The sequence below is a fragment of the Leopardus geoffroyi genome, chromosome B4, assembly GCF_018350155.1.
Source record: "Leopardus geoffroyi isolate Oge1 chromosome B4, O.geoffroyi_Oge1_pat1.0, whole genome shotgun sequence".
Taxonomy (NCBI): Eukaryota; Metazoa; Chordata; class Mammalia; order Carnivora; family Felidae; genus Leopardus; species Leopardus geoffroyi.
In genome coordinates this window covers 41478664-41593693 of record NC_059341.1, presented here as the reverse complement: position 1 = coordinate 41593693, position 115030 = coordinate 41478664, and the positions used below count along the sequence as shown (strand labels likewise).

Genomic DNA, 115030 nt, shown 5'->3' with positions numbered 1-115030 from the left:
GGGTTTTTGTCTTCTCATTTTTGAGCTAACTAACAGAACTTTTATATTACTGGGAGCAACATTGTGCCCAGTTAAAAAATATGTCTCAGCCTCCACTGCTGACAGGTCAATGATATATTAGTGAAAGTCATCAGGTGAAACATCTAGAAAGCCCCTTTTTCCTCCTTTCTTTCCTCTTGCTGTCTAAAACAGGAATGTGATGGTTGGAGTTGTAGCAACTACATGGGACCATCAGAGAACCCCAAGATTATAAGTCCCATGCTGAGATGCCAGAACAAATGTAGAGAGCAGCTTAAAAAACACAAAATCTCATGAAGCTGTTATACCAACCCTGAACTGCCTCTCCAGACTTATTTTATAAAAGAGAGAACCCACTAGGTCTGGGGGGAATCTATGTTGTAGCCAAATGCAATTCTTAACTGATTATAACCAATTGTCGCAAACTTAGTACATTAAAATGACATTCATTATTTCAGTTTCTGTGGATCAGGAATCTAAGAGTGGCTTAGTTGGTTTTCATCCAACTGTTAGCCGGGCCTACAGTCATTCTGAAGGCTTGACTGAAGCCAGAAGGTTTGCCTCCAAGAACGCTCACTGATATGGCTGTTGGCAAGATACTTCCTTGCCATATGGGCTTCTCCATAGGGCCGCCTGAGTGTCTTCACAATATGGCAGCTGCCTTCCTCCAGAGCAAGTGATCCAAGAGAGAAAGAGACCAAGATGGAAGCCACTGAGCCTTCTGTGACTTAGTCACCAAAGTCACATATGACCACTTCCAATTTATTCTATACTTTGTGAGCTAGTCGTTAAATCCAGCCCACCCAAGTGGAGGGGAATTAGGCTTCACCTCTTGAATGGAGAAGTATCACAGAATTTGTGGACATATTTTAAAACCATACACAGATATATTAACTTTGTTTTTTACACCCTGAAAATATTTTCCTGGGTGTCCTATCACTTGGTTTATAGAGTGTCATCTTACAGTAATTTTACATTTGTATGTAGTCTTTACTGTCCATCTCTTCAATAAGGCTTCTGAATTGTGTGTCTGCTTTAGAAAACCCTAGGGGCACCTGGGTGGCTCGGCTGGTTGAGCATCTGACTTCGGCTCAGGTCATGATCTCATAGCTCGTGAGTTCGAGCCCCGCTTTGGGCTCTGTGATGACAGCTCAGAGCCTGGAGCCTGCTTCAGATTCTGTGTCTCCGTCTCTCTCTGCCCCTAACCCATTTGCATTCTGTCTCTGTCTCTCTCAAAAGTAAACAAACATTAAAAAAATTAAAAAAAAAAAGAAAACCCTTTCTCCACCCCAAGGTTATGAAAATATTCTCCTGATATTTACATTTTTAAGTCCTTAATTCATCTGCAATAATTTTTGTGTATAGTGTGAGGTAGGGATCTAACATTTTGCCAAAGTTGGAGCCAATTTTCTCAGCATCATTTGTTGAATAATCCCATCTTTACCTACTGATTTGAAAACCATCTTTATCATATATATATATATATATATGTGTGTGTGATATATATGTTATATTGTGTATATAATGGGTATACATTATATTGTGTATATAGTGTGTATATATATACATATGCATACATACATATATACGTATGCATATACATACATATACACATATATACATATATGTGTGTATATATACATATGTATATACGTATATATGTATATACATATATGTGTATATATACATATATGTATATATATGTATATACATATGTATATATGTATACACACACACACAATATATTGCGTACAGTATATTGTTTCCAGACTGTTATTTTCCACTGATCTATATCTATCTATCTCTTTCACTATTTCTGCTCTAGTACCACATTGTCATAACTATTGATATTTCTCTATATGTCATGTATCCTGCTACCTTATTAATTCTAATAAAATACCATGTGTATTGAACAGAGAGAAGTGGAGGAATAATAAATTTTCAGATGGTAAGTTCTTAAAACAGAAAATACAGATTTTATATGTATATATATAAACTATACATAGTTTATCATACACCGTGTGTGTGTGTGTGTGTGTGTGTGTGTGTGTGTGTGTGTGTATGAGGGCCTGGAGCAAGGAGGTAGGATGAAGAGGAAAATTTAACAGTACTCAACAACTAATGGACACAGGGTAGGGAGAAGAGGACTACAGGGTTCCTGAGAAAATAGTATTGACATTGAAAGGAATACAGAGATCTGAATTTGGAGCTGTGGAATGTGATCAGTTTCTTTGGGACTTACTGAGATTGAAATGATAGTTGAACATCCACATGAAGATGTGCACAGGCCACTAAAGACAGAGCTAAAGCTGAGCCTCAAAATTGCCTCATCTTTCCATTTCACTATGTCTTCCAGGACCCCGTCCACATACTGTCTTTTTTTTTTTTTTAAGTTCATTTATTTATTTTTCGGCAGTGGGGGGGACAAGCAGGGGAGGGGCAGAGAGAGAGGGGGCAGATGATTTGAAGAGGGCTCTGTGCTGATAGCAGAGACGTGGGGCTCAAACTCACGAGCAGGGAGATCATGACCTGAGCCGAAGTTGGACGCTTACCTGACTGAGCCACCGGGGGGGGGGGGGGGGGGGGGGGCCTGCAGTGCTGCCTTCTATGACTTACTCTTCCCATAGTCATGTGATGGCTGCAGGTAGCAATCAAGGACCCGAGTGAAGCCATTCACATTCTGCCAGAGTTCCTTACTGCTGCTTTCTCTTAAGAGTAAGGAACCCTCTTTTCCAGAAACCCCCACTACCCCTGGATTTATTTTTATGTGAAATAACAAATGTCTTTATGAAATGTCCTTTAATACCACTTGGTTAGAGTTTCTGTGACTCAGTGGAAAGCATCCTGATACACTTCTCCTTGCGAATCACTGACACACAGAAGACTTTCTCTGTATCTGTACCAGTCATAGCTTAAAGTACTTCAGCAAAATAGTGGTGTGTGGGGGGGGTGTGTGTGTGTGTGTTTCACATTTTTCAGATTCAAATTATACTCTAGAGACTAAGTAACACCTATAGTTATGATGTGTGGTGTGTTGGTAAATGTCTAACAACAGCTGCTCCAGGGATAACAAAAAGCCTTAATTTTTAGCATTTGCCAATTTCTCTGGTGTAAACACTCCCACCATGGCTGACTTCACAAGGTAAATAACTTCAAGAGCATACATAACAGTAACATTGTTAGGGGCTGAATTTGCTCCCTCATCCATATTTTGAAGTCCTAACTCCCAGTACCTCTGAATGTGACTATGTTTGGAAATAGGCCCTGTAAAGTGATGGTGACATTAAAATGAGACCTTTATTGGGCACCTGGGTGGCTCAGGTTAAGCATCCAACTTTGGCTCAGGTCATGATCTCAGAGCCTGGAGCCTGCTTCGGATTCTGTGTCTCCCTCTCTCTTTTGGCCCTTCCCCTGCTCATGCTCTGTCTCTCTCTCTCAAAAATAAACTAATTAATTAATTAAAAAAATAAAAAATAAAATGAGACCTTTAGGGTGGGCTCAAATCCAATCTGACTGCTGTCGGTTTAAGAAAACAAAATTTGGGCACAGAGAAAAAGACTGTATGAGGACACGAGAAAGCACCTTTTCTGTGAGAAAGGCCTCAGAAGAAACCAAACCTACTGACACCTTGCTCTTGGACTTCTGGCTCCAAAGACTTGTAAGTACCTTTTAACCTTTTTTAAGAAAATTTCAATTTATTTAGGGGTGCCTGGATGGTTTAGTTGGTAGAGCATGCCACTCTTCATCTTGGGGCTGTGAGTTTGAGCCCTCCATTGGGTGTGGAGATTACTTAAAAACTAAAATCTCAGGGTGCCTGGGTGGCTCAGTCGGTTAAGCGGCCGACTTCGGCTCAGGTCATGATCTCGCGGTCCATGAGTTCGAGCCCCGCGTCGGGCTCTGTGCTGACAGCCCGGAGCCTGTTTCAGATTCTGTGTTTCCCTCTCTCTCTGACCCTCCCCTGTTCATGCTCTGTCTCTCCCTGTCTCAAAAATAAATAAAACGTTAAAAAAAAAATTTTTTTTTAAAAAGTAAAATCTCAAAAAAATAATAAAATAAAACATAATTTATTTAAATTTGTGTCTACACACTTTTTAAAAACATAATGGCAGCCTTTAACAACTGGCTTAGCTTACAGAATTCATGAAAAACCATCGGCTGTCACAAGACCCTACAACCGAGTTTCGGCACACCAGCGCGTATCCCGCTGAGTTCCAAATTTCTATTTCCAACCAAGAACTCTTTACTCAGTGCCAGGCTGACATAGCTAACCTCCTACTTCTCCATTTATGTAACTCACAGACATCTCCAACCAAACACATCCCCCGAACAAATCCTGTATCTTTCCCCCTACCTCTGCTTTTCTTCAGCGCTCCTTATATCACCATTCAGATGTTCAAAGCAGGAACCTCGGGGTCATCCTTGTCATTATTTTCACCTTCGGTGACACTTTTCCCCACTGGCCTCCCAGTGAACATATCACAGAGTGCGATCCATTCTACCTCCAAATGTATCTTGAATACATCTACTTCTCTCCAGCTGCTGTGACACCTCTCTGACCTTCACTTTTGGGCCCAAGCCACACTTGGACCACATAGCCCTCTCTTCAGTTCTTCCCACCACGAAGCCCCTTCCTCCTTCAGGGCTTTCACTTCTACTCTTTTCTTCTGTGTGGAACTTTTCACCAGCTCCTGCTCATCGTCCAGGCCTCAGAAAGGTCTTTCCTGATCTGGAATCCAAAGTAGGATCCCCTCTTACAGTTCCCTGCCTTTCCTGGATAGCAGTAAACACAATTTACCTTAATCATCAGGTTTGCTCCAGTCTAGATGTCATCAAGGACTTCTAAGTTGGCTTCTTCCAACTCCAGCAGACCTTGAGTTTCACTCTGCATCCTGCTGCCTGGCACAGTGCATGCCACATAAAAAGTGCTTAATAAATACTGGCTGAATCAGTTTTTTAAAAGTTGTTTTTGTCTTGGGGGGGCGGGAGGGGGTTTGAGAGACAGAGAGCACGTGCATGCACATGCGCAAGTCGGGGAGGAGCAGAGAGAGAGGTAGAGAAATCCAAGCGGGCTCCATGCTGTCAGCACAGAGACTGATGGGGGCTCAATCTCACCAAATGGGAGATCAGGACCTGTGCTGAAATCAAGAGTCATACCCTTAACCCACTAAGCCACCCTGACTGAATGAATATTAAATGTGCTTTTATTTTTTATTTATTTATTTATTTTTTCAACGTTTATTTATTTTTGGGACAGAGAGAGACAGAGCATGAACGGGGAAGGGGCAGAGAGAGAGGGAGACACAGAATCGGAAACAGGCTCCAGGCTCTGAGCCATCAGCCCAGAGCCCGACGCGGGGCTCGAACTCACGGACCGCGAGATCGTGACCTGGCTGAAGTCGGACGCTTAACTGACTGCGCCACCCAGGCGCCCCTTAAATGTGCTTTTAAAAAGTAATCAAGGACAGGGGCGCCTGGGTGGCTCAGTCCGGTAAGCATCCTACTTCAGCTCAGGTCACGATCTCACAGTTTGTGGGTTGGAGCCCCGTGTCAGGCTCTGTGCTGACAGCTCAGAGCCTGGAGCCTGCTTTGGATTCTGTGTCTCCCTCTCTCTCTGCCCCTCCCCTGCTCATGCTCTGTCTCTTTCTCTCTCTCTCAAAATAAGTACACATTAAAAATGTTTGTTTGTTTTTTTGGGGTTTTTTTAGAGTAATCAAGGACAGGGGCGCCTGGGTAGCTCAGTCGGGTAAGCATCCAACTTCAACTCAGGTCATGATCTCACAGTTTGTGGGTCTGAGCCCCACATTGGGCTCTGTGCTGACAGATTAGAGCCTGGTGCCTGCTTTGGATTCTGTCTCTCCCTCTCTGTCTGACCCTCCCCAACTCGCATTCTGTGTCTCTCTCTCTCTCAAAAAGAAAATAAACATTAAAGTAATCAAGGACACCCTTCCCTCAGTTTGGATTTGCACCTAGAGTTGAAACGTCCTTATCTCCTCAAGACTTCCACTTTTGAGAATCAGTGAGGAGGAATGAACCAAGGACAAGCCTGGGAGACACCCAATTAGGATTCACTAGAAGGAGGAGCACCTGGGTAGCTCAGTCTGTTAAGCGTCCAACTTCAGCTCAGATCATGATCTCGTGGTTTGTGGGCCAGAGCCCCGTGTCGGGCTCTGTGCTGACAGCTCAGAGCCTGGAGCCTGCCTTGGATTCTGTGTCTCCCTCTTTCTCTGCCCCTTCCTACTTGCAGTCTGTCTCTCTCAAAAATAAATAAACGTTAAAAAAGAAAAAGAAAAAAGGATTCACTGGAAGGAGTAGAGGCCCTGAAGGACATAAAGGTGGAAGGAAAATTAGAAAAAGTCAGTATTTTTTTAAATTAGCACGCATAAACAAAAGGGTATATTTGGCAAGCAAGACATTTGATGACTGCCTAATCTTGGTGAGGTTTGCAGAGCTGAAGAGGTTGTGGTTATTATAATAGGTGTGCTCCTTTATACTAGTTTCTAACATAACCTGTGTGTCTCCTACTTCTGATCTCCCTCTTCCAAGGTGAACAAAAAGATTCTCTCCTGTGGAGGGCCCCTAGACGTTACTTACTACCCTGAAGGAAGAGAGATGGAGATGCAAAGGAAAATTTTTTGAGGGATGGAGGAAGTGGGCCCTTTACTTGTAAAGATGTAAGCCTCGAATTGGAAACTGGCAGAAGCACCGGTCCCTTCCATTCGCCTCTGGAGCCCTGGACTGGAGCCGCCCCTCAGCGGCCGGCTTAAGAGGCCCTAGCCTTTCAAGCTTCAGGCCCTCGCTTCCGCCCTGGGGCCTTTGTTCCGGCGCAGAACGTTCCAGACGCTCCGGAAGGCGGGTGGCGGGGGCGGGAGCTGCAGTGCCGGGGCGGGCGCTAGCTTCAGGGCTCCTACCTCCGTCGGGGCAGGCAGGTGGGACGCGAGGAACGCCCGGCAACGGGTGCGGCCGCTGGGGGGCGTGCGAGCCCCCGCTCTGGCGGCCCGCCCACGTGACCGACCACGTGACCACCGGCGGGCCCGGAGTCAGCGCCCCGCCCTCCGCCGCGGTTACGAAACGAGCGCCCGGGGCGGCAGCGGAGGGCGGGGCGGGGCGTCTCGCCCGGGCTTACAGGTTTTCTGCGGTCGCCATTTCGTCGCCGCCCTGGTATTTTGCGAGTGGCTTCCCGTTTTTAAATCCTTGACGCTGTCGTTTACCAGCCCTGTAGTCTTGGGCGGGTCGCTTAACCTCTCCGAGCCGCGGTTTCCGAATCTGTAAAAATTGGGGTATCTTCAGTGTGAGGACTTAATGAGATACGATGGGGTTTTTTTTTGTTTGTTTGTTTTTAATTGTTTTTTTTTTTTAACGTTTATTTATTTTTGAGACAGAGAGAGACAGAGCATGAACGGGGGAGGGTCAGAGAGAGAGGGAAACAGAATCTGAAACAGGCTCCAGGCTCTGAGCGGTCATCACAGAGCCTGACGCGGGGCTCGAACTCACGGACTGTGAGATCGTGACCTGAGCCGAAGTCGGCCACTTAACCGACTGAGCCACCCAGGCGCCCCAGGATGGGGTTTTAATCATAGACGCACTTCACGCAAACTTCTTAAATAGGGGGCAGAAGGTTACCCGCCACCGTTCCACGCCAGTGTCAGATGGGAGACTAGGCCATGTTCTCTTTGGCTCCAGTTCTCGGCCTCTCCGTGCCTGTATCTTAGGAGGCTGACTGCGACTCCAGTGTTTCGTTTTCAGAACTAGACTCCAGAACAGATGCCTCTTTTCCATATAACACGACCCATGTGAAGGCAATCCAACCATTTTACCAAGGGGTGGTTGTGTCCACCTCCGAGCTGGCACATAAATAGAACCTCAAGAAATTCACATGAGCGGTCAAGATTCAACAAATTTGTGAAGCCAGGTAGTAGGTCTTCAAGTTCTTGCGTAACTGCTACAGCGACAACAAAGTAAGTGTGATGAACCTTTAATGAAGACTCAAAGAGCACAAATTTATTCCTGGAAGAAAGGAACCAAATAGATGAGCCTAACAATGGCAATACGTGGCAAACACACACACACACACACACACACACACACAAACAAACACCAAAAAACAAAAACGGGGGGGGGGGGGGAGGGGGGGGAAGCTCTTGGTCTCAAGACCTAGTTCAACCTCCTGCCAGAGAAGAAGAGAGCTTCAGATGGAAGGATTTCAAAACCAGGCAAGGATGGCCTAACGTTCAGAAACCACTTCATCTTTTAAAACCAGCAAACCGTTAGTGAGGCTGTGTCTGTGTAGAACAGAGAGTAAAAGCCACCCAGAGCTACTAAAAACAATTGCTGGCCAAATGGCTATCTTTTAGAATATAATGAGGTTGGTATCTTGGGGGTGGGGGGGAATGCCCAACTGCTTTTATATTTCCAAACTAGAAACACAAGGCCCTGGATTGAAAATCATTAATGGCCTTGTGACCACCATTCTCCTCCTCTGTCATGGTGGCAGTGTAGCCCTTTCTTTAATAAAACCAGACGTGTTCTACAGGGATACAGATCCAGTGCCCTAAAACACAAAGCAAAACCAAACAATAAGCTTGTACTCCAGCAATCACATGCAAACCGCTAGGTGACCGCAGCACTTTCCACAGCTGGGATTTACAGTTCTACATTCTACAAGTAAGACCTCATAGAGGAAGGCCTTGGCATACCATCTGACGTACCACACTCTTTATGAACGTGCTCCTAGAGTCATCGAAGACTACCTTTCCCAACATCACCGCTGTCCATCAGTTTGCTGACCTAAGCATGATTTTTCAGTCACATCCACGAGGCTGAGATTCCAGATTCTGACTCTCAGAGCCATGAATGCTAACCCTAATCTAAATGTGGTAAGGTTGGAAGAGTTGGACATTCTTCAGTCTTGCTCTTTACAACACTTCTATTGAACAGTCATGGCAACAATCAAGCTTAAAACAGGCCATGCGTGTTGGGAAGAATGTGTTTAGGATTTTAAGGGTTTTCTATTGACAGGGAAGTGAAACACACTGGAGTGCCTGGGTGACTCAGTCGGTTAAGTGTCTGACTCTTCATTTCCATTCAGGTCGTGATTGCACGGTTGTAGACCAAGCCCCACATTGGGCTGTAAACTGATCATGGAGCCTGCTTGGGATTCATTCTCTCTCTCTCTCTCTCTCAAAATAAACATTTAAAATTTTAAAAGGGGCACCTGGGTGGCTCAACTGGTTAAGCATATGACTCTTGATTTCAGCTCAGGTCATGATCTCATGGTCATGGGTTCTAGCCCTGCATTGGACTCCCTGCAGACAGTGTGGAGCCTGCTTGGGATTCTCTCTCTCTCCCTCTCTGCCTTTCCCCTGCTTGCTCTGTCTCTCAAAATAAATGAACTTAAAAAAAAAAAAAAAAAGTGAAACACACTGTTAAAATGGCCTAACAAGTGGGTCATGTTGGCTTTGTGAAAGAAATTGAAGGGGTGCCAGGGTGGCTCAGTTGGTTGAGTGGCCAACTTTGGCTCAGGTCATGATCTCTCAGTTCATGGGTTCAAGCCCTGCATCAGGCTCTGTGCTGACAGCTCAGAGCCTGGACCCTGCTTTGGATTCTGTGTCTCCCTCTCTCTCTGCTGCTCCCCCACTTGCACTCTGTCTCTCTTTCTCTCAAAAAATGAATAAACATTAAGAAAAAATTTTTAAAAGAAATTTAAGAACTTTTTTTATTAAAAAAATTTTTTGAAGTTTGTTTTGAGAGAGAGACAAACAGAGAGCACAGGGGAGGGGCAGAGAGAGAGGGAGCCGAATCCCAAGGAGGCTCCATGCTAGAACCAGACACGGGGCTTGCACTCACAAACTGAGACAAGAGATCATGATCTGAGCTGAAATCAGGAGTCAGATGCTTAACCAACTGAGCCACCCAGTCATTGGTGAAGAACTTCTTGAGAGCCACTGAGAAACGCTAAGAAAACGCTTGAGGAACTGATAAAATCATCCCAGAAGACAAAAATATGATGAACAGGAAGGGATGACCAGATCAAATCATAAGTAGATTGAAGTTGCTGCAAAAATGCTGAAATACCTGACTGATTTAATTTCTGAATAAAATCTCTATGGAGGGAAACTGGAAAATTACATGTGGTTAACATTATATTCCTTATAACTCAGCAATTCTGCATGTAAGTATGCACCCAACAAAAGTGAGTGCCTAGGTCCACTAAAAACTTATACAATACTGTACATAGTAGCTTTATAATAGCTAACAACTGGAAACAAATGGCCATCAAAGGTAGAATAAATTGTGGTATGTCCATAGGATGGATTAATGTATAAGAATGAAAATAATGAGTTACCATTTCATGCAACAAGGTAGATGACTCAGTCATCATGCTGAGAAAAATAAGTCAGACACAAAAGAATAGACTATACCATATATATAATATATGGTATCACATGAAATTGAACAGGCAAAACAAATCTATACTGATAGAGGTCAAATAAGAGTTACCTTTACAGGTGCAGTGTCAAGGAAAAGGCAAGAAGGAGCCTTCTGGGATGCTAGAAATGTTCTTGATCCTTTTGATGACGGCCATTCAGCATACATAACAATTCATTGAATTTAAGATTACATATCTGGGGCATCTGGATGGCTCAGTCAGTTAAGCTCAGGTCATGATCTCATGGTTTGTGAGTTCGAGCCCCTGCATCAGGCTCTGTGCTGACAGCTCAGAGCCTGGCACTTGCTTCAGATTCTGTGTCTCCCTCTCTCTCTGCCCCACCCCTGCTTGCACTCATCTCTGTCTCTCAAAAATGAATAAACTTTACCCAAGGGATACAGGAGTGCTGATGCATAGGGGCACTTGTACCCCAATGTTTATAGCAGCACTCTCAACAATAGCCAAATTATGGAAAGAGCCTAAATGTCCATCAACTGACGAATGGATAAAGAAATTGTGGTTTATATACACAATGGAATACTACATGGTGATGAGAAAGAATGAAATATGGCCTTTTGTAGCAACGTGGATGGAACTGGAGAGTGTTGTGCTAAGTGAAATAAGTCATACAGAGAAAGACAGATACCATATGTTTTCACTCTTATGTGGATCCTGAGAAACTTAACAGAAGTCCATGGGGGAGGGGAAGGAAAAAAAAAAAAAAGAGGTTAGAGAGGGAGAGAGCCAAAGAATAAGAGACTCTTAAAAACTGAGAACAAACTGAGGGTTGATGGGGGGTGAGAGGGAGGGGAGGGTGGGTGATGGGTATTGAGGAGGGCACCTTTTGGGATGAGCACTGGGTGTTGTATGGAAAGCAATTTGACAATAAATTTCATATTAAAAAAATGAATAAACGTTAAAAAATTTTTTAAAGATTACATATGCTACATTTCAATAAAAAGTAAAAAGATAAAATGTAGCATTATGTAATATTTGAGCTATTATCAATACATTTGAGGGGGGCCTGGGTGGCTCAGTTGGTTGAGAGACCCAGTCTTGATTTTGGCTCAGGTCATGATCCCAGGGCTGTGGGTTGAGCCCAACCTCGGGCTTGGTGCTGAGTGTGGAGCCTGCTTGAGATTTTTCTCTCTCCTTCTGTCCCTCTCCCCAACTTGTGCTCTCTCGTTAAAACACACACACACACACACACACACACACACACACACACACACACCAAATGTTTGAGCAGTTCAAGATTCTGGGGTGACAACTGGTGAATACCATGTATTAAACAACGAGCAGCTGAGCAGGTGCACTTCTGAACCTGAACTAGACTCATCATGACCGAGGCTTGCTCTTTGTCCCCTAAGCCTTCAACCACGCAGTTATCACACAGCTCCTGCACTAACATTTATCATAGGCCACTATCCATGGTCATGATGTCATTATTTTTTTTAATTTTTTTTTTCAACGTTTATTTATTTTTGGGACAGAGAGAGACAGAGCATGAACGGGGGAGGGGCAGAGAGAGAGGGAGACACAGAATCGGAAACAGGCTCCAGGCTCTGAGCCATCAGCCCAGAGCCCGACGCAGGGCTCGAACTCACGGACCGCGAGATCGTGACCTGGCTGAAGTCGGACGCTTAACCGACTGCGCCACCCAGGCGCCCCATGATGTCATTATTTTTGTCATCACACTGGCAAGATTATCTATGTAAGGTGGATGACAGGTATTCAGGATCACATCTTTCCTTTTAATATGTTTTCTTCTTTGTCTTCAATTAAAATTATACAATTTTATTCATACATCATTGTAGAATACTGCCACATACTGTGTTTTACACAAAACTAACATACGCTGTATCTAATAGATGGGGTAGGTAAGGGATTTTCAAGGGTAATTTTGACCAGGAGACATGATTGTCACCCTATCTCTCCCAACTCTCTATCCCCCCAAAATGTGAAGCTTGTAGCACAACAGCACCTGACCTACAGAAAATGCCAAGTCAGCCTCTTCAACCTAGACTCCCACCTCCCACATGTGCTCTCTCACCAAAGTTGCTAATGACCAAAAAATTCTTGTGAGCGATCAAGCTTGCATTTTCTGCTCACTGTGTCCTCCTTAACCCTCTTCTCTCTCTCCACACTGTCTCTGGGTCCCCTCACTGATTCTCCACAGTTCAGCCTCTGGCTGAAGGCTGCATCACCTCCCAAATTTATATCTCCAGCCCAGGCCTCTTACTACCCTTCAGACCTGCAGTTTTCACATGTGTTCTGAATGGTTCTATCTGGTTGTGGCTCAGGTCGGGCACCTCGAACACATGTCCTAAAGTGCATTCATCTTCCCCCCACCCCCCTGCCCTGTTCCAATTGCTTTTCTTTCTGCATTAGCGGTACCACTTTCCAACAGTCTTCCGGGCTAGAAACCTCCCTTTCTCTCGCCTCAGCATTTATCAGCCACCAAATCTTGCAGTTTCATCAGTGTTTCTTGAATTCTTTTCTTCCTTATTTCTACTGCCTTATTTCAGGCTCTTGCCACTTGTCACCTGGGCTGCTGTAACCCGTCTCTTTGCTTCTCATCGTATTTCCCTTGAAGCCTCCTTTACATTTGCTATGCCAGGGTGGTTTTTCTAATGATTTTTTTTTTTTTTAAATAATCTCTACACCCCATGTGGAGCTTGACCTCATGAGCCCGAGATTAAGTGTCTCATGGTCTACTGACTGAGCGAGCCAGGCACTCCCAGGAGGGCTTTTCTAAAACGAGTATCTGACCATGTTCCTCTCCTGCTTCCCTCCTATGTGTCTCCCCATTACTGGCCTGTCCAACAAGAGAACGTTTGCATTCTTTAGCTTGATCTACAAGGTCACTGTCATCCGGCACTGACTTTTCTAGGCTTGTCGCTCCTGCTTCCTTTCTAGTTGCAGGGACACCAAAGTCTTCCCATCTACTGCTTCTGCTTCTGGCTTTTTTCATGCTGACCTCTCTGTCTGGAGAATGTCTTCTCCATGCAGCACCCCAAACCTAGCCCCCATCCTGCAGCACCACCTCTCAAGCCAATTCCTAGTCATTCTTTAAGATTCAGCCCAGTGTTGGGGCGCCTGGGTGGCGCAGTCGGTTAAGCGTCCGACTTCAGCCAGGTCACGATCTCGCGGTCCGTGAGTTCGAGCCCCGCGTCGGGCTCTGGGCTGATGGCTCAGAGCCTGGAGCCTGTTTCCGATTCTGTGTCTCCCTCTCTCTCTGCCCCTCCCCCGTTCATGCTCTGTCTCTCTCTGTCCCCCAAAAAATAAACGTGGGAAAAAAAAATTAAAAAAAAAAAAAAGATTCAGCCCAGTGTTAACTTCCTCCAGGACACTTGCCTAACTGCTTGATCCTTCCTTGGTTAGGAGTTCCATCCTTTTGAGTCCCATAATACTTTCTTTGTATCTCCATAATTTCATCTACTACATGATAAACTGTTTTATAAATGTCCCTGTAACCTCCTTGGGATTCACTGCTGCATCTTCAGTGCTTAGCACAAATGATTAAATTTGAACCAGAAGCTCCTCTGAGTTTACATATATATAACCTCACTGAATCCTCACAATGCCCTTTGCAGTAGATACCAACAGTATCTCCAACTTACAGAGGAAGAAACAGGCACTGGGGAGGTTAAGTAATTTGCCCAAGGTCATGTGCATACTGGGTTTCAGGAATTCACCCCCAGTTAGCCTGGCTCCACATTTGGCATCTGTCATCACTATATTACATTGCCTTTCTATAGAGTGGACACTCAGTAAGTGTTAACAATAATAATTATGCTTAGTGATTGCATGAATACGCACCAGGCTCTGTGCTAAGTGCTTTACCTGGACTATTTCAACTCCACAACGACCCTATGAGGTGACTACTATCATTATTCCCATTTTACATAAGAAAAAACAGGTTTAGAGAAGTTTGGCAACCTCCGCAAGGTCATAGAGCTAATGAGTGACATAGCTTCACTCACAACCAGTATTAACCACTATATTCCACCATTTGAGACCAACAGCTCAGGAATGGACTGACATCCAAGATGAAGACTAGACCTAGGACACCTACCTCTGAAAACATAGTTCAAAGCTTCAGGCATAAAACAGACTCCCTTACAAGTGGGGCAGAAAGCGAGGGGTCCAGAAACAGTGACCCAAAATCAAAAGGACATAGAAATAGATGCCAGCACAACGAAAGCCCCTCCTTGACCTCATGCCCCTCATCTCTAGGGGCTCAGGAGTTGAGCGGCTCAAGCGGCTCAAAGGTCTTGACGATGGTGAACGCACTTCCTGGGATCCCAAAGCGGTGATCCCGTCAGAGTTCATTCTGAGCCTCGACAGCCTGGTGCAGACTCCGTGGCTGCCAAGGAGGGTTAACCACCCAGGAGGGTCTCCACGCGAGGCGGGACCTCGGGGCGGGCGCCAGAGGGTAACCGTCCGGGGATGGGTCCTAGGGGGGCGGGTCCTCGGGGCGGGGCGTGCCCTCCGCAGCAGCGACCCGAGTGGAGTGTAAACCTCCCGCGAGGAGCCCCGCAGGGGAGTGGCCACGGGGCGGGGCGCGACCTGGGGCGGCGACGAGAGGGTTAACCGCCCCGGAGGGCCCCGTGGGGGCGGGGCCTGGGGGCGGGGCGAGGCCGAGGGAGGTGCTGGAGGCGGAAGCGGCCGGCAGTCTGCGCCCTGCGCGGTTCGGCTATCTTCGGCGGGGTTCCTCCTGACGGCCTGTGACTCCCGGCCTGGAAAGCCAAGCGAGGTGCGGGGGCGGTGACGGGGCACGGGGTGGGCAGAGGGGACGACCCCTGGAGAGATCCAAAGGGGGTGAACCCGCGAGAGTCTCGGGAGACTGGGACAGATGGGCGAGGGCAGGGTGATGGGCCTAAGAGCTTTGGGGCGGGGGTGGGGGGCGAAGAGGGAGTGGAGCGGTGGTGGGCAAACATGCATGAAAAGATGAGACGCCTGGGTGAGGGATCCCCGCCAGGATCCCGCCCTTTACAGCCTCTTCTCTCCCAAGTCCTCTCCAGGTCAATCTCGAGCCGGAGGATCAACTTTCAGAAGAGAGGCGCCCCAGCAAGATTCGGGGAGTCCTCCAAGCTCCTCACCTCCATGGGCCAGACGGCCCTGGCAGGGGGCGGCAGCAGCACCCCCACCCCACAGACCTTGTACCCTGACCTCTCCTGTCCCGAGGGCTTGGAGGAGCTGCTGTCTGCTCCCCCTCCTGATCTGGGAGCCCAACAGCGCCACGGCTGGAACCCCAAGGACTGCTCGGAGAACATCGAGGTCAAGGAAGGGGGGTTATGCTTCGAGCGGCGGCCCGTGGCCCAGAGCACTGATGGGGCCCGGGGTAAGAAGGGCTACTCGAGGGGCCTGCACGCCTGGGAGATCAGCTGGCCCCGGGAGCAGAGGGGTACCCACGCCGTGGTGGGCGTGGCCACGGCCCTGGCCCCGCTGCAGGTTGACCACTATGCGGCGCTGCTGGGCAGCAACAGCGAGTCGTGGGGCTGGGACATCGGGCGGGGGAAGCTGTACCATCAGAGCAAGGGGTTCGGGGCCCCCCAGTATCCAGCCAGACCTCAGGGTGAGCAGCTGGAGGTGCCGGAGAGGCTGCTGGTGGTTCTGGACATGGAGGAGGGAACTCTGGGCTACGCTATTGGGGGCACCTACCTGGGGCCAGCCTTCCGAGGACTGAAGGGCAGGACCCTCTATCCGGCAGTAAGCGCTGTCTGGGGCCAGTGCCAGGTCCGCATCAGCTACCTGGGCGGAAGGAGAGGTGAGGCCTGGGGCAGGTGTGGGGAGAGTGTTCTGTTACTGGTGGCTGTGGTTTGGGATGGAAGCTCATCACTTTACAAGAGCAGAGGGAATAGCCTGACCTGCCTCCAGTGTGGGGAATGGCTAAGGGTCTTCACGCATGTTGCCTAATTGTCCCAGCAGCAATAGAGGTGAAAGTGAGGCTTGGGAAAGCAACTTGCTAGTAAGTGGTGAGTCCTCAGAACAGAGGGAGGCGCTCCAGGGATTAGGGATTCACCGCAGATATCAGCTCCCGGAGCAAGAGGTGCACAGGGTTAAATGGGTGCTGGGCGAGGTGTAGGAAGAGAACTGGCAGTGCCAGACGCCCAGGGTGTGTACCAGATTCCCTGGGTTCTGATCTGTCTGTGCTACTTCCCTCCTCAAACCCCAGTAAGGGGCCTTTGGGGCCCTGGGTACCTGGAAGGAGAACACCCGAAGAGGCAGGGCCCTGGGAGGGGACTTCAGGGGAGGGGCCTCCTCTAGAAGGGGTTGGGGCCAGAGCTTGGGGCTGGTTGAACTGTTCTCTGCAAGTTGCAGAGTACTGCTCCTCCGGTCACCCATGGCCACCTGTTGTAGAGTGGAGGAGGGAGGGCTCATCAGCCCCAGCTCCAAGGCTTTACGGAATCAAAACCTAGACTGTCAGAACTTGCCTGGCCTGTTGCTTGGAGGGCCTTAGCTAGAGCTTCACCCCCAGCTGCCCGGGATGTGTGAAGTCTGCAGAGCCTCCCAGCCCCGGGGGCCTTAGATCTCCCTCTCAACCAAGACTCAGGGCAGGAAAGCAGAAGAGAACTTGGGCAGGACCCCGTAGTTTGAGGAGGTCGGGCCAGTGGCTGCACCCCTACTTACCTTCCCCTCCTTCTCTCTCCCAGCGGAGCCACACTCCCTTCTGCACCTGAGCCGCCTGTGTGTGCGCCACGCCCTGGGGGATACCCGGCTTGGCCAGGTATCTGCTCTGCCCTTGCCCCCTGCCATGAAGCGCTACCTGCTCTACCAGTGACCCCTGAGATACCACAGATTGTGCTGGGGCCTTAAAACCATCCCTCCCCTGGGGAGTGGGGAGGAGGCACCGCTGGCCTAGACCAGCTACTTAAAGCCAGGAGGTGGGGTGGGGGGAGGTGAGGCTGGGCCCCTCCCCCAACCCTAGCTCTGGGGAGCCCTACAGCCCTAGAGCCTTCCCTAGAGCCTTCCCGAGGGGCAGAAGGGGAGGCTATGGCGGCCTGGGCCTGGTGTGCAGGACATTTTTTCAAGTAAAAACAGTAAGAGATGTGCTGTCGTAGAAACCTGTTTGTGTTTTTTTTTTTTTTGTTTTGTGCACAAGTGTCCTACGGCTGCCTCAGAAAGGAAAAAGAGGGGATGTGGGCAAGGACAGTGAAGAAGGACACACCACAAGGCTTAGTGCCAGGTGTTTATTTCCCCCACACGTGGGACCGCTCACATATACAACACACATAGGCGTTGGCACCATGGGAGAGAACAGCACCCCTGGCCTCTGAGGGGAGAACAGGACTTTCTCTCAGCCCTTGGCCTCATGGCGGGAGATGGGAGAGGAGGATGGCTTCTCTCTCCTGCCCTCACTGGGGACTGAGCGGGGACCCATGAGCAAATTCCACCCCTTCCACCTCTCAGCCAAGGAGGAGCCACCTTGGTGACCTGTTTAGTTCCAACCACTATAGTCAGTGGAGAAGGGATTGGCCTGGTCCCAACCATTACAGGGTAAGGTGTAAACAGTAAGGAAGAGGTATAGTTTGGCCACGAGGGGGGCAGGTGACACCATCAGAAGCATGTGCGGGGTGGGGATGTGTGTGGGGGATAGGAGCACAGTCACTGGGCTTCTGAGCTACCTAGTCCCTGGCTTAGCAGGAAGAGGAGGGGAGACGGATGGGCTTATTGTTTGGCATTGATGATATCCACAAACTCAGGCTTGAGGGAAGCCCCGCCCACGAGGAAGCCATCCACATCAGGCTGGCTTGCCAGTTCCTTGCAGGTTGCCCCAGTCACAGAACCTGGGAACAGAGAAGAGAGAGGGAATTGTCAGGGATGGGATAGGAGGGCTGAGTCCACCCCCATCTCAGGCTGGAGCCAAACCCACTTACCTCCATAGATGATACGGGTGCTCTGAGCCACCGCGTCAGAGACATTGGACTTAAGCCATCCCCGGAGCTTTTCATGTACTTCCTGGGCCTAAAACAAGACGCCAAACTAAGTAAGCCTCTTTCTGCCTTTCACTCAAAGGCTAAAAGACCCTGGGCCCCACTGAAGAGAGGCAATGTGGTTTCGGGACAAGAACCCTGAGATCTGGGTCAGAATACCACAGCTCCATTTCCACCCAGGCCCTGGAATAGATGTTCTTGGACAAATCACTCTCCTTCTCTAGGCTTGGCGGGGGGGCTTCATTATTATCATTATTATTTGGGGGAGATTTTATTTTTTAAAGTAATCTCTATACCCAATGTGGGACTTGAACTCATGACCCTGAGATCGGAGAATCAGACGCACTACCGACTGGGCCAGGTAGATGCGCTGGGGGCTCCTGTCTTTAAAATGAGGGGTTGGCTCAGGTGATCTCTGTGGCAGTCTAGTCCTACTGAGGCAGGGTAAGATAAGGGCAGAGTTCCTGGGCTTAGTTACCTGTTGGGGTGTTGCAGTCTTGCCAGTACCAATGGCCCAAACAGGCTCATAGGCCAGGACAACCTTGCTCCAGTCCTTGACATTATCTGTGGGACAGAGATCACAGATGGAAGGGTGAACGGGAAGGAGCTATCCAGCCCACAGCCCAGGGAATGATGAATGATGGTGGCCTAATGCCCCCTGGTGGCTGTTGGAGGAACTCCAAGTGGCATCTATACCATCCAGGCAGGAACAGAAGTGGTATGGATGATGCAAGGGTTCTAACCTTCCTCCTTCCTTTCCTGTGTCAGCATGGGAGGGGGATCAAATTAGGCTGCAGGGCATCTCACCCCACCTTCTGTGCCTCCATAGCCCTGTCCAGGCTCAAAGGTCCCTTTCTACTGAGTTACCTGCGATGACCTTGGTTTGCTCGAAAACGACCTTCTCAGTGATGCCAGCTTCCCTCTCATCTAGCTTCTCCCCGATGCAAGCAATTACTCCAAGTCCCTCCGCCAGGGCGTGGGCCACTTTCTGTCCAATCAGCTGTTGAGTAACAGATTTGGTGAGACGCCCCTCTTGGAATAAGGAATCTCGTACCTCCTCTCCTGATTACTAACCTCATCAGACTCCCCAAAGACATGCCTTCTCTCCGAGTGCCCCAGGACTACCCACGTGGCTCCACAGTCTTTGATCATGCCAGGGCTAAAGGAAGAGACAGAAAGCCATGCTTCAGCAGAGAGCCCACCCTTTGGCTTTCCCCTCAATGAGGAAAGTGAGGGCAGAGCCCCCACACACCCCTCTCCTGCCTGCATCTCACCTGATCTCCCCAGTAAAGGCTCCATTAGTCACTTTGTAGCAGTTCTGCGCAGCCACAGCAATCTTGGGATCTAGCTTCTGCCTGGCAAAGTCGATGTAGGCGGTGGGGGGTGCACAAACCACTTCTGGAGAGAAGACAGCACAAGGGGATGAAGTCATAAGGAAGCCATTCTCCAGACTTCCATCTTGGGTTTTGGAGTCCCCTCACCTGATTTCTTAGCTCTGCTTTCCACTCCTTTTCATCCCGGCAGGATAACCTTTGTCTACTTGCCAGCCCAAGCTGGGCCTGTACCCAACTCCTTGAGCCTTCCAGGTGTCCCTGGGAGGCCATGGCCCTTGCCCTGCCCTCTGCTCTTTAACAGCTGTGGTTCTGATTTCCCCAGGCTATTCTGGGCCTGGGCACCTCCTAGACTCAGCATTCCCTTGGAGCCAACCACGCCTCCCTTCTAAAATAGCCCATCCTTACCACCCCCAGGCAAGGATTTTTAGCAAAAGCAGAAGCAGCCAACTCCTGGGTTTGCACTGGGGTCTTTGGGGAATAAACCAGGGCCCGTTTTGATGAGGCCCGTGGTTCTGTGATTTAGGTGAGTGGGAGGGTAAAGACTCTGCCCGTGGGTGGCAGTGAGATGACTAGCTCATAGAGAGGCCTTGTGCTTTCCCGTTTCCGGCCTGGAGAAAACTGTAGGATAGCTCCTCATTCCCAAATGGCCCATCTTGTTTGGCACCTGCTCAGCCCCTTCGTCGGAAGGCAGCAGTCATCCAGGCTGCCGAGGGCAAAGGATAGAGCGTGTAGTTCAGCAGGCCGCAGCCGCTAGTCTGGGGGACTCGGCCCGCCCAGCTAGGAGCGGGGAGGAGTCGTGGGCTACGTGCGGCGGCGCACGGAGCAGACGGTCGAGGGGGCAGGTAGCTGGAATCCTGCACGCAGGCTCAGCCTCCTCCCCCACACTCTATGGCTGTCACCAGCCTCCTGCGATCGTCCGCAGGGGCTCCGCTCCTATCCCCGGCTCCTGTTGGGTGCAGCCCAAGCCCGCGCCCCGGGGCCATCTTCCTCCCGGTGACCCAAGAAATCCTTTCCCGCCCCGCGGTCGGAGGGCACCATTAAATGTGGCCCCACCTTTCTTCCTCCGACACACCCCCGGTATTGCGGCTGCAGGGTCGAAGTCCGGACCCCCCAATAGCCCTTATCCTCACCCCTGCATCCAGGTCCACGCGGACACCCGGCTAACCGAGCTCGGGAGAGAGCGCTGCCACGCCCGACCTTCCCCACACCCCGGCCCCGGCCCCGGCCCCGATCCCGACCCCGACCCCGACCCGGCGAGGGCTTACCGGTGTCGGCCGGCACCTTGGCCGCGTTCAGAGTGGTGATGAGTTCCCCCAGGTTTTTCTTCCGCCCATTCATCTTCCAGTTCCCCCCGACGAAGAACTTCCTGGAGGGCGCCATGGCGCTGAAACTGACACACTGAAGGTCAGTATCACCGCGCAGCCGCTGCCACTGCCCGCTTATATAGAGGGCCGTGAGGCAGAACTCCGCCTTCTCCCCGCCCTCGGCCATGGTTAGCCCGGCCCCCAGTCTGGAAATCCTTCCCGCCGCCGCCCCCACCACCTCCCTCCCGCCGCCGGTGTTGCAATGTTCTGACGTTGCCCCCGTTATTGTAGCAACGTTCCAGGGGCGTCCGGGGGCTCAGTGGCTTCAGCATCCATTGCGTGACTTTTGGGAGAAGGCGAGAACCTGCACTCAGAAGAGCCCCCGCTTCACGACTACAGTCTCCCAGAGGGCCAGAGGTGGCCTGAGATTACATTGCTCGCTGGACGGAGGGAGCTGTGAGGGGCACCTCTCCAACTCTGAGAAAAAGCCCTCCCTTCCCCTGTCAGAGGGGGAAGGACCGCCCACATTGGCTAAAAAACTGGGCCGCTAAGAGGGAAGCAGTTCAGAACCCCCCCCCCCCCCTCCTCCTCCGGGTGTCCCACTCCCTGCTCCAGCTGGCCAACCCAACACACCGCAGGGCCTAGCGGATCTGGGACACTTGGGAAATACCCACTTGGGCCCCCTCCCAGGGATACTGCCGGAAGGAAAGCAGGGCTCCTCACCCCCCATCTTTGCTCTGACAGCCCCCACCCCTCCGCTGTCTTCTTTTGCCCCAGTGCTCACTTCACCTCGTCTCACACCCAATTTCCCAAGAGCTCTAGAACTAGTGAAAAGTTGAGAACTACCAACAGAGGCGGCAAGGGGCAGGAGAGTGTGCATGGGGTGGGGGTGGGGGGGAACCTGGCAGACCCACTCACCTGCTAATCTCCCTTAAGGTATCAAACAGGACACAACTTAGCCATTGTACTTTTATTCACATCGTGTATTTTGGCATTTTCCAGAGAAGGGCAGGGAAGAGACAGGGTGGGGGAAAGACAGGCGGGAGGACGAGGGGGATCCCCATTTCCCTCCCAGCCCTCCTTGCCTGACCACACAGGGAGCAAACACAAAGGGGGAGGGGAGGCACAGACGCCCCCTCCTGTGGAAGAGGCTGCACAAAGCTACACCCACGCGCACACACAAACAAGCCCCCCTCCACACCAGGGGCCGGCAGGATTACACAGAGAAGCAGAGCACTGTGGGTTCAAGGGGTGGGGGAAAGCAACAAAGTCTCCTCACTGACAGGTGGCCAGCCCCTCCCATCCCCTTCCTGCCCTATCCCCAAAGTCTCTGGAGTGTCCCCCGCTTTGCCTGGCCATTCTCCTATGGCCTCTAGCTTCTTCCCTGCTGCTGAGGACAAAAAGAAAAAAGGGAACAGAGCAGGGGTGGGGCTGAAGTCCATTCCTCAGCCCCTGTCCCGCATGCCAGATGGTCTGTCCCCTGTCCTCAGTGGTAAGGGGTCAGGGCAGGCTCTTAGCTGGCCACTCTCTGGTAGAAGTAGATGTAGCCCAGGTCCTTGGGCGGCTTCTCAGAGGCACACACTTTCTGGTCATTGTAGATCACCCATCTGGGGAAGCAGGGGAGGGAGGAGAAGGATGAACAGACAGGGCATCCACTCTGCATCAGCTTAGTCTCTGACATAGCCCCTGGTCTTGGTCCTGCTGATTCTGGAGCACAGGTTCCCAACATTCTCAGCCTGGGCCCCCACAACCTACAGTCTAGCTGCTACCTGCCTGAAGGGGGCATCCCGTTCTCATTCCCTACTCTGAGCCTTCAAATCCTCTAGTATCTCTTCAGCCACCCCCACCCAGTCCTGCCAGGCCCCCGTCAGGTCTACAAACTTTTTCTGTAAAGGGCTGCACAGTAAATAGTTTAGGTTTTGGAGGCCATCCGGTCTCTGACACAATGACTCAACTCTCCTGTTGCAGCATGAAAACAGCCACAAATGATACATATGTGAGTTAAGTGCGGTTATGTTCATTAAAACTTTATTTCTGGAGCTCCTGGGTGGCTCAGTCAGTTAAGCGTCTGACTCTTGATTTCGGCTCGGGTCATGATCTCACAGTTCATGAGTTGGAGTCCCGTGTCCAGCTCTGCAGACAGCACAGAGCCTGCTTGGGATTCTCTCTCTCCCTCTCTCTCTGCCCCTCCCCCCTGCTCATGCACTCTCTCTCTCTCTCTCTCTCTCTCTCAAAAATAAAACTTAAAAATAAAAATAAACCCTTTATTTACAAAAGCAGGTGGCCGGATGCAGCACTTGGGCCGTAGTTTGCCGATCCCTGCTGTCAAACATTCTAAAAATGTGTGGTGTATCTGTGCCCCCCACCCAGCAGGCCTTTGTCTTCTCCTGCAAATATTCTAAGGGCTCCAAGGATGCTCCCACTCATTCTCACCACCGCTCCCCAGTTTGGAAGGTACACGGCCAGCCCCTCACCTGCCTTCCTTCTTGATGTGGCAGACATAGTGACCACACATGGTAGAGGTGCCCATGTGGCTGATGAAGGCAAAGAGCTGATACTCTAGAGAAGGGGGGTGCAGAGAAGACAGAGGAATCCTCGAGCAACATCCAAAGGTACATCCAACAGCTCAAACTCAGGACGCAAGTTTCAGGGAAGGTGGGGCATGTACTGAATCACAAGTCTGTCTCCGACTCCCAGAATCCCCCCTTCAGAAGCCATGTCAGCAGAAAGAAGCTTCTGCCCTCCCCCCCACCCCCCGCCCCCACCGGAGGCAGAGCTGCCTTGGAACGAGGATCTGGTAGCTGACTGGCTAGATTCCACTGGCCTGTTTCCCAAGGACACTCACTTCCAGGGCCATCCCGGACTTTAGGTCCCACTGGTACAGACTCGGAGATGGAGTCAGCAGCCGAGCGGCCCTCCGAGATGTCCATGGCGGCTTCCGCATCCAGGTCATCAATGTGACTGAAGATCCAGTCCACAGCCCTTTCTAAACTATTGTTCTTGGAGAGGAGGGAAGCATTGCTCTTTCCAACAAGTTCGGGGTAAGAAAAGCACCAGTGAACGGCTCAGCTCCTTTACCACGGCCACCAAAGGGTGGTGCCTCAGCCCTGGCCGTACCACACCGGTTGCCCTTGGTCTTGTTGACAAAAGATGGAACCTCACCCGCACCCCCTTCTTCCCCACAGGCCCCCCAGTCCTCAGCCGGGAGACAGCCCATACCGTGGCCCGAAGAGCTTTCAGGGCCTGGTCCCGGGAGAAGCCCATGGAGACGATGGTGCTCACGCAGTCTTCCGGCGGGGGGTCAGCTGCCGCACTGGTGGAGCCAGGCCCGCTGGAGCCAGGCAGGATGAGGGGGTTTGCGAAATCTGCGGGGGTTGAAGGGGTTGAAGTGTGTGGGGGAGGACGGTGGCCCTGTTCCGCCCTGCTACCCACCCCCGCCTACCTGGATCGTCCATGTGTGACATGACCCAGTTCATGGCGGCCTCAGCCCCACTGTTGCCTGTGTAGTAGACGGCTTTGCGGCAGGCGTCCATAGGGAAGCCCATCTCCACCAGCTGGATAATGACGGACTCATCCAACATGGGTGCTGTTGGGGGCAGAAGCAAGGCCACGGTGACCCGACTCCTTGGGCCATGATCTGCTCCTCCTCCCTCCCACAGTGCAGTCCCCCGGCCCTCTCCCAACCACCACTCCCCCCCCACCACCCCCCGTTCCATGCATTTTTCTTCCATGGGGGGGCACCTTACTCCAGAACCTAAATGACAGCATGACATAACGCGGGTCCAGCAGTACTGAAGATACAGAACTGAGGCTAAAGATCTCCCATGGAGATCTTGCCGTTTCTCACAGAATGGGCCCTGTTTCTGGAGTATGATGCCTCGCCCCATCCCCAAGCAACGAGGTAACGAAGTAGAGAGGCAGTTAGCCAGTGCTGCTGCCGTCCACACAGACAACGTGGCTGGGAGCGCTCTACTCAGTCCTCATATCCATCAAAAGAGGGCAGGGGAAATTGGAAAGGGAGGACAGGAGAAAATACGAAGGACAGGGTCAAGGGGAGGCAGGCAGAGAAGACCCCCATCGGCAAAGGAGAGAGACAGGCAGGAAGAAGAGTCACTAACATGTCGGAGAGGAGAAGTGAGGGGAGCAGAAGGAGTCTTCGTCTTCGTTGCCATAGAAACCAAGGCTACCTTTGGGCTCATCCGGAGTGACCAGGGGTGGGGCAATGTCAGGCAGCTCCTCCTCTCCAGGCTGCAGCCCTGTACCCCTCAACTGGGAGATGTCTAGTTCCTCGGGCATCTCAATAGACACATCTGTAATTGGCATGGCAGGAAAAGGGTCACTTCAGCAGCTCCCTGGGGCCCTTCCTGAAAGAGCACTTTGGGAATCTCAAAGCCCTGCCCCATAACTTGGCCCTTCTCTGTAATAAGTTGCTGCTCAGAGCAGCACAAATCTTAGGGGTCCTGGTGTAATACAATGGTGGGCCTGGGAATCCGGAGACCTGGATTCTAGTCCTAGATCTACCACACATGAGCTATGGACAAGGATGGGGGCTTCCCACATGTCCAACAGGAAGACTTCCTACCTCTGCAAGCTCAACTGATCTAAGGAAATGAAGTTCAATTAGCAGCTCTCCAAGTCGGCAGGGGCTGTAAGACTCATGAGAACTGTTTCAAGATTATCTAAATGACAACATCTTCCCAAGTATAAACGTAAAACTACGAAAATCGCTTTGAGTTGGAAATCACTGCTATGACAATCAAGTGCTTTCACAGTTTTAGTCTACGCTTTTCAAACGTGCCTTATCTTGAAACATTTAGGGTAATGTTTTCCTCCTTCAGAGGAAAGTTGGAGAAACACTCGTTTATACACGTTAAGGTCCCTTCCTTTTCTAGCATTTTCTGTTTCACCTCCCTCATTCGTCCCAGCCACCATACCCAGTTTCTTGGGCACCCAGTCCAAACCGAAGGTGAACTTCTTGATCTGGATGACCAGGTAGTCAGGGAAAGAGGCAAATCGTGTGGTCCTGGGGAAGAGAGAATGTCCTAGTACCCAAAGAATCCCAAAGTCCTCCTCTCCTGAAACCCCCACCCTGAGGTTCAGCCTCTCCCCGGTAGAAGCCCTGATCCCCAGAAGATACTCCACGTTCTTATCTTGCCCTTGGCAGGCATCAGAGCATCTGCAGACAAGGAGCAGCAGAAGCCAGGGGCCTGTCAAAGGGTAGGGGGTGGGGGTGGGGTGGGGGTGGGAATGGCCGAAATCCCTTGGAACCAAAGCACTCCTTCAGATCCCAAGCTTATGCTCATGACACAATTAGGCCCAAACTAAGTCCATTTGCTAGAAACCCAAATTCTGTCCACAACGGACACTATGTGCTTTCGCCCTGACTGAGTGGACAAAAGGTGCACTAAAATGTGACCCCATACCACAAGAGAAGAGGGAATCTCCGCCAGGGGCAGGACAAGGTAATACAGTCCATCGTCCGAGTCTACTCCTGCCAGGGCCTCTTGATTCCCTCGGGGCCAGATTACCAGCCCCAACTGATGCTAGCCCTGAGAATCCAACCACAAAGGGACAGAAGGATGGGAGAGAGGCAGACAGAGTCTTTGGGATTACCCTGACATTGGCCCGAAACCTTGGGCGCAGACCAACAAGACTTACTTGACGGCTACCGATTTGGCCTGCAGGGCGGTGCTCCAAAAGTCGTCCACCTGCTCGGGGGCCCCATAGGCCTCCAGGCAGGAGCTGAAGGGCACCTGGGCCCGAACCAGTTCTGGTAGTGGCAGCTTCTCCTCTTCGGCTTGCCGCTTCTTTTCCTCATACTCCAGAAGCTCCTCTGGGGACAGAATTGACAGGTGAACCCTTCAGAGGGCACTGCCTCTTTCCCTCCTTAGCCCTGCTAGACTGGCTCTCTGTCTGTGACTACTTGGGCTCCTCCACTCTCCCCAAATCCACCTGACACACATCCACATACGATCTTGCCTCTCTTCCCCAGCACAGCTCTGACAAGCAAAGGCGATCCTACCTCCCCGAGATGCCCCAGCTTCGGCCCTCCAGCTGGGGGAGCGGGGCATACTGTGGGCTCCACTCCCATTAAGGGGCCCAAGCACTCCTACACCCTGGAGCCCCACTGCACCCAGGCCTCACTGAGGGCAACCTGCCTTTGTTAAGGGCTGCGTCCATGGGCACAGGCAGCTGCATGATGTAGTCCACTCGCTGGGTGTACTTCACCTTCTCTGTGGCCAGGCACTTGATCTTTTCCTCCACCAAGAAGCGGAACACTTCGTTAGGATTTTCAGAGCTCCGGCAATTCCTCTATGGGAAAGAGGCAGGGTGGGGAGGTCTGGGCGGCCAGGGAACGAGATGGGGGCCTGAAAGGGTCACTAGGGGCTCAGGGAGAGAGAGAGAGAGGAGCAGAAGGGAGTCTACCACTAGGAGGCTCTCGGGACTCAAGAGTAGAACCCTTCCCTAATTAGCTCCCCCTCTCCGACTCTGGCGTCTTCATGGCACTGGGAGACTGCGGTGGAACACGCTGGTATTTTTCTTTATAAGCAATAGGCATCTCCCTATCAGTTTCTTGGGTGCATCCTTCATCAGGCCGCAAGCCCATCCAGTGTAAGGATCACTGCTTGGCATTACTGTCCTCCCGAGGGGCAACTGCTACTCACAGGGAAGGCCCAGTGCATGCCCGCCGCCGGGTTCCAGGGGTGGGGCTGGTGGGGGCTGATGGGAAAGAATGAGCAGGAGGCAGAAGGGAGAGAACCACGGGCAGATGGAGGGAGCGTGGAGTGCCCTGCCTTGCCATCTTCCCGGCCCTTACCTCCACCATGTTGATGAGGTGAAGAAAGAACTCCTGGGCATCCTGCTGCCGGTTGGTGGAGAACTCGGGGTGACCCTTGCCAATGAGGGCCTTGAACATCCGAGGGGCAATGCCATCTTGAACTTCCTAGGCACAGCCAGGGCAGCGATTCAGCTGGGGCTCAAGTAGGCCACCAAGGGGCCTTCTTTAGACATCTCCCAGACCTCAGTTTCCCCATAATTCCAGAGCCTGAAAGGGATAGAGTCCCAGACTCACCTTTTGTTCTGGCACCTGCTCCCCATCGCCTGACTCCGGTGCTGGCTTGGAATATTCTCCCGAGAGAAGGCCATGGCCCAGTTTGGCCCTGCATTGACATCCAAGAGAACCACTTAAGCTTCAGTCAACTGTTGATCGTCTGACATCTATCTGTGCCTTTTCCTCCCCAACTCAACCCCGGCATATAGACCTCAGACAACTCTCTAGAATGTGAAAAACCTGAGATTCCCCAGGAACCCAACTCAGGGCAGACAGCATGGCCAGAGGCAAACGTCCTGAACTGCTGCCCACTCCAGGTGGTCATGGAGGAGAACGAAGGCATACAGGCTGCGAGGCTGTACACAGGACCTGGCTACATACACCTGGGTGCTGAAGTCCTGGGTAGGGTCCGTCGGGGCATTCTGGAAGATCTTCTCCAGCTTGTCCACATACCTAAGAGCCAAGAGAAGGATAATTGGAGGTGCTCTGGCATGGGTTCCAAGGAAAAGGGGACTATTATCCATTAGATCGGGGGAACAAGCAACCTTCAGAGTAGGGAGTCATGTGGTTAAAACACGGGAGTCCATTTCTTTCCAGCAACCTGCCCTTCCTCCCCTTCTCAACTATGCCAGCATGCAGTGTACCCTGATGCATTTTTTCCCCCCGGCCTCCTCCCCAGGAGTGAGCCAGGGGAAGGGAGAAAGTTGCCGGGAACAGAATGTGTCACCACATTGCTAAGTTTTCACATGTGCATCAAGTCCTTCTCAATTAGAAAGCAGGCTCACTTATGCTCAGAATCTGCCGTTTTGGTACCTTAGTGTCCCAAGCCCTCCCCTCCCCCAAGTGCTACATGTCCATGTCAGGTACTCATCTGATGTCACTGGCCTCAAGTAAAGACCACCACCTCACCCTTGAGTAGTCAGGAAGCCAGGGAGAGCCCCAGGATTCGGTGTTCTGCTCCCAGTGGGGCTTGTGTGGCTGGGTGACAGTGGGGTGGTTCTAGAACTAATGGGAGAGCGCCAGCCACAGTATAACAGGAACAAAGACGGCGCTAGCACACAGAGGTACTGAGGGTGGCTGAAGGAGGAGTGTGCCTAGAGGCTGGCGTCCAGGAGGAGAGCTGCGGGGTCAGGGGTACAGGGCCAAGGGGCCAGTCATGGGGAGAGGGCGCCACTCACTTCCTCTGGAAGTCGGGGATGCTGAAGAGGACCTGGACCACGGAGTTGAGGTAGCAGCTGTTACCCAGGTTCCGGATGCCCGTGTAGCCAGGCCCAAACAGGGGCTTCAGTGGCACACTCGACTCCTGGATCAGCTCCCACTCGCCAATCCGCTGGTTCATATCTATCTCCAACTCAGTCATGGTCTTGTCCGTCTGCAAGGGAAGGGGCGCTTCAGACAGGGCGAGACACTCAGCCCTGAATTTTTTACACTGATCCTTCACAGGGTCCGGGACGCTACCCTGCTGGAGCTCAGAATGTGTTCAATTATGGCCTCTAACATGGGAGACGCACTAGCTATTTCCAGTCCAAGTTCCAGAAGGCCTTGAGCGATCGTCCCGGAGGCGGTTTAGTGGTCAGGCCTCTGCCTGGGGGAGAGGAAGAAATGAATGCGAGTCCTTCCACTTGAAGTGTTTTTTCCATTCCGAAGCTGCCCCTTCTCACCCTTCAGGTCTCCGCTCCAGGTCTTCCTGCCATAAGCTACTGCAGCACCCTCTCTGTCTCTTTCACAGCGCCCTTTGGTTTGTGTTCATTCACTCATGTGCCTGAGCATGTGATTAATATCTGCCTTTCCATCTAGAGTGTAAGTCCCTGAAAGGCCACACCTGTCTTATTCACGCAGTGACTAGCACAGAGCAAGTACTCAGTAGTGGTCGATGAATGAATAATGGATTCTAGAAACCTTTTCAAAGGAAGCCCACATGTGTTGGGGACCGGGATAACCGTGGCAGCTCGCTCCAATGCACTGCTTCAGCCTCAGGCGAGGCAGGGCCTGGCGGGCAGGGATGAGAAGAGTCTGAAGCTGCAAGGGGTCTCACCTTCTGCATCTTCAGCATGTCGATGCCGAAGTGGGACAGGTGCTCAGCCAGGTTGGGGTCCAGGACCATGTCATCCTCATCATAGGAGTACACATCTAGGGCAGGAGGCAGGGGTATCATCAGAAGCGGTGGCTCTGGCCTGACCACCAGTCCCACTCCTTGCCCCGGGTTTGGGGGGGGGGGGGGGTGGAGCGCTGGTGGGACAGAAGGATGAGCCTGTAAGGGTAACCCTCTTGGCTCCCCTGACTATTGGTGAGGTCACAAGCCCTTCTGAGACTGGCTGTCAGGGAAGACGGGGTGAAAAGAGGCCAAGGGCTGGCGTTACTTGGGGGCCCACCCCCAGGATAAGGTGCTGGGGTCAGATGGTTTGGGAAGGATACTCACTACACAGATTATCTTGGTAACCTCTAAGGAGGGGGACTCGTATTTGGGGGGTTTAGCTGAAGCTCTAGTCTCGTCTGCAACATTCTCATTGTTTATCAAGAGGAGGTATTCCCGTGCTCCCCGAGTAACGGTTAAAGCCCACTCTAGCGTGGAGGTGGCTGGAGGAGGGGAGGGAGTACCGGCTCCATCAGGTGTGATGGTGCCCAGCTTGACGGCCAGCGGGTAGTTGGTCTCTCTGTAGTGTTCCACGGCGTGGTTGTTGCCCCCACTGCCATCGAAGTAGCGGCGGCCACAGAGAATGGAGCCGTCTGTCAGGTTGAGCCACAGGTTCTCTCTCATGTCACACTTGGAACACTTCCAGCCGCTAACCAGGGAGAAGAAAATATGCTGAACTATGGGGCGGGGGGTATATGGGATTGGCCTCTCCAGTGTGAGAGCTCTCTCTGCTCCTCTCCTCTGGACGGCCCCTGGCTGAGTTCATCTCCCTCAGCGCCCCCCGCCTTAGCCTGCTCCCGATGCTCTCTCCCACCAGATCCCCAAGAGAGGGTGGCCTCTTTGCCCCTGCTCTGGGGGTGGTGCCCCAAGGTGGAGGGGCCAGGCCTCACCAGGGAGGGATTCGAGCAGGGTTGTCCAGCTGCTTGAGGTTGAAGGCATGCTTAGACACCTGCCGTACTTCCCCATCCCAGGCCTGCACCTCCTGCTTGCGGGAGGCCGAGTCGGCTGACAGTAGGGCCTCCACCGCACTGGTCACCTGGGGGAAGCAGAGGGTCAGAGACGGGACCCAACCCCCCGCCCTCTAGTCCCTCTAGCCCCTCAGTCTCCAGCTTTCTCAGTACTTGCCCAAGACGTCACTGCTCTGGACCTGCCTGCCCCAGAGTCCCCGGCAGGGCAGGAAGGCATTCGTACCCGGTCTCTGACAATGTCAGGCAGTCCCCCCAACCCATCTCGGGCAATCTCCAGGTAATCCGGCAAAATAACAATCTTCACATCCTCATCATATTCATACTTCTCCTCGCTGAGGTCAAACCCGCCTTCAACACCTGGTGAGGCAGGGAAGAAGGAGGAGGGTAGGACAGCCACCACGGGTAAATGTCCCTCCTCCCAAACGGCATCTCGTTTTGTCCCCTCCAGAGCTCTAGGGCCACTGGTCACGCCCATTCTTTGAGGGCCTTTCGAGTGCCTCTGAGGCCAGGAAAGACCAGCTCGGGAAGAACAGGGCTGAAATGGTGCTCACCAATAGCCAGCCGGGTGGGCTTCTTTCGGGGGGGGTCTCCAGTGCCTGTCGTGGTGTCCTCCTCTTTCTGCAACGAGGCAGGAAGGGCAGGTTCAGCAGTGAGTGCCAGGGAAGGGACAAATGGGGAAGACGGACAGGACAGGGTGGGTTAATCTCAGAAGGGAGTGAAGCTAAATAAAACATGTGTGCTGAGTTTTAATGATACCAACAGAAACAGGCGAGAGGGGGAAATGCGGCCTCTGGGAGGTCAGAACAGAAGAGACAGATTCAAAATGAAGACCAGTGGGATGTGCCTGAAAGTCCCCGGGCCTTGCCCCCAGCTCCATGCCTACCGGGCGCCGGGTCCTCCGGAGGTGCAGGTAGACGCGCTGGCCCGTCTTGTTGAAATGTCTCTCCACATACTGTTTCCCAAAGCCCAGGAATGTGTTCATGCAGATGTAGAGGCCACCCTCAGACTCCTGCAGTGCAAGAGGTAGGGGAGGAGACACAAGGAGGATGAAGCCTGGCTAGGTGGGGAAACCAAGACCTGGGGTCAGAAACTGGTTTCCACAAGAAAGGCTCTGTTCTCTACCACCATGTGGCTGTTGGCAAGTCATTTAGCCTTTTGGGACCTGGTACATGGCTAAGATTCTCCCCATTCTCCTATGACTTTGATACCAACCAACAAGGACACCAGGAGCTAAGCAACACCTGTCAGTCACCATTCCTCTTTCTTCTTGCTCCTTCTTTGGGCTTTGGAGCCTTCCAATCAATTGCAGAGAACTCCCTTTACGAGGCCAATGGGAATCAAATACCATGGACTTCCAGGGTCAGTGCTTACATTCAGAGGGAAAAAGGGTCCTTTCCCGGGAGAGGAAAGACCTGCATGTCAGACACTGAACCTACTCCCCACACACGACAAACCCTGCCTAATCTCCAGGATTCAGAAAACTTTCCAGACTGGAGGAGCAAAGATTCTAGCACCTGAACAATACACCCAGCTCCTGAGCCTGCCAGGAAGACCAGACTTCTCCTTTACAACATCCTACTAGGTCGTCAAATCCTGGTCCATGCTGAGTCCTCTCCCTCCTCTCCTGCTAAAGCCTGGAGCCAGGCTAACAGTGCCTTGTCTGGGGCTCACTGTTATACCTGGACCTGGTTCGGAAGGGACACAAAGACCAGCATTCTCCAGCCACTGCCCTGCTGCCTCCCCTCTGACCAATAACTAAATCCCACACTGAAGTCCATCAACTGCCAACCTCAAAGCCAATCCCTCTCTAGAATAATCTAGCAATACCTGCTGAGACAACTCAAACACATATAACGCAGGGAGAAAACAGGGTGAGAAGGGTCCACCCTAAATCACAGCTAAGGAGGGAGGATGAGCTTCTCGAACACTGAGCAAGTCTCCCAGTGTCTTTGTGAATAGTGATGGATAAGGTAGAGGAGGTAACTGGAGAAAACAACAGTCTTCCTTCAGATCCAAGCAACGACAGGCATCTTCTTCCTTGAATAAACGCCTCAGTGGCCTTGAAAAATTCTCTGCTGCGATATGAAAAATAGGGCACCGTCTAAGGCAGTTCTTGGTCCCATAGATTGCTCTGTACCACTCCCTAGAACAGTGTGGATTACAATGTTCATGGGCAAATGGAGCATTTTTCATCACAGGGGTCAAACAAGCTTTCTACCATGAATTGAATTTGAAGATAATCAAACATGCTGGAAGTTGGTCAGGAAAGCAACAAGGCCACATTGGAGATCTCTTGACTTGGGATAAAAGAAGCAAAGTATAATAAGCTTACAAAAACACCCATTTGGATTATTCGAAGCAGTTACTAAGGAGAGGCAGACAGGAGTGTGAAGAGGGAGCCACTGACTTCTACCATCTGTTGGTAATTAAGAGAAACCTTTCTCTCCTGAGAAAGACAGGACCAAGCCATGCACTTGATGAACTAGATGGCATGCAGGAGCTCTGCAGTAACCAAACTCCTCTGCTGGAAATAAAAATGCTGGGTTTCCCCAAGCCTTGGGAGCCCTGGAGCTCTGCTCTGAGCAGTCAGTCCTCTTTTGGCTCTGCCAAAGCCAGACTCCAGAGAAGCAGCACATTGTCTGAGGCCCAGATCAAAGCCTAGCAAACCAAGCAAACCACAAATCACAGTGATGATCCTGAACTGGGCCTTAGATCATGCTGCTATACTCAGCACTGGCGATGCATTAATGAAGCCTTTCCACTCTGACTTGCAGTTTTCCCTGCCACGAGCTGGTCTGGCTGAACACCCTGGGCAGGGCCCAGCGACCGCTTGACGGGAGGGGTGGTAAGGGGGGCGGATCCCAACCAGGCTGCTGTTGCCTTCTCAGCTCAGGCTCTGGCCAGGCCAAAGGCTAGTCTCTGCTTGACGGTGACACAGGAAGGCAGAACTGCAGGAAGGGAGGTTCCGGGTGGAGCCTACAAAACGTGAAGCATGGTGTGGGTGGAGGCTTTGTCTAACTAGTGAAGAGTGGGAGCGGGATGGGAAAAGGGTCTTAGTATCCTCCACGAAAGACACCATCTCCCTGGGAATACTTTTAAAAGGGTTTCCTGTGCTTTCTGTGATGGGCGGGAAAAGGGGGGCTGCGGCCATAGTTCATCTCAAAGGAGAAACGACTACAGCTTTCCTCCCTTCTTTCCTCTCCTCCCTACCACCAATGACCCACCACCCCGCCCCCTGTCCACATTAACCATGGGTGGAGTCTAAGTCGGCCTTTCTCAGAACCGCCCTTCTTCATGGTCACTTCCAGACTACTAGGCGCCCAGGAACTGCAATCCCCACCCTCCAACCCAAACCCCGGCCCAGAACAGTGCAGGGTCGCCCCATCCCTCCCACACGAGACTACAAAACCCGGAGAGCCGCGCGCGGCAGGCAAGGCCAACTCCCAGGCTTTCGCAGGGGTCCACTTGGGGGATGTAGTCCAGTGAGCGGGATGCGCCTCTACCTTGGAACGGCAATGAGGGGAGTGAGCGACTACGATCCCCACAGTGCTCCACGAGACGGGGAACGGGTGGGGCGGGCGCGGAGGCTTCCGGGAGCGGTAGTCACACGACAGCGCCAGCTAATTAAAAGCAACGGCAGGGAGGAGCGTGGGAGACTACAAGTCCCATGGTGCATCGCAGGGAGGCGGTAGCCCAAGCCTTGCAGGCCCCGGCAGAATGACCAGGGCGATGGAAGGAAGTCGTGCTCGCTGCGGGCGTGGGGAATGGGCTTACCGGTGTGTCGAAGGAGAAGGCGCACTCGTCTTTGTGGACCCGGTCTCCAGCCTTAGGAACCCGGATCGTCGGTAATACTGACAGCAGCGCCTCCTCACTCAGCTCCGCCATGACACCGGCAGCAGCTCCTCCACACACAGCGGCTCCCACCGTTCCCAGTCCCCCACCCCCTAGTCTGGCCGTCCAATGAGCACTACTCGTTAGGTGCATGCGCTAAAAGGAGGACGCGCGAGAATGGCAGTTGGACGCAGCCTGCCTACTAGTGCTCCGCCCTCTGCCCTACTCTTGAGTAACGCCAATGAAAAGCGCTTCTAATGCAACCGATGGTCGGAAGAACCAATCCCACTCTTCCAGGGCAGAGCGCATGTAGAGCAGCGAGGTGGGTCCGGGAGTTTTGGACGCTTGTACTCTGGGACCCCTACAGTCCTTTCGCGTGCCTTCTATCAGAGCAGAAACTGACGGTTGTTTAAACCAATCAATCCCAGAAACTTTCCTGGGTCTTGTCCAATCGGAAAATAGAACGGCAGCTGTAGTCTTTTTATTTGAAAAGGGGCTGTCCAATGAGGCGGAGTTTGAGAGGGTTAGTGTCGAGTGATTGATAACTCCGTCGACCAATACAGATTACCATCTCGCCTCAGAAAAACCTTCATAACTACAGCGCCAGCCAGATATGTACATAATAGCGTCATAATTCATGACTCTATTTTTTAAATAAAATCATTTGGTTCTGAAACTGGAGGTCTGAAAACCGAAGACTGGCACTCCTCAGAGTCTCACGATGGACAACTCGCAGCCGGTGGCGGAACAAAAGTCCCGTATTCAGGGAGGTGTCACCCCTGAGCAAGCCAGGCCGCTGCTCATTGGCCCCACTGTCCTCATGACAGACGTCCTTCGAGCCCAATGGCCTCCTCACAGGAGGCGGGTCTCATATAGGGGGCCTATTGGCGTCTGCGTCGGCTCAACCAATAGAGTCAAGGCAGGGGGCGTGGCGGGAGGTTTGAAACTCGGCGTCGGGAGTTGAGGCTCGAGCTTCTGTGCATCCCGAAGAGGAATTGGGGCCCGGTAAGTGATTGGAATAAATTAATAAGTTAGAGGGCCCAGCAGGCTCGCAAGGAGCTGGCTTGTCAGCTGCAACAGTCGTTGTTTCCCCAGAGGCCTCTGGCCCAGCGGCGGGGAGGTTCCTGAGCTGGGAGCAGGGAAGATCGGGTGGTCTGGAGGCAAGAGATCGGACGCGGTCGCGGTAATGGCTGAGACCTGAGTCATTTCTCACAGGCGTCCCCTCCTCGCCCCGGGCCGGGCCCCGCCCCACCTTCTTTCTCCTGGTTGAGATGGGCTCAGCCAAGAGCTCCCCGGTCACTCCGGCGCGGCCTCCGCCGCACAACAAGCTTCTGGCTCGAGTGGCGGACCCTCGTTCACCTAGTGCCGGCATCTTGCGCACTCCCATCCAGGTACTCTGGGGCGGAGGGGCGGGGAGGGACGGGGGCAGAGTCTGAATTCTTGGGCCTCTGCCTAACCTGATTCTGAGAAAGCCCTCACACCCTCCTCCTCCCTCTAATTTGACACCTTATTTTCCACTTTCTTAATCCTGTTGGGGTAGGCTGAATGCCTGAGGGCCCTGGCAATACCTGCCTGGAATACCAACCTGGGCCTAGAGACCTGGGAGGGAAGAAGAGTCGGGGTCCAGACTTGTTTTAGCTTTTGGTTCTGCCAGGTGGAGAGCTCTCCACAGCCAACCCTACCAGCAGGGGAGCAGTTGGAGTGTCCTAATGAGGCCCAAGACTCAGATCCCCGCTCTCCTACCCTTGGCATTGCACGGACACCTATGAAGACCAGCAGCGGAGGTAAATGGTGGGCCCAGGGAATTTTGGTAAGGCTGTCACCTAGCACCCTTGGGTTGGGCCAGTGAAGCCATTTTCCCAGAGCTCCTGCTCAAAGGAGCTTCCATTCTTTTGATTGAGCCAATCTCACTCTTCTCTCAACATTTTCTCTCTCGATTTCTCTCTTCCCAGTCAATCCCTCACCCACCAGAGCATGAGTCCTAAAGTTCCTATATGTATTCTTCTTGCTGAATGATTTGTATCATAGGGTCACTATCTCACTTGACTTCTGTTTAGAGCCCCCAAGCCCACTGGCGAAACAGCTGAATGAAGTCTTTGAGAAAGAAGCCTCCAAATCGAATCTTCCTCCAGAGCTTGTTCTGCCCCTAGAAGCAACTTCACCTTCCGAATTGAACTTGCCTCTGGGCACCCAGTTTTCCCTTGAGGACCGGATGCCACTCTGGAGCCAGACTGAGCTCCCCTCCAAGCAGGTGTCCTCCAAGGAGGAAGCAGGACAGCCCTCACAACCCCCCACGGCCAGCCAGGGCTCCGACAAGCCCTTAAGAGACCCTGAGACTCCCCGATCTTCAGGTACAGAACCTAAGGGCAAGGACAGGGAAGAGAAATTGGGATAATGTCCACGGATGAGTATAGGAGGAATAAACTGTAAACCCCTAATTTGGGTTTTGGCTTTAACTCCTTACCCACCCTAGGTTCTAAGCACAATAGACGGAAAGGAAATGGCAAGGTACTAGGGAGATCTCCCCTCACCATCCTACAGGATGACAACTCCCCCGGAACTCTGACACCACGACAGGTAAAAGGAGAGAGGGTGAAAGCTGTTACTAGGAACCCCAGGATAGAGAGGTAGAGGGTGGGAGTCCTTTCTACCCAATCTTCCCTGTCCTGAACAACCCCCCTCCCTCCTCCAACTCACACACTGCTTTTGGCAGGGTAAGCGGCCTCCTCCCCTGAGTGAAAATGCTAGGGCACTAAAGGAAGGGGCCATTCTGGGAACTGGACGACTTCTGGAAACCGGAGGCCGAGTGTGGGAGCAGGGCCAGGACCAGGACAAGGAAAATCAGCACTTTCCAAACTTGGTGGAGAACTAGGCCGTGCGTGGCCCCAGCACCGGGTTCACCAGGGGCCTGGTGATGTTGTGTCCTCACAGCCCCTTCTTTCCCTGGGAGACTGGAAAGGCTCGTTGTCTTCCACTCCCCCTAAACTACCAACTCGGGGGACCGAGCACTTTCTTAGGCTTTATTTGTGTCTCGTGTGTTTCTTGTATATTAAAGAAAGTGATTTCAAATTATGCTTTTAAGTGTTATGCCTAAACCTTGTGCTGGGCTTCTGTATGTAGAAAAGCAGCCTGAGAAACTTGTGTTCCCTGTCCTCCAGGCCTCTTCTACACACTTCCCTTAAATCCTGGTGTTCCCCCGGGGCTCTGTCCTTGGCCTTTTCCTCTTGCTCTCTCTAGGTGTTCACTTCTAGGGATTTAGGTATCACTTTCTTATATTCTAGTAACTTCCAGATCTCTCTATCTAACCCTGACCTTTATCCAGGTGCCCCAGGCACTTCACAGGTAATTTGTCTACAGTTGAATTTGTAATCTGCCCTCCCCCCACCCCTGCCACCCCCAAAGCTATTCTTCATCCCCTGCTCTCTATCCCTGTAAATAATAACCACGTTATCCACCCAGTTGCCCAAACCTGAACCTTGGCCATTATCTTGAATCCTTCCCTCTTAACGTCCCATATCCTGGCACTTGGCATTCAATCCTGGTGATTCTGTATTCTTTAACCTCTTCCCCATTCCTTTCCCTGCCCCCTGTCCTATGGCTCTTGCATTTCTTGCCATCTACCTCCTGCCTTGTTTCTCGCCAGTCTCGGACTCTCACCTTTTCATCAACCTAGACCGCTGCTAGGGCAACCTTTCTTTTTCTTTTCTTTCTTTTTTTTTTTTTTTAAGTTTTCTTTTTTTTTTTTTAAAGTGGTATTTATTTATTTTGAGAGACAGAGCGTGAGCAGGGGAGGGGCAGAGGGAGGGAGAGAGGGAGAATCCCAAGCAGGCTCCTCGCTGTCAGCACAGAGCCTGATGTGGGCCTCAAACTCACGAAATGTGAGATCACGACCTGAGCTGAAATCAGGAGTCGACCACTTAACCGACTGAGCCACCCAGGCGCCCGAGGGGTGACCTTTCTGAGAAGCACGTGACCGTGAAACTACTCTGCTCAAAACTCTTCAGTTGTTCCTCATTGCCCTTAGGATAAAGTCTACACCCTAGCCTGGCATTCAGGGTCTTTTATAACCCCATTCCTTCTCAACATAACCTTCCTGTAGAGACGCACCATAGGCAGGTTGTAGTGAACTATTGTGTGTATGCTCCCCCAGCCACCTGGTGAGCACCCTCTCCACCTGACCTGTCTCAGGCCTTCTCTGTGAGGCTTGGGCTTCTGCCTCCACCCTACTCTGCCCACAAGCTGTCTGGTACCCAACCTTCATCCCTGCACCTATAATGCTTTATTACTTGAGTTAGACCTGCATCTTTTTGGAACAGAAGTGGGGCAGAAGCCAGACATCCCAGACATCCCAGGCCTGTACACTTTATTGCAGGTGCTTTATGAGAGAAATAAAGAAGGTAGAAAAGGGAGAGATCATGAAGGAGACAAGTGACAGGATCTTAGTGGTGCCAGAGCCATAGTCACAGGGCTGAGTGCTCTCTGCCACCCAGATCTGGATAAAGGTAGTGGCTCTGGGGGGAGGAATTCCAGGGCCTGGGGCCTCAGACTGGAAGCCTGTTAGGCTTGCCAAGGGCTGGAGGGGTCAGTTGTCCTTGCTTATTAAGGGAGAAGCTACAGGACCGTGGAGAGGGGAGACCATGGGAGGAAATGGGGCAGTTCTTTGCCCCCGTGTCCCTGATAATGCCTCCCAAAGGCAGACTCCCCATTTTTCCCCACCGCCCTCAAGGGACAAAGCTGGGTGGGAATGGCAACTAGGGTATAGAAGAGAAAACTTTAAGAAACCTTAGGAAAAAATTGGGCAGGGGAGGGGCAGCTGTGTCTTCGTGGCCTTTTACCTCCCCTCCTCCAGCCTCCTTAGTTCCAGACTTTGAGGAAGCTGTCCCAGGAGCCAGTGGCCACAGCCATCCCGTCAGCTGTGACCCCCAGGCAGCTGACCCTGTTGTCGTGGCCAGAGAGGACGCCTGAGAAAGAGGGAGAGGAGTCAGCCTGCTTTGGCAGACAGTTCACGTGCATATGTAGGAATTCTAGGTTAGACTGGCCATGGACTCTGAGCCCCTGGTGGGGACTGAAAGAGGATTAGCCCTAAGGGGCAGGATTTCTCTCGAGGCCAATGTCTGTGGAGGGTGGGCAGGGTGCGGGGCGGGGAGGGACAGGAGAAGGCTGGCAGTGACAGTGTGCTGTGAAAAAAGCCAGGGGCACCTTGATGGGCCCTAGAAAATGGGGAGGTAGCTCTTTAGTCTCATTACTATGTTTCCAAATAAAGAGACTGAGGCCCAGAGAGAAGTGACTTGCCCGAAGGCCCTGAGAGCCTAAGGGACAGAATTCAGATTTGGATCCTGACCCTCTGGCCAGTGTCGTTTTCATTCAGCACGTGGCCTCTCCCAAGAGAAGAAGCCACCCCATCTGATTCAACTTCAGACCAGGGTGGTCCTAGATAAAGCCCCTAGGTTGGGGGTCAGGGCCCTCAGGTCACTCTAGACCTCCTTGATGGGGCTTCTTGCAGTTTCCTGAGATTGCCCTTTCCTTCAGTGGATGCCCCTGAAACTGCAGAGGCCCTGGAAATCCAGAAGTGACAGGACATTCAAGGTCCACAGGTCTGGGGTGACACAGAAGCTCCTTTCACGGAAGCAGCTATCTCATTAGGTGGTGGAGAAGGGCCACTAGAGAAGATGGCCCTAGATTGGGAGCCAAGGGGGACTAGATTCTAGGGATAGAGCTCAGAGTCATCCAGTCATTAGGGAACAGTGGTGAGAGGGTCCCAAGGAAGGGAGCTAGTAGGAAGGTCCTTCCAGCTGAGGTGGCAGAAGTGTGGGGGGGGGGGGGCGGGGGCGGCCCTTACCCACACGCTCGCCCTTCATGGAGTCCCAGATGTTGCAGTTGAAGTCATCATAGCCTGCGAAGAGCAGGCGGCCGCTGAGGGAGAAGGCCACGGATGTGATGCCACAGATGATGCTCTCGTGGGAGTAGGCAGTCAGCTCCTGATCTGCCCGCAGGTCAAAGAGGCGGCAGGAGGCATCGTCTGAGCCTGTGCAGATGGCCTCTCCGTTGGGGAAGAACTGAGGGTACAGGTGGCAAGGGGGTCAGGACTCAGACCTGGGCAGCCCGCTACCTCTCCTGCTCTCTCCCTGGCTCCTGCCCTGGTGCCTCCAGAACAGCCTCTCTGCCTTTCCGTCCCCCAGCGCTCTTCACCGCTGACATTTATCCCACGCCAGCCACATGCCAGCGGCTCCCCTACACCCTTCACCTGCCCCTCACTACAGCGTGGCAGGCAGGCTTTATTTCCACATTGCAGGCGAGAGCCTGAGGCTGAGGGAGGGCGGGCAGCTTGCCCAGGGTCACATGGCTAGAAGGGCGGCGGCTGTCCCAGACTCCAGGCTCCAGGCTGGATCAGAGCGTGGAAGTACGGGGCCAAGTGCAAATGCATGACCTGAATCTCATCACGATGAAATGTCAGATAAACTCAAATGGACGGAAAGCCTAAAGAAAACTGGTTTGTACTCTTCAAAAATGTCAATGTCACGAAAGACAAAAGTAGAAAAAAGGTTCCAGTTTAAAGGTAACTGAAAAGATATGGCAAGGAAATGCAATACATGTCCCTGGACAGAAACAAAACAAAGCCAAACCGTTGCTATTATTTTTGAGATAACTGGTGAAATTTGAATATAGACGATAGACTATATCGTGTCAATGTTAAATCTGATTTTAAGAATTATACTGTGGCTACAGAAGAAAATGGCCTTGTTTTTAGGAAACATGCCCTGAAGTATTTAAGGGGTAAAGAGTCATGATAATCTGCAACTTGCTCTCAAAAGACCGAGGGGAAAAAACTAATAAAATGTATCTGTAGCCACATCTAGGTGTATGTGTCTGTCTGTCTTTCCATGCTTCCCTCCCTCCCTCTACGGAGAGAGAATGATAGAGCGAATGTGGTAAAATGTTAGCAGTGAATCCCGGTGAAGGGTAGACGGGAACTTTTTTGGTTACTCTGGAAACTTTTCTGTAAGGTGAACTTATGCCAAAGAGGAAAGTTAAAAAAGAAAGGGGTAGGGAGCTTGGGCCGGGATGAAGGATGCATGTGCTGGGTGTGGTGAGGGGTTCCCGGGAGCTGGGGTGCGGAGCGGGGCTCACGCAGATGGCGTTGATGTCCGACTCATGGCCAGTGAATGTCTGCCGACAGGTTCCCTCCCGCACGTCCCAGAGCTTGGCGCTGGCGTCACAGGCCCCCGAAATGAAGAGTTTGAAGTCAGGAGAGACGGCCAGACTCATGCAGTCCCCTGTGTGTCCCACAAACACAGTCTTCTGCTGCCCAGTCTCGATGTCCCACAGAGCACTGCCAGAGGAGAGGAAGCTGTCACACTGTCACAGAAAGGCCAGGACAGAGCTGCGCCCCAAGCCCCAGCACCCACGGTGTTCTGTCCTCACCAAGTGGTGTCCCCGGAGCTGGTCACAATGTTGTTGTCATCCAGGAAGCGGCAGCAAGACAGATAACCTGGGGGTGGTCAAGACAGCGCCCTGGCTGCAGGCCCACAGCACCCTGGTGCTGGGGCTTCCCTGGGCTTCTCGCAACAGGGACTGGAAGAGAGGGTCTCCCATTTACCTGTGTGAGCAGACAGCTCCCGGCTGACCTTGACATTGCCCTCACGGGATTTGAGGCTGTAGATGGAGCACATGTTGTCCAGCCCCCCACATGCCACAAAGTTCCCTGACGGGGCATAGGCACAGGTCATAACCCAGGAGGAGCGCAGGGGGATGGCATGCACCTGTGGGAGGGTGGGCAGAGGCAGGACCTGAGCAGAGCTCCCAGGTGGGGAGGGCAGGGGAGGGTAGGCACAACGAATGCCCCAAAGGAAGGACAGGGGGATGGAGGGGTGGGGGGCAGCTACCTTATTGGTGGTATAGGTGTCCCACACGATCAGCTTCCCGTCTTGCGAGGCACTTACGAGCAGCCTGGGCAGAGAGCACCCCACGTCACCCAAGCCTCTCCTTCCTGCCTCCCCACCCCCGACCTCTGGGTGCCTCTCAAGTCTCACTTGGAGTCGGTAGCCCAGTGCATGGCATAGATCTTGGCCAGGTGTCCCCTTAACGTCCGCCTTGTCCGCATCTGGACTCTCCCCACGACCTCTAGGCCAGACACCAGCTGTAGAAAAGGGGGCACTAGAAATCAGGGTGAGTAGAACACCTACCTAGATGTCAGTGTCGCAACCACTGATCTGCACAAGTTTCTGTTCTGTGCCAGGCTCTGGGTCAGGCCTCCAGCCTTAGAGAAATAAGTCTCTGCCTTGGAGTGGCTTCAATTGATGTGGGAGAGACCATGCATGGCTAGCGGCACGTCGCTAGGTGTTTGACAAGCACCTCTCCAGTGCGGGGTGGGGGAGGAGGAGACAAGAGAGAATGATTTCTGGCATGTAAATAGTCCCACCTTGACCAGTTTCAAGCTGCCATTGTGAAGTCACCAAACACGGACTTGGGAAGAGACGCACACATTCACGGTCCCAAGCCACTGGGAGCTGGGTCCCATACAACACCTACAGCATGGTTATCTCTTTCCCTGGGCACCCAGGGCAGCCCCATGACCCTGAACAGCACCTCCTGAAATTTGTGGTCCTATGTCTCTTAAACTCTATCCAGCTTCTAGACTTGGGCTCAGGCTCGAGTCAGTGGCCTTGACCTGTCATTTACTTGCTTTGGTATCTTGGGCAAGTTACTCGCCCTCTCTGATCCTGTTTCCTCATCTGCAAAATGAGGTTTGTAGCATCAACTCATTGTGTCGTCGTGAAAATTAAACGCAGTTACGTATCTAAGCAACTTAGCCCAGTGTTTGGCTCACGGCAAGTGTTCAGTAAATGTTCCCTCTTACTATTAACATATTTAATCCAATATAAGGTGCCACCAACTCCAAGAAGCACCAGGCCTCTAGGTATCACTGAGAAAGAAAACATGTTGCCCATTATAAATGTAAGGCATCATCTATTTTTGGACGCATCTTGATCTCAGAGATGTCACAATGTGAAAAGATGTGCCCTTAGAATTGGTGAAGGACACGATTAGAAAACTAGTAACTGGTCTATAAGGGCTTTGTGATTTGCAAAGCACCGTCCCTCTCCTCATCCTCACCACCCTGTGAGAGCATGTGATCATTCTTGTGTTATGGGTGAGGACAGGGACATCATCTGCATTCTTAGCTTCCAGTAAGGGGCCGGCCCACAGCAGATCTCACTAAATGTTTGTTGAATGAATTAATCAATGTGGTTCCTCATTCTAGGGACACGCTGTACTAAAGCTTGGGCACCAGGGAGCTTCCCTCCCCTCCCCTGCCGTGCCCTCCGGCCCTGCCTTAGGGGGTAGGACAGGAGGTCTCACCTCTGCCAGAGTAATGTCAGCACAGGCTTTCCGGGCATCCTGGGGAGGGGGCGGGTGGAGAAGCAGACATCAGGGGAGCATCAACACAAGGTGAGGGTAGTGGGTGCATGGGCCTCTGAGGTAGGTGGGCTTCGGGGCTCTAGGGTTTGGGGGACATCTCAAATTTGAGATCCACGTTCAGAAAGTCTCTGGCCACTTCCAGGTCAGGGGTCTCTAAGGTGTCACTCAAGAGTAAATCCAGCCCCCTTCCCCCCTCCCCCCGCCCCCATCCACACTCCCTCGTGTCCCCGGTTCCATGTTTTCTGGGGTCCCCCTGTGGAAGGGCTCTGGGGTTACGGCAATCTGCTTCTTGAGCTGCTCCGCTTCCTGCCTCAGCTGCTCCATTTCCCCCATGGCTGACAGGTTGAGGGGTAGCTCCGGCTCCTGTCGGGAACAAGGGGTAAGCGTAGGGGGGGGGGGGGGTCCCCACCAGGCCACGTTTCTGTCCTCTCCCCCGCACCTGACTCAGGGGCTGGAACCCACTACAAGAAATTGAGAGACGACTGGGTGGCCTGCACCACCGCCCCACCAGCCCCTTCACGTTTGGAGCCCTGCACAGCCAAGCCCAGCCCTGCCCGAGCCCTCCCTGCAGCCCCCAGCCCCAGACAGCCGAGCCAGGCCAGCCCCCTCTTACTTGGACTCTGACTGGACCTCTCCCAGGTTTCCAGGCGCTTCCTCACTCCCTCAGCTGCGACGCCAACCCGTCACCTGCCCCGGCTCTGCTGCCAGAGGAGCTGGCCTGGCCTGGCCCCAACTCTGGGGGGGGGGTCAGGGGGAGCACTGACAGAGAAGGGTAGGGCAACGACAACGACGACGTCAGGCAAATGAAATCAGCTGGCAACGGTGTGGGGAGAGGGCAGGAAGGGAGGTGTGCGGCTTCCAGAGAGACTTGGGCCCAGCCTGGGGCGGTGGGTAGGTGGGAACAGGGATGTGGGGCTATAGAGAGGAGCAGCCCCTCACAAGCCCTGGAGGGAAGAGGGGCTGAGGGGTGCTTCCTGGGCCAGTCTCCCTGTAGGCAGAGATAAGAGCATCAGGCCCCATGGGATTAGAGCAAAGCTGTGAGGATTAAAGTTTGGGGTTTGGGAGGGGGGCAGAAGAGCAGAAGCAACCACAGCTCCAGCCCCCCCACCCCCCACCCCGCCAGGCCCTTGCCCCCACCAACGCTGATGATCGTGGCAGTCAGGGCCTGCCTAGCAACCAGTCCAGGAGCCAGAATAGGAGGGTGAGAGGTGGCTCATCGTCAATGCCCAAGATTTTGACTCTTAGCTCAGAGTTGTGGGGAAGGGGGGTAAGAGGGTTACGGTGAATATGGGGAGGGTGCAGGCAGGAGCTGAGATTAGAAGGGACTGATCTGGATAATCCTTCTTCTGAACAAACCCCAACCAGCTGCCCCTGGGTCTGATCCTGGGGGGTGGGGAAAGGCACAGGGGATCCAGAGAGGAAGATGGATGGGCCTGTCCCTGCTTTGAGTGGACCAAGGGTGGGAAGCGGGGAGCAACCCCGACCCCGCTCCCATCTGGGGTTTGGCCCACTCCTTGCCCCCATGACTCACGGAGTCCTGCTGGGGCTGTGAAGGCTGGAACCAGAGGGATCAGGCTGCCCCTATGTCTCGGTCAAGCTCAGAGAGGGAAGACGGGGCTTAGAGTTGGAGGCCCAAGGAGCAGCTGTCAGGGGTTTAGGTCCATTTGCATGCGGGGAGCAGGTGGCCGAGATTTCCCTGACAAATCACAGGCTCTGAGGGGCCCCGCCTCTGGGAGGCCCAAAGACACCTGTCTCCTCCCAGGCCAGCCACAGCCACTCCCCTCTGCAGACACCAGAGACACTGTGATACACTCCATCGGGCCCTGGCTGAGGGATCTTCAGCTCTTTATTACAGGCTGGGACAGGGCACTGGGGCTATCCTCCCTCTCATCCTCCACATTGGAAGCAGTCGGGTCCTATCCCTGCCATTTCGTTCCAGGGAGGCATAGTGTCCTCGGTCTGTCCTAGGGCTGGAGGTCCATCAGCCAGGCCTCGTGAGCTCTAGGCTCGTCTGTGCACTGTCCTCTGAGTCCAGGGCTGGACAGCCCTTGTGATCCCCAAGGGAGTAGGGGTGCAGGGACAGAGAGCTCGCTGTTCTGCTCTCATCACATGGGGGCTTCTCGTGGGTCCTGGCATCAAGGTGGCCCTTCACAAGTCAAGTGGCCACCTCCCCAAGGAGCTGGCTCAGTCCCTCACAGCTCCTCTCGGACCCGAGGTGGTTTCCCAACTCTGTCCTGGACCCGCTGAAGCCTGCGGCTGGGGGGTTCTGGGGAAGGGTCTCTGCTTGGCGTTTCTTCCTCTTCCTCCTCCTCCTCCTCTTCCTCCTCTGGCTCCTTCAGTAGCTCTTTGGCTTCTGTCCACTCCTAGGGAGTGGGGAGGAGAGTCTGGCCCAATCCCCTGCATCACCTTGCCCCAAGGACCCTCCCTGGGGCATCTCAGCCCCTGCCCCTCATCCTTCACACACCAGGAGGGCCATCCCTTCCTGCTCCCGCTCCTCCTCACCTGCTCCCTGTGCTCAGGTGCCCAGGTGTGCCACAGTGCCAGGGCGCAGCGCCGTCCCCGCGTCACAGCCCACACACCGTGGGGATTCTCCCCACCGGAGCTGAAGGCCACAAGGCGTCCACAGCGAGGACGAACCTGAGCCTGGGGGGCGAGGGCAGGTTCAGCTCCAGGGATAGGTGCTCTCAGAGAACTTGGCCCCGACTGCCTAGAGCAGGATGGGGGCAGGGGCACAAAATGTTCAGCTCTCCTACCCATCACTTCCCATTCCTGAGTTCAGGGCCTATCTTGGGGGAAATGAGAAATCGGCCTCAACCCGAGGAGCACAAGTGCCAGACCAAGGCTAGAGGAGTTGGGAGCTAAAGAAAAGGGGCCTCCATGGAGGGCCTCCTGCTGGTCCCTTCCCAACCCCTGCCCAACCCTTTGGACCCAGGGTGATGCAATCTGAGGGTGCGAATGCAGTACCAGACTCTGGGTACTGGGGATAAGGATCTTGGGGACATTTTTCCACCTCAAGGAGGCCTTGGATTATCAGTAGCTGGCATTAGCGGAGAAGAAGCTAAGTGGGTAAAATGGAGAAATAAATGATGAAAACTCACTGCCCCTCTCCTTCTGCCCAATTCTAGCCCCTGGTTTATGCCTGGAATAGGGTTGGGGGTCCTGTGCTTTACCCACTCTACCTAAGGAGGTGAGGCAAACACTGAAGGCAGGGTGTGGAGGGGCCACTCGAGATCCCCTGAGGAGGGGTAATCAACCTCTAAGAGAGCCCCTGAACACAGACGAGTGGTGGAAAGGGCTGGGGAGGCCAGAAAAGGAAAGGGTTAAGGTGGCCCCAGGCCATTTCCCTGCATTTGCCTCTGGGAACCTTCTGTTTTGAATCCTGAGTCCACAGCTGGGCTCCCTGTGACACCCCCACACCCGCTACCCCGCTTACTGTGACCGTGAGGGCGTTAGGCTCTGTGAAGAACAGGTCCCCACCATGGAAGTCATCATTGAGGTAGAGGAGCCCACTGGAAAGGGAAGGAGACAACAGGCGGTGAGACCCCCAACCCAGGCCCGCCTGCCTGACCCCTGGGGGTGGGGGGCGCCCACCTGTAGTCACGATAGGTGTAGGCCGGGGGCTCCCTCCAGCACTCCCCAGTGTCGGGGTCCAGCACGCAATTGTCTGCGTGCACCGGGTGACTCAGGTCCATGCGCTGCTCTTGCTCTCCTGGGAAGCAAAGGGGCCTGGTGAACACCCCCGGGGCCCATCCACTGCCATCCACACCCACCCTGCGGCTTCGGGGGATCACTGCCGGGCCGAGCAGCCAGGCCCTCACCGGGGCAGGGGAGTCAGAAAACCCACAGAGTGCGGGGGCTGCTGAGGGTGTGCAGTGCCCAACAGGGGCTCGAGGTTGGGGAGGAACAGCTGGGGTCCCTGGCAATTACCTTCTATGGCACTCCGGCACACCAGGTGGGTGAAGGAAAGATGCAGGGGCCGCTCCGGGGAAAAGTAGGCCTGTGTCAACGTCCGGACGCGCTCGCTCACCTCCAGAAGCAGCTTAGCCCCCTGACTGCCCACGGCCCCGGCCCGGGCCAGCTGCAAGCGGAGAAAGGAAGGGCGGGAAAGGAGGGGACCATGGAAGGACAGCCCAGACCCAGCCCCTGCCCTACTTCCATTGCTCTCCACCCACGGGTTTGGAGTCTCAGCAACCGGCTCTGTCCATCAGCTCAAACTGCCCCTTCCATTGGCTCTGTGACCATAACCCAGGTCCCTACATCTCAGAACGCCTACCCCACCCCCAACTCTAGGCAGAGGACTCGGGTACTCTCGGTCTCCGGAGAGCCCTTCCACAGGAGAGGCCCAGGCCCGGGTTCCCAGCCTCCTGCATACCCTCTTCTCCGGTTCTGGGCTTCAGACCAGGGCAGGGGGGCTTCCTCTCACCTGTGCAGCCTTGAGCACTGTGAGCCCCTCAAAGCGTTCGTGGGGGGTGTGAGGGGAGCGGCGGCCACGATAGCCAGACCTGGCTCCAGCCTCAGCGGCATCCTGTGGAGGGAGAGAGTCGGCTGTGGAGTTATACTCCCTGGGTCCCAGGCTATCTCCCACCTCACTGCCCACAGGGATACAAGACCTTCCTCCAATCCTCCCGCTTCCTGCAAGAAGCTAGAAGCCCCCAAGGTTCTCTGGTGGCCCCCCTCCCTGAGCTGCTGCCCTTCATGCAGAATGACTATCTTCATGTCTGTATTGTCACTCTCTGGTAAAGATATGGAATCCCACTCACCGGGGCTTCTATGCCCAGAACGCTGGAGAGCTTCCTACAGTGGGGAAGGGGCCTCTGAGAGGCTAAGGGCTGTTGGGGAAGCGGGGCAGGAAGGGCTTGAGCATTCACTCCTGATGAGCTAATAATACAGGAGTCTCTCCAGAAACAAGGCCCTAGCAGGAGGTTTGATAGTCAGGCAAGGTCCCAACCAGCTCAAGGTGGGGAGACAGCAGGTCTCTGACCTTTTCCCACCTGACACACTCTTGGAGAATGTGAGGACCCTTGATGCTGAGTCCCAATTACCCAACCACCTATGCGAGTCTCATTACCTGGGGGTCTCCCGGTATTTGGATGTCCTTTTCCTGACACCTATTCTTTTGGTTGCTTTTTGAAACCACTACCTGTAACCCTGCATATAAATTCCATGGTCACCCAAGCCATCTAACCTTCTCTCCTTGTACTTATTCATTCAACAAATTTGTACTGAGTGCTTACTATATGTCAGGCACTGTTCTAGGCACTGAGTACACAGCTGCGAACATGAAAAGGTCCCTGCTCTCATGCAGTTCATATGTTGAGATAATAAATGAATAAACAAGCCAGATCAATTCAGATGGTGACAAGTGGTATAAAGAAAAAAACGGAGGCATCTATGTGGCCCAGTCGGTTAAGCGTCAGCTTTGGCTCAGGTCACAATCTCATAGTTTGTGAGTTCAAGCCCTGTGTTGGGCTCTGTGCTGACAGCTCAGAGCCTGAAGCCTGCTTCAGATTCTGTGACTCTCTCTCTCTGCCCCTCCTCTGTGCATGCTCTGTCTCTCTCTCCCTCAAAAATAAAATAAACATTAAAAAATTAAAAAAAAAGAAAGAAAAGAAAATTAAAACGGGGTTTCAACCTTGAGAGTACCCAGGCAGTGGTTAGGGGACAGCTAATTGATGAGGTGACATCCAAATTGAAAGCAAATGGTATGGGGCGCCTGGGTGGCTCAGTCGGTTGAGCGTCCGACTTCAGCTCAGGTCGCGATCTCAGGGTTCGTGAGTTCGAGCCCCACGTCAGGCTCTGGGCTGATGGCTCAGAGCCTGGAGCCTGCTTCTGATTCTGTGTCTCCCTCTCTCTCTGCCCCTCCCCCATTCATGCTCTGTCTCTCTCTGTCTCAAAAATAAATAAACATTAAAAAAAAATTAAAAAAAAAAAAAAAGCAAATGGTATGAAGGAGCCACTTCAACATGTGAGAGAGAAAATGTTCCAGGCTGCAGAAATAGTAAGTGCAAAGGTCCTGAGGCCTGAATGAATATAGTGTGATGAAGGAACAGAAAGAAAGTCCGATACTTGGGAGTTATCCCTGACTCTATCCTTTAGTCCTGAACTTCTCTATCTTTGACTTTCTAAATATTTTCTCATCTGTCCCCTCTCTCCATTTCCTTGCAATGAAGATCTAACCTAAGGCAGTGGCATGCTTGCATCACCCCAGAAGCCTCTCCCCTTACTTTCTTCGCCCACTGCATTCTCCACAGTGCCACTAGAGGGATCTACCAATTCTGCAGGATGGTGACTCAGGACCCTGCTCAACCCCTCCTTAAATTCTCCAATAAACTGTCTACCACCTACAAACTCCCTGGTAGGGTACAGGAGGCCCTTCGCCATCTCTTCTGTACCTCCACCTTTGGGTTCTCTCCCCTGGACCTCTTCTGGATGATCCACAGCCTGATGCTAATAGCGATAATAGATAATAGATAGATAATAGATAATGGCTAACCCTAAGCACTTTTTATATTCTTCTAACACCTTTACCATGTACTACCTCACAACCACCCTAAAAGAACCACTGCCTTTATCCCTGTTTTACAGCTCAAGAAACTAGGCTCAGAGACATGAAAATACACCGCGTGAGCTCACCCAGGTAATCACTGTCCCATGCTCTTAACTCCCATGCTCTACTGCACTTGCCAGAGTACCCCCTGTCCTTCCCCCTTCCAGCCTGGCTTTCTTCCCCTTCTCTGCTTGTTAACTCATCCTTAAGACTGAGCTCAAATGCCAGCCCACCTCCCTCCGCCCAGTAAGCCTTCTGTGACTTTTCATTTTGGTGCTTCTGTTTGGATGGGTACATGTAGCAAACTTACCCCTCGCTCTAATTATGTGTCTCGGTGTCTGATTCTTTCTCTATGCAGTGAGGTCCTGAAGGCAGGTCTACATTCATCTACCTCCCCCTGTAACCCAGTAGTTCTGAGTGCACAGCAGATACTCAGTGAGTGTGTGTGGAAGGCACACTGAGACTCAACCTGGTGAATATGGATCATTCAACCCAAACGAGCAGGGGATACGATGGATGGAAGAAGACGCCTGTGCGTCTGCTAAGCTATCAGCCAAGCCGATAATTAAACTCTCGGCTAATCAAGGAATCCTCGCCCGCACACTCACCCTTTTTTATCCCTTCATGGTTTTTGTTTTGTTCTTCCTATCAATTTCTAGCAAAATTCCTTTGTAAAGAGTGTCCACCCACCCCACCTCAGCTAAGAGGAAGGGAACTTGTCCACAGCGGCGAGGTAGGGGCAGGCGCAGGGCCCCTGGAGAACCAGAGATGACAGAACAGGGGGCAGGCTGGGTGTGCTGAGCCTGAGGTCCCTAACTAGCCAACAGTGCCTACTCACAGGTCTTCTTACCTTGGCCAGCTGCAGCAGCAGCCCACACTCAGCTGGGGTGAGCAGCCCGTCCAACACGGCCCGTTCTGACCCATTCAGCTGTCTTGCATCCTGGGTCAGGGTGACTCCCTCCAGGAGGAGGACATCTGCAGGGGAAGGAACAGGACAGAGAGCGTTGAGCGCCCCCCTGGGGGCAGACCCAGCAGTAGCTGGCGGCCCCCGGGCCCTCTCAGCTCCTGCTTCCTGCTCTCCTGGGAACTTACCCTTCCAGTGGGTCAAGGGCTTTGGCTGTGGCGGCTCATGGTCCCAAGGCCTCTTCTCTTGATCCTCTCTCAGGGGTGAGAGACATACTCAGTGGATGCACAGGCCAGTCCAGACCTTCCAGGACCCCTCCCTCACCTTCCAGCTCAGGCCAGGCCACTCCCACCACAGGGCATCTCCTACCTGAGCTTTTCTCTAAGTGCCTCTGGGATGACAGCTGCTGGGGTCCAGGAATCCTGGGACAGTCAGGAAAAGCACCATCACCCACCACATCCAGCCTGAACCCCTGACATTAGACTCTGAACTTTCAGAGAGGAAGGTAGAGGTGAGAAAAGCCCCAGACTCATTGTCAGGAGCCCTGGGTGCTGGGCCAAACTCTGTAACAACAACAACTGCTTACATAGAAGTATTTGTCAGGTGCTGTTCTAACAACTTTATACACAAAAGTGGACTACATGAAACTTTATTGTTTAATGTCCACAATAGTCTTATGAAACACCTTTTATCAAAAAAAATTTTTTAACATTTATTCGTTTTTGAGAGAGCGAGAGAGAGAGAGAGACAAAACGTGAACAGGGGAGGGGCAGAGAGAGAGGGAGACACAGAATCCGAAGCAGGCTCCAGGCTCTAAGCTGTCAGCAGAGCCCGACACAGGGCCTGAACTCACAAACCGTGAGATCATGACCCAAGCCGAAGTCAGATGCTCAACCGACTGAGCCACCCAGGTGCTCCAATCTTATGAAACACCTTGTCTTAATGTGCCCATTTTACAGTTGAAGACTAAGGAGTGTCTAGGTAGCTCAGCCAGTTAAGTGTCCTGACTCCTGATTTCAGCTCAGGTCATGATCTCACGGTTCTTGAGTTTGAGCCCCACATTGGGCTCTGCACTGACAGTGTGGAGCCTGTTTGGGATTCTCTCTGCCCCTCCCCTGCTCATGGGCTCTCTTTCTCTCTCTCTCTCTCTCTCTGTCTGTCTCTCTGTCTCTCTCAAAATAAATAATAAAACTTAAAAAAAAAAAAAAAAAGACAGGAGCACCTGGGTGGCTCAGTCAGTTGCATGTCCAACTTCAGCTCAGGCCATGGTCTTGAGGTTCGTGGGTTTGAGCCCTGAGTCGGGCTCTGTGCTGACAGCTCAGAGCCTGGAGCTTGCTTCAGATTCTGTGTCTCCCCCTCTCTCTGCCCCTCCCCTGCTCATGCTCTGTGTCTGTCTCTCTGTCTCTCTCTCAAAAATAAACAAACATTAAAAAAAAAAAAAAAAAAGACTCTAAGACACAGAGAGGTAGAGTAACATGCCCAAGATCACACAGCTAGTCAGTGACAGAGTTGAGACTCAAACTAGCTTTAGAGGGGCACCTAGTGTCTCAGTCAGTAAAGCACGTGACTCTTGATCTTGGGATCCTGAGGTCCAGCCCCATGTTGGGTGTGGAGCCTTCTTAAAATCCATCCATCCATACATACATACATACTAAACTAGCTTTAGAGGCTATGCTTTGAACCAGAGGATCTCAAACAAGGAGATTCTGCCCCACAGGGGCATTTGGCAATGTCTGGAAACATTTTTGATGGTCATGACTCAGAAAGTGCTATTGACATCTATTGGGTAGAGGCCAAGGGAGCTGCTGAACATTCTACAATGCCTAGGAAAGCCCCCTTCTGCTCCCCTACAAAGAATTATCAAGTCAAAAAAGTCAATGGTGCCAAGAAGGTTGAGAAAACCTGCTTTATGCTATCATCCTAGCAATGAACAAAACTCTGCCCTTTCGTTTCCTCGTATGACTACAATAAAAAGAACAGTAATGAAAGCAGCAGCAACAGAACCTTCTCTAATTTCTAGCAAGTGCTATGGTTTCAAGAGTCCCATGAGACAGGTGTGATGTTCCCATTTTACAGGTAAGGAAATTGAGGCTGAGGCGAGTGAGGGTCCAGAGCTTGTTTATGGCAGAGAAGAGACCAACACCTAGGCCTGCATGACCCCAAAGCTGCCCTCTACTACAGGTACCTGCCTCTGTCCCTGAAAAACTGGGAATGCAGACTCCTCTCCAAGCCTCCAGGGAGGGTGGGAAACAAATGGATGGCATCACTGTTCTCCTCCTCCTGGGGGCGCACTGAAAAGTAGGATGGAGAGAAGGGGAGATACTCACAGGATCCTTGAAGCTGGTCCCCAGGTGCTCCATGGCGTAGTAGAGCTGTCTCTTCTCCCCCAAGGATCGAAGGATGAATTGCCGGATGTCCTGAGGCAGGGTGGGCAGCAGGGAGAAGGGGGTGAGACAAGGAGACTGGGGCAGGGAAGTTAAGGCTGGAGGATGGTGGGGGGAGGAGCGTGTGTGTGTGTGTGTGCGCGCGCGCGCGCGCGCGCGCGCGCGCGCGCATCTGTGTGCACGCACAGGAGGACACATAAGGCAGGGGCAAGGAGTGGTGAAGTTCAGGGAAGGGGGATGGCTGGCACATGGACTCGGGAAGGAGAGTCTGAAGTGGGGGGCAGGGAGCAGAGACAAGTCCGATGCGGATCTGGGGTTGCCTGTAGTGGACCAGATGGGGAGACAGAGTCCGGGTGACTCCGCAGGTGTATTTGATTTCGGGTTACCTCACAGAGTGAGGATGGAGCCGGGGGTTACCTCTCTTGGCCCGAGGCCAGGTCTCGGCTCTCCCAGCTGGGCCTGATACTGGTTCAGAGCCTTCTTGGCAGCCTCATCTTCCGGGTAGAAGAGCAGGACACTCAGGACATTTTCCATAGCCTGGGACAGATTCCCCACTGGAGACAGAGCAAGAGGGTGGGGGCGGGGCCCAGAGACTGAGAAGGGCAGAGGCAGAGAAGACGGGGAGACAGAGGCCGAGCCAGAGAAGGTGGTCTCCCAATGCCAAACAACTCCAGAGCCCCCATTCCCCCTGGCAGGCACACTCATCCATTGCTTCTCTCCAGAGCTTACTCAAACATACCTGAGCTGTACAGGCAGAGTTCAAAGGGGAGGAAGAGAGGAGAGATTAAAGGAAGGTGAGAAGCAGCAAGGGCAGAAGGAGCCCTGTGACCCATCTCCCGAGCTTTCCACAACGGCGCCAAAGGAGAGCAAACGAGAGTTCTCCTGGAGTGATGGTCCCCACGGAGCCCTGACCGACTAGAGATCCAGAGACAGATGGGAGGGATGCAGAGATGGGGCTCAGGATACCATCAGAGGCAAACCTTCACTTCCCCTGTTTCCAACCCCAGTCACCCTTCCCCAACTGACCCTGAGCATGGGCCTCGTGCAGCCGCCTCAGCTGGCTGGGAAGGAAGTCAGGGACAGGGAAGCTGCGGCCAGGACGTGTGGCTGTGTCCCCCACACAGCGCTGCCGGCACTGTAGGACCCGAATCCAGTGCCCTGCAGAGGACACAGGTGAACCATTCAGCTTGTGATGCCTCTCTCTGTGGCACCACGAACCCCCAGCTCCTTACCTGCAATGGTCTCATAGAGGCCCCCCTGACCTCCAGTCCCTTCCTCCTCCTCTTCCTCCCTTTGCTGCTCCTCAGGCCCCTCGCAGCCAGCCCGGCAGCTCTCCACCTGGGCCAGGCTCTCCTGCAGGGCCTCCTCTAGCCGGGGCAGTGCCAGTGCTGCTTCCTGACGCCCCAGTAGCTCCAGGCCATCGTCATAGGCTGCCTGTCGGGGAGGGGGGTGGGCGGTCACCCGAGATCCTGGGGGTAGGGTGCCAAACAAGATTGGGGGGTAGAAAGAAGGGGCGGGGCGTTGGTCTCATTTGGGGCATGGACTCCAGACCCCACTTCACCTTGGGGAATATAGGGTGGGTCTCAGGATCGGAATGGTAGAACACGGGACTTGAGTGATCCTCAGGAAGAAAGCTAAGTCCCAGAGAGGGACTCTCCATCCAGGGTTACTGAGGACACGCATCTCCTGACACCTGAGCTACACAGGTCAGAGCCCAGTGAGCCCCATGGACCCAGCCAGTCAAAGGGTCTCACCCAGTATGGGGGAGTCTCCAGGTCCCGGAAGCTCTGGGGCCGCACCCTAGACATACGTCTGTACTTGGCCATGTCCTCCCGCATCTGGAGGTGTGTTGGGTTTGCTACAAAGAAGGTGTGTGCTGCGGCGGCTGCCAGGTCCAGCTTCTTCAGCTGAGAAGTGGGAAGGATGAGGAAGTTAGTGCCCTCAGGTATTGGGGTCAGACCTCTCTCTCTGCCCCCTCACTGTCCTTCCCATTCCACACGCACAGCAGGAACTGCCCCGAGACCATCTGGAAGACTTGTCCATCTCTTAACCTCCAGACCCCCTAGAAACCAGTATTCTGGGGAAGTTCAGGAGTCTGGTTGCTAAGGAAAGAGGGGTTTCAAGACTTTGGAGCGGGTGCGATATGGGCAGAGGGACCTCAGGGCCTGAGTTTGGGAGATAAGGTGCAAGTGATGGCTAAGTGCGGTAGGGAAGTGGGGGAGACCTGAGCGGCCAGTAAAACCCGCAGGTCTCTAGGACCCTGAGCTGAGGTGTGTGGGACCAGCGCCCCCCTCTCCCCAGCCACGTAGGCATTAGCTACTGAACTAGTAGCTGCGGCCCGCCCCCCAGACGTCCGGCCTCACCGCTCCTCAGCTTTGCCCCCGCCAGGCAAAGGCTCACACTCAACGCACCGCCCCCCCCCCCCACGCCAATACTTCCAGTCCAACGGTGGGGTTTCCCCCCATCCCCTCCGCTTCGCTCCTAGGAAGAGGCTGCTATCACCCCACGTAGGTCTCAGGAAGACCTAACATTTCAGGCCCCTTCCCTCCGTCTCCGATCTATTTCCACCCTGTCTCAGGAACCCATCCAGCCCCGCTCCAACTTTGCTCCCACTCTCCCTTAGGCTGTCCCTCGGCGACCGCAACAGGTACTTGACGTGGTTTTCATGGGACCTGCTCAAAACGAGAGGTCCGTTGACCGCCCTCCCACCCCCCCCCCCCCCCCAGCCCCACCCGGAGTCCCGGGCGCCGGCTTTCCGCCCTCTCCTGGCGAGCTCCAAGTAGCGGCGCAGCGCGGGTCGGGGCAGGACCCGGAAAGGGCCCGGGCGGCTCCCGCACCTGGTAGTAGGCCCTCTGCAGGTAGTTGTAGGGCTCCCGGCGGCGGAAGGCGTCCCGGAGCGCGCTCCCCACGCGGAGCCGCGCCGCGCCCCCGGGGCCCAGCCTCTGCACCCCGCACTGGGTCAGGCACTCGGCCCGTCGGAGCGCGGCGCGAAGCAGCAGCCGCTCCCAGGCCCCCTGCGCCGGGCCGGGCCCGGAGTCCGGGGCGTCGAGCAGCACGGCGGGGAGTGCGGCCCCCGGTTCGGCCGCACAGCGCGCCCCGCAGTCCCGCCGCGCGCGGCCCAGGGCCGCCTGGCTCCGCAGCGCCTCCCGCAGCAGCGCCACGGCCGGCGCCCAAGCCCCGGCCGCGTAGGCGCGCAGCCCGTCCGCGTAAAGCAAGTCCGGGGCCTGGGGGGGCGCACCCGGGGACAGCCGGGCCAGGCCTGGGGGCTCGGGGGACCCCGGCGGAGGCAGCAGCAGCAGTAGCAGCAGCAACCGAAGGAGCCGGAGCATGGTGCCGGAGGCGCCGGCCGGCTGCCGAAGCGGAATGCGGGAGCCCAGAGGGAGAGAGAGGATAGGGGGATGGGAGAGGGAGGGGAAAGGAAGGAGAGAGGGAGAGGAGGGAGGAGAGGAAGAGAGAAGGAATGAGCGGGGCCAAGGAGTGCTGATGGAGCCCAGATTCAACCCATATTGGCCACTATGAGAGCCAGGGAAGTCAGGAAGCCTGGCAGCGAGTGGAGAAAGCAGTCTTTAAGACGAAGGGTAGTGTGGGAGGCCGAGAAACAGGCGGGCCGTGAAGAGCAGATGGCAAAGGGCTGGAACTGGAGCGGGACCGGTGCTTTGGAAAACAGCATGGGGAGCCTCTTAGGACCCTCGACTCCAACCCTGAGGCCCATGGGGTGAATGTAGCTACCGCAGCTGTGTTCCCCTCCACTCTGTGCCCCGCCCACCCCCGCCCACACACTGATGAGTCCAGGACCAGGAGTGTAGAAGCCTCCCATACACCTACCCACACACACTTTTGGAAAAAGACCTTTAAGATGCAACATGGGATGCAGGCCTGTGATACCAAGTCAGGCCCAAATCCTTTCCTGCCCAGAAAGTGAGGCCTTAGGTGGATCTGGGGGAAGGAGGAGAGCTGGAGCATGGCAGATGGAATCACACCCTGAAACCACCTTCCACCAATCTGAACAAAGATCCTTCACGCCCCAAACCAGCACACTCAAGTGTCCCCTCATGCCCAGCACAAGATGCTCTTATATGCCCGTCCCTGTGGATGTCTTCCTGTTTGAGTTTGTCCTTCTCCGGGTGTATTTCTGTGCCTCTGTCCACAGCCCCTGCTCTATTTTGTCCTCGCTGAGCCATTCCACCGCCCAGCCTCCAATCATATCCTTTACCACTCTAGTACAATGGACACCAAGGTTTCCATGGCAACACTTCAGGCTTTAATACAATTTGCTAAGGATGATGGAAGGTGAGTAGGACATCTCTGGTCATCGAGATAGGAGACAGCGGGGGCTCCGGGCCCCAGATCCAGCGCCCATCTCCCCGGAGTCTGGAGGCACCTGCCCTAGGCTCAGGGCCAGAACAGGTGATACTCACTCAGGGCCCCTCATCTGAGTCCTGCAGGCCCACTTGGGCTCACAGCGTCAGCTGGGGGAAAATGGGATTACCTGGGCCCCAGGATCCTCCCCAAGGTCTTGCACTCCCCTCACCTCCTGTCAGGGAGCAGCGTCTCCCTGCACTTAAGCCCAAAGGAAGTCCAGCGGCTCTGCTGTCAGGGGACCCAAGGGAAAGCCTGCGGGGTGAGAGGCCCAGGGGCCTGGGCCGGCGAGGAGAGGGCCCCGGCGAAGCAGTTGGAGAAGGCAGAGGTGTCTCATCAATGAAGGTGGTGATCTCTTCCCGGAAGAAGCCAGGACCCCGTGGGGGTCCCCCACCTGACCCCAACATCCCACCCTCCAGGAACTGGCGAAGGCTGGCCAGCCCCCCACCTTCGGCTTCCTCCTCATCCTCCTCATCCTCCAGCCTTTGTCTTCGTCCCAGGTACTCAGGAGGGCCCCCCAGGGCTCGGCTCTGGGCTGGGAGGACCCGGATGTCATCAGAGGACGACCACTTATGTAGGATGGAGCCTGGTGCCCGAGGTGTAGAGAAGATGTTGGTCTCATCATGGGACAGACGGCGGGACAGGGGGACCTGGGGAGAGGAGCAAGTAGACCCAGAGGGGCTATAGGGACAAAGGGGGTAAAGGCAGGAACCTAAGTGGGGACGCTGCAAGATGGCTTCACCCCCTTAAACTTTTGCAAAACATCCTCTGGGGGCTGCTGGGCGGCTCAGTCGGTTAAGCATTAGACTCTTGATTTCAGCTCAGGTCTTGATCTCCGGGTTTGTGAGTTGGAGCCACGCATCCGGCTCTGCGCTGACAGTGTGCAGTCTACTTGGGATTTTGGGATTCTCTCTCTGCCTGTCTCTCTGCCCCTCCCCTGCTCTCTCTCAAAAATAAACTTAAAAAAAAAAAAAATCCTCTGATGGGCAAACCTGGTTCTGAGAGGTCTGAAGGGAAGCCTCTCTTGCCACACTTTTCTTTCACCTACCCCTTAGGTGCCCTGCAGGCCAGGGCTAGGGAATGGGGAGTCAGGATGGCTCTCAGAGACTGGACACAAGAAGAACGGGGATACCCACAATAGGAGGTTCATTCCCTAGTCCCATACCTGTAAGTAGTGGACCCTCTCAAGAGGGGGAAACAGCATGTGCCTTCCAGGCAACAGCTTCACCTGGGTGGGGTCCCTGCCCCCTGGTCCTGTGGCACCATTAGCATCAAAACGAACTTTGCACACTCGGCCATCTGCATAGTCATCACAGCCGCCATCTAGGAGAGAAAAGGGGCAGAGTGGTTACAGGCAGGGAATACCCACTCCCCTCCTCTCCCCTACCCCCCCTTAAAACTTCCTGCCCCCTTCTTAAGCCCCAGAGAATCCTTCTGTTCACACTAGTCTGTAAGCTCCAAGAGGAAAAGCAGGAGCGTCTAACATCTGTTGCATTTAGTGCTTAGTCCCTAGTGCTTCATACATACAGACGTATTTATTGAAACAGTTACAACCCCACCCCCAACAACTGTCCCTGTAGCTGGGGGTGTGTCTCAGGGAGGCTAACCTCCCCTTAATTCCACAGCCTTCCTTTATGGTTGTGTTAGGACTCTGGCCTGTTTCTCAGGCACTCTTTCTGGAGAGTGGAGGCAAAGCTGGGTAGTGTGGGCTTCCAGCGGGGAACCGACGCCCAGTGGAGGGAGCTCCCAGTACAGAAGGAAGCAATGGGCGGGCGTACATCGGGTTGCGTGATAAGGAAAAAGGGAGCCTGGAGTCAGCCCAAGGGTGGCGCGGGTTCCGTCCAGCAGGGGGCACTCAAGGGCAGCCCATCCCCACACGGAGAAGGGCTGGTAGAAATGGGCAGAAGAGGGAGTCCAAGCCCCCGGGAAAGCCAAAGCCCGGTCCCTCCTCTGACCGTCGTCACCATCCTCCTCCGACATGATGGCCACGCACTGCTCCCACACAGTGCGCACGTCGGCACGGTAGCGCTCGCAGGACCAGATGAAGGAGGGCAGCAGCAGCGTCTGCGCCATGGAGCACCACAGCACAGCCAGCACCATCCACGGCGGAGCCGAGTCCGACTTAAGGGAGAAGAAGCTCACCACCTAGCGGGAGGATGGGGAATGGCGCGGGGTCACGACCCAGAGCTCAGAGGTCCCACTTGACCCCAGATCCAATATCCTAGTGCAGTGGGTGGACAAGAAGGAAAGGATGGCCCGGTTCACAGAGGATCGTGACAGAGGCAAAGTTGGAGGTGGAATGGGATGAACAGAGGGAAAGGGACTGATTCAGAGGAAGATCAGGGGCAAGTAGTGAAGATAAAGCCCCCGAGGGGTTGGGGGAGAAGCAGAGGTGGTAGAGAAAACTTGAACACAGAGAGAAATTCAGGAAGAGGGACTAGATGGGGATGCAAAAAGCTGGGGTGGTGGGGTGAGCTCTCTGGGGTTTCCACCCAGAGTGCTGAGAGGCCCTGTGGTAACCGGAGAGTGGCAGGGAATGGAGAATGGAGGTCCAGGGGCTGAAGCAGGGAGACACAGGGTACATGGTGGAGCTGGAAGATAGGTGGAGGCAGTAAAAGACGGATGACAGGGTTGAGCAGCAGCAACCGGGAAACAGATGATGAGGCTGGGGGTGACGGGAACCAGGAGACGGATGACAGAGGTGGGGGGCTCACAAATGTAGCAGGGGTGGGCAGAAAAGAGGAAGGTGGACGGCGGAGCTGCTGTATGGCTGATGACTTCGAGGTCAGGTGGTTGTGCTGGGGCCTGGATATTAGGGATAGCAGGTGGGGGACCCCAATCTCACCAAGATGGGCACCCCTGTGAGTGAGTCATAGAGAAAGACGATGGCGCTGACCAAGTTGGTGACCTGCAGGGATGTCTTGGCCGACTCAGAGCCGTCCAGCGAGGACCGCCGCTTGCCTCTGGCATCCTCCACCACAATGGCTGGCACCTCAAAAGCTGGCCGGGTACCCAAACCCCCTGGCCCACCCCCCTTGGCCCCACCCCCAACCCCCGCTCTCCGGGCCAGCCGAGCCCTCCGGGGCCGGGCCCACAACGTCTGGTAGAAGGTGATGGCCACACAGACCAGCCCCATGACAATGCCCCCAAGGAGCAAGAGGCTGAAGCAGACGCCAAAGCCCAGGCCAATCTTGGAGACTATGAACTGGCAGCCACGGGCGTAGTACCGCTCGCCATTGTTGTGCCAGCCGATGGAGGGCAGCGTGGAGAGGATGAAGCTGACCATCCAGATGCCCATGACAGCATGCAGCGCCTGCTTCTTGGCGTTGCTGAGGCGGTAGTTGACGGGCCAGCGCACCATCCACATGCGATGGTAGGAGAGCGAGGCGACTGTGAAGCAGGTGGCCAGGGCCAGTGTGTAGTAGGTGGACACAAAGACCTTGCAGATGCTCTCGTTCCAGTCATAGTCAGAGGAAGCCTGCCGCCGTAGCTGCACCACGGCGAAGGTGGTGAGGGGCACAGCCGCCATGAGTATGTGTGTGCCCGCCAGGAAGCAGAGCAGTAACTCCAGCGGCTTGTGCTTTTGCTGCTTGGCCGAGATGCTGAGGATGATCCAGGCATTGGCCAGCAGTGCCAGGAGCCCACAGGCCAGCCAGGACAATGCGTTTGAGCGCAGGGAGGCCTCCTCTGCCCCTGCCCCGCCCCGAGCCATCCTATCCTCGGTCCCCCCACCCCCCCTTGAACTCCTGGGGGTGGGGGCTAGGTCTCACCCTGGAGCCCCACTCACACACACACCCATTATGCGTACAATCCTTGCCCTGTAGTGAAGCAGGCCACGGCTAGGCCTACCTTCCTGCTCAGCATTGCATGACCGACCCAGCTAAAGTCAGGTGTGGAGGGCAGGGGAGGAGACTGAGGGTCAGCAGAGGTGATCCTCAGCCTCCATACCGGGTGGGGCCCTTCCTGAAGTATCCCTGTAATTGAGGGGAAGGGGGAGGGGGAAGGGGAAGAGGAGCGGGAGGAGCAAGCTGACTGCTTTCCCAACTACGAGGCTGGCTGAGGAGCTCTGGTCCCCATGCCGGGACTTCCAGTTCTCTTCTTCCTCTGGTTCTTGACCAGCCTGGGATCTTCTGGGCACCCCAAGGGGTGTGGGGGTAAGGCTCAGCCACCTGGACAAACTGCAAGGGAGAAACGACATGTGGTGGTGGGGAGGGCAAAGGTAGGGCTTGGGCTGGTCTCCAGCTGACTTCCTGTGCCCCCTTCTCTGGAAAGTATACGCAAACAACCTATTACTAGGGGTCATAGGGTCATTCAGAACATTCTCCTGCCTTAAACCAGATGGCCAATCCCATAGCCCACACAGGTAAGAGCCCTGCTTTCCAGACCTTCAGGGAAAGAAGATATTCTGACCTCCTGTCTCCTACCCTTTTTCAGCCCTTTTTCCTCCCTCTGTCATTCCCTGGTCCCTTCTTCTTATATCCTCTGCTCAGTAGTATTCAATCCCTATCTTCATGTCCCTGAATCTCTCTTCAGGGCTACTGATGGCAGATACATGACTTGTTTCTTCTTGAGGGTTCATGGTAAACTGGGATATGTGTGCTAACACAGCTCCTCCCCGATGCTCCAGCTCCTGGGCCCAGGGCTCTTGGTGCTCAGCCCCATTTCCCCCAAGCCTGCATGATCCCCCTCTAGCTCACTAGGGACCTGGGAAGATGGGAGAAAGGAAGCCAGGGACCGAGGAGGGGGGGGGGGGGCTAGGGAACCCGAAGGCGGGGAAACCGCTGACATCAGAAGCATCCAGAAATGGAAAGATGGGGAACTAGGGGGAAGGAAGGAGGAGAGTTTGAGCAGAAGAGAAAGAAGGGGCAAAGTGATAGTATCTGAAAATAGAAGGAAAACCCCAGAGACCCTTCACAAGAAGGCTTATGAGGGAAGAGGGGTTGCATGGAACGAGGGAGCAGGAAATAGGAAAAAGCCCAATGTTGAATAAGGTACAGCATCCCACTGGTAGATCTCCACTCTTTCCTCCCATGCCCCAGCCTCAGTTTCCCTCTGATGGGAAGGAGGATAGTCCTGAATTTCCTGAAGCTGAGCTTCAGTGAGCCCTTGGGAGGGGACTAAGAGGAAATCAGATGAAATCCCGAACAGAGTGGAGGCAAGAAGGATGAGCTAATGGCTTTGGGGGCAAATAGGGGTAAAAATGGGGCACAGAAGTGAGAGGGTCTACTTCCTGTGGAAGAATCTCAGATCCTAGCCCTCCCTGAGAGGTCCTAGTCCGCCCCCCACCTTTGTTCCCTCCGGAGCCCAGTATACCCTAGTTGCCATGGCAATGGCCAGCCAGAGGGAGGTGGAAGGAATTGGTCAGAAGCGCTCCCCCCCCCCCCCCCACTACTCTCCCCTACAGCCTGGCACCCCTTCCCACCTACCCTCACCCAGGCCCAGCGGGTGGGTTTAGGAAAAAAGAGATGGGGAGTCAGAGAGGGAGGGAGGCAGGAAGGATGTGAAGGACAGAGAGGAGGTGAAGGACAGAGAAAGATCAGAGGAAGGTGGGAGGGAGGATCTGGGGGACTCCACCGCTGTCAGGGGTCCCTCGCCCTTCGGGGTGAAGGGGTAAGGTCAGGCGACTCCTCCCTCCTGCCACCCACCTTGTTCTCCAGGGCAGTGACAGCAGGTGGCTGGGGAGGAGGGGCCGGCCGGAGGGGAGAGAAGGCGGTTGGGGGGAGGAGAGGAGGGGGCCGCGGGGGACAGGGCGGGGGTCGTCTTACCTCTGGCTGCGCCCGGCACTGCCATGGAGACCGCACTCCCGACGCGGCTCGCCCGGGCTCCCGCCGCCCGCCGGCTCCAGCTCGCCCGCCCTCCTCCTTCCCTCCCTCCTTCCCTCCGGGCCTCCCTCCCCCTCCTCGGTCCCAGCCTCCCGGGCTCGGTCCGCCGCTCACTCAGTCTCTGCCCCCCCCAGATCTGTCCAAGCCCCCTTCTCCCGGAGGCATGCCGCCCGTGAGCCCCGGGTCCGGGTCCGGCAGGGAAGCGGCTCGGGGGGCGCGGGGGCGAGTGCGGGGCGGGGAACTGGACGGCGGTGACTTGGAGGGGGAGGGGCAAGGAAGGCGCCGGCAGGGAGGGGGCGAGGACGCTGGCGGGGAACCGGCTTCATTGGTGAGACGGTTCGTGTCCTGCCCCCACCCCACCCCGGTTTTCCGCACGAACACAGGCTCAGAGAGGCAGCTGGTGGTGTTCGGGGACTGAGGAGCTGGCTGTTCGGGCGGAGGAAGCGTGTGTCACTGTGTGTATCCGTGAGGGCTGCGCCCTGGGTGTAGCTCAGTGGGGTATGTGCTGGAGGCTGTGATGGAGCTGGGGCTGCTGGGGGCGGGGCTGGTGGACACAGGTCTAAAAGAATATATCCACCCCCCCCACCTCCCCCCACACACATACCGCTTCCTTCTCCTGGAACACAAACTCACACTTCTGTTGGGGATGCACACCATTAGCATGCACACATTACAGTTTCTCTTGGTCCTTTTTTCCCACCACGCACATGCATGTGTAGAGCACACACAACCCCTGCGGCCTCTCCCTCTCAGTACATCACACGCACAGGATTACAAGGTCTTGGCCTCCTGCACACACAAGGCCCTGTGGGGTGGGCAGGTGGGTGATGGGCCTCCAGAGAATTTTTCCCTCCCCGGGGGAAACTTCATCTCCTTTCCCTGGAACCCTGGCACCTCTCCTCTGGGTCTGTCTGATCCCAAAGATTGGGAGATCCAGGTAGGTCCCCAGAGACGAGTCTGTCTGTGGCTGTCTGTCTGTCTGTCTCTCTCTCTCTCTCTCTCTCTCTCTCACACACACACACACACACAAAGAAGAACATCTTCTTTACAGTAAGTTTATTGTATTTTTCTGTCAGCTCAGGGAGGCAGGGGCGGGAGCAGACAGGAATACGAAGCAAGCAGTGGGGAGCCTTGGTGTCAACTTGGTGTCCTCCCTGGAAGGGGCGAGCTGGAAAGAGAAGACAAGGGAAAGGGGGTAGGGACTGACACAGGCGGTGAGAAAGGGAAGGAAGGAAAGGCAGAGGAGGCTGAGGGTTCCTGAGAGAGACGGTTCAAGAAGAGGAGGAAAAATACTTGTAACCCCAATTTTCCTGCTTCCTGAATGGTTTGGAGGAGGGATGAAGGAAAGTGCAGGGCAGGGGGACTGAACCCTTCCACGAGGTCCTCTCAGAGTATTCTCTCTCCAGCCAGCTCCTTGCCCCCTCCCCCTGGCAAAGCTCACCTTCCAGAAGGTTCCGCAACAGGGTGCGTGGTAGGTCACTGGGCACTCTCTCCCACAGGGCCTGTGTTCCCAGCCTGTGCTCTGATTAGGAGAACTGCCAGCTTTTGTCCTCTGGTAACAGGATTCTGCCACCAGCAGGTGAGAGAGAGGGATTTTAGGCAGGGAGGCCCTCTTCCGTGTTTCTGAACTCTCTGAGGCAGACCCTGAGTGGGGTGTTGTGCTTTTATGAATCCAAAGGTGGGTACTGGGCATCAGTGACTAACCAGATGCAGAGATTTGCGTGGTGTTTGTGTCTGTGTTCAGGAAACAGCCACGGAACTAGGGGTTAAGAGACCTGTGCTAGTCCTGACTCTGGCACGTACTAGCTGTGTGACCTTGGGCAATCATCTGACCTCTCTGAGTTCCATTTCCGGTCTATAAGCTGGAGATGCTAATCTTGGTCCTGTCAGTACTAGCTCCGTAAGAGTTTCATAAGGTTTAAACAGACAAAGGATGTGAGACTGGCTCATAAACTGAGACATACTGCTTGGGTGATAAAGGAATTGTGTCTGTGCACAAGGGTGGGCTATGTACATGGGTTTGTGTCCAGCGGTGCCTGTTTGTGCACAGGTCAGGATGTGAGTCCGTGCCCTGCCAAAACAGAGTGAGGAAGCGGGGAGAATGGAGCAGTGGACACTAGCAGTCAGGAGGCTTTTGATCTGGATGCGCCCTTGACTGGCTGTGTGATCTCGGGCGAGTGCCTGTCCCCTCTGGTCCCAAGGTCCCGTCCAATAAAATGGCAGCCCTATGCTTCATGCTTCAGATACCCACCCTTGCCCTCCATGCCAGGTACGGCTGGTCCCATGTGGTTCCCTGGGCCCAGGAGGCAATGGGGGAGGGAGCTGGGAAGAAATCATGGATCAGGGCTAGGCTTGATGCAAAGGAAATGGGGAGGAAATGGTGTAAGCCTCTGCAAGAGGAGAGCCAATGGCCAAGCGTGGACAAAGAGAGCAGGAGACGGCCGGAAATGTTGGGGTCTGCTACATTCATCTGGTCCGCAGGCCCAGGAGCCCAGCAGGAAACGCAAGGGGAGACAGCTGGCGAGGCTGCACTGCAAGTGGGAAGCTCCCTGGTCCTGTGCCTCAAATGGGATTACATGTCTTCTGTAACCGGCTGGAGGAAAAAAGAAGAGCAAGTTTATTCCTCCCCAACTCCTTTGCCTCCTCGCAGCTCCGTGTCTCCCACACTGCACTTTCCCTTCGTGCAGTGGTGGCCTCTGGGCCACAGCTGCAGGGCCATATCCAGAAATATCCCAGGCCCCTTCTCCTCTGCCCTCCTCCTTCTTCCTGCTTCCTACCCCCGCCCCTCAGCCATCCCCTTGTGCCCTTCTTTCCTCATCCATCACCTCCCTTTAGCCCCCCTCCCCTTCCCCTGTGTCCCTCCTCTCTTTCTTCTTTCCCACTCCTGCCCTCCTCTTCCCCTTCCCACTCTCCCCGGCCCCCTCAACCCATTTCCTTACTGGGAGCACTGGCAGGTTTTCTTCTCACTGAGGAGTCTCTTGATATGAGACATCCGTGCTGCCTGGCGCTGTCCAGGAAGAAGGAGAGGAGTCATGAGGGTCCCAGGCCTCCAGAAGGGAGGTGCCCCTTGGAGGCAGGAATGGGGAGAGCTGGGAGAGGAGAAGCAGTTACTGTGGCTGAGGCCATCTGTCCCAGAATTAACCCTTTGCTCTTTCCAGTCTCTCCCTCTGCATGGGATCTGGGACAGGGCCCAGTCGCCCGTGAGGGAACTCGGTGCGTGGGCGGAGAGAGCCAGAGCACGAGTGCGTCGCATATACAGGAGATCCTTGTTGCTGTAAAGGTCTCCGGTGCTCACATGCCCTGTGGGAAGTGAAAGGGGGTTCTGGGGAGGCTCACTCACCCTGCGGTGCCAGCACTTAACACAGCAGTAGACCCAGAGCCCAGTGAAAAGCACAAGGCCTAGGACCCCGCCCAGCACGATGGTCAAGAGATTTGTCCAGGTCCTGGTGAGCACAGGAGGCAAAACTGCAAGAGAGAAAGATGTGTTCAGCTCACTGCCCGCTGTCAGGGGGCCGGGCATTCTGGAGGGCCCTAGGAAGGCCTCACCGCCCAGTTACGCTTGGGTCTCATCCTTGGGCTGGGAGAGCAGGATAGGGTTTGCAGGGCTCTCGTGACCCACCAGGGCTGAAGGGGAAAGGCTGGGGAAGGGGCTTTAAGGGTTGAAAACCATACAGGACACCCTGGGGACTAGAAGCAGCGATTTCAGGCTGTATACAGTGCATGCGTGTGTGCGTGTGTCCGTGTGTCCGTGTGTCAGGAAGGAGGCAGGGCGGGGACTCTTGGTCAGGTGGGCCCTGTTCCGGGGCTGTAGAGCTTAGGGAAGTGGGAACTTGTGGGACTCCAGGTAAGAACCTCACCTTGCCTTCCGTCCTGGCCCCTGTGTGTCCAGGCAGCGTGAGAATAACCCACCTGTCTCAGAGGGATTGGGGCGCTGGGACTCTGGGTGGTGTCCACCAACCCGGGGAAGGTCCCACAGATGAAGAGAGAGGGGCTTGGGGTTAGGCCATGGAACCTGGATCCTCACTCACCCTCGGCCTTGGATGCCAGCAAGACTTTGTCCTTGTGACTCAGTAGACATTGCCATATTCCCACCTCGGCGTCCTCCACCCTTACCATCTTCTGCTGCTTTGAGACCTTGGCAGCCTGCTCTTCGAGTTTCAAGCTCAGCGTCAGCTCAGGGGAGGTGGGTCCCAGCACCTCACAAGTCAAATTGTTCCCAGACTGAGTCACTGCAGAGGGACAAGAGCCTGAGGCTGGGAGCCTGGACCTCTGAGTTCCTGGCACCTCCTTGCTCTAAGGGGATTCGGTGGAACAATCAAAACACTTTACATGGCTACTCTTCCTTGAGCCTCTCAGAGCACATTTTCATGCGGTTGTATAAAGCAAACACAGCTTTTGAGGCCGAGGGTCTTGGATTTGGATCCCAACCCCACTGCTTGCTGTGTCCTGCAGTCACCTGACAACCAAGCCTCAGACAACAGTTAAATACACAATAAATTCACAGACACATGTAAAGCGCTGGAGTGGGTCTGGCGTGTACTAAGCAGCAAGTATTAGCCGTGATTATTTGTGGAGTTACGATGATGGGGGAGATAAGGAAGCAAAGAGCTCAGCGGGTAGCCTGACACTACCCTCATCACGATCACCCTAAGAGCAGATTTTGTTATCTTCATTAGAAGAAAGAGGCCCACAGAGGCAGGGAGCTCAGTCAGGATCATAGAGGGTTGGCTGAAGGCAGAATTAGAACCCTGGTTCTTAGCTCATGCCCTTTGGGGATTCTCAGCAGATCCCACCCCAGGCCGGCTCATGGAGGTCAAGGAAGGACATGGGGACTCCAGTCTCAGTTTGAAACCAGAAGACCCTGGACCAGCTCTGTCGGGCCACCGGGCCTGTCCTGCTGGGCCTCACCCCTCCACCTTCGGCCCCTCCCCTCTGCTGCTCAGCCTAACTCCTCACCTCTCATCACCACGAGTTTTACTTCCTGCTGCAACTGTCCCTTGTCAAGGACCAGGGTCAGGTTTCCAGAACCGGCATAACGAGACAAAACGTTGGGCAGGATAAAGCGGAGCGGGAGTGAGTCCATCATCTGGAGTTTGGAGTACTGGTCAACATCTTTCACAGATAGCTTCTTGTTCTTCAAGGTGAAGGAGATCCAGAGCAGGGAGGAGGGAGCCCCCTCTGCCTTCCACCTCAGCTTCCCCATCAGGTTTTCATCTTCGAAGCTGAGCGGGAAGGAAAACTCCACCTGCTCCCCTTCTTTCGCATAGACCGTGTTAGAGACCTTCTGGAAAGCTGGAGGTGGGAAGAGAGAGAAGCTGGGTCAGGAGATAGGAAGATGAGGGTGTATGGGGTAGGGAGGGCATGTGGTGGGGGCAGCAAAGAGATGGAAGGGGGCCGAGTGAGTTCAAACACTTAGGTTGCTATTTCTGGCCCTTAAATTCCCATCTACCTCTCCAAATCTCTCCAGTCTCTCCACCCCAGCAGATTCCCAAGGCAGCACCTCTGCCCCCTGGAAGCCCTCGTAGAACAGCCCAGCCACAGGGTCCACTCTGTTCTCAGGATCCCTGGAGCACAGGGGATGTTTGGCATGTGCTACTTAGGTGTATAATTCATCAGCCTTCGTAAGATAAGAGCAAATGCCCGACTAGGGCTTACTATGTGCCATGCACTGTTCTAAGTGCATTACATGAATCAATTCTCGCTGTAACACTACAAGGGAGGTATCATCACAGCGAGCATCATCTCTGAAACCAAGGCACAGAGAGGTTCATCTCTGAAACCAAGGCACAGAGAGGCCCAAGGTCCCCCGGTGAGGTCAGAGCCAGGACTTAAGTCAGTCTGTGCACTTAGCCACCACATTACACTCCCTTGTGTCACATAAGTACAGAGGGCAGGATCTGGGTTGGGACTTGCCTTCTGGGGTCTTGGTACCCGGCATCCCCCAACCAGGGTGCCTGGCTCACGATTTAAATTTTTTTTTTTTTAATGTTTATTCATTTTTGAGAAAGAGGGAAAGAGAGACATACATGAGTGGGAGGGCAGAGAGAGACGGAGACACAGAAACTGAAGCCGGCTTCAGGCTCCAAGCTGTCAGCACAGAGCCCAACGCTGGGGTTCATATGGGGGCGGGGGGGGGGGGCAGATCTGAGATCAGGACCTGAGCCAAAGACAGAGGCTTAACTGACTGAGCCACTCAGGTGTCCCCCACCTCCCCCGCCAGCTCACGATTTAAAGGAGCAATGTAGAATTTCATCAGGGCTGGCTTGCTGGTGTTAGGGTCCCTAAGTAAGTGGATTTACAACTTAGTGGGACTGGGGAACTGAGACAACAAAGAAAACAGATGCCCTTAACGTTGTTCCTCCTTTGGGGCCTCCTCCAGGGGATTTGGAGTCCCTCACATCCTTACATCCCCTGTCCCTTTCCTTCTTCCATGCCCACCGCCCTGAGAGGTGGCTATTAATCAGCCCCTTGAGGAAGAGAGGGTCCAGTGTATCCCTCGGGACATATTCAGCTCTGTGGGGGGGGGGGGGGAGATGAGGGGGAGGAGGGGCTGGCCCTAGCCTCCCTCTGTTCCCCAGCAGCCGACCCAGGAGCAGAGCAGTGAGAGCATGGGGAGGATCTGCCTGCCACTGAGGCAGAGGGGAGATGGCAGGGGAGAGGAGCCCCTCTTACCCAGCACCAAGATGTTTGTGTTGAACACCAATGTCTTCTGGCTCTGGGAGACAGTGCATGTGCAGGTGCCACTCTCCTGCAACTCCAGCTGGGACAGTGAGAGGCTGTGGACCCCACTCTTGCTTCTATTCCCTGGACCTTTCCATTGCACCAAAGGGTTACTACCGGAGGGGCTCTCCAAGGTCAGGGTCAGGCTCTGCCCTTGCAGCAGGTGGATGCTGGTGCTGCCGGTGCTGCTGGTGCTGCTGCTGCCGCCGCCGCCGCCGCTGCTGCTGCTGCCGCTGGGGTCCACCTTGGCAGTCACTGTGGAAAGGAGCAGGCCACCTGTGTCACATACACACTATCCCCAAGGGGAGGGAAGAAACCAGGAACCAAAAGTGTCTCTCCATCACCCCTGCTGACACCTGTGGGTCCATCCCCACCCCCACCCACCCAAGGCAGAGTTTCCTCCTTCTCCTCCTCTCCCTCCCTTTCTTCTGTTGCCTCTCTCCCTCCTTCCTCTGCCCCCTGCCCCCTCCCTCCCCCCCCAGGTTTCTTCGTCTCCCATTGCCTGACCCAAGGCCTGAGGAGGATTTGAGGAGATGTGGTGGCCAGTCTGACCCGTCTCTGGACTGTTGAGGTACCACTAGCTCAGGGCCTGGTTTGGGGGCACTAATGAGAGTCAGGGAGGGAGGCAGCCTGGCTAGGTGGTATCCCCGTGTACTCACGGCCGAACACCAGCAGTTCCACCTCTCTTTTCTCGTCCTCCACTTCACAGGTGTAAATCCCTGAGTCTGCGATTTGAAGGCTCTTGATGACCAGAGGAAAGGATCCTTGGTCCCACAGGATTTTTTTGCATTCAAGGCGAGTTTTCAGCTTGGAGGAGCCTGGGAGCAGAAGCCACGTGTGGTTGGGGTACCCTGAAGACACGACATCGCCAGAGAGGGCAATGCCCACAGCCTTTCTGATCTCAGTCGCTAACTTTCTGCAGAATCTGTCCCTAATCCGAAAACCCCAGACTGGAGACGAGTCCCATCAACATTCACTTAATTGGCCAGGACAATGTCTCACTAATCCAAAATAAAATGAGACCCTTATTTCAAGAGCACCAACTCCTACATGCCGAGTACTTTCCACGCATCATCGCAAGTGATCTTCACAATGATTCCAAGAAGTAGGTATTGTTTGGCTTGCTTTGTAGATAAGGGAACAGAGGCTCAGACTCTTACTTTACACATTGCTGGCAGGAACATAAACCAGAACAATTTCTTCGGAAGGTAATTTATAACATCCGAATTATAAATGCGCATACAAAAATAACTGTCCACCAGGAAAGAATAGGTTAAGTAAATAATTCACCCATTCAGTGGAATGCTGTACAAGAAGGAAGCTCTTTCACGGTTAAGAAAGGAATAATAGTTAAGACACGTCATTAACTGAATCGAGCAAGATATTGAACAGGCTACCATTTGTTTAAAAAGGAGGGAGAAATCTATCTATCGATATCTATTTCTCTATCATCTGCCTTGTATAGGAACAAATATTTCTAGAAATAAATGTAAGAAAATGGTAACCTTGGTTGCCCCTGGGGAGAAGTGAATACCTGTGAGACAGGTGTGGGAGGAGGGCTTTACACTTTTCTACCTTTGTTTTTTTTTGTTTTTTTTTTTAAGTTTAATTATTTATTTTGAGAGAGAGAGAGAGAGAGAGCCAGGGAGGGGAGAAGAGAGAGAATCCCAAGCAGGCTCCATGCTGTCAGGGCAGAGCCCCGACTCAAGGCTCGATCTCATGAGCATGAGATCATGACCTGAGCCAAGATCAAGAGTTGGATGCTCGACCAACTGAGCCACCCAGGCACCCCACTGTTTTCTACCTTTTAAATTTGACTTCAACAAGTAGCAGAGACAGGATTAAAATCTGGGCCTGTTGGGTATACTATACAGTACTGTCTCTGGAAAGTTCCCCAGACAGGGACAAGTGGCCTCCTCCGGTCTCTTCTTTCAGTATCCAACAACCACCGCCATGAGGAAGTTCTTCTAAAGAGAAGAACTAATCACTTTCTGGGTGTGGCTCCAGAATTCCTGTAATGGACGGCTGTAAAGGCTAATCTTACATAGAAAATGCAGTTTTTACTTAGAATACATGTTTAGAGGGATGGGGCAAAGGTGGCTGAGAAAAAAAAACAAAACCCTACCCACAATGCCTTGGGCTGTACTTCTGTCTCCCTGAGCAGTCATGGGCCCTCTCCCTGTTTCTACCTGGTGTGCGAGACTGGGTGTCAGACTGGCTTCTTGGCCCCTTCCCCACTGCTCAGTCTTCTCCTCTTTGGGAGACCTTTCCGGTTGAGCTGTAACCCTGGGCTCTCCCTCAGCACTCCCCCAACCCCCTTGCCCTTGATGCTTTGGGAGTTCCTTACCTCTGGCTCTTTCCCTGGATCTGCACTTGGCTTAGTTCTCCAGGTGCTATGAAATCCTGCTCCATTCCATTCACAGTTTACCAAGCTTCTTGGAGGAGTGCTCCCCTCTGGTTCTGCCCCCTTTTCCACCTTTTTTGTTCCCTCCTCCTACGTAAGCACCATTTCCTTTTCTTCCTCTTGGGCTCCTCTTCTGACATCTGCATTTAGGGGTTACCCCAGATCCTCTCCCCCATTCCTACAGATGTTCTAAATTCCAGGGCACCCCCTGTCAGCGCTGCGGCTGACTCCCAAATTGATATTCCCAGCCCCAACCTCTCTCCTCAGTTCTGGACCCACATTTCCAGTGACCCAAGGGATAACGTTATTTGAAAATCTTGCCATCACCCAAACTCACTTGGTTGAAGATGAAATGTGTCACCCTTTCCCTAAAATAACGCTTCCTCCTTGCTCTCCTTTTCCTCTTCTGGGCCCTGTCATGGCCCTATTACTTGTGCAGGATGTCACATACTTTGGTTTTTTGTTTTTTGTGTGTCGTTTTTAATTTGAGAGAGACACAGAGCATGGGCAAGTAGGGAAGGAAGCAGAGGAGAAAGAGAATCTTAAGCAGGCTCCACACTCAGCATGGAGCCTGATGTGGGGCTCAATCTCATGACCATGAGATCATGACCTGAGCTGAAATCAAGAGTCTGACGCTCATGAGGCTCAACTGACTGAGCCACTCAGGTGCCACAGGACGTCACGTGCTTTGAAAAGGAGATCACAAGGTGGTGTGGAAGGTCTAAGAGTACGGGTGAGTCTGGAATACGTCGTGGAGAAGACCTGTGTTGCACCAGATCTTAAAAGAATAGGCAGCGGGCCAGAACGAAGATGAGGAATGAGCATATCCAGGAAGTGGAAATGCTCCAGGAAAGTGGTAGAGGCAACCACCTCAAAGCAGTGAGGAAAACCCCCGGGTGTCCAGGTTTCCAGGGGGAAGCCGTGGGAAGTGGTGCCGAGGTGGTGGATGTCTGGCAGAGCCTCCTGGGCCTGGTCCAGTGGACTAGGGAGCAACAGGTAAAAGGCATTGCTTTGGAAGTCACTACTGAAGTGGGTGGAAGAAAACCAAAGTAGGAGGGACTGGGAGCAGAGAGAATTGCCAGGAAGCTTCCACTGTAATCCAGGTGGGAGTTCTGTGGCCTTGGCTAATGATGGTGCCATTCTCATGGGAACAAAGATTGTTAAATAACAAAAATTCGACCGAGTGAATTGTAGGGATCTTACTGGCTTCATAATCCAGCCATGCAGGGGGCAGCATCCCATCTAGCAAGTGGAAGGAGCTCCCAAGGGCTACAGAAAAAGAAAGGTTTTTAAAGGTAGAAAGGAAGTGGAAAAAAAGGAAATTATTAGGGAAGAATCCATTGTTTTAGGCGAGATCGCCTTTCCTAAGGAAAGCAGAAGGGGGGCCTCAGTAAATATCCTGGTGTTGACAAGGAAATTCCCATGTTGACTGGTTAAAGCTTACATTTCTAGGGGGTTGAAACTGCAGTTAGGTTAGGTATTAAGTCTTGGTTTACTGACCAGGGGTCTTAACCTAAGTGACACCATTTTGGGCCTGTGGTTCTCACTTTAACAAGATGAAACAGAAAAACACTTTCAAAGGAAGGAATCACCATCGTGGGTGACTGATGGGAAACCAGAGATTGAAGAAGAGAAAAATAACCTCTGACTCTCTGGTTCAGAAATTGGGGAGGTCAGGAGAGTGAAACTGCCCTTGTCAGAGATCAGGAAGTTGGGAAGGGGAACAGTTCTGGAGGAAAATCAAATCCTAGGAACAGAACAAAAGCACTCACACAAAAGACAGGAATTTTTAGAAAGGAGCACCTTGTTTCAACCTCAGAGGCAATCAAAGAAATGCAAATGAAAACAACAGTGATATATTTTTCAACTGTCAAGTTAGCAAAGAAAAAAAAGCATTAAATACTACTACTCAGTTCTGGCAACATGCAAAAAGCACACAGTTAACTGGACTTAGTGTAAACAGATGGAACCTTTCTGGAAGCAATCTTACAGTATATGCCATCCATTATTAAAAGTTTATATCTTTAATCTAATTTCTAGAGCATTATCCTTAAAACAATAATTTAAAAATGCAAACTAGGGGCGCCTGGGTGGCTCGGTCAGTTGAGTGTTGAACTCTTGATTTTGGTTCATGTCATGATCTCACAATTGTGAGATTCAGCCCTGTGTTGGGCTCTGAGTTGGGTGTGGAGCCTACTTAAGATTCTCTCTCTCACCCTCTGCCCCGCCCCCCTCTCCCCCCAAAATAAAACTTAAAAAATAAAATAAAATAGCAAACCAAAATGTAGATACAAAAAAATAGTGTTGTCAATAGGGTACAACATTAGACCAAAAGATAATGGCTGTATATTAGAGTATATTAATTTGATGGAACATTAGGTTAGCACCAAAATAACTAAAATAATTTATTTTTCTTTCTTCCTATTTAACCCATCCTCTCCACCCACTTCTGCTCTGGTAACCATCAGTTTATTCTCCATAATTAAGAGTCTGTTTCTTGATTTCTCTCTCTCTCTCTCTCTCTCTCTCTCTCTTATTTTTTCCTTTTGCTTGTTTATTTTGTTTATTAAATTCCACACATGAGGGAAATCATATGGCATTTGTCTTTCTCTGATTTATTTCACTTAGCATTATACTCTCTAGCTCCATCCATGTTGTTGCAAATGGCAAGATTTCATTCTTTTTTTATGGCTGAATAATATTCCATTGTATGTATATACCACATCTTTATCCACTCATCTGTTGATCAATGAATCACTTGGGCTGATTCCATATCCTGCTATTGTAAATAATGCTGCTATAAGCATTGGGGTACATGTATCCCTTTGAATTAGTGTTCTTGTATTCTTTGGTTAAATACCTAGTAGTGCAATTACCAGATCGTAGGGTAGTTCTATTTTTAATTTTTTCAGGAACCTCCATATTGTTTTCCACAGCGGCTTCACTAGTTTGCATTCCCACCAACAGTGCAAGAGGGGTCCTTTTTCTCCACATCCTCGCCAACAGGAAACTGTTGTTTCTTGTGTTTTTGATGTTTGACTTAGCCATTCTGATGTGTGTGAAATGATATTGCATTGTAGTTTTGATTTGCACTGATTTGCATTTCCCTGATGATGACTGATACTGAGCATCTTTTTTTTTCTCCCTTTTTTTCTTCCCTCCCACTTCCACCTGGCTGCTAACGGAGTATCTTTTCATGTGTGTGTTGACTATATCTGTCTTCTTTGGAGAAATGTTTGTTCAGGTCTCTTGCTCAATTTTCAACTGGACTATTTGGTTTTTGGGTGTTGAGTGGTATATATGTATTCTTTATATATTTAGGATACTAACCATTTATGAGTATGTCATTTGCAAATATCTTCTCCCATTCAATAGATTGCTTTTTACTTTTATTGATTGTTTCCTTCACCATGCAGAAGCTTTTTATTTTGATGTAATCCCAATAGTTTATTTTTGCTTTTATTTCCCTTTCCTCAGGAGACATATTTAGAAAGAAGTTGCCACAGCTGATGTCAAAGAAGTTACTGCCTATGTTCTCCTCTAGGATTTTTATGGTTTCAGGTCTCACATTTAGATTTTTTTTTTAATTTTTAATGTTTATTTATTTTTGAGAGAGAGAGAGTGTGAGCAGGAGAGTGGCAGAGAGAGAGAGAGAGAGAGAGAGAGACAAAGAATCTGAAGCAGCCTCCAGGCTCCAAGCTGTCAGCACAGAGCCCAACGGGCTCAGACTCACGAACGGTGTGATCATGACCTGAGCCGAAGTCGGATGTTTAACCAACTGAGCCACCTAGGCGCCCCAGTATTGAGTTTTGAGAGTTGTTTACATATTCTAGATACAAGCCCTTTGTTGAATAGGTAGTTTGCATATATTTTCTTACATTTTATAAGTTGTCTTTTCCTCTTCTTAATAGACTTTTGCAGAGCACAGTTTTTAATTTTGATGAAGATCAATTTGTACATTTTTCCTTTTATAGATCATGCTTCTGGTATCAAGTTTAAGAACTCTTTACCTAGTCTAGATCCTGAAAATTCTCTCATATATGTTATACTTTTATACTTCACATTGAAGTTCATAGTCCAATTTGAGTTAGGAGTTGTTTTTTTTTTTTTGTACTTTTTAATTTTTTTTTTTCAACGTTTATTTATTTTTTTTGGGACAGAGAGAGACAGAGCATGAACGGGGGAGGGGCAGAGAGAGAGGGAGACACAGAATCAGAAACAGGCTCCAGGCTCTGAGCAGTCAGCCCAGAGCCTGACGCGGGGCTCGAACTCACGGACCGCAAGATCGTGACCTGGCTGAAGTTGGACGCTTAACCGACTGCGCCACCCAGGCGCCCCTTTTTGTACTTTTTAAATGTTTATTTATTTTTGAGGGGGAGGAGGGGCAGAGAGAGAGACACACACACACTGAATCCAAAGCATCAGGGCAGAGCCCAATGCAGGGCTCAAGCTCACGAACCAAGAGATCATGCCCTGAGCCAAAGGCAGACCTTTAACTGACTGAGCCACCCAGCAGCCCCTTGAGTTAGTTTTTATTTATTTATTTTATTTTTTTAATTTGTTTTTTCTAACGTTTATTTATTTTTGAGACAGAGCATGAACAGGGGAGGGTCAGAGAGAGAGTGGGACACAGAATCTGAAACAGGCTCCAGGCTCTGAGCTGTCAGCATCGAGCCCGACGAGGGGCTTGAACTCACAGACTGTGAGATCATGACCTGAGCCGAAGTCAGACGCTTAACCGACTGAGCCACCCAGGCGCCCCAAGAGTTAGTTTTTAAATAAGGTGTGAAACTTAGGTCAAGGGTTGTTGTTGCCAATGGTGGTATTGTTTTTACTTATGGATGTTCAATTATTCTAACACCATTTGTTGAAAAGGCTATCTTTCCTTCAATGAATTGCTTTTGCACCTTTGTAAAAAAAAAATCTTGTTGTGCATATTTGCAAGGATCTGTATCTGGGTTCTCTATTTTGTTCCATTGATCTATGTGTCTACCCCTCCCCCAATACCACACAATTTTCACTACTCTAGTTATATAATAAGTCTGAAAGCAGATAGACTGATTTTCCATACTTTATTCTCCTTTTTCAAAATTGCTTTAGCTCTTTGAGTTCCTTGGCTTTCCATATAAAGTTTTGAATAATCTTATTTACATCTACAAAAAATCTTGTTGGGACTTTGATAGGAATTGTGTTAAGCCTGTATATCAATTTGGGGAGAATTGATTTCCAATGTTGAATCTTCTGATTATAAACATGGATGTCACTCCACTTATTTAAATCTTTGACTTGTTTCATCAGTGTTGTTTAGTGCATGTCCTGTGCGTGTTTGTTACATTTACATAAGTATTTTTTGAGCATTTGTAAATGCCATAGTACTTTTAATTTCTGTATGCACACATTCATTGCTAGTATGTAGGAAAGTAATGGATTTTTGTATGTTTCGCTTATATTCTGTAACCTTACTAAACTCACATATTGGTTCTAAGAGGGTTTTTTTAAAATATAGATTCCTTAGGATTTTCTACATAAATAATGACGTCATTTGCAAATAGGAACAGTTTTATTTCTTCTTTTTTAATCAGTATTTCTTTTATTTCCTTTTCTTGCCTTATTGTCCTGGCTAGGGATTGCAGGACTGTGTTGAATATGGGTAGTAGAGCAGACATCTTTGCCCTATTTCTGATCTTAAGGGAAAGTATTCAGTCTGTCATTATTAAATAAAATGTTAGTTGTAAGATTTTTTTTTAGATGATTTTTAAATGTTCTCTCAATTTAGTATACTTTTATTTTTCTCTTGAGACTTCACTGTTGACCCACAAAAGCTGTTGTTTTCAAGTATTTGGCGATTTTCCTGTTACATTTCTGTTATGGATTTCTGGCTTGATTCCATGTGGTCAGAGAACACACTGCACAATTTCAATTCTTTTAAATTTGTTGAGGTGTATTTTATTGGCTCAAATATGGACCATCTTGGTATATGTTTTGTGGACCTTTGAAAAAGATATGCATTCTGCTGCTGGAGGGTGGAGTGTTCTAAAAATGTCAATGAGATCCTGTTGATTGATGATGTTGCTGAGTTCTTCTATACCCCTGCTGATTTTCTGTGGAGCTGTTTTGTCAGTTGTTGGGAGAAGGGTGCTGAAGACTCCAACTACCGATGTGGATTTGTCTATTTCTCCTTTTGGTTCTACCAGAATTCCTTCACATATTTTGCAGATCTGCTGTTTGGTGCATATCAATTTAGGATTATTATGTCTTCTTGAGGAATTGACATTGCCATTATTATATAATGTTCTTCATTGACTCTAATAGTTTTATTGATCTGACATTGACTTTATCCAATGTTAATATATTGATTCTTGCTTTCCTTTGCTTAATGCCTGCATGGCATACCCTTTCTCCATCCTGTTACAGTCAACTCGCCTGTGTCATTATTTTTTGAAGTGAGCTTCTTTCTTCCTTTTTTTTTTTTTTAATTTTAAAAAGAGAAAGAGAGTGTGAGTGGGGGAGAGGGGAAGAGGGATAAAGAGAGAAGATCTTAAGCATGCTCCACACTGAGCATGGAGCCTGACACAGGGCTTGATCCCACGACCCTGGGATCATGACCTGAGCCAAACCAAGAGTCGGACGCTCAACTGACTAAGTCATCCAGGTGCCCCTGATGTGAATTTCCTATAGACAACATATTGTTGGGTTTTGCTTTTTAATCTACTGTGTCAACCAGTCAACCTGTTTTTTGATTGGTATATTTAGACCATTTACATTTAATGTAATTATTAAAAGTTAGGGCTTAAGTCTGCTTGTTCTGTTTTTTGTTTTCTTTTTCCTGTCTTCCTATGGGTTACTAAAACATCTTTTTTTTTTTTAAGATTTATTTTTATTTAAGTAATCTCTACACCCAGCATGGGGCTTGAACTCTTGACCCTGAGATCAAGAGTCACATGCTCTTCTGACTTAGCCAGGCAGGCACCCCTTGAATGTCTTTCTGTAACACATTTTCTTAGAAAAGTTTTAGTTTTACAAAAATATTGTGAAAATGATAGACTTTCCATGTACTCTATACCTAATTTCTCCTATTATTGCCTTACATTAGTATAGAACATTTGTTATAATACATCAATATCAACACATTTTTATTAATTAGCCCATACTCTACTCAGATTTCCTTAGTTTTTATCTATTGTCCCCTTTTCACCCCAAGATCCCATCTAGGAGACCTTATTACATTCAGTTATCCTATCTCCTTTGGCTCTCCTTGGCTGTAACAGTTTCTCAGACTTTCCTTGTTTTGGATGATCTTGACATTTTTTGAGGAGTACTGGTCAGTTATTTTATCAAATGTCCCTCTATTGGGGGATTTGTCCAATGTTTCTCTCTCTCTTTTTTTTAAGTTTATTTATTTTGAGAGAGTGAGAGATAGCATGGGAGGGGCAGAGAGAGGGAGAGAGAGAATCCCAAGCAGGCTCTGCAGTGTCAGCACAGAGCCCTATGTGAGAAACACAAACTGTGAGATCATGATCATAGCTGAAATCAAGAGTCAGATGCCCAACCGACTGAGCCACCCAGGTGCCCCTCCAATGTTTTTCTCTTAGTTAGACTGGGTTTATGGGTTTGGGGGAGGAAGATCACAGAGATAAAGTTCCATTTTCATTACATGTCAAGGATACATACCATCCATGACTTACGACTGTCGATTTTGATCACCTGACTGAGGTAGCGTTCTTCAGGTTTCTCCACTGTAAAGTTATTCTTGCCCCCTTTTCCATACTATACTCTTTAGAAGTTAATAATTATACACAGCTCACACTTAAAGAGTGAGGAGTTAATGCTCCACATCCTCGAGAGCAGATTGTTTACGTGAATTATTTAGAATTCTTCTACATGGGAGATTTGTCTCTTTCCCCCATTTATTTATTTATTCAATCAATTATTTTATCAGTATGGGCTCATAGGTATTTATTTTATACTTGGGGATGTAAACATTTTATTTATTTGTGTGTTTTGAGAGAGAGAGAGAGAGAGAGTGAAGGAGAGGCAGAGAGAGGGGGAGTGAGAGAGGGAGAGAATCCCAAACAGGTTCTACAATGTTGTCACAGAGCAGACGCAGGGCTCAAACTCATAAACTGTGAGATCATGACCTGAGCCAAAACCAAGAGTCAGATGCTTAATTGACTGAGCTACCCAGGAGCCCCTGGGATGTAAATATTTTTAAATATGTTTTAGAATCCATTTTAATTTATCTGTGGTAGTTTTGAGTGTATCTCTTTGTATACTTTTCGTGATTAATCTAGGTATTACATTATATGTATATATAACCTATCACTTAGTCTACTTGTGTTATAATTTTACCTTATGTCCCTTTACATCTTTTTAACATCCCCATTTATAATTAGTTACCTTAAATATTTCTCCTATGTACATTTAGAAACACATAGATAATGTTATAATTTTTGTTTCAAATGTCAAACATAACTTAGAAAACTCAAGAGGAAAAGGAAAGCCTAATATATTTATCCATATATTTGTTTACTTTGTTCTTTCTTCTTGATATTCTAAGATTCCTTCTTCATTATTTCCTTTCTGTTTAAAGAACTTCCTTGAGCCATTCTTTCACAGTAGGTCTGCTGGCAACAAATTCTTAGTTTTCTTTCATCTGAAAGCGTCCTGACTTCTCCTTTCCTGAAGGATGGTATAGAATTCTGGGTTTACTGTTCTCTTCTTTTAGTATTTGAATAATATCACATCACTTCCTGTAGACTTGCATGGTTTCTGATGAGAACTCTGTTGCCATTTAAACTGTTACCCTGTAGGTAAGGTAGTCAATCTTCTCTGGTTGTTTTGAAGACTTTTTTTCTTTTGTCTTTAGTTTTCACAAATTTCATTGTGATGCGTTTTGATATGGAATTCCTTTGGTTTATCCTGATTAAGGTTTGCTCAGCTTCTTGAACCGATAGGCTAACATCTTACCAAATTTATGGCATTTTAAGCCATTACTTTTTTTCAGCCATTATTTTTTAAGTATTTTTTCAGTTCCATTTTCTTTTTTCCTCTCCTTCTGGGACTACACTGACACAAATACTAGATTTTTTGTCATAGTTCCACAGGTCCCTAGGCTTGGTTCATTTTTTTTTTTTTTTTTTTTTGTCTATTTTCTGTCACTCAGATTGCACAATTTCTGTTATTCTGTCTTGTAGTTCCCTGATTCTTTCCTTTGTCCTTTTCATTTTTCTGTTGGATCTATCTGCTGATCTTTATACTTTGGTTATTATATTTTTCAGTTCAAAATTTCCATTTGTTCTTCTTTTATCTTTTATTTCTTTGCTGAGTCTTTCCATTTTGTTCATTTGTTTCAAGTATATTTGTAATTGCTTGCTGAAGGATTTTTTTTTTTTTTATTGTGACTGTTTTAAAATCTTTGCCAGATAATTCTAACATTTTTGTCATCTCATTGTGTGGGCATGCATTGATTCTTTTTTTCATCCAGTTTGAGATATTACTGGTTCTTGGTATCATGAATGATTTTTTAAATAACTTTCTTTTTTTAAGTTGTTGGGTTTTTTTTTTAATCTCTATACCCAACATGGGACTGGAACCTGTGACCCTCAGATCAAGAGTTACATTGTTCTCCAACTGAGCCAGCCAGGTGCCCCTGATGAATGATTTTTTATTGGAACCTAGGCATCTGAATGTTATATTATGAGAGTTTGGATCTTCTTTAAACCTTCTATTTTAACTGGCTTTCTTTGACATCACTCTGACAAGGGAAGAGCATGGTGCCACCTTACTGCTGCCAGGTGGAGATAGAAATCTGGGTTCCCCTCTCATCCTCCATTGCCACTAGAGGGGGGTGCTCCTTATCACTGGACAGGGTAGAAGTTCCAGCTCCCACAAGGTGTCCATAAACCCTGTTTTAGTGCCTTTGTTATTGCTGGGTGATGATGAAAGCCATCATCTCCACTAAACCTCTTCTGACTCTCCACTAAACCTCTTCTGACAACCACCCAGCAAGGAGGGGTGCCTCATGACTGCGGGTGGAGGTGGAAATCCAGGCTCCTTATGTGATCTTTACTGACAATGCAGGGGGGTTAGGACCCTTTCCACTGGCTGGTGCCTCATTACAGCCTCAAGAGGGTGGATGTTTAGGCTCTTCACTCAGCTTTTTCTGGCATGGGAAAGGGTGGGGCCCTTCTGGTGTTTGACAGGAGTAGAGCAGTTATTGTCTATTACTTTGTCTTGCTAGTTTGCTCCTTTCCTGGTCCTTTGGCTAGAGAGAGCAGGCTTTTGTTGATGCTTATTTTTGTCTGTGTCCATTGAGGCTTCTAGGTTGCTGGCTTCTTTAGCTCCAAGACTGGGATATACAAGGCAAAAGAAAATTCCCCACCATGTTGATCCTTGGGCCCCTGGGTCCCTACCAGTCTGCCCTCTTCTCTACATGTTTCAGAGTCTTCTTATGTTAGCTCTATAGGTAATGTCCAGGGTTTCCTGTTGTACTTAGTGTATTTAGCAAAAAGTATGTTACTAGGGACTGAATTGTGTTCCCCCCAAATTTAGATGTTGTAGCTCTAATACTCAATGTGATGGTATTTGGAGATGGGGCCTTTGAAAGGTAATTAGATTTAGATGAGGTCATGAAGATGGGGCCCTCATGATGGGATTTGTGCTAAGAGGAGACACCAGAGAGCTTGCTTCCTGTGTCTCTGCCATGTGAGGACACAGCAAGAAGCCACTCCCTGTAGGCCAGGAAGACAGTTCTCTCCAGAACCCAACTGTGTTGACGCCCTAATCTTGAACTTCCAGCCTACAGTACTGTGAAAACATAAATTTCCACTGTTTGATTACCTAGTTTATGGTATTTTGTTATGGCAGCCTAAGCAGACTAGTACATATGTCTACTCTATTTTCCTGAAAGCCCTAATTTTTTTTATTACCTGAATAACTTCCCACCATTGTACCATAGTTCAATTCTTTCCTCATTAATGGATATTCGGGTTGAATTTTATTCTTTCATGTTATAATCAATGCTTATGACAACATTCTTGTGCAGAGATCATGAAATATTCACAATTTTATCTCTGCCAAGTAAATTTTAGAGTAGCTAGTACTTCATGTAAGAGTTTATAATTTTGTATTTACTAAACATTGGCAGATGACTTTAAAATTTTTTAGTGTTGGGGCGCCTGGGTGGCGCAGTCGGTTAAGCGTCCGACTTCAGCCAGGTCACGATCTCGCGGTCCGTGAGTTTGAGCCCCGCGTCGGGCTCTGGGCTGATGCCTCAGAGCCTGGAGCCTGTTTCCGATTCTGTGTCTCCCTCTCTCTCTGCCCCTCCCCCGTTCATGCTCTGTCTCTCTCTGTCCCAAAGATAAATGAACGTTGAAAAAAAAAATTTTTTTTTTTACTGTTTATTTTTGAGAGAGAGAGAGAGACAGAGTGCAAGCAGAAAAGGGGCAGAGAGAGTCTGAAGCAGGCTCCAGGTTTTGAGCTGTCAGTACAGAGCCTGACGTGGAGCTCAAACTCATGAACTGTGAGATCATGACCTAAGCTGAAGTCGGATGCTTAACCAACAGAGCCACCCAGGCGCCCTGGCATATTACTTTTAAAAAAAGTCTAGGGGCACCTGGGTGGCTCAGTTGGTTGAGTGTCCAACTCTTGATTTCAGCTCAGGTCATAATCTCATGGTTCATGAGTTTGAGCCCCACATCAGGCTCTGCACTGATAGTGTGGAGCCTGCTTGGGGTTCTCTCTCTCTGCCCCTCCCTTGTTCATGCACACCTGAGTGCTCTCTCTCTCTCAAAATAAATAAACTTAAAAAAAATAGTCTAATAATTGATTGTCCCATCATTATAAAATGTTATGAGGAAGTAGGTTAAAAGCTATATACAGCATGATATCATCTATTTAATAATATATATATCATATTTTCCACACTAAACAAAGCCCAGTAGGAAATAAATAAAAATGTTAACAGAGGATATCTCTCAATGGTGGAAGTATGCATGCACTTGATTTGTTTCCTATTTATTTACTTATTTATTGGCCTCTGAGGAAAAGGGAATCTTCATTATTTATTCTTTTTTGCATTTGCCAAATATTCTGTAATGAGCACATAATACTTTTTAAATCTGGAGGGGAAAAAAAACCAGCAACATCAATAAAACTTGGCTAAAGGAAGTAATATACTGGAAGGTGCAAATTAATATATAGTCAAATCTTACAGCAGACACCATTTGAGAGAAAGTTGTATAACAGAAAGATATCTAAAGATCAAGCTGACCTGGCCCATCAATATTGCTTCTAGGAATTTATCTTGCAAAGACATTTGCATATATGCCCAGAGATGCAAGGTTTGATTCACTGTTTGTGATAGCAGTAAACTGAAAACAGCCTAAATGTGCAACAGTATGGGATTAGTCAAATAAATCATGGTCTAATTATGAAAAAGAATTATGCAGTCCCTGAAAATAAATGAGGTAGAAATATAGACAGATATATATATATATATATATATATATATATACAAACACACATATGAAAATAGAACAACCTTCAAAATATCTAATTTAAAAGAAAAAAAGCAAGGTTAGAAACACTATACAAATTCTTCGTTTGTTTTCCACTATATTATATCCCCGGCACCTAATGTAGAACATTACCTAACTCTTGTAGGCACTCAATATATACATACCCATATATACATACGCATATATGATGAATTTATTATTTTATGTAAGAAAAGAAGGAACGGTATACATATATGCATAGATCATCTCTTGAAGGAAACACAGAAACTGGTTAAAAGCTGCCTCTGGGGAAGGGAACTGAGAAATTGAGGATCAGGAGTAGGAAGGAGATTTATTGTCACATATTAAAAATGAGACAATAAGCCCAAAATGGAGTCACTTATGCTAATCCCCACATCAGCAAACCAAGACTCTCCTAGGAATGTAATCTTTAATTAGTGAGTCTGGAGCTACCTGGTCAGCACTAGTGAAGAAGTCTGCCTGATACTCTCTGTCCCCCTTAGGAAGGTGACCTTGCCTGAAACAAGAGTTCTTTGCTGATAAACTTCCTTTTTCCTGCCTTCTCTCTGCCTTTAAAGCCTTTCATTTTCTATAGCTCCTCGGAGCTCCTATCTATTTGCTGGATAGGACGCTGCCCAATCCATGAATCATTGAATAAAGGCAATTAGATCCTCAAATTTACTCAGTTGAATTTTGTTTTTTCATAGATTTGGAAGCAGTGGTGGGATAGAAGGAAACTTCTGACAGCTTCAGGGACAATGGGAAACACAGGCCTGGTGCTTGTGAACCCTTTTGAATTCTCTGTATTTCTCACCATTTCCGAGAGCCGTGGGTGAGTCCCTCTCGGCTCTGAGCTCTGCTCTCTTTGCATCAGGCTCCTGATCTAATTAACTTCCCAGTCCGTTCCTCATTTGTCCAGAAACACTAGTTCCATGTTGGGAATTGCTGGTAATTTGGACCACAACTGACCATTTAATTGGAAACCCCAGCCCTTGATTCTACCTCTAGATTCCAAACTGGGAACTGCTGGCAATTTCGTCTGCAATTTCTCATTTACTTGGAATCCTTCCCTAGATTCCACTATGGCAACTGCTGTTTGGAATCAGCCCATGGTCCCCATTCTTTGGGGTTTTCTAGTACAATCCCTTCGCCAAACCCCAGTTTCACCTCAGGAGTTGCTGGTGGTGCACACAGGGCCTTGTCTTAGCCAGGCCACAGTAACACCTCTTGCTTAAGGCTGGTATGTTAAGATGCACCTGTTTGTTTTGTTTTGTGTAGATAAAGGTTATTGCTAATGGAAATCCCAGAAGTAGCTGCAGAATTGATGAGCACGGGTTGAGCACTTAAAAGCTGTCAGAGGGGCGCCTGGGTGGCGCAGTCGGTTAAGCGTCCGACTTCAGCCAGGTCACGATCTTGCGGTCTGTGAGTTCGAGCCCCGCGTCAGGCTCTGGGCTGATGGCTCCGAGCCTGGAGCCTGTTTCCGATTCTGTGTCTCCCTCTCTCTCTGCCCCTCCCCCGTTCATGCTCTGTCTCTCTCTGTCCCAAAAATAAATAAACGTTGAAAAAAAAAAATTAAAAAAAAAAAAAAAGCTGTCAGAGGGGGCGCCTGGGTGGCTCGGTCGGTTGAGTGTCCAACTTTGGCTAAGGTCATGATTTCATGGCTCATGGGTTCAAGCCCGGCGTTGGGCTCTGTGCTGACAGCTCAAAGCCTGGAGCCTGCTTTATATTCTGGGTCTCCCTCTGTCTCTCTGTGTTCTCCCGCTCATGCTGTCTCTTAAAAATAAATAAACATTAAAAAAAAATTTTTTTTAACTATAGTTACATGATCTTGGTAGACTAACTGGAATTATTGAACTGGTAAGGCTTTCTGTGATATAACACAAATTCAGGACTTTGTGTGGATCGTTGGCATTGCTTTCTTCTAAATGAACACCCCTCTGTGAGTCTGGCTGTTCTACCTGTTGGCTGGCACACTGTTGAACAGCCTACACAAAGAGCATGGCTGAAAACCATGGTAGTCTTCTAGCAACCTGGACATTTTACATCCATAAAATAGGAATTTGGGCTTTGAACTAGCTGTTGCTTTTTATGTATTTTTCTTTTCCTCTTCCCAGGCTGGATGTAGTAAATCTCTAGCCAAAAGCATGTTGATATTTTTGCAAACCCAGACGGTCCTGATCTCTAAGGTGACACTGCTAGCAGGCAGCACGTGATCAGGAGAATGGCATCAACTCTTACCAAGTGTTCTAGGAAGAGTTAATATCTGTTCTTCTCAAACTATGCAAAAAATACAAGAGGAAGGAAAACTTCCAAATTCTTCTGAGGCCAGTATCACCCTGAAACCAGATAAAGACACCACAGAAAAGAGAACTACAAGCCAATATCACTCATGAATATAAATGCAAAAATCCTCGACAAAATATCAGCAAACTGAATCCAACAAGACACTAAAAAAATCGTACACCGCTATCAGATGGGATTTATTCCCAGGATGCAAGGGTGGCTTCAATATTTGTAAAACAGTTAACATCATACATCACATCAATAAGAAAAAGGATAAAAGCCATGTGATCATTTCAATAGATGCAGAAAAAGCATTTGACAAAGTACAACACCCATTCATGATAAAACACTTGTGCAAAGTAGGTCTTGAGGGAATATACCTCAACATAATAAAGGCCTATATGAAAAATTCACAACCAACATCCTACTCAATGGTGAAAAACTGAGACCTTTCCCCCTAAGATCAAGAACAAGACAAGGAGGATGTCCACTCTCACCACTTCAATTCAACATATTTGCTTAAATCACAGCAAATAGACAACATAAAGAAATAAAAGTCATCCAAATTGGTAAAGAAGAAGTAAAACTCTCACTATATGCAGATAACATGATACTGTATATAGAAAACCTTAAAGACTCCACCAAAAAGCTAGTAGAACTGATAAATGCAGGGGCGCCTGGGTGGCTCAGTCGGTTAAGCCTCCAACTTCAGCTCAGGTCACGATCTCACAGTCCGTGAGTTCGAGCCCCGCATCGGGCTCTGGGCTGATGGCTCAGAGCCTGGGGCCTGCTTCCAATTCTGTGTCTCCCTCTCTCTCTGCCCCTCCCCCGTTCATGCTCTGTCTCTCTCTGTCCCAAAAATAAATAAACGTTAAAAAAAAAAATTAAAAAAAAAAAGAACTGATAAATGCATTCAGTAAAGTTGTAGATACAAAAGCAATGTACAGAAATCTGTTGCATTCCCATACACTAATAATAAAGCAGCAGAAGGTGAAATTAAGAAAACAATCCCAGGGGCACCTGGGTGGCTCAGTTGGTTAAATGTCCGACTTTTGATTTTGGCTCGGGTCATGATCTCACAGTTTGTGGGATCGAGCCCCACGTCAGGCTGTGTGCTGACATCCCGGAGCCTGCTTGGGATTCTGTCTCTCCCTCTCTCTCAAGCCCTCCCCTACCCGATCTCTCACTCTTTCAAAATAAATATACACTAAAAAAAGTTTTTTTTTTTAAAGAAAGAAAACAATCCCATTTACAATGGCACCAAAACCAATAAAATATCATGGAATAAACTTAGCTAAAGAGGTGAAAGACCTGTACGTTGAAAGCTACAAAACACTGATGAAGGAAATTCAAGATGATGTAAAGAAATGGAAAAACATTCCATGCTCATGGGTTGGAAGAACAAATATTAAAATGTCGACACCAGGCACCTAGCTGGCTCAGTTGGGAAAGCATGCAACTCTTGATCTTGGGGTCATGAGGTCAAGCCCCACGTTGGGTATGAAATATTCCATAAAAATAAATAAATAAATTTACAAAAAAAAATTTTTTTAATATCTATACTACCCAAAACAATCTACATATTTAACACAATCCCTATCAAAATACCAACAGCATTTTTCACAGAACTAGAACAAACAATCTTAAAATTTCTATGAAACCACAAAAAACCTGGAATAGCCAAAGGAATCTTGAAAAAGAAAAACAAACTGTAGATATCACAATTCCAGATTTCAAGTTATATTACAAAGCAGTAGTAATTATAACAGTATGGTACTGGCATAAAAATAGACACATAGATCAATAGAATAGAACAGAAAACCCAGAAATAAACCCACAATTATATGGTCAATTAATCTTTGACAAAAGAGGAATGAATATCCAATGGGAAAAAGACAGTCTCTTCAATAAATGATGTTAGGAAAACTGAACAGCCACATGCAAAAAATGAAACTGGACCACTTTCTTTCACTATACACAAAAATAAACTCAAAATGGATTAAAGACCTAAATGGGAGACTTGAAACTATAAAAATCCCAGAAGAGAACACAGGCAGTAATCTCTCTGACATCAGCCATAGCAACATTTTTCTACATAATCTCCTGGCACAAGGGAAATAAAAGCAAAAATAAACTATTGAGACTACATCAAAATAAAAAGTTTCTGCACAGTGAAGGAAACAATTAACAAAACTAAAAGGCAACCTACGGAATGGGAGAAGATGTTTGCAAATGACATATCTGGTTATATTTGGTCATATATGGTCATATATGGTCATATTTGGTTAGCATCCAAAATATAGAAGGAACCTATATAACTTAACACACAAAAACTAAATAATCCAATTTAAAACTGGGGAGAAGCAGGGCACCTGGGTGGCTCAGTCAATTAAGTGTCCTACTCTTTATTTTTTTTAATTTTTGGAAGTTTATTTATTTATTTTGAGAGAGGGAGAGAGCACAGGGCAGGGGCATAGAGAGAAAGAGAAGAAAGGGAGAGAGAGAATCCCAAGCAGGCTCAGCACTGCCAGCATGGAGCCCAATGCGATGAATTCATGAACCGTGAGATCATGACCTGAGGCGAAACCAAAAGTCAGACACTTAACCAACTGAGCCACCCAGGCACCCCTAAGTGTCCGACTCTTTTTTTTTTTAAAAATTTTTTTTTTTCAACGTTTATTTATTTTTGGGACAGAGAGAGACAGAGCATGAACGGGGAAGGGGCAGAGAGAGAGGGAGACACAGAATCGGAAACAGGCCCCAGGCTCCGAGCCATCAGCCCAGAGCCCGACGCGGGGCTCGAACTCACAGACCGCGAGATCGTGACCTGGCTGAAGTCGGACGCTTAACCGACTGCGCCACCCAGGCGCCCCATCGACTCTTGATCTCAGCTTAGGTCTTGGTCTCAGGGTCATGAGTTCAAGCCCTACATTTGGCTCCATGCTGGACATGAAGCCTACTTTAAAATAAAAAATCGGGAGAAGATATGAACAGACATTTCTCTAAAGAAGAAGACATAGATGACCAGAAGACAAATGAAAAGATGCTCAACATCACTTGTCATCAAGGAAATGCAAATCAATGTGTATCAAAGCTATACAATGTGACATCACCTCACACCCTGATGGAGTGTGAATGGCTAAATCAAACATCAAAAACACAGGAAACAAGTGTTGGTGAGGATGTGGAGAAAAAGGACCCCTCTTACAAACTAGTGAAGTGGTGGGAGTGCAAACTGGTGAAGTCACTGGAAAACAGCATGAAGTTCCTCAAAAAATTAAAAATAGAACTACCTTACTATCCAGGAATCACACTACTAGGTTATTTAGCCCCAAAATAGAACACAGGGTGCCTGGCTGGCTCAGCTGGAAGAGCATGTGACTCTTGACCTTGGGGTCATGAGTTTGAGCCTCATGTTGGGCATAGAGATTACTAAAAAAAATAAATAAAACTTTAAAGAAATGCAGGAACACTAATTCAAAGGGATACATGCACCTCTATGTTTATTGCAGCATTATTTACAATAGCCAATCTATGGAAACAGCCCAAGTGTCCATCAACAGATGAATGGATAAAGGAGAAATGGTATGCATATAATGGAATATCATTCGGGGGGGATGAAATCTTGCCATGTGCAACAACATGGATGCAGCTAGAGAGTATTATGATGCTAAGTGCAATCAGTCAGTCAAAGACAAATACCATATGATTTCACTCATATGTGGAATTTAAGAAACAAAACAAACGAACAAAGGAAAAAAGAGGGAGAAAGAGAGAGAGAGAGAAGGAAACCAAGAAACAGGCTCTTAATTCTAGAGAAGAAACCAATGGCTACCAGCGGGGAGGTGCGTGGGGGGACAGGAGAAATAGGGGATGAGGATTAAAGAGCACGCTTGTCATGATGGAAAAAAAAGAGGTTTCAAAATTCCAAAACACCTTCATTAAAAGATTCGTTGCAAAAAGACAAATGAGATCTCACAGTTCCTACGACTGAGCCCCGTGTTGGGGTCTGCACTGATAGCCTGGGATTCTCTCTCCCTTCCTCTCTCTCTGTCCCTCCCCCATTCATGCTCCCTCTTGCTCTCTCAAAATCAATAAATTAACTTAAAAAAAAAGGCAAATGAAAAATTAAAGACACAAGAGGTACCTAAAACAAAAGACTGTAAGACTGATATAACCCCTGCTGCTCCCCTCTATCCTTCTTTATTTGAGTACTTAATGCTAGTAATCCCCCACCTGAATTGTCTTGCCCCTCTGAAGAGACTACAAGACTGTAAACAAAAGTCAGCCAAGGGGACACCTGGGTGGCTCAGTCAAGCCCCTAGCTCTTGATTTCGGCTCAGGTCATGATCTCATGGTTTGTGGAATCGCAAGCTGAGCCTCAGCCTGGAGTCTGGCTCTGTGCTGACAGTGAGGAACCTGCTTGACATTCTCATGCCCGCCCCCCCCCCTCCCCAATCCCCCGGTCTTGTGCTTGTGCCTTCTCTCTCTCTCTCTCTCTCTCTCTCTCTCCCCCTCTAAAAATAAATAAATAAAACATTAAGGGCACCTGAGTGGCTCAGTTGGTTAAGCTCATCTCACAGTCCATGGGTTGTAGCCCACGTTGGGCTCTGTGCTGACAGCTCAGAGCCTGGATGGAGCCTGCTTAGGGTTCTGTGTCTCCTTCTCTCTCTGCCCCTCCCCTGCTCATGCTGTCAACTCTCTGTCTCTCAAAAATAAATAAATAAACATTAAAAATATTAAATAAATAAATAAAACATTTTAAAGCTTTTTTTATAAGTTCATTTATTTATTTTGAGAGAGAGAGACAGAGGGCAAGCAGGGGAGGGGCCGAGTGAGAGAAAGACACAGAATTTGAAGCAGGCTCCAGGCTCCAAGCTGTCAGCACAGAGCCCGACATGGGGCTCTAACCCACAAACCCTGAGATCATGACCTGAGCCCAAGTCAGCTGCTCAACCGACTGAGCCACCCAGGCGTCCCAATAAATAAAACATTTTTTAAAAAGTCTGCCAAATGAGTGATCTTAGAGACGCCCCCACACTATCCTCACAAGAGGCTCCTGTCTGGACCCCTCCCAGAGTTGATGAAACTCTATGGGAGTTTTCTGGTAAACTGCTATGTTATTCCCTTCAACAGCCAAGGGAAAACTAAATTAAAACTAATGGAGAAATTCTGGTAGATACCAGAGCTACATATGGGATCCTGGAAAAACTGGCAGAGTCAGCTAAAGATAAGAATTCCTACCAGGGTCAGCTGTTCTGTATCTCTGACTGTAGTACCAAGTAGAGACAGGAAAATAAAATATCTTTTGCACCCTCTTTGGGGCCACCTCCTGCGTCTAAGGGGTTGTTCAATACTGCCAAGAATATTTACTGTTTGTCCTAGCTGAACACTGGTAAGATTTTTTTTTTTTTTTTCAACGTTTATCTATTTTTGGGACAGAGAGAGACAGAGCATGAACGGGGGAGGGGCAGAGAGAGAGGGAGACACAGAATCGGAAACAGGCTCCAGGCTCTGAGCCATCAGCCCAGAGCCTGACGCGGGGCTCGAACTCACGGACCGGACCGCGAGATCGTCCGGACCGCGAGATCGTGACCTGGCTGAAGTCGGACGCTTAACCGACTGCGCCACCCAGGCGCCCCTGGTAAGGTGTTTAAAAGGGTTCCTTTTAAGTTTTTCTCTCCTTTGCGCTAAAATGCAACTTTGTGCCCAGAGTGGGTGGGGGAACAACTTGAAGACAATGTAATTAGATGGCCACAGAGCTTCTTGCTATCATTTAAGTTACAACCCAATTCCTTGGGGGAATTGAAAGCATCTGCCCTTACCTTCTCTAGAAATAGTTCAAATTCCACCTCTTTTACCCATCCCCAAACCTCCCCTATTTATCTCTAAAGGCTTGTAGGAACTGCAAAAACTTGGGGCCTTAGAAAACAAAAATTCTTCTTAGGGGAATTTGCCTTCTTTCCCTGTGCCTTTTTGATGTAAATCTTGTACCTTATCTACAAACTTAAGGCAGGTAATTCTTATTATAAAAGGGAGAGAAAGGTTATTTGGGACTTGGGCAAACGTCAAACTATTGTATTTGCCACTAATATGAATAAAAAGCGTTAGCCATCTGACCAGGTGATCCTCACTTTTTCCAGCTGTTCTTTTATAAGCTAGTAAGTTTTGTATTATCATACCTGTCTCATGGTAGTAATTTTAAAATGAAAACTATGAGGTTTCTGTGTCTGTCTGTATGTTTACATCTGTCTGTATATATATACATGTTATATATAGATGTGTGGTATTTTCTACCTCCAGAGGGTATTATCAAAATTCATTTGTGGAGGAGCTCTATTTAATTGGGCTAAAGAAAATTAAATGCCTTTATGAATTATATGTTCATAAAATTCTTAGGAATGTGATAAAAAATGAAAGCGAGTGTTTTTCAGGTTCACATGATCTGAGGGAATCTTTAGTAATTAAAAGCTAGTTTAAGGTTGTTGGTTTAATTAAAATAGGCATGTCTTTAGAATTGTCAACATTAAGGGGCACCTGGGTGGCTCAGTCAGTTAAGCGGCCGACTTCTGCTCAGGTCATGATCTCGAGGTTTGTGGGCTTGAGCCCCACGTCGGGCTCTGTGCTGACAGCTCAGAGCCTGGAGCCTGCTTCAGATTCTGTGTCTCCGTCTCTCTCTGCCCTTCCCCCACTCGCACTCTGTCTCTTAAAAATGAATAAAACATTAAAAAAAAATTAGAATTATCAACATTAAAAACAATGCAGACATACAGCTTTTATTCTACCTGGGTTTACTAGTCAAATAAGTTCATGTTATCTCTGCTGAAAAACTTGTCAGCGAGAAAAAATAACCTGGTATGATGAAATTTTTATAATTAACCTAAAAATAATTGTTGAGAACAAGTACATTAAATAGATGTGAGATAAAAGTTTTTAGGTGAATTTTTTATAGTTTCCCCAAGTCTTTTTAGTAACCTGAAACCTTAAAGTTTTACAAGTTAAATTAACTGATGGCTAGTCATTAAATGTCTATATCATTTCTAAATCAGATAAGATACTGAAACATTAATTACTGAACATAGGTTTATTCACTTTTGGCTTCCTTTTTACAGAGGAACTACAGATATTTGCATGGATTAGTAAAACATGTTTTGTGCCACATTAAGAAATTTACTATGAGAAAGCATATGTTTCTAGAAATTAGAAACATTTACTAAGCCATAGAATGCTAATGTGAAGAACACAGTTGCTTACTTCAGTTTCTGCTAGAAACCAGGTTTCTAGGGGCTAAAACAGTCTAATATATGTAATTAAAACTACTTGAAATAATAAGGGAAACCTCTCCATGTGCAAGGAGAGTAGGATGTGTGTTTTTGGTAAAAGAAGGTACAGTAACAGGGCAGCTGGGTGACTCAGTTGGTTAAGTGCCCAATTCTTGATTTAGGCTCACATCACAAGCTCATGATTCATGAGATTGAGCCCCACCTCCGGCTCTGCGCCGGGCATGGACCCTGCTTAAGATTCTTTCTCCCCCCTCTCTACCCCTCCCCCATGTATGTGCTCACATGAGTACTCTCTCTCTCTCTCAAAAAAAAAAAAAAAAAAAAGTATGGTAAAAGAAAAAAGGGAAATGCTTTTTTTGTTGAGGGCAAAGAAAGTAATTTTGTCCTAAAATGAGGCTTCGGTTATTTAAATGTTATGTTTCACAGAAATGACCAGATTTCTTTGTCAATTCCATTATCATGAACTCTCATCAGATCTTTAACACTGAGCATTTTTTAAAAGTCTTCTGTCATTTACAGACGGTTTATGTTTTACTCAGATGCTTTTGCAGAAGTGTATCTACAAAAGTGCCTCATCAAGAAGATTCTTTGAGGGGGGCCTGGGTAGCTCAGTCGGTTAAGCATCCAGCTTCAGCTCAGGTCATGATCTCACAGTTTGTGAGTTCCAGACCTTCATTGGGCTCCCAGCTGTCAGTGTGAACCTACTTCCGATCCTTTGCCCCCTCCCCCACCCGCGCGCGCGCGCTCTCTCTGAAAAATAAATAAACATTTAAAACAAATTTATTGAAAGGACCCTGGCCAATACAGTTTCTGATACCTTTTAGATTAAAAAATGAACTAGGTAAGAGTCTCCAGAATTAATGGAAAAAAACTGGATTGAAGCAAGAATTAATAACATGAGACTTAATGAGCTGAGGAGGATGATTATAATTTTTATGACTTCTTAATTGAAACATTGCTGGTTCTTTAATGTTTTATTTTTCCAGATTGAGGAAACTTTTTCACTTAAGTCATTTATGACCTATAGCAAGTTAGTAAAGTATGCCTTTGTAAACACAGATGAAACATTTACTTTCTCTCTCTACTCAATCCCACCAGGATTTGAAAACTCTTGAGTATTCTTTTTATGACAAAATAGTTATTTACATAAGTTTAATGAGAATATGTTCTCTCTTGTAACAGGACATAAATGGAAACATTGGTTATATTACCAAAGCTTTGACTGGAATGTTCTATTTAAGAGATGGGCATAGACTCAGATATGACCAGACAGCTTTGAAGAAATGAGGTTGACTTTAAGGAGCTAATAAAGCTTCTTGGAAAAATTGACCTGGTATCTTGTTTATAAGGTTCCAGCAAAACAGTCTTAAAAAAAAAAAAAAGCAGCTTATATGGTCAACTGCCATTCTTGCCACACTTATGTAAATAACCAGACCAAGTTTAATGCAAACAAATACGTTTTACCGTGATTATTTAAAAAAAAAAAAATTTTTTTTTTCAACGTTTATTTATTTTTGGGACAGAGAGAGACAGAGCATGAACGGGGGAGGGGCAGAGAGAGAGGGAGACACAGAATCAGAAACAGGCTCCAGGCTCTGAGCCATCAGCCCAGAGCCTGACGCGGGGCTCGAACTCACAGGACCGCGAGATTGTGACCTGGCTGAAGTCGGACGCTTAACCGACTGCGCCACCCAGGCGCCCCTTACCGTGATTATTTTTGATAAAAATTGGGATAATCGTAGAGAGAAAAATGACGTTTGTACCTTCTGTCCATACTAGATTCTAATCCTGTTGTCTTTGAGGTTTTCTTATACACTGGACTGGGTCCTGAATTCTTCTCGTTTCCTCAACTATCTGGCTACAAGTCTCCAAACTAACATTTCCAATTTGCTTTCCTCCTTTTGATTTGGAATCACGAAGAACAAAGACTGCCTTTGAATCTCCTTGGCTACCTAGCTGGCAGCCAAACTTCAGGGACCTGGGCCTTGGGTACATGTTTTACAGCTGGAGAAGTCTCCTCCTGCCATTTGGCCCTCTGCACATCAAAATCTTTGAGCTGGAGACCCCAAAATCAAATTGTCTGAGCAGAGAAGTAGCTGACATTAAGGTAAGCTTCTTCCACCCAAGAAGCCGGATCAAGACTTCATACTTCAACTGAACATGAAACTCTTTATTCTTCTCTTTCTTTCCTTTACCCTGGCATTGGCTTGGAAAGGTAACACCATCATCTGTATCTCACAGGCTGTGTCTAAGTGGCGGTAACCCTTCAGACTGCTGGATTTGTCATGAAAAATTTTGATCTGTCCATGATGCTGGAAATGCCCTGGTCCATTTCCCTGTCTCTGGTTAACAATCCCAAACCTGGGAATCTTGCATCCAGGCTCTGTACAAAGAAAGGGACACAAAGCAAGGGTAATCAGAATGAAACCACCTGTGTGGTCTACAGAGCCTTAAATTTTACCGGTATCCACAGACTCAAACAGGAATTACCAGGAGGCATTTGTGACTCAATATTAGCTTGGTAGATGGATCAGTGTTTCCCCTGGCTAGTAGTAAATGCAAATGAGGCTACAATCAGGAACTTCTCAATAACCCTTGAAAGTATTGCAGAACCCAGTGTGAAAATAATAACAGCTGCCCAACAAAAATCTTTAGATTCTCTTGTCAAAGTTATTCCTGATAAGACAGATCTTAATTATCCTTTAGCTGAGCAAGGAGGTGTCTGTGCTGTGGCCAACTTCACTTGCTGTGCTTGGCTTAACACTTCTGGGGAAGTTGAAACTCAGGTACACAAGATCATTGAGCAAGCCACTTGGCTTTAAATGATCTCTTTTAATGGGGTCTTTTAATGCTGACTCTTTAATGGGGTCCTTCTTTGACTTATTTGATTTTTATTGGTTTGGGTCTTAGGGATCATGACTCCGAAGTACACTCCAAACATTGGGAATTATCCTACTTACAATAATCACAGAAGTTTCCCTGGTGCACTGTATCCTCTCAAAGGCTTAGAATACATGTTTGCAGCTGCTAACCACCAAACAAATGATCTCCCTGGGACTGGAACATCAGGAAAGTAACAAAAGGAACAACAAACTTAAAAGTCGGTGAACCTGAAGTTATAACCTGTGCATATCATGGAGATTCGGGAGAAAAGTCATGACCTGTGAGTACCAAAGAATCAGCAGAAGCTTCAAGAACTTCAGAGTAGTAGCTGGGAGTGGCACGAATGCCTTAGATTTTGATCACATCTCTCAGTTTAGCCAACAGTCGTGATCGAAAGAGGGGAACTGTTAAAAAAGAACCAACAGGCCCAAAATGGAGTCACTTATGCTAACCCCCACATCAGCAAACCAAGACTTAATACCTAACCTAATTACATTCAGCTTCTCCCAGGAATATAACCTTTAATGAGTCAATCTGGAATTATCTGGTCAGCACTAGTGAGGAAATCTGCCTGATAGACCTCTTCCATGCACTTATGCAGGTGATCCTGCCTGAAACAATGCACTCTTTGCTAACAAGCTTCCTTTTCCAACCCATTTTCTGCCTTTAAAGACCTTTCCTTTCTACAGTTCTTTGGAGCTCCTTTCTATTTGCTGGATGGGATGCTGCCCAACTTATGAATCATTGAATAAAGCCAATTAGATCTTCAAATGTACTCAGCTGAATTTTGTTGTTAACACATTGTGTATCATTTGGATGGTTTTAAATGTTTACCATGTATCTGTATTACTTTTTTGAATCCTTTTACTTTGAAATTAATAAAAATAAATAAAGTCTCAGGTGATGGGCGTGGAGGAGGGCACTTGTTGGGATGATCACTGGGTGTTATATGGAAACCAATTTGACAATAAATTATATTTTAAAAATAAAAATAAAAAATACAGCCTCAGCTGAAAGTCTGCTTATTTCAAGAAATTTAGCAGAATAAATTCTAGGACAAGAAAATCACTTGCTGGGTTTGTGGGAGTTGTTCTGAGCTCTGCCCAAGGATGAAAATTACATAATGGGCACCGGGATCCCACAGGCCAGGGAAGGACGCAGGTTAGTTTGATCACAGAGTTCTCTTTAAACAGGGACATGAGGGAGAGGACATGGGCAGGCAAAGGGCAGTTGACCCGCTTGGTGTGTCTTTAACAGAAAGAGATCAGGAATTGGGGGTTTTGTTAATTTTAGGGAATGGCTTTGGGTCACTAAAGATCCAGCCCAATGTTCCCCTTTTTCTTCATGTCCAAACATGAAGAGTGGACATGGATGTCTGAACTGTCACTCTGGGAGCCCAGCAAGAATCTCCTTGGCAAAAATAGAGGACTTCCTCCCACTGGACAGAGAGGCAGGAAGAGGAGACATCTGTTTTCAACAAAGATGGTTTTCTATGCACTGTGGCTAATTCAGTTTGCACTGAGGATAACTTTCCACAGGAGATCCTAGGCCTGAAGGTTGAAAGACCAAAGCTCTAGCCCCAGTTCTGCCTCTCATGGGGCACAAACTCGGGGCAGGGACTTCTTCCTGGGTCTCAGTTCCCTCACTAGCAAAATCAGAGTCTTGGACTGGAGCCATATTTCCCAGACTTCAATCATTCACATATCTTACACATGATTTTGTCCAAATCTGCCTGTCCTATTAACGTAACATCTTTAAATGCATTCACTTTTTTGGATTAAATGAATTTATTTTATTTATTTTCTTATTAAAAATTTTAAATGTTTATTTATTTTTGAGAGAGACAGGGTGTGAGTCGGGGAGGGGCTGAGAGAGAGGGAGACACAGAATCCGAAGCAGGCTCCAGGCTCTGAGCTGTCAGCACAGAGCCGGACATGGGGCTTGAACTCATGAACCGTGAGATCGTGACTTGACCTGAAACTGGATGCTTAACTGACTGGACCACCCAGGCGCCCCTAAATAAATTTATTTTATTATTTTACTTTATTTTTTTTTTAATTTTTTAATGTTTATTTTTGAGAGAGACAGAGCGTGAGCAGGGGAAGGGCAGAGAGAGAGGGAGACACAGAATCCGAAGCTGGCTCCAGGCTCGGGGCTGTCAGCACAGAGCCCGACTCAGGGCTTAAACCCAAGAACTGTGAGATCATGACCTGAACCGAAGTCAAGGCGCTCAACTGATTGAGCCACCCAGGCACCCCTACATAAATTTATTTTAAAAGAAAAGTTTATATCACTATAATAAACAGAAAGTCGATACCATTTGCTATAACCAGAAGGCAACTATTTAAAAAAACTAAAAAAAATAAAAACAACGTTATTATAATTATCACTTAAAGCTAACCCTTGAGCCCATCAATTAATTAATCTTAATAACCGAAAGAGAATGATAGACATCACATAGCTTCTGATGTGGATTAAATTGGTAGTACAAAACACTACCTATGAGGTGATCTTATCAAAAAATTAAATATGAACTTGATCAAGTCTCTAGATTTAATCATCAATCTATAGGAGATTCAAGGGACAGAGGAACATGGTGTTAAATAACACCATGGGAATGTAGCCACCTCCTATTCAAACATGCAATATGGGGCGCCTGGGTGGCGCAGTCGGTTAAGCATCCGACTTCAGCCAGGTCACGATCTCGCGGTCCGGGAGTTCGAGCCCCGCGTCAGGCTCTGGGCTCATGGCTCAGAGCCTGGAGCCTGTTTCCGATTCTGTGTCTCCCTCTCTCTCTGACCCTCCCCCGTTCATGCTCTGTCTCTCTCTGTCCCAAAAATAAATAAACATTGAAAAAAAAAATTTAAAAAAAAAAAAACATGCAATACTCCGCAGGACAATTGCCTCGCTTCTTCAGCCAATGAGTTGCAAGAGGCAAAAAAATCTGAGGGAGTAAATATATAAATTCAAAAGGATTTGAGGGACATATCAATCAAAAACCATGCGTACATTTTCATCTGGATTCTGATTCAAATAAACCAACTGTAAAAATAATATTATGAGGTAATTGGGAAAATTTGATCACAGACTGGATATTTGTCATCATTAAGGGATTATTTTTAATTTTTAATTAAAAGTAATGTGTGTATTTTAATTAAAAATAAAACTGTGGTTATATTTTTTCATTTGTTTTTTTGGGTTTTTCTGTGGATATGTTTTTAAAGAGTCATTACATTTTATGGGGCGCCTGGGTGGCTCAGTTGGTTAAGGGTCCAACTTTGGCTCAGGTCATGATCTCACGGCTCATGAGTTCAAGCCCTGCTTTGGGGTCTGTGCTGACATCTCAGAGCCTGGAGCCTGCCTCAGATTCTGTGTGTCCCTCTCTCTCTGCCTCTCCCCTGCTCATGCTCTGCCTCTCTCTCTCTCAAAAATAAATGAATGTTTAAAAAAATATAAAAAAAGTCATTACATTTTAGAGATACATACTGAAGTATTTACAGATTAAATGATACCATGTTTGGTGTTAGCTATAAAATAACGTGGTGGGGCATTGGGGGTGTAGATGAACCATTAATTGACCATGAATTGATCATTTGTTGAAGCTGAGTGTGCTATGTGGGGGTTCATTATATAATTATTCTACTTTTATAGATGCTAAATTTTTCATAATTAAAAAGATGCTCAAAATAAGCAAGAAGGGGCACCTAGCTGGCTCAGTCAGTGGGGCATGCAACTCTTGACTTGGGGTTGTGAGTTTGAGCCCCACACTGGGTGTAGAGATTACTTCAAAATAAAATCTCTATAAAAACTTAAAAATCATAAAAATTAGCAATGAAATACAAGCAATGATAAATCTAATAAACTTTAAAATAAAAAAAATATATATTTACAGGGGTGCCTGAGTGGCTCAGTTGGTTAAGTGTCTGACTCTTGGTTTTGACTCAGGTCATGATCTCACGGTTCGTGGTTCAAGCCCTGCATTGGGCTCTGTGCTGACAATGTGGAGCCTGCTTGGGATTCTCTCTCTCTCCCTCTGTCTTTACCTCCCCCCTCCCTCCCCCCCAAAAAGAAAAATATGTATATTTATAAAAATACATTCCATGCCGGTGAGGTTTTTCTCATATGATGCTTCTCTTCAAACATGTTGAATTTAGAGGCCAAACATACAAGAAAGAAGAGTTATTTAAAGAAGAGTACAGGAGGGCAAACCTTAATGTGACAGTAAAATTCCTTTATTGCAAAACAATTGCAAAATACTTCTTAAAAAGTATTGAGATCTTAATTCCTTTTACTTTAAAAGGTAAAAAAAAAAAAAATCCTTCTGTTGCTTTTAATGGAAGTAAACAACACATCATCATGGGTCTGTAACAATAATATCCATGAAATTCGAGGTTATTTTTCTAACATCCGTTAAAATAAGTCTGTTCATATTAAAATCCTGAAACGATAACAGACCACCAAAAGCCATTCCCTCGGCCACCTGCAGTTGGCACAGGGAAGCTCTGGACTGAGAGAGAGTCCCTGAGTCTCTGTCAACCCCAACCCCCTGGGATCAGAGGTTACTAGGAGCAGGGCTCTGACACCAGGGATGTTCAGGCCATAGTGTTTTTCTCTCCCGATGAGGAGCTGGGCCATCCTACCTGTAAGGCAAAAGGAGGGGCGCTGGTTTTCCAGAATCTTGACCTGGGAAGAAAGTCTCCAGGTAAAGGTCATGTACTTCTTCTGGGATGCTTGGCAGGGCAGCTCTGCCGTGCCTCCTGCCTTCCCCAGCACCACTTCCTTTCTCTGAGGGACAGCTGCTTCGAGCAACACTAGGCGGAAAAGGGGGAAGTCAGGCCTCAAGGCTGTTACTGCCCATCCTTCACCCCATCCCCCCACCTTTGCATTTCCCAATCAGCCCCTCCCCGCTCTGGGACCCCAAGTCTGAGCACTCACCTAACTGCAGCACCAGGAGCAGGTGCCTAAAAGCGGCTCCTTGATTCATTGTGGCCTTGCTGAGGCAGGCAGGATCCCGGGCCTTCGTGTACAAAGGGCAGGGCCTGAGGGAGATAATAATTATCAGTCAACAGGCAGTTGTTGGGCCTGAGGCACACAGGGGTGATATGCACTTGTATGGGTGATAGGCACCCATACGGCCGAGCCAGGGACCTAGATGCCCATACTTGTAAACAAACGGCCACCAGTACACGCCACACGATGCTGTGCCCAGGCCGGGGGTGAGTTCTCTGCCAAGTGGAATCAGGAAAGAATTCACAGAGAAGGTGGCAAGCTGATGGGGGTGGAGACAGGGGGGACCAGGCCAGGTCATGAAGGTCCTTGAACACCATGCTGGGATGCTGAGCCATGACCCTGGGGACTAGGGAGCCAGTAAAGGATTTTATGTCAAGAAGGACATGATTTGGGGCATCTGGGTGGCTCCATTGGTTAAGCATCCAACTTCGGCTCAGGGCATGATCTCACAGCTTGTGAGTTCCAGCCCCACATCGGGCTCTGTGCTGACAGCTCAGAGCTTGGAGCCTGCTTCGGATTCTGTGACTCCCTCTCTGCCCCTTCCCCACTCATGCTCTGTCTCTCTGTCTCTCAAAAATAAATAAACATTAAAAAAAAAAAAAAAAAAAGAAAAGTTGTTGGGGCATGTTGGTGGCTCAGTCAGTTAAGTGGCTAGCTTAGGCTCAGGTCATGATCTCGGGGCCCCGCGTCGGGCTCTGTGCTGACAGCTCAGAGCCTGGAGCCTGCTTCAGAATCTGTGTCTCCCTCTCTCTCTGTCCTTCCCTGCTCATGCTCTGTCTCTCTCTCTCTCTCTCTCTCTCTCTTTCTCTCTCAAAAAAATAAACATTAAAAAAAATTTGTAAGTTGTTATTAAAGAAATAATAAAGGATGATTCAATTTGCAGATTGTTTCAATTTGCAATTTCTCAGCTCCTCTAAGAACAAGTTGGAGGAGGCTGAGCCCAGGAGGCAGGATTGCAACAATCCCGGTGAGAGCAGACAGGCCTAAACTCGGACAACTGAGAACTATGGAAATGTGGAAAAAAAAGATTGCCTTGAGGAGCACATCGGAGGGAAAATTCTCAGAACTTGGAGCCAGGTGCAGCGTGCAGGGTGAGGGAGAGAGGAAGCAGAGGATATCTCCCTGCTCACTGTCAGACCAACCCTGTAAGGCCTCCGAGAGAAAGCAGAAAAATGATATTTCAGCGTTGGTTTCTGGGAGCACCTGAGATGGTTAAGACCAGGGGAAGGGAGGCGGGAGGGCTGTAGACAGGTTCTGAATGGACTCTGAACAATAGGCAGCCCTAGGTTACAGCAACGACTCTCAAAGTTTGGTCCCGGTCAGCCGGTGCCAGGGTCACCTACCAACTTGTTAGAAATGCAAATTCTCAGGCCCCACCCCAGACCTGCTGGGTCAGAAACTGGGGGTGGGTCTAGCCAGCTGTGTTTTCACAAACCCCTGGGTGACTGGCACAGGCTCAAGTTTGCAAACCATGAGTTACATGGAAAGGAAAGGGAAAGGGCACCCCACCTGGCAGCAGGGGGGCAGGCAGGGGGGCAGTCTGCGGGGTTGTGCTCTGGCTGGGGGTCTAGAGGGGGCTCAGGAAGGGAGGTAGTGGGACGAGGGAAGGGCTTGGAGGCCTGATCGAGAATCCTGACAGGTAGGCTAGAAGGTCAGGGCTTGGTTCTGCAGGTGATTGTGAGGAACGGCTGACTTTTGAGCAGAGACGTGACATGGTCTATGTGGAGCTTTAGGAAGGGGACCAGATGACATGGAGGGAGTGGAGACTGGAGGAAGATGATGTCTGGAAGGTGGGCAGGAACAGGGCTCATATCTTTGAGCTCCCCCTCCAGACTGTAAGCAGGCCTCAGAAACGTGGCTGCTTTGGGAGCAGTGTCAGCGCGAACCTGGTCCAGAGCTTGGCAAGATGAGATCCCGCACCCAGATGTGTTTTTCTCTCCCCGCCGTCCAGCCTTTGCTGTATGAGTGCTGCAGCTAGCTGCCCAGTCTGAACTCCCACAGCACCCAGGTGACACCCTCGAGGGCACGTTCCCTCTTCCACCTCATGATGCCCTGATTCGGGTTCCCATCTCCCCCTCGACGCTTGATCTCTTCCAGATGATAGTCCAGCCAGCCCCCGGACTTGGGGCGGGACTTGGGATGTGTTTGGTTAACTTCAAGTAACTTGAATTGCATGGAGGAGGGAAAATCATTGATTTCTTCTTTCTGTCCTCAACATATTGATTCTGTTACTAAAGTGGGTCATTTAGGGGCGTGTACACACCCAACCCTGGCCTGGATGAAGCCAAATCATCCAACCCGTGCTACCTGTTCTCGTGCGCCACCCCCCACCCCTCCCCCCCACCCCGGAGCCACTCTCCATCCTCTCTGCCCTGCCCTCTACAAGGAGGCTGACCTCTGCAGACTCTACTGCCCAGGCTCCCTTGTCTTCCTGCTACTAGTTGGGGTTGGCTAGTGGGAAGAACCCACAAGAGATGGGAGGGTCAAGGAAAGAGGTTGGGGTATTTTTCCTACTCTCTTCCTACTGTGGCATACTTTCTGGCAATGGCTATTCTCCCTCCCTCCCCCTTCCTCTCCCCATGCCTCAGCTATAGCTCCTGTCACGTGGCCCTTTATCCACAGCTCACACCCTCACTGGGTTCCAGAAACATCATTTCATTCTTGCCCCTCCAGGACCCTGCCTGCTACTGCTGATGCCTGTGTGCCTCCACGTGCTGGCTGGTTCCCCCTTCACACCTCTGTAAATAACCCCCTTCCTGAAGTCTCTGAACCATCTGAGGCAGATTCTGTTTCCTGTTGGGCACTGACCCATGAGAGGGATGAAGTACTCAGATGGGTTCTGGGTCCTGGGCCTCCTAATGAGGTTTCAGGGAAGATAGAAAAAAGAAAAATCCTTCACCAGTCACTCCATCTGCCCAAAAGAGGAATTTCCCAGGGCCTAACACAAGGTAGGGGCTTGATAGAATTTTTTTTTAAGGTTATTTATTTTTTCAGTAACCTCTAAACCCAACTTGGGGCTTGAACCCGTGACCCCGAGATCCAGATTTGCATGCTCTTCTGACTGAACCAGACTGGCACCCCTGATCGAATTTTTTTTTTTTTTTTTTTTTTTTTGTAACCAGGGAAATAGGAAGTGAAGAGATCAAGAAGGTTTCCAGAAAAGGAGAAAAGAGGCTAGTCATGGGTGCAGTTGTTTACAAGTGAGCATGGGGCACGGGGGTGCTGAGGGGAAGGCTGCGGGGAGACAGCACAGTATATTTAAGAGTGGTTCCCACTGTCCCCCAGTCCCAGACTCACTGTCCTTCGTGAGAAGAGAGTATAGGAGTCTCTGGGATATCCCTTCCCTGGGGTCTAAATTCAGTGTAGATGCCTCGGGAAGGCTAGGGACCTTCTTGACCCTTCCCCAAATGGTGGTCATCTCTTCCCCACACCAGGATCCTAGGGTCTGTGCAGAGGGCCACCTCCCCGCCTCCAGCTCCTTATACTGTGCCAACTCAACCAGGGTTCAGCTCGGTGGAGGAGGCTATGGGTTTCCAGCTGCTGCTTGCTTTGGTGACTTGGGCTTCCGCTGCCGCCCCAGAGAGCTGGCTTTTGATTCCCACTTCCTCATCCTCCCCAGAGGCGCTCTGCCCCAGTACAGTAGCATCCTGTACACCAGAGCCACTTGAGAGAGGCTGGGAGGACTTGCTGGTCCCCCAGGTCCTGGCATCTCTCTTTCCCTCTCCCTCTTTCTCTCTCTTCTTATTTCTCTGCTCACATCTGTGCACTTCTGTCTCTGTGCCTGTCCACACTGATGCCTCCTGTCTTCAACTCCCCGCATCTGTATCTCTCTTCCTCTCGGCCTCATGTGCCAGGAACCAATTCTGGCTCTGTTGGTCTTGCCTACAGTGCCCCTTGCCTCTCCTTTTTCACCTCCGCCTCCAGGGGCCACTAAGCTCTAGCCCCTTTGTGCCTATAAACAGGCATCCAGGCCTCTGGCAGGAAAGCAGCTTTCAACAAGCTTTGATGTGAAGGGAGCCTGCAGAGCACAGCCTGGAGCCGAAGGTGGAGGCAAGGGAGATGGCTGTAGGGTGGACGAAGGGAAAAGGAGAGATTCTAAGAAATGCAGAGGTCCTAGGGGAGGAGGACTGAGGATGAGAGGGAAAGAAGGAGGTAGGGAGAGACCCAGAGCAGCTCATTCAAGCAGCAGCTAGCTACACTCCACACAATCCCCAATCCCACACCAGGTCCAAGGCTCTACAAACCAGGTCGAGTTGGAGGGAAAGAAATGAAGACATTGTGGAAGGCAAGACACATGCCCAGAGCAGTAGACCAAAAAAGATCAAAAGAGACTAAGAGAACCATGAACCAAAATGGCAACACACACACTCGCAAACTCTCAGAGCCCTTGAGGTACCTGTTGCCCTTGCCCTGGCCCCCAGATGGGATGAGGAGCGAGACTGGGGAGAGGAAGAGGGCACAGCCCCACCACAGCAACAGTCTGTGGTCCCACAGACACTTTCATCTTCCCCCCAGAGCCCCCAGCCAGCCCCTCAAGCCCCACCGCCGGGGGATGTGCCCCCCCACTGCATACACCTCTCTCCTGCTCATTGGCTTCATATAAACTTCCTAGAGACCATGACCCTCTAGGGGACCCTTGTGGTTGAGTGGTTGCAACCTCTGCCATCCTCTTCTTTGCCTCAGATGCCCATGTGGGGGGAGCCGTGCCCTCCCTCCTCCTACCTCCTCCAAAATGTGTGGAACGGAGCTCGGCCTTAGAGCCCTACAAACCCAGGCCCCTGTCTGCCCCCTCCCAGCACCCACCCCCTTCAAAGTTAGTTCATTCAACATTTATTGAGTACCCAAAATGTGCAAGGCCCTGGGTCTACTGAGCCCCCCTCATTGCCACCTTACCATTATGGCCAGGATCTGGGCGTAAGATGCTACAAGGCTTCTGCCTAGAACCACTTGGTGATGGGGGAGTTTTTATTTTGACGTAGACCTCTTCTATATAAGTGCGCCTCCCCAAACTGAAAGAAGGAAATCATGTCAGGAGTTCTCTCTGACCCTGTCCTCTGGGAACCCTTTCATCTGAGGTTAAGAGGGCGGCCATTTTGTATGAGCCCACAGAATCGAACACAGCACAAGAAATTATTTTGTCAAAATATGAAATGGAGTGATCTCCCCCATCAGGTTTTACTCTCAGCCTTGCAACCCTGAACATTTAGGGACATTCAGGAAGAGCTAGCCCACCCAGAGGGAAATCTTTTGAATTAGCGATAGTAAGGCCTTTCCATTTGGAGGAATCTGACTGTACCGAGGAGGTCCCTCTCCCAGCATAAGTCTAGAAGAGAAGGCAGAGGACACCTGGGGGACAGTGCTGCAAGGCCATGGAGGTCTTAGGAGAGGGAAAAGGACAGAGAGAGTGCCGGTGGGAGGGGGGAGTTGCACAGGGCATAGCATCTTGAGGAATACCCCCTCCTGCATCCCCCCCAACACCCTACCAAGCTCAGGGCCTGCAAATCCTTTTCTAAACCCCATAGCCTGCTTTTCTAGAGCAAAGGAGACATCTAAAACTAATCTCTTAGAACCAGTTTTTCTAATGACGTACTTACCTAAGAATATGTATCTATCACTTTTATAGCACTGCATACCTACCAGCTCAGTTTCAACCCTTTTTGAGAATTTTGCTAATCCTTTTAAAGCTCATGGAAATGGACATATTGTTCAAAAGTCCTTTAAAAATGCCCCAAAGTAGACAAAAATGTAGAAATACCGATAGAAAAGATAGTTAAAGGAGGCTACCTCAATCACAGGGCTTATGAAATGCTGCAACGGTTTCTCGTGCGAACGTGGGGAGGTTGCATCTTTGGGAAAATTGATTTCGGGAGAATTGCCGCTAGACCGGATTCCACTTCTCTCATTTTCTTGTTTTTCCTTTGTTGCCTCTTTTCGTTTCCGTTTTTTTTTTTTTTTTATAGGCATCCTTCCTCCTGAACATGTATTTACTCTTGCTATTCCTTTCCCACCCCTTCTTCCCTCTTTTCTCTCTCTTTCCTCTCTCCCCATCTTCATCTCTTCCTGTGCCCCCTTGACTTGTTGCCTCCCATGGCCTTTCTCAGCCCAGTGTGGCCATGTCTCCATGGTCTCCATGTCGTCTCTGATCTCGCAATCCAGCTCAGCACCCCTCTGAGGAGTCCCTTCCGCGCCAGGCCCTGAGCTGCACAGACTGGGATGCAGATTGAAGTTTGCCATCACCCTGGCCTCTTGAAGCTCCCAGTTCCAGTGTGGAACACAAGAGAAGGTGGCCTGAGTTGTGGACAGAGGACTGGGAGTCCAGAACTTTCCAGCACATCTGCTGCCACGTTCCCCCTCCCCTTCCCAGACCCACGGAAAGGCATGGAGCTGAGTCCGTCCACTTACCCCTGGGCCTGTGTCTTTCTTCCCCTCCGGCTTCTCGCACAGGTGCGTCTATGTGAAGGCTGGGTGCTCCGCAACCAGGAGCCCACCCAGGAGAGCGCTTGTGACTTCTGCAGAGACGTATGTAAACGGAGAGACAGGAAGCCTGGTGGTGAGGTTCCTCCACACCCCAGACCTGGGCCAGCCCCCAACGTCACCATTTGGGCTGGGGTCCCCACCCCCTGCCTCTCAGGGAAGATGTCAAAGTAAAAATGCCAAAGTCAAGGGGAAAAGTTAAGCAGACTGAGGCTGGAAAACGTAGTGTCTCTGCACTTCTCGTTGCATAACAATAAAAACCCCCACATCATCGTGATGTTGTAATGGGATTTGGGCTTCAGGGAAAGAAGTAGGAAGGGAGTGGAGGGAGGGCACAGAAGTAATTTGTGGAAAGCACCAGACAGCTTCTCACTCTAGGGCCCTGAGGGCATTTGTTCAGTGGCGTGGCACCAGAGGCATGATAGGTGGTTCAGTGTGGCAGAGAGGGCCTGGGCTGAGAGGAGGGTACCTGAGACCTGCAGAGTGACCCCCAGAGTGACCATGGACCAGACCCTTTTCCTCTGGGCCTTCGTCTCTGGCAGGCCCTCAAGTGTTCCTCTACCCAGGTCTCTCTCGAGCTCCAGATGTGTAGATCCATCCATCCATTGGACATCTCCACTTGGATGCTCACCCCACATAGCAAACCCAACATATCCCAAGCTACATTTATCGCCTGCTTCCCACTACCCTCCAGATCAACTTCCTGCAAGTCCCCCACTCAGCAGGGGCTTTGCCACCTACCAGCTGCTCACGCCAAATAAACTGGGTGACTGGGTGTAATCTCTGACTCCTTCACCCACCCCCTCCCATGTGTTTATTTACCATTTCCTGTGGATGTTACCTTCACACTATCTCAGAAGTCTCTCCAAGTCACTCTGCCCAGCTACCACCATCCCATCCCCAGGTTACCACCCTGTGCCTAGACAACAGCTCCTGCCTCCTCACCAGCCTTCTGGCCTCCCCATTCTGTCTTCCTCTAGGCCACCCTCCTCACAGCAGCCTGAGTGAGCATGTAAATACGCACAGGTGACCATACCCTTTCCCTATTAACAAAAAAGTGGCTAGTTGAGCTTGCAACTCCAACAATTAATGCAGGCGCTTCTAACTTGAGACAACATTGTGATTCATTTGCAGCAGAAAGGCATTGTGCTGTTACATCTCATTTTATAACACGGTGTACTGAAGGTTTGAGAGTCAATAAAATTAATATTTGTTGCTCATCAGAAGCATTCTTAAGTGAAACTGGCAGCAATATTTTTATTCTTTTTTTTTTTTTTTTTTTTTTGCTGCAAATGCCTGGTGGTGAAGAACACAATGACTATAGCATGGTTTGGCTCTGCTGTCTTGTTTTGTGCTAAGGCAGCGTTCTAGCCCAGATTGCTTTTGCAACATCTTTGGAATGTCAACATAGTGACAAAAGCCAATAATGCCCTATTATTTTTATGAAAGTAGCTTGACCTCAAAATCTCCCTGCAAGGGTCTCAGGGACCCCATGGGCTACGGTTTGAGAACTGCTAATCTTGGAAACCTGTGTTCATTCTTTAGCTCTTCACTCTTTCTCGGCACAGACTTTAGCTGTCCCCCGAATGTTTTCTCTCTCTTCCTTAGTAACAGAATCCTCCCTTCTTAGCTGAGCTCATGGCTGCCCAGATTTAAGTGATGCTTAATCGTGGCCTCCCTTGCCTCTGGATTTGGCTAAATGACTCAATCTTGGTCAATGGATGTAAGTGCAAGTGTTAGGTGCAACTTCTAAGGACTGTCTTTCCAGGGAGGGTGTGTGTCCTCCTCAGGCTTCATCCCCTTCCTACAGGCTTGTTTGCAGCAGGCCTGCTTTTCTCATTTACATTACCTGGCAGAGGTCCTAATAGGCATTTATTCTTCTAACCCTTGATCTAATCCAGTTCTGCCCACTCATTCACATATTCAGCAAGTTGCATGGTTTTTTTTTCTCAAGATTTTGTTTGTAAGTAACCTCTCCACCCAATGTGGGGCTCGAACCCACGATCCCAAGATCAAGAGTCACATGCTCTACCCACTGAGCCAGCCAGGCGCCCCTACTCAGCCAGTGTTAGGTGTCTTCCCGGCCCGAGGGACTCCGTGGGCGCTGGGGATGTGATAAGGCTGACATGGTCACCCCTCCGGCTTGTGTCATAGACCCTAAACCATTAATAACACCATCACAATTGGACAAGTGCTACCAAAGAGAAGCTCAGAGTCCTGGGATCTTATCAACTTATCTCAACTGGGAGATCAAGACAGGCTTCCCTGGGAAGTGCGTATCAGAGAGCGTGTGCTCTGCTACAAGTGGAGGAACAGTCAACATAAAGTCAACAGCCCCTGGCTGTTGAATACTTAGGCTAAAGGTGATTTCTCAAAGAGGTCTGGAGGCAGGTGCTTCAGGGGTAAGGGAGGTGAGGGGGCACCCCGCTGTACCCTGCAGCAGGATTTGTGTGTCTGGATCTTGTTGCTTCGCCATCCTCGGTAAGTGACCCCTCGTTTCCCTTAATAAGGTAAGACCTCCCAGGCCCCCGTGCTTCTTCACCTTTGCAAACACTTGTCCAAACATAATCATTATGAAATTACTGCTTAGAGTCTGTCTGGCAGGCTCGAGTGGGGAGTCTGTCTGACTTAGCACCTAGCAGAATGCCTTGGGCCTGGTAGACCCTTCATACTTATTGAATCCTTTGTTAAAAATATTGAATCGTATTGATATTTGTGGATGTTAAGTGTGTTGTGGTAAAAGAGGAACACCGGAAAACTTACCCTGTTAACCACACTGAAGCCTACAGCTCTGTAGCATTAAGTACACTCATGTTATTATTATACATCTGTCACCAGAACTTTCTCATCTTCCCCAACTGAAGCTCTGGACCCTTTAACACTGACTGCCCATCCTCCTCCCCCAGCCCCTGGCTGTTGATTCATTTTTGAGTGAATGACTGGAAAGCAAGGATCACAAAATCAAACGCCTACAGGAGCCTGCTAGGTAATACAAGTGAGAAAGCAGGTTGACTGTAAACAGTAGGGAGGGGTGGGGACCGAAGGAAGTTGGCAGGGGGCAGGGAGGGGGCTACTGGCCTCATCTAATGAGGGCAGCCATGGACCACACAGCTCCAGCTGATAGGAGAGGTTGCACCAGAATAGGTGAACCCAGACTAGCCAGCTCTACCAAAATGTCAAGGGAAGGTGGAAAAAACAAACATTTCTATAATATCCCCTAACTCTAATGTTGGTGACAAATTTTCTGTTGTTGTTCTAACCCTGAGTAAGTCAAACAAGGCATTCCAAGGACTGGATCTAGCTTAGGGCCACCAATTTGCAAGCCATGGACCCAATGGACTGTGGGATGCCATCCAGCTCTTGGGTCTGTGACCTTGTCAGCCCGTGATGATGGATCCTCAGGAGTCAACAGGCCCCAAGAACCTGGCTCTCCCTCTGGTTTCCACGGGAAACGATAACAGAAAGAGAGAGGAAGTTTATGTTGAACACTTAGGACCGCCATGTGCTTGATATGGCGATATATTTTATTTAAGCCCCACAGCCATGATAGGGCATAATTATTATTCTCCAGATTGTACAGATGTGGAAACTAGGCTCAAAGAGTTTAAGAAAATTGTTAACAGTCACAGAGCTATTAACTGTAATTGCTGGAACTGGGATTCCAACTTACCTACTGGGGCCCCATGCCTGGATTGTCCCCCTCATCCCACTGCCTCTCCTATGCATTGAGAAAGGCCAAGATGGGAGCACCTGGATGGCTCAGTTGGAAGAACCTGCAACTCTTGATCTTAGGGTCGTGAGTTTGAGCCCCACGTTGGGAGGTAGAGATTACTTAAAAATAAACAAATAAATTTAAAAGAAGAAGAAGAAGAAGGAAAAAAAGCAAAGGCCAGGATGATGGCTAAGAGAAGTCTTCTCCCACGGTGACAGGGGGGTATGAGGCGAACAATCACATTTGGGGCTTCTGAGACTTCACACTACCACGATCCCTCATATGTACGGAGTGATTTTCCATTTTCAAAGCACTTTCATGTACATTAGCACAGGCCAGACTTTTTGGTAGGTATTACTATTCTTGTTTTACAGAAGAAGAAACTGAAGTTAAGTTGTCTGCTCTATCATAGGCCTATACCCATGGACCATGGGGATTTCCAGAAGAATCCTGCTTCTTGGCAGAGAGCTATTTTTGCTGCCTGTATTCTGTCTCCAGACTGGAGGAGGGGAAGGAGGCCAAGGCAGGAGAAAGATGGGGCGCATCGTGGACTGCTGATGGAGTGTCGGGGACCAGGCTGTTGGAGAAGGGGTAGGGCAGCCTGTGGAGTAGAGAGTTGGAAGCCACAGGTGCAGTCTTGTGGTGGCCTCCTTACCAGAAACATCTGCAGCTTCACTGACACCCTCCGCAAAGGGGGCTGGGGGCAGGGCTTGGAGATGGGGGAGGTACCGGAGGGGCGACAGAGGCTGTTCTTTGGGAAGCAGAGTCTTGGAGGGCTGCCCCACCCTCAGCCCAGCCATATTGTCCCTAACACCATGACCACTTTTGGCAACTCTGAGGGAGGTTCCTGGGCCTCCCACACCCCATGGGAGGTCTGAGTAGGCAAATTTCAGAGTCTGGCCTGGGCTCAGCCAGCTGGCACCTGCAGCCCTTGAAGAAACTGCCAGCCACAGAGTGGAGCAGCTGGAACCTATCCCCACCCCACCCCCCTTCCCTTCAAAGGGTTAACTCCACCTGGGGGTGGGCCTGAGCAGGGACACCTAAGCTCTTTCCTCACCTCCTTTGGTGGGGGCTAGGGGGGCAATAGCAGGGCCTCAGGCCTGAATCCTAACACCTCTGCCTGTCGGGGGAAGTGGGGCAGGGAAATTTCTGGGCCTGCCCTGCCCCAGGGAGATGAGAAGACCAGACCCAGGGTGGGGGACACCTGGCAAATGTGACCACGGGTATGAATGAGCACAACATGGCCTCTTGCCTAACACACTTGACTTGGCAAGGCCTTGGACCTCATTTGGCCTCCAGAA

General features: G+C 50.0%; 8 protein-coding genes, 1 long non-coding RNA gene and 1 pseudogene across 24 annotated transcripts; 3 read left to right on the top strand and 7 right to left on the bottom strand.

Annotated features, from left to right (window-relative positions):
* Positions 1–15067: 15067 nt before the first annotated feature.
* Positions 15068–17514, top strand: SPSB2 (splA/ryanodine receptor domain and SOCS box containing 2). The gene is made up of 3 exons (XM_045463073.1): positions 15068–15203; positions 15462–16217; positions 17104–17514. The coding sequence occupies exons 2-3, from the start codon at positions 15554–15556 to the stop codon at positions 17229–17231; spliced, it is 792 nt and encodes a 263-aa protein (XP_045319029.1). The 5' UTR covers positions 15068–15203; positions 15462–15553; the 3' UTR covers positions 17232–17514.
* A 112-nt stretch (positions 17515–17626) lies between these two features.
* On the bottom strand, positions 17627–21224 carry TPI1 (triosephosphate isomerase 1). Its single transcript, XM_045463065.1, has 7 exons — positions 20984–21224; positions 19659–19782; positions 19459–19543; positions 19252–19384; positions 18863–18948; positions 18328–18415; positions 17627–18237 (listed from the first exon to the last, which is right to left on the bottom strand). The coding sequence occupies exons 1-7, from the start codon at positions 21207–21209 to the stop codon at positions 18119–18121; spliced, it is 861 nt and encodes a 286-aa protein (XP_045319021.1). The 5' UTR covers positions 21210–21224; the 3' UTR covers positions 17627–18118.
* Positions 21225–21977: 753 nt separating this feature from the next.
* On the bottom strand, positions 21978–35159 carry USP5 (ubiquitin specific peptidase 5). Of its 8 annotated transcripts, none has more exons than XM_045463052.1 (20): positions 34950–35159; positions 32059–32184; positions 31727–31793; positions 31399–31532; positions 31098–31243; positions 30672–30856; positions 30109–30203; positions 29252–29445; positions 28443–28526; positions 28095–28182; positions 27840–27965; positions 27181–27334; positions 26681–26855; positions 25957–26045; positions 25141–25332; positions 24465–24608; positions 24242–24387; positions 23868–24045; positions 23497–23581; positions 21978–22629 (listed from the first exon to the last, which is right to left on the bottom strand). In XM_045463052.1, the coding sequence occupies exons 1-20, from the start codon at positions 35157–35159 to the stop codon at positions 22536–22538; spliced, it is 2712 nt and encodes a 903-aa protein (XP_045319008.1). In that variant the 3' UTR covers positions 21978–22535. The 8 variants fall into 8 exon arrangements, with proteins under 8 accessions (XP_045319008.1, XP_045319010.1, XP_045319011.1 ...); XM_045463054.1 differs by having other exon boundaries at positions 23868–24021; XM_045463055.1 differs by having other exon boundaries at positions 25210–25332.
* Positions 35160–35216: 57 nt separating this feature from the next.
* Positions 35217–38071, top strand: CDCA3 (cell division cycle associated 3). Of its 7 annotated transcripts, none has more exons than XM_045463069.1 (6): positions 35217–35328; positions 36222–36397; positions 36661–36790; positions 37064–37357; positions 37480–37583; positions 37720–38071. In XM_045463069.1, the coding sequence occupies exons 2-6, from the start codon at positions 36278–36280 to the stop codon at positions 37876–37878; spliced, it is 807 nt and encodes a 268-aa protein (XP_045319025.1). In that variant the 5' UTR covers positions 35217–35328; positions 36222–36277; the 3' UTR covers positions 37879–38071. The 7 variants fall into 7 exon arrangements, with proteins under 7 accessions (XP_045319025.1, XP_045319026.1, XP_045319022.1 ...); XM_045463070.1 differs by having other exon boundaries at positions 36102–36397; XM_045463066.1 differs by lacking the exon at positions 35217–35328 and adding an exon at positions 35884–36011.
* A 1281-nt stretch (positions 38072–39352) lies between these two features.
* GNB3 (G protein subunit beta 3) lies at positions 39353–46141 on the bottom strand. The gene is made up of 10 exons (XM_045463064.1): positions 45040–46141; positions 44703–44789; positions 44367–44405; positions 43037–43143; positions 42890–42953; positions 42604–42766; positions 42429–42495; positions 42135–42336; positions 40846–41062; positions 39353–39967 (listed from the first exon to the last, which is right to left on the bottom strand). Exons 2-10 carry the CDS (start codon positions 44757–44759, stop codon positions 39861–39863), a joined length of 1023 nt encoding a protein of 340 aa, XP_045319020.1. The 5' UTR covers positions 44760–44789; positions 45040–46141; the 3' UTR covers positions 39353–39860.
* Positions 46142–46254: 113 nt separating this feature from the next.
* On the bottom strand, positions 46255–57853 carry P3H3 (prolyl 3-hydroxylase 3). The gene is made up of 15 exons (XM_045463060.1): positions 57099–57853; positions 56016–56168; positions 55494–55695; positions 55288–55419; positions 54679–54815; positions 54205–54294; positions 52247–52299; positions 52066–52133; positions 51824–51948; positions 48850–48951; positions 48354–48504; positions 48018–48135; positions 47860–47935; positions 46929–47069; positions 46255–46789 (listed from the first exon to the last, which is right to left on the bottom strand). Exons 1-15 carry the CDS (start codon positions 57588–57590, stop codon positions 46619–46621), a joined length of 2211 nt encoding a protein of 736 aa, XP_045319016.1. The 5' UTR covers positions 57591–57853; the 3' UTR covers positions 46255–46618.
* Positions 57854–58499: 646 nt separating this feature from the next.
* Positions 58500–64696, bottom strand: GPR162 (G protein-coupled receptor 162). The gene is made up of 5 exons (XM_045463061.1): positions 64386–64696; positions 61466–62798; positions 60576–60765; positions 59786–59943; positions 58500–59270 (listed from the first exon to the last, which is right to left on the bottom strand). The coding sequence occupies exons 2-5, from the start codon at positions 62330–62332 to the stop codon at positions 58719–58721; spliced, it is 1767 nt and encodes a 588-aa protein (XP_045319017.1). The 5' UTR covers positions 62333–62798; positions 64386–64696; the 3' UTR covers positions 58500–58718.
* Positions 64697–64829: 133 nt separating this feature from the next.
* Positions 64830–72666, top strand: LOC123590183. Of its 2 annotated transcripts, XR_006708649.1 has the most exons (3): positions 64838–64940; positions 69229–69454; positions 71872–72666. It is a non-coding gene; the product is annotated as an uncharacterized LOC123590183 (long non-coding RNA). The 2 variants fall into 2 exon arrangements; XR_006708648.1 differs by lacking the exon at positions 69229–69454 and having other exon boundaries at positions 64830–64940.
* On the bottom strand, positions 65482–110069 carry CD4 (CD4 molecule). Of its 2 annotated transcripts, none has more exons than XM_045463062.1 (10): positions 109946–110069; positions 103469–103572; positions 103174–103344; positions 71822–71980; positions 71115–71417; positions 69399–69734; positions 68471–68671; positions 67783–67907; positions 67382–67531; positions 65482–67035 (listed from the first exon to the last, which is right to left on the bottom strand). In XM_045463062.1, the coding sequence occupies exons 2-9, from the start codon at positions 103515–103517 to the stop codon at positions 67406–67408; spliced, it is 1470 nt and encodes a 489-aa protein (XP_045319018.1). In that variant the 5' UTR covers positions 103518–103572; positions 109946–110069; the 3' UTR covers positions 65482–67035; positions 67382–67405. The 2 variants fall into 2 exon arrangements, with proteins under 2 accessions (XP_045319018.1, XP_045319019.1); XM_045463063.1 differs by having other exon boundaries at positions 67382–67449.
* Positions 87823–88425, bottom strand: LOC123590181 (annotated as a pseudogene).
* Positions 110070–115030: the final 4961 nt, after the last annotated feature.

What these genes read in the sequence shown, in the direction of transcription:
- CD4 (XM_045463062.1), bottom strand. Translation starts at nt 103,517, where the DNA reads ATGAATCAAGGAGCCGCTTTTAGGCACCTGCTCCTGGTGCTGCAGTTA. An exon ending in GGAACTGCTGGTGTTCGGCC is followed by an intron (nt 71,418 to 71,821) that starts GTGAGTACACGG and finishes TCCTTTCCACAG; the next exon opens with TGACTGCCAAGGTGGACCCC. An exon ending in AAAACTCGTGGTGATGAGAG is followed by an intron (nt 68,672 to 69,398) that starts GTGAGGAGTTAG and finishes GTCCCTCTGCAG; the next exon opens with TGACTCAGTCTGGGAACAAT.
- USP5 (XM_045463052.1), bottom strand. Translation starts at nt 35,159, where the DNA reads ATGCACCTAACGAGTAGTGCTCATTGGACGGCCAGACTAGGGGGTGGG. An exon ending in ATCCCCGACTTCCAGAGGAA is followed by an intron (nt 28,527 to 29,251) that starts GTGAGTGGCGCC and finishes CTTGGCTCTTAG; the next exon opens with GTATGTGGACAAGCTGGAGA. An exon ending in GGACGCAGCCCTTAACAAAG is followed by an intron (nt 26,856 to 27,180) that starts GCAGGTTGCCCT and finishes TTCTGTCCCCAG; the next exon opens with AGGAGCTTCTGGAGTATGAG.
- TPI1 (XM_045463065.1), bottom strand. Translation starts at nt 21,209, where the DNA reads ATGGCCGAGGGCGGGGAGAAGGCGGAGTTCTGCCTCACGGCCCTCTAT. An exon ending in CAAGGTGCCGGCCGACACCG is followed by an intron (nt 19,783 to 20,983) that starts GTAAGCCCTCGC and finishes TCTTCTCTCCAG; the next exon opens with AAGTGGTTTGTGCACCCCCC. An exon ending in GCCTTTACTGGGGAGATCAG is followed by an intron (nt 19,544 to 19,658) that starts GTGAGATGCAGG and finishes CTCTTCCTTTAG; the next exon opens with CCCTGGCATGATCAAAGACT.
- GNB3 (XM_045463064.1), bottom strand. Translation starts at nt 44,759, where the DNA reads ATGGGGGAAATGGAGCAGCTGAGGCAGGAAGCGGAGCAGCTCAAGAAG. An exon ending in AGCTCAAGAAGCAGATTGCC is followed by an intron (nt 44,406 to 44,702) that starts GTAACCCCAGAG and finishes CCCCCTCCCCAG; the next exon opens with GATGCCCGGAAAGCCTGTGC. An exon ending in GGAGCTGTCTGCTCACACAG is followed by an intron (nt 42,496 to 42,603) that starts GTAAATGGGAGA and finishes GACCACCCCCAG; the next exon opens with GTTATCTGTCTTGCTGCCGC.
- GPR162 (XM_045463061.1), bottom strand. Translation starts at nt 62,332, where the DNA reads ATGGCTCGGGGCGGGGCAGGGGCAGAGGAGGCCTCCCTGCGCTCAAAC. An exon ending in TCACAGGGGTGCCCATCTTG is followed by an intron (nt 60,766 to 61,465) that starts GTGAGATTGGGG and finishes TCCTCCCGCTAG; the next exon opens with GTGGTGAGCTTCTTCTCCCT. An exon ending in AGAGGGTCCACTACTTACAG is followed by an intron (nt 59,271 to 59,785) that starts GTATGGGACTAG and finishes TCCTCTCCCCAG; the next exon opens with GTCCCCCTGTCCCGCCGTCT.
- SPSB2 (XM_045463073.1), top strand. Translation starts at nt 15,554, where the DNA reads ATGGGCCAGACGGCCCTGGCAGGGGGCGGCAGCAGCACCCCCACCCCA. An exon ending in CTACCTGGGCGGAAGGAGAG is followed by an intron (nt 16,218 to 17,103) that starts GTGAGGCCTGGG and finishes TCTCTCTCCCAG; the next exon opens with CGGAGCCACACTCCCTTCTG.
- CDCA3 (XM_045463069.1), top strand. Translation starts at nt 36,278, where the DNA reads ATGGGCTCAGCCAAGAGCTCCCCGGTCACTCCGGCGCGGCCTCCGCCG. An exon ending in TATGAAGACCAGCAGCGGAG is followed by an intron (nt 36,791 to 37,063) that starts GTAAATGGTGGG and finishes ACTTCTGTTTAG; the next exon opens with AGCCCCCAAGCCCACTGGCG. An exon ending in TGAGACTCCCCGATCTTCAG is followed by an intron (nt 37,358 to 37,479) that starts GTACAGAACCTA and finishes TACCCACCCTAG; the next exon opens with GTTCTAAGCACAATAGACGG.
- P3H3 (XM_045463060.1), bottom strand. Translation starts at nt 57,590, where the DNA reads ATGCTCCGGCTCCTTCGGTTGCTGCTGCTACTGCTGCTGCTGCCTCCG. An exon ending in TGCAGAGGGCCTACTACCAG is followed by an intron (nt 56,169 to 57,098) that starts GTGCGGGAGCCG and finishes CCCACTTCTCAG; the next exon opens with CTGAAGAAGCTGGACCTGGC. An exon ending in CCTCTATGAGACCATTGCAG is followed by an intron (nt 55,420 to 55,493) that starts GTAAGGAGCTGG and finishes TGTCCTCTGCAG; the next exon opens with GGCACTGGATTCGGGTCCTA.